We start from the raw sequence: 144,179 nt of genomic DNA, 5'->3' as shown, positions 1-144,179 counted from the left end.
AGAAAAGAGTTCACTGCAAAGGCTTTGGGAGGGTTTCATCCTTCAGCAGGAGGACAAGAACCCCTGGGGGAAGGCTAGAGACAGGGATGGAGCAAGAAACAACAGTATGTTCCATTGTGAGTTCTTTGAGGCAGGGACTGCCCTCAGTTTATGTTACTTGTTAGCATATCGATAGTGCTTAGCAAATAATATGTTAATAAAATGTGCACATAGCAAGGAGAGGAAGTGAGACCCAAGAAGCTAAGAGATGAAAGCTAGCACAGGAGTTTGTGCACTAGCCTCGGACTCCTGAGACCTGGGTTCAGGTCTCTGTCCCTCAGCAGCCAAAGCTCTAGAGACCTAGCAAAGGCAAAGTCTCTCTGTCCTGTTCCTTCTCTCTCTCATGGGGATAATATATATCTTCTCTCTCACACACAGGACAGGGGATAGGAGGGTGGAGAAATAGTGTGGAGTGAGGTGTTGTTGAGATACTAAGGCAATGGGTGTTTTACACACACACACACACACACACACAACACTTCCCTGACTCCTCCTGCTCCCTGCTCCTAAAAAAAAAAACAAGTTCAGTTCTCCAAGGAAGAGGAGGAAAAGGGAGAGGGCAGGCACACATCTCTCTCTTACATACTAGCCACAGACAGAGAGAGAAGACCCAGCAGACCAGCACCAGCTAAGGCACAAATTCCTCTCAACTCCTTGTTTTATTTTTTTTGTTTGGTTGCCCATGCCATCCCATTCCATCACTCCATCCTCTTTTCTAGCTCAAAGATTAGAGATGAGGAGAAGAGGTAATTTTTAAAGGAGTTCTGGGTTTTTGGTTTTTGATCTTTCTTCATAAATCTGGATCCAGCATGGATCCAGCCATTGCTTTACTGTCTTTCAGTTGATGCTATTCCTTTGTGGGGACCTTGATAAATGTCTGGGCCAAGAATTCACACATGGTGTTTAGGATCAGTTTAGAACACCAGGTCCAGTGCTTAATTTGTGCCAGGATTTGTGCTGCTCTGTCTGGGGCAGTTCTGGGGTGGCTAGGCCCTGCACAAAGCCCCTTGCACCCCGGACTTCATTGAAAGTGTCAGAGCCTGAAAATTGCTCATTTTTTCATTACAAATTACCTCATTACAAAATTCTGAATTTTGACTTGTCTTTGATGTGTATGAGTGTGTTTTGTTTTTTAGTTTAATGTTGTTTAATGTTAAAAAAAACAAAGACTGCTGAAGGATGAAACCCTCCCATGGCTTTTCCAGTGAACCCTTTTCTTCCTGGAAAACCCAAGGCTGCGATTCTATTCTGAGTCTGAAGGGGCCAGCTCTGGATCATGTCCAGGGTGATGGGGGGGGCCTGATGTCTTGAGAAGAAGAAGGGGAGGAAAGGGAGAGAGGATTCTCTGTTTCCGACAGATGAGCTTGACACACCATCACCATAACAAAAAAAAACGTGCGCGTGTGTGTGCCGTGTTGAGTGAGAGAGGGTCGGGTTAGTCTCCTTCAGACCAACTCTTTCAAGGTGATGAGGAGGAGCATTTCCTTTGGCAATGCAGGAAGAGAGGGTGGAGTGGAAAGGCTTCGCAGCTGTCCCTTGTCTTCACTTCTAGTGGGATGAGGGGCAACACGTTTTTGGCGTCTGACATGAGACTCAAACTAAGTGCATCTTAGGTTAATGCCTCTGTAGCATACACGTAGTCTGTAGTGTGTTGGCTGTTATTACACAGCTGCCCACCAGACCTTCCCCTTGGTAATAAGGAGTTTGTAGGTTTCAACCCTACATATTTATATTGATCTCTATATGTGAATTTTTATTTCAGTAATTAGCTCACAGAAATGTAGGGCTGGAAGGGATCTCAAGAGTTCATCCTGCTGGATTAAGTGTACCTAGGCCATCCCAGACAGGTGTTTTTCTAACGTGTTCTTAACGACCCCTCCCCCAATTATGGGGATTCCACAGCCTCCCTAGGAAACCTGTTCCAGTGCTTAACTATCCTTATAGTTAGACATTTTTCTGATTATCTAGCCTGAATCTTCTTTGCTGCAAACTCAGCCAATTACGTCTTGTCCTACCCTCAGTGGACATAAAGAACAATTGATCACTGTCCTGGTTATAACAACCTTATCCATCCATCATGGTGCTAAGGGAGGAAAGCTTTACAAATGAAGGAATACAAAAAATAGTCTTGCTTAATATTGTCTCATTGTTTTCTTGTACTCCCGTGTCTGTCTGTATCAGCCATTTGTCTCTTGTCTTATACAGTACTTAGACTGGACGGTCTTGGAGCAGGGACCATCTTTTTGTTCTGTGTTTGTACAATACCTAACCCAAAGGGGTCCTGTCCATGACGGGGGTTCAGAGGTGCTACAGTAATACAAATAATAACTTTTAAAAAAGTAAACTCTCTGAAATACATTGCTAAATATATATGGATATAGGAACTATATGGTGTGTGACTTGGCCTAAAAGTTTTATTGGGGTGACTAGCATACTGCAGCATGAATAATATATACGTGACATAAAATTTTGACCAGTATGAGGTTGGATTGGCTGTATTATCTGAACTATATTACTCAGGTCATCTCTAATGGATGCCAGTGAAACTTTCATATCACACCAACTCATCATCTATTCTGTATATGCCACATATTTAACAGAAAAAGTATTTCAGAAATATTTCAGAGTTTAACCTTTTTAATGTTAACTATTTTTGGCATCTCTCCACCTGCAAAGCCTGCATCCTCTATATAACATGAAGGGGAAGAGAGAAAAAATTAACTAATGCATTTTAAAAACCTCTAAAATTCCTCCAAGTAGTTTTTCTTTACATAAAAATGTCACAGTTCAATATCATATAACCCTTAAAGTTAAAAGGTGGTGTTGTGTGTCCCATCAGAAAGCTAGAAATCTCCCCTTTCAATTGGCATAAAATCCCTAGTTTTATACTTGAACAGTTGCAAGATATAAATAACCTATGACCATGATTTCACCCACCGCTAAATACATTTGCAAGCACTGTTGGGGTGAAATGTGCCAATGGTTTAGCAGTGCACAGCAACACTACAAAGGAGTTCAGGTTAGGAAGTGGAGAATACTACAGCAAATTGAAGCTCCAGGGAGAATTTTTACTACATAAGAATTTGGTTCACAGAGTGGGCTATTCTTGTGAAAGTGTTATGGGATCTTTAATGGACAAAAATAGCCAGGACCTCAATAGGCAAGACAAAATGTAACATTATGGCATTGTTTTAAAACTGACTCAGAAGGAAAAGGTGCTGGCTACTAACCCTGAACCACTGCAACAGGATGGCAGGTTCTAGGATTGCATAAGGATGCAGAGCTCTTTTGCTGACTCACCTTCATGTCATATACTAGGTTCCTGCATAAAGATGCAGTTATTTCTGATGACTCATGCTGGCAGCTGGGCACTAGTAGGAGTTTCAACCAAATATGAAATTTCAACCAAAACCAAAGATTATATTTCTCATGAACATTTTTGCAAAAATGTCACCCCGTTTTTCAGCATCCCTCTGAGTATCTCTGAGACAGAGGGAAATGTGGGCAGGGACCTGAGATAGAGACATACTGCAGAGAAAAAGCTTAGATTGTAAGCACTTTGGGGGCAGGGACCATCTTTTTGTTCTCTTTGTACAGCACCTTGCGCTATGGAGACTGGCCTATAACAGGGACTGCTGAGTACTGCCACAGAACATAATAGGAGCAGCATAGATGGAAGTTTATTTGTTAATTAAGCTGGCAAAGGCAGAACCTGTGATGGAGGGATATGCTTGGATCATGTCTAATATATATACACAATCTTTGGAATAGAGTGGGAACTTTGCCTTCTGATAGCAATCGGCTTAATTAATGCCCATCAACACGGTTTACGGAAAAGAGGTCTTATCAAATAGACATGATATGGGTTTTGGATGGGATCACAAGTTTGGTTGATAAAAGCAACTATGTTGATATTCCGTACTTAGACTTCTGTAAGGCATTTGACGTAGTCCTGCATGATGATCTGATTTAAAAAAAAAAAAAAAGTACTAGCACTACACAAAATTGTGTCACCCATATTAAATGGATTAAAAACTGGTTCACTGAGATGTCAAAAAGTAACTGTAAATGGGGAATCACAGGCCAAGGGGGCTATTTCTCATGTGGTCCTGCAGGGATCTGTTCTTGGCCCAATGCTTGCCAATATCTTTATCAATGATCTGGAAGAAAATATAAAATGTTCAGTAATAACATTTGAAGGTGACTCCAAAATTGGTGGAGTGGTTGGGAACAGGTCAGTCATACAGACCAGCGTGGGTTACTTGGGAAAGTGGACTCATTTGAACTACATGCTTTTTAATACAACCAAATGCAAGGTCATACATCAAGGAATGTAGGTCACACTTACTAGATGGGAGACAGTATCCTGGAACATAGTGACACTGAAAGGGACCCAGGGGCCATGGGAAATAACTAGTTGAAGATGAATTCCCCGTGCAATACTACAGCTAAGAGGGCAAACATGTAGAACCCTGCATGGATACAAAATTTATATCCGCGGATGTGGATATCCACGGAGCTGCAGGGCTCTACCAGGAACCACAGGAGCGAAAGTAGAAGCATGTCAGGCCGCCACTTGCAGAAGCCAGTGCCCATCCCGGGCAGCTTCTCTGGCGCGGCTGTACCACCCCCTAGCCTTGCCCACTGGGGCGGGCACCACGCTCACTAGAAACTATCCCTGGTCACGCTAGTGCATGCAAGCGGTTTGCACACTCCCAGACTAGAGTCCCTTGGATGCAGCGGTGTGCGTCTCCTGTGCCCTGGGTGGTGAATGTAGCTTCCCAGTTTTCTGGGTGGTGGCTTGAGCCGGTGTTTCAGATTTCCGAAGGAATTCCTCTTTGCTGCTGACAACACCCAGTGGAGGGATTAAATGTAGTTTTCTGTGGTTTATGGTAACATTTTCTGGTATCTGTGTAACCACTGCCCTCCTCTGGGCAGAATCAGAACAGTTATGTGTGTCAGGCTTTATATATGTAATGAACGGAGCGTGTCCTTTAGCAAGTGATAAGGCCATGTTGGTTTTTTTAAAATTGTATCTGATGGGATGGCTGGGGGTGGGAGGATCCGAGTTCTATTCCTGCTGTTGCTGTGTAGGTCTGAATGCCCACGGCCTGCCGCATAGTGACAACCATAAAGTTCCTAGCTGGCCATGAGCTCATTACAACAGGCTATTTATGGCACCAAGGGTCTGTACCTTTGTGTGGCTTCCTCTCCCTCCCACTTTACAAGACACTACAGTGTATCTATCCCTTGACTGGATCACAGCCTCACCACCAGAGGTGCTGACTCCATGGGTACTCTGGGGCTGGAGCACCCACCAAAAAAAATAGTGGGTGCTGAGCACCCACCAGCCACCCGCTGATCAGCTGTTTGGCAGGCCCCGTCAGTCAGCTGTTTGGCAGTGGGCAGGAAGCACTGGGGAGAGTGAGCAGGGCGGGAAGAGGTAGGGCGAGGCCTTGGGGGAGGGGATGGAGTGGGGGCAGGAAGAATTGGAGTGAGGGTGAGGTCTTGAGGGAAGGGTCAGAGTGGGGGCGGGGCCTTGGGGCAGAGCGGGGGTGGAGCACCCACCTGGAAAGAAGAAAGCTGGCGCCTGTGCTCACCGCCGTACTGCAAGAAGCATCTGCTCAGGAAATGCTGAATGCTACATGGAGTTCAAACCTGGTGGGGATTTTAGGCAGGCAGAAAGCAGTTTCACAAGTCAGTGTTCTTACTTTCTCCTGACTTGTCCGGTCACACGAGCAAGTAACTCAAACAGAACTGTGCAGCGAGGTCGTAACGTTCTCGCCTGTGAGGAGGGCTGAAAAGTAATGTTTCCATTCAAGTGAAGTGATTGGCTCGCCTTATTTCGGAGCGGGCTGCATGCGTTTCAGATCTCTTGGGTGGCGTGTGTGCTGGAGGGAGCTGACCGTCACATTCTTGTCAAGTGCCTCCTCAAAGGCGGAGCTTGACATACTGGTTCTACATTAGTTTTAATTCCTCTGCGATTCTTTTCTCTCTTTTCCCCTGTGTCCGTGACCGTCATAAAAATATAATGGAAACAATATGAGCATTGCACCGATGAAGGCAGCTCCCCTTTGGATAGGAACTGTGGGCAGAAGAACGGGAGATCGCTCACTCGGAACACACTGGGCTGTTTTTAACAGTCCTGTTTCTAACCCCTGGGCTGTGTTTTCAGGTTGCTCTTGGGGGGTGGGGGGAGCGGAGGTACCTTTTCTAAGAAAGAAATAGGGGAGAGAGAATGATGTTCTGTTTAGTTTTCCTAACAAAGGGCCACAAGCAAGGCTGTGGGAGGAGCGAGGTTCCCCCTGGACCAGATTCTCTCCTGTGCCAAGCCCTGCTTATGGCAGGAGTGATGGATGGCATCAGGGAGCCAGTTATAGCTGTCCTTTACTCTCGGCCCCAGCATAAGTAGAGCAGGCACCAGAGTGCTCTAACTTATGCCAGCTAGCAAATGGCCCTTAGGGACAATACCCCAACAAAGAATGTGCACAGCACCTAATACAATGGCCCACAACTGGGGCTACTGCTCCCCGTCCCTGACACCCACCACCACTTGCCCCCTCCACTGGAGTGTGGGGGGCTAGGGGTGTTTGACGGAGGAGCCGGGGAATACTTGGTTGGGCAGCATTAGCCACATTGCAGCCTGTTTGCACCCCTTGGGGCAGTGCACAGTGATCAGACCTGGGGGGAGGGAATGTGACCTCTTATGTTTAGGCCTGTGGACTATCCATGTAGCTGAGGATTCAATGACGTTTTCTCCCTCTTGACCTATTCCTGCAGACGGACCCTTTGAGGCAGAACCGTGCAGCCACCAGAGGGTGCCAAGTGTCCCTTGGTAGCCAGCCTGCTGACTGCCTGTACCCCAGAAGACCTGCTGAATTGAGGGCTTTCCTTGCCCCTGGAGGGGCTGGGGCATTCGGCTATTTTTTCCTACTGGCTGTGATATAATGAGGGAGGTTTATTTGGTAGGGAGTGAAGGACAATACACTGGGGTTGTTGATTTCCCAATCTGGCTTAATGTTTACAGCACATACCATTTTTTGTTTTGTTTTAAAGTTTGGCTTAACTTTCTAACCAGAAATACATCTGAGCTGACTCACCTTCAGAAAACTTGGCTCGCGAGCTAATTAAATAGCTTGGCTTGAACAAACCGAACCCCTATACTACCACCAGCTCACAGAATCCAATATTATTTAAAGATCCTGGGTTTCCTTATATAAGAGTTCAATTGTTTCTTTAAAAAAAACAACAACCCACCCTCAAACAGAATATAAATTTATACATCAGTGAGTTCTTAATTTTCATGGAATTTCTCTCCCCCTCACAGACAGAAGTTGTATATACAGGATTTTAGTATTTCCTCTCCGGCTCCAGCCCCAATTTGAAGGACTGTAAAAGTTTGAACTGATTCCAATAGTGCGTGGTTTGCCTCGTCTCTGCTACACGGCAGAGTCAAAACAGCCCACACAGTAACAGACATGCAGTAAATCTTGAAAAGAGCATTTCCTTTACACACACACACACACACACGATTGAAACTGAATTATAGTATAAAAAGTAATATTGAAATCTTGTGGTGAAGGAGAGAAAGCAACTTGTGTCCTTTGTAGGCAACAACACTTTGCATGTGTGTTTATGGATGGCATCAAGTTTTGTTCATACTCTGAGATAATGATATCTTGCTACATGGTCAGACTAATTTGCAAACGTATTAATTATTCGCTAATGATCATAGGGAATGATTGACTTAGAGATCTTTCCTAGCATATCATTTTGTCAACACACAATTTTTAACTCAAGAGGAACGCACAGTAAAATTCCAAATAATCAAAAATGTCTTAAGCAGTAATGTTTGCAGTGTTGTTGTCATGTTGGCCCCATGATTTGAGAGACAAGGTAGATGAAGTAATATCTTTTATTGGACTAGCTTCTGTTGGTGGAAGATACAAGCTTACAAGCTATACAGAGCTCTTTTTTAGGTCTGGGGAAGGAAGCAGAGTGTCTGAGCTAAATACAAGTTGGGACAGATTGTTAAGCAGAAGGTGTAAGGTATGTGACAGGCAGTCACTTGAAATGAAGTGGGCAATTAGGGGGTAGACTGTTATGCATAAAGGGTTTGAAATGGGCAGTTGATGGTTAGGAGACAGTAGGATGTGTTACAAACAGTTGTAAAGAGCCATAAAACCAGTGTGTCTTACCTGTCTAGCAGAGTTATGAATTTAAGCTCCCAGGCTTGCCTTTGTTTCTTTGGAGGACAAGTACTGAGAGGTCACATATGGAGTGATCGCTTTGTGAAAAGGGTTTGCCCACAAGTGACATGGTGTTTATGTCTTTTAACATTTTTCTGTGAGAGTTCATTGGAGAGCGCAGTGACTGTCTGATTTCATCCACATAGTTGCTTGGGACACTTGATGCACTGAATGAGGAACACCACATGCTGTGATAGGCATGTTTAGGATCCATGAATCTTGAAAGTCTATTATGAGGGGCATCATAGCAGTGGAGATATGTCTGTAGCTTCTGCAACTCTTCTGGCAGGGGCTGATACTGCTTTGAGTTGGTGGGCTTTGGTCTGTGGGGAACTTACTTCTGATGATGAGCTTCATGAGGTTCGGGGGTTGTTTGAAGGTCAGAAGAGGAGGTTTGGGAAAGATTTTTTTCAAGATGTGGTCCCCATCAAGTATGGGTTGTTGTTGTCTAATGAAACCCCATATGGGTTTCGGTGTGGGGTGGTAGGTGGCAACTAGGGGTGTGCAGTCAGTAGGTTGTTTTTTCTGTATTGAAGAAAGTTCTCCTGGGGTATTTGGGTGGCCTTTCCATGATGCGATCTACTTCTCTGGTCGAGTATCCTTATTTAGCGAAGACAGTTTTAAGTGTGCTTAGGGGTGTATCTCAAATTTTCTCTTCACAGAATTTGCTCTGGGTTCTGAGTGCCTGGGTGTAGATAATAGATTTTTGTGTATGTGTGTCTGGGATTGTTGCAGGATCTTTGGAGGTAATACGGTGATTGATGGGCTTCTTGTGTATATAGTTGCTTGTAGGATTCCATTGGTTAAGCTAATCATGGTGTTCAGGAAGTTGATGCTGGTATAGGAGTGTGCTAGAGAGAGTTTGATGGATGGGTGGTGGTTGTTGAAGTGGTGGTAGAAATCTATGAGGGAGTTTAACTCATCTGTCCAGAAGATGAAAATATCATCAATGTATCTCAGGTATATCATTGGTTCCATGGTGCATTTTTTCCAGAAATTCTCTTTCAAGGTGGCCCAAGAAGAGGTTGACATATTGGGGAGTGATTGTTGGAAAATCTGAAGTAGTTGTGGGTGAGGGTGAAATGGATGAGTTTGGCAATGTACTTTGAATAATGTAAGATTTGCACGAATGTCTCTCTTTAAAAAAAATAAAAGGGGGACTAGCAAGACGTGTGCCAAGCTTACCCATTTTATCTCTTTGCTTTTTGTGTGGCACTCCTTCCATCCCAATTTTCGCCTAATTACGTTGCAAACCCTTTGGGAAAGGGGCGCTGTCTTCCGATCTCTGCAAAGAGCTTAGCACACTTTTGGCCCTGTATAAACAATAATAATAGTAATACACTGGACCCTCGCTAGAACGTGCGTCTATGTAGTGCGAATTCACATATAACGCGGTTGCGGCCATGGATCCCAAATTTAATTACTTTAATTGCAATTCCTTTTTAACGTGGTCCCCACTATAACGCGGTCCCCACGTTAACGTGGTACTGCGCGTGGATCCCAAATCCTGCCTTCTAGCGAGGGTCCAGTGTACTTGATCTTGAAATGATGCTGCATTATGCAAAATTGGTTATATTTGCATACTGAGTGCAAAATTCAGCTCAATAATTGTACCAAGATCCTAACTGCTCCAGGCCATATACTGAGCTTTGCAGGTCTGCTGCATGATGTTGGAGCAATATTTTTCTAGCAATGGTTGTATAAAGAGTGCGCTATGTGTCTGAGATTCCAAAATTGCTGTTTTGTGCAGATATGCATTTAAAATGAAGAGAGCTGAATTTTCATTACAATGCATGAGAGAGGAGTTTGTAATTCCTGGCTCACCATGTTGAATACTCAGCTCTCTAGGGGTATATTTATGCAGCATACTAAGTCCGGGCTTTGACTCAGGTTTGAGCTCAAGCCCCCTTCCATCCGCACACAAAACAGTCTGACTTGGGTCAGCAAGAAGACCTGGTCTTAGAACCCTGCTAGAGGGTGGGTCCAAGCTTTGTCCTGTTGCAGCTCAATCTGCAGACCCTCGTCAGAAGGTCTGTGTCGTGCAGTATGGATGCATTAGCATGGCTGTGAGACCCGGGTCCAGCAATTGTAACACCAGGTTTACAATACACTGAGGATGCTCAGTCAAGCATGGGCTTGGAAACACTGAGTTCAAAAGCTAGGATCCTGCAGACCTGGGTTTACAAAGTAGTGTTGACATGCCCTAGCAGGTTGAATGGCAAGAGAGCTTGACATCTCAAAGGCTTTGATTTATCCACAAGGTAAACACTGGGAGGTTGAGAAAATGGCAAAGTTGTTATGCTGGCCTACCAGTGGATCTCCCCTGGACTGGAGAGTGAGCAAAGTTGCTTTGGCCTTCTTGGCTCCCATGGAAATGTGGGAGTGGAAGAGATGGGGAGGAGGGAAGAGAGAGACTGAAGATGAGGGGAAATAGAGTGTGAAAGGAGAGAGACAAGGTAAGATGGAAGAGGAGGGAGAGAGAAGCAGGCAGCCCAACAGGTGGTTGAATTCTTACACACTAGGCTAAATGGTTGAACTTTGCCTTTGGGCTGGCTTCATGACTGAATGGAAAAATCCATGCATGTTATACCCCTTGTTCAGTCTCCTCTGTTAATGGAGCTCTATGGTGTAAGTTTCAAAGCATGCTCTATGAGATAATGGAGAGACTTCTTGCTTACAGGTATTTTATTGCCCACCAGGCTGGACAGATGCCAATGGGTTGATTTTGGAGTTGTAGGGTGGACCATTAAGGATGGGGGTTTAACTCATGCCATGGTTTGAAATGGTGCCTTAGTTCATTTGTCCACAATACTTCTCATCGCCAGAGTTTTAAATTAATTTAATTAGTGAATTAACCCTGGGAGGACGCTGGGGAGATTATCTGCCCCTTAGTATCTTTCTACATGGTAACACAAATAACTTTCAGTTCAGAAAGATCTGGGGTCCCAGGTCTGCATTTGGACTGGACAAGGCACCTCCTTAAAACATCTCAGCTGATCTCTGCACACTGTGGGCCCTCATGCTGTCCTTGATCCACCAGAGTCTAGCGTCCTGCTGGGGCAACAGTGCACTCTGCCTTAGGATAGCTGTGGATCTCAGGTTCGTAGCCAACCAAGCCCATGTGGGCAAGCTGAAAAGTGGAGGAAGAAAGTGGAAAATTAGTGTGTGTGTGGGGGGGTGAGTTCATCCCCCTGGATGATGTTAACACACCAGCTCCCTTCTCCTGCATGGGGGATGGTTTTAAAGCATTTCAGAACAAAGAGTAGACTGGGGTTTAAAGACCTGTGCCTGGCTAGCATAGCGGCTGGGGGTCCATGTGGCCCTGCTTCTTTCCGGGAGGTTAGCTCCGCTGGCAATGCATAGTGCCTGCTGCAGATGGTCCCTGGGCTGGGATACAAAAGGCTCCTTGCACTCTCCCCTCCTCCTTTGCACACTTGTGCAGGGCCAAGAGTTCAGGCCAAAGAAAATAAGCTGGTCCCCTGTGCATCTGGCAGTGGGGTATTTGGCCAGCTCAGCTAATTAGTTTCTGTTAGACACCATTAAACAAGCAACTAACCCAGCAAACTCCGGCCCCCTTCACTCCCCTCTTTGTCTCCCACCAGACACAGATGGAAACATGGAGTGTATAAAAAATACTCCAGAAGTCAAATTCAGCATTGTAATCTCCAACACCCCTTCCTTATCAGAGTATTCCCTCCTGGGCTCTCTGACCTGTGCCCATTCACAGCCCGATCTGTCCAGCCAGCGCCCTCCAGAATCACCCTCCCTTGTGTCCCTGATATATGAGACCAGGCAGGCAGTGTGGATGGGTTTTGTAATGGTTCGGAACCTGTTTCTATACAACGGGAGAGCAAAGGGCTGTTTTTCCTTCCCTCGCTACCTCTTTCCCCTCTGATTAACTCTTCTTTTCCATCCTGTTCTCCTTCCAGCCCTCCCCTTTGTTCCTGTTTCTCCTATTCCTGTCTCCCGCAAAGGTTCGCTTTTCAGCTGCTGATTTACAGTCCACACTGTGTGACTCTGAACTCCAAGACCAGATCTTGCAGCTGAATGTTCATGCAGGCCATTTTCCAGGCATCCAGCAGCTTTAACAGCCATTAGAGGAGTATAATTCCCCAAGCCACCTTGGGTCACCTGACATGCAGGTATTTCAGACACTGCACATGCCTACATTAAACATCTTGGTGCTTATAAACTGAGGATTTTTGTGTCATGTAAAATAGGTGTCGGATCTTGTAAGGAACCGGGCTATGGTAGCACTTCATCAGAGTCTGCAAGTGAGGGCACTGGAGCAATTATGGCTCCATTTCCAGCTGGGCCTCATGACAACAGGGACTTGGAATAGTGAGAAAAGTCTATTGCTCTACTAATGAGGCACGTTGTTGGTTGTTTTTTTTGTTTCCTCTTCAGACTGGTTCCCTGTTAAGACATTGTGCTGAGCCAGAAGCTCTAGTGCACAGATGCACAGGGCTCTGTGACTGAGGGGTCACTTTAAAAGAGTTTAGCTGGTCAAGACACCCTTTCGGGGCTGACGGTCTCATGGCAGCCAGGAGCTGTGGGTTCTATTCCCAGGTCCATCACCAACTTGCTATAGGACTTTCAGTGGGTCTCCCATGGCCTGATTTTCAGAGAAGCTTGTAAGGCGACACACAATCCCAGCAACTTCCATTGAGTCTGATGGAAACTGCACGTGCTCAGCAGTTCTGGAAATCAGGCCTTTAACCCTCTGGGCCTCGGTTTTCTCATCTCTAAAATGAGGCTAGTGATACCTACTGCACAGGGGTGTTGTGAGACTGAATCCAGTCATGTCTGTGGTGTGATTTGGGACTCTTGCATAGAAGGTCCTAGGGAAGGGCAAGGTATTCGCGCCAGTAGTTCACTTTTGCCAGTTCTCAGCAATGTTTTTTCTAAGTGGAGTAAATGAGACCACACACTGTTGGCGCCCCCTTGTGGCCATGTGTAGCACAGCCGCTCTCTCGCTTCTTTAACATCCCCGGCCCTGAGGACAGTTGCTCTAGCACTGTGTGGTGGCTTCTCTTCCAGTGACTCATCCCCCCAGGAGGGTCACCATTAAGTCCACCCCTTCCAGGGTCACGGTTGTCCAAACTAAATGTCCCAAAATGTCTTTAACAAAAACAAAATCCGTCCTCTCTGGAGCTATTCTTTAGCCTGTCTTTGGGGCTTAGCTGTTCAGTGCAGGGCCCTGGGCCATAATCCAGAGTAGAGGGAGGGACTAGATTCTCCTACCAGTCCCAAGGAATGGAGACTATGAGCCCATTGCCAGGATTATCGAGCCCAGTAGAGAGGCTGCAGGCTAAGTCTGCTTCTTTCCCTGTCCTGCGATTTTCTGTGGGCCACTTCCTACCCAGCCTCTTAAGTTCCCCTCCGGGTTGCCTAATCTCTACCCTGATTAATCAGGGTGTCTAGCAGGCTTGCCTGCCTGGACAACTTTCCTCCCTCTTCGGAGCTTCCTTAGTTGGCTGTCACGCCAGCTCTTTTCCCCAGCTGGGCTTTGTCACCACTTAAGCCTGGCTCTCCTCTTTACTGCAGCTGCTTTCTGTTCTTTATGGGGAATTGCCTGATTCCCCTCAGGCAGGGCTCATTCTGTGACTGGGTTGGCTTACTCTCCTCCAGCCCATGGGGCATGACACCCTGTTACAAGTTGATTTGGTGCTTGTGAACGGTGCCAGACTGACTCTCTGGGGGCATCTGGCACAAACACAGAAACACGCTTAAAACTGCCTTCACTAAACAAGGACACTCCACCAGGGAAGTAGATCTCATCATGGAAAGGACCACCCAAGTGCCCTGGGAGAACCTGCTTCAGTACAGGGGAAAACAAATACCAACTCACTGATCGCACACCCTTTGTCACCTGCCATTCCATACTGGAACCAACACAGGGTCTCATCATATTTGACGGGGACCACATCCGACAGAAATCTTTCCTGAACCTCCTCTTCTGCCCTTCAAACAACTGCCCAGCCTCACCAAGCTCATCATTAGAAGCAAGCTCCCCACAGATCAGGACAGACCAACTCAAAGCAGCACCAGACCCTGCCAGAACAACAGGTACAAAACTTGCAGACATAGCTTCAATGCTACTATGCTCAACATACTTTTCAAGATTCATGGGTCCTACACAAGCCTATGACAACAGGCCTATAACTCGTCCAGTGCACCAGATGCTCCAACAACAACTATATGGATGTGAAACCAGACAAACACTACGCTCTCAAATAAACTCACAAGGAAAAATGATAAAATACCAAAATACCCTATCAGTAGTAGGTGAACACTTTTCACAAAGTGATCACTCCGTATCTGACCTCTCAATACAGGTCCTTCAAAGAAACCTGCACAACACCTTCAAAAGGCCAGCCTCAGAGCTGAAATTCATAATTCTGCTAGACACTAAAAACCATGGACTCAACAGATACACTAGTTTTACGGCTCATTACAACAATTTGCCTGCTAACCCTTTACTGCTCACTACGTTTTAAGTAGTCTCCATAGCAGGTATGCGCCCTTACATTTAACAGCCTGTCCCTGCTTGTCGTTTGCTCAGACACTCTGGTTTCCTCCGCCAGACCTGAAGAAGAACTCTGTGAGAAGCTTGAAAACTTGTACTGCCCACCAGCAGAAGTTGGTCCAATAAAAGATACTACATCACCTATCTTGTCTCTCTCATATCTTGGGACCAACATCACTACAACAAAACTGCAGAAGTCTCCCTTTACTTGTTGACAGCATATGTGGCAGCAGAGCACAAAAGTGGACACTTTTGAACCCTAACTTGGGGATATAATGAATCCATGAGCCACAGGCAATACAGACTTCCTAGCTTTGCAGAGGCAGTAGTAGAAGTCTAGACTACTAGCTCTGAACATACACATAACATGTATATAGTAGTTGTTGCAGGTCTCCTGTACTTTCTGCATCCCTGAAACTAGAGGGTGTTATTCACATATCCTAAGCCAGGACATTACAGTCTCCCACCAAGTTAGCCAAAGCTCATCTCAAAGTGCTCAGATTCCATAGTGATGGAGGCCCTAGAGGTACACAGATAAATAGCACTTGAGGCTTGCTGGAATTCAGAGCCAGAGAAAAATCGTTTATATCCACCTGTCTAAGGCTATGTCTACACTGCACATCTTAGAGCAGCACAGCTGTGCCGCTGTAAGGTACGCAGTGTAGCCGCTCTTTGTCAACAGGAGAGAGCTCTCCTGCCGACCAAATAAAACCACACACAACGAGGGGTGGCAGCTTTGGCGGCTGGAGAGCGTCTCCCGCCAACAAAGCGCTGTCCACGCCGGCGCTCTTCATCAATAAAACGTTTGTCGGTCAGAGGTGTGGGTTTTTTCACACCCCTGATCGACAAAAGTTTTACAGACAAAAGTGCTGTGTAGTCATAGCCTAAGATTGCTGCAGGGAAAACAGCAATCCCTGCCCTGTCCCACACGTACACTAACAAAGTGTCGTACTGCCAACTGTAATTATTACTAAAATGTTTTACAGAACCATTTTACAACACTGTGTGTTTTTATCATTTTTCTTACTTTATCCTCACACCGCGCTGCAGTTGGGACTACGGGGTATGAACTGTTGAGCACGCTATTGTGTCCCAAGCGGAAGAAAATTCTCGCACATAAAATCTTTTTAACCGGGAAGGCAATACAAAAAACCCAACCAGGCGGCACCCCTGTGCCCACCAGGGAGATTAGAACTCTGGGTATTTTTCTCCAACCGCCCACTTTAGCTGAAGAAAAGCTGGTTGTTGCAGCCGGTCTCTCATCCTCCATGTAGACTAGCCACTAGGGGGTAGTCTTTTATACGCACGCAAAGCCCATAGTTTACACAATAGGGCTGAGAAGGTGTCCAGGCTCACTCCCCATTCAAACCCTTTGGGCTCTGTGTGGGACTGACCTTCAGTTTTAAAGACTATGCAAATCTCTGGTTGGGAGACAGTGGCAGCCAGCCTGGAAGGCTTTTTACGTAAGACTGAGAGACATTAATAGTTCAAGGCAGCTGCATGGATTAATCCCTTGCAGGGTGGCTCTTTGTCTTAGTGCATGGAAAGGACTGGTATTTGGCACACTGTTTTGTTGCATATTTTGTGGTCTGGAAGAAGTCTTAACATCCCTTCATAATGCAGTCATTCCATAGCAGATCTCATCGGTAGAACTGAGCTCATCTGCAGAACTGACTGAATACATGGTTCTGAAACCACATTGTACTTTCTTGTGACATTGGTACCTGTGGCGCAGCAGTGCCGCATCTAAGAATTTATTCCAATCACAGATACTCAGACAAGGTAGGACTCACGCACAGGGTTTGCTTCTAGGACCGGGGTTTTAAGTAAAACAGCAAATGTCATCAGACTCATTAAAAGAGCTGAGTGAAACTTTTTGGATTAATGCAGTTTCTGTCAACTGAAAAGTATTTGTGAATTTGAATCAATTAGTTTCAGGTGGGGAAAGGTTTTTCAGGGCTAGGTTCAGAAAAGTGTATCTGCATGGATGTGTGTCCCCCTTTATAACTGTTAGCCCAGTGGTTAGGGCATTTGCCTGGGATGTGGGAGACCCAGGGCCAGGGCGGCTCTATGTTTTTTGCTGCCCCAAGCACGGCAGTCAGGCGGCTTTCGGCGGTGCGCCTGCGGGAGGTCCGCTGGTGCCGTGCCATTGGCGTCCCTGCCACCGAAGCCGTGGGACCGGCGGACCTCCCGCAGGCGCGCCGCCAAAAGCCGCCTGCCTGCCACCCTCACAGCGACCAGCAGGCCACCCCCCGCGGCTTGCTGCCCCAGACACATGTTTGCTGCGCGGGTGCCTGGAGCCACCCCTGCCCAGGGCCAATGAGAAAGTGAGAACCATTCTATAGTCTGATGGTTCAGGCACTCATCCGGGAGATAGGAGAGGTGGATTCAAATCTTCTTTCTGCCTGATTCAGAGGAGGGATATTCTGTCATGACCAGGATGAGAGAGATCAGACCTAGCGGTCAGAGCAGGAGTTGGGAGTCAGGTACTAGGGAATCAGGGTCCAAGACAAGCCAGAGGGTGAGTCCAGAGTCAGGCACCAGGAGGCAGGCAGGGTCAGGTTACTGGGAGGTCGGGATCATGCACCAGATTACAGACAGCAATCGAATAGTGAAGCTGAGGACAAACCAAGGTTGGAAGCCAGAGTCTAGGGTCTATCGCAAGCAGAGTCTGGAGAAGAGACGGGCAGGCAGTCTATGTTATTGCTCAGACAATTCCCCTTCATGGCTTTCTGGTTTAAGTGCTGGTATTGGCCAGTCAGGGAGCTGTGAAGAGCCACCACTCAGGTCCTAGTGGGCAGTGCTTCCTGCCAAGCCCAATCTCAGCCCGACCTAAGCCCCCTGTGGCAATGCAGAGGTATCAGCATCACAGAACCCCTCAAGTTCCAGCCCCGCAGGTTATAACATCATCCCCCCCATCAGCCTCCCCATAGGGTGGTGCTGACCCAGGTTTGTCTGGGGTGTGGACATAGGTGCCAGGCTCCCAAGTGTGTTCTTTGGGGCCACAGCCTTCCCAGCCCACCAGATAGTACAGGTGGCTGCGCTTCCATCAGGAATCAAGGATGGCATGGACTTCATATTCCTGGTGACCCTGGATTTTGATTTGTAGGGGTGGCAGTGTGGTTCAGTCAGGGAAGGTGTTCTCAATGTAGGGCTTCAGAAGGGAGACATGGAAAACTGGGTTTATTTTGAGGAACTGGGGAAGCCTGGAGTTCGAAGGTAACCGGGTTAATTGGTTGGCAGATTGAGAAGGGTCCCAGGAACTGGTGGTCCAATTTGTGGGCGAGTCGCCTGGTCTGGAGTTGTTTGGCAATAAGCCACACCTTCAGGCCTACCGTAAATACTGGAGCTTCTTGCTGCCGACGGTCCATGTGCCTTTTGTAGGCTTTCTTTGATTATTCTAGGCGGTTCTTAAGTTCTTTCTGAAGATGGAGCTGTTGAACCCAGTCAGCTGCAGTAGGGTTCAGGGAGGCTACTGGTAATGCCAGGTGGAAAAGGGGATGGAACCTGTAACTAGCAAAGAAGGGGCTCCGACCAGTGGGGGCATGGTCAGCGTTGTTGTAAGAAAATTCTGCATATAGCGGAAGTGTGGACCAGTTATCCTGATGATCATTTAGAAAGTACTAAGTATTCTTCCAGTGCTTGGTTCACCTGTTCAGTCTGTCCATACGTTTCGGGGTGGTGTGTGGTGGAGGTGGACATACTGAGGGCCGATAGCCTGAACACTTTGTGCCTGAAGTGAGAGGTGAACTGTGGGCCTTGGTTGGAAACTATGCAGTCTGAGAGTCTGTGGAGCCAGACTAGGAGGATGAAGCCTACCTCTGTTGAGAGTTCAAGAAACAAATGAAGGAAGCTCTATTTTTAAGGAGTTGGGTGCTAAATATATGCATAGAATCACAGAAAATTAGGGTTAGAAGGGACCTCAGGAGGTAATCTAGTCCAACCCCCTGCCCAAAGCAACACTAACCCCAGCGAAATCATCCCAGCCAGGGCTTTGTCAAGCCAGGCCTTAAAAACCTCTAGGGATGGTGATTCCACCACCTCCATAGCTAACCCATTCCGGTGCTTCACCACCCTGCTAGTGAAATAATTTTTCCTAATATCCAACCTAAACCTCCCCCATTGCAGGATGAGGGCAGTCAGAGCAGGAGCTGGAACTCGGGAGTCAGGCCAAGTCGGGTACCTGGAAGTCAGAGGACAAACTGAGAGTCAGGCATCAGGAGGCAGGCAGGGTCAGGTTGCCAGGAGATCAGGGTCATGCACCAGGTTACAGACAGCAATCGAATAGCAAAGTTATGGACAAACCACGATTGGAAGCCGGAGCCTAGGGCCTTTCGCAAGCAGGCTCTGGAGCAGAAACAGGCAGGGTTGTTGCTCAGACAGCTCCCCATCATACCTTAAGTACTGGTATCGGCCAATCCGGGGGCTGTGAGGAGCCGCCACTCGGGTCCTGATGAGTGGTATTTCCTACCGAGCCCAGCCTCACAGGGTCCTGTGGAACCCAAGCCTAAGTCTCCCATGGACATGAGGAGGCATCAGCAGCCCCAAAAGTCCCAGGTTCCAGCCTTGGAGCGTATAACACATTCCTAGATTCCAAGGCCAGAAGGGACCATGTGATCATCTGGTCTGATCTACTGTATAATGCAGGTCATAGAACTCCTCCCATCCCCCAAATTCCTAGACCAGATCTTTTAGAAAAAACATCCAGTCTTGATTTAAAAATTCTCAGTGATGAAGAATCTACTGCAACCCATGGTAAATTATTCCAGTTCTTAATTACCCTCACTTTTAAATATTTAAAATATTATTTCCAGTCTGAATTTGTCTAGCTTCAACTTCCAGCCGTTGGATCATGTTATACCTTTTTCTGCTAGATGAAAGAGCCCATTTTACATATGTGTTCCCCATATAGTCACTTATAGACTGTAATCATGGCACCTCTTAAACTTCTCTTTATTAAGCTAGATAAATTGAGCTCTTTGAGTTTACCCCATAAGGCGTTTTCTCATCCTTTAATAATTGTCACTGCTCTTCTCTGAACCCTCTCCAATTTATCAACATCCTTCTTGAATTGTGGACACCAGAACTGGACACAGTATTCCAGCAGCAGTAGGATGACCAGACAGCAAGTGTGAAAAATCGGGACGGGGGCTGGAGGGTAATAGGCACCTATATAAGAAAAAGCCCCAAATATCTGGACTGTCCCTATAAAATTGGGACATCTGGTCACCCTAAGCAGCAGTCACACTAGTGCTGAAACAGAGGGAGAATAACCTCTCACTCCTACTTGACATTCCCCTGTTTATGCATCCCAGGATCGTATTAGCCCTTTTGATCACAGCATCACATTGGGAGCTCATGTCCACCATGACCCTCAAATCTTTATCAGAGTCTCTGCTTCCCAGGATAGACTGCCCCCTCTCTGTAAGTATGGCCTGCATTCTTCGTTCCTAGATGTTTACATTTAGCCATATTAAAACATACATTGTTTGCTTGCACCCAGTTTACAAATCAATCCAGATTGCTCTGAATGAGTGACCTGTCCTCTTTATGATTTACTACTCCCCCAATTTTTGTTTCATCTGCAAAATTTATCAGTGACGATTTTGCTTTCTTTAAGGTGATTGATAAAAATGTTAAATAGAATAGGGCCAAGAACCAATCCTTGCAGGACCCCACTGGAAACACATCCACTGGACAATGGTTCCCTGTTTACAATTACATTTTGATACCTATCAGTTAGCCAGTTTTTAATACATGTAATATGAAGCCATATCTCTTACCTCCCAGGTGAATGCCTGGCTATAGAGTCGTTCTTATACTCTCTCTCTTTGTCCCAATGAATATTGAAATGATTATACAAAGTGGACCAACTTCAACAGGAGAGACTGAGAGCAACCCATCCCAGAATAGTCAGAGCACTCACCTGGGGAGTGAGAAGGAAGAGGGAGATCTGAGCTCATGTCACTGCTCCAGAGTAGGGATTTAAACCTGGATCTCCCACATACCAGGCAAGTACCTGAACTCTGGGCTAAAGGGCAATCCAGACACATACACATTTATACCCTTAATTTTCCAAAACTCACCAGACTTTTCCATTTTGCTGACAAATTCCAGACTTTTCCAGAACTGCACTGAATATTTTTACTGATTTTTCCTTTGGCTGGTCGAACCGAAAAATCAATGATTTGCCCACCTCGACTTGAGACAAAATCACTAGAGTGGATAACACTGTATATGGGTTTGGTTTAAAAACTGTCTTAAAAGTTTGTACATGTCAGTATAATGAGCCATTGGTACAAACAGAGAGAGACCGCGGGCATCGGTGGTGACTAAGCTTGGGATGTTCAGCAATGGCCTTCTCCTTTAGGGTTAAAGGAGCCCCTCTTGAATGGCGAGTAGCTTAGCAGGCTATTACTATCACTTGCCAGCTGCTAGGAGCCATGATCGTATGCACTAAGCCAGTCTATTGATTAGTGCATTTTACGCAAATCCAAATCCAAAACATAGTATCATGGACCCCGATGATCCTCTGTGCTATAGCTTATTATTAAATCACAGATGATCTAATTTGTCCTCTTTATTATGCACTGGCTCTTTCATGTACCTAGTACCTCCTTTCCAGCATCCACTTATTCTTCACACTGAATTAGTGGCTTCAGCCTAGATCAGGGATGGGCAAACTTTTTGGCCCCAGGGCCACATCTGGGTATGGAAATTGTATGTTGGGCCATTAATGCTCATGAAATTGGGGGTTGGGGTGCGGGAGGGGGTGAGGGCTTTGGGGTGGGGCCAGAAATGAGGTTCCTGGCCAGTGGGAGCTGCGGGGGCAGCGTGCAGAGCCCTCTGGCTGCCCCTATGCATAGGAGCTGGAGAAGGGACATGCCACCTCTTCTGGGAGCCACGTGGAGCAGGGCAAGCCCCAGACCCGCTCACTGGTGGGAGCTCAAGGGCCGGATTAAAACGTCTGAAGGGCTGGATGTGGCCCCTGGGCCATAGTTTGCCCACCCCTGGCCTAAATCATTACAATGGCATCTCTCCCGCTTCCCCCCAAGCCTATAATTTCAAATACAGTTGCTCTCATTCAGCTGGAGGGACTTACCTGAAAGCAGCTCCCTTTGCAGAGTAGGAAATCTATAGGCCCCAGCTCTCTGCATGAAAAACAAATGGCAAGTGGAAATCTACCTCGTGTGGGACCAGCGAGGCTGTCGAGAGGAACTAGATGTGCCGTGAGCTCTACTCAACACACCCAGGCCCTATGTGTCAGGAACAGGAATTCCTGAGCAATTACAATTACAGCAATTACCTATGATGACATGAAAACACTCAATTGTGTGAGGTTTTTTTCCCCCGCCATGTGCATTAGGGAACAGGAGCCCAGGTTTGAAGCAAATAAGAACAAGCCCAAAGAGGGAGGATGTTACGTTCTTTACAATCATTACTGAGTTAAGCCTCTCACTCTCACCGAGAGACATAATGGTATTTGGAGGGGCCCCCCAAGCTGCTGCAAAGCCATGTGTGGCCAGGGTAAAAGCAACTGCAGTAGAGAAGAGCAGCTTAGGGACCTGAGCTCTGCTTCTCTTCCAGAGCCAGCAATGGTGGCTTCCTGCCTCTGCCTCCTGGCTGGACTGTTGGAGACCCCTAAGAATGGAAGGAACTGTGAGGATGGGTGTTACATTCCGTTCTATCACCCCTACTTCCCTTCTATGATCTCAACCACGTCTCCAGTGCCTTTCCTTGTTACAACCCTACCTCAGCTCCCAGCAGCCCCTATTCTACTGACCAGCAGTGGCTGCTGTATGTTTTTAACGAGGTGTGAGAATGGGATGGGTGCTGGGGAAAGGAATAGCTTAATTAATCTCCTTCCAGCACCCCAAAGCCTGTAGGAGGTACCCATGGCTCATGAGTTCCCCAGCCTGGAAACTCCTGGCGCTTTCAGCCCTTCTGTTTTCTTCCAATAGAGAAATGGAAAAATATACTTCTGTCACGCGCTGTCACAGTGTGCCAGCTGCCCAGGGGGCTCTATGGTCAACGTACCACCACATTCAACTTCTTTCTCCAGGACCTTGAATGCAATGAAGCCTAGCGGGGAGGCTGCCAGACCTGCTTGTCTTTAAAAGCATGGAAATGGAATGGGAAAGAGCCCCAGCTGCTCCTGGAGATGTATGTACAGCTTGGTCTCATGGTCACCTTCTATGTGGTGTAGCCTCAGTGGCCAAAGCCTCAGATGTGGGAGTGGCAGAAATAAAGTAGGTTTTTTTCCTTTTTAAAGAGGGGGAAGATGAGCGTGTCAGATTCCTTGGGGTTGGGGTATGGGGTATCAGGGTACCTGAGGTTGGAACAAAGGGAATGGAGCAGCTCTGAAGACACTGATGCCCCACGTCAATCTTTCTCTACAATGTGAGTCAGATCAGGACTGGAAGGAACTGGACACATGTTGGAGGTTTGCTAAGGAAGCTTGTTGAGGGCTCGTGGCGATGGAGGAGAGGACATCACAAAGAGTGGGGAATGCCCTCAAATGGTTCAGAGAAATGAAATTGTGTGCTTGGGACTGTGACTCAGGAGATTTGGGTTCTGTTCTGTTCTGTTCCTGCCTCTCCACAGCCTTCCTGTGAGATCTTGGCCAAGTTACTCGTTCACCATCTGTATAATGGGGATAATACTTACCACCTCACAGGAGCAGTAGGGATAAATGAATGAAGGTTTGTGAGGTGATCTGATACCCGGCTGAGAGGGGCCAATGCAAGGTCTTGCACAGACAGATGGCTTAGCTTGGGTTAAGGAGTGAAATGTGTTGTAGATTGAACAGGTGACTAAACAATTTCCATCTTGGTAAGAATAAGAACCTGTGGCAAAGGTAAACCCCAGCAGGTAGTTCTCAGCACCTCTGTCTGAAATGCCACATTCCTAGCAGTGAGCCTGAGCTGGAGATGAATTTTCCAAAGTTTGGAATTATTTAGGTTTTGGTTTGGGTCCATCTATACTGAAAACAGTGACTTACACCAGACTGGATGGGTTCAGAGTGAGGAGAGACAGGAAAACATGTAACAGTAAGTGAGCTCTCCACTCCTTCCCTTGCATAACACTATCTCACAGCGTAACCATTTGTTAACCCTTGTTAACTCATTGTTTTAGGTGCACAATGGCCCCAACAGCCTCACTGACGTACACTGCTAGACTGATAATATAATACACTGAGGCTGATAATATGAGGTCACACTTCTTGAGAAACAAGCCTTTTATTTCCTCCTCACCTCCACATGCTTCACAAATGCGCCTGATAAAGAATAATGGCCCTAGGTTTGCAAGGGTTGGTTGGGAATACCTTGCATTGCTTTGTGTCCTTTAGTCATCATCTCCTTGACAGTTAAGGTCGGTCTGTCACTAGGGACGTTTTCAGGCACGTTGAGGCTGTCAAATGTAAAGTTGTAAATGCTAATAATAGTGGAGATTTGAATCTCTGTTACTTAAACACAGTAGTTTCATGACGTCCTCAAAGAATAGGTTTTACAGGTTTATCATACTGAATAGATTTTATTTCAACTCCTTAGGGAGAGGAGGCAAAGGGAGAAGGAGGAATAATTCTGGTTGCATATCTCCTTATCTCTTCTAGCGCCATTGTCCAAATCATGTTTCTTCTCTTTGCCTCCTACTTATTATCCGTTCACATGTGTCCTTGATTTTATCAGCCGAGAATGTGCCTATGTGTAGTCTACGAGAGAGTTTTTTGAACTGGCGCCCTGGGGCCTGCTGCTGCTGTTGGCATTTTGGGGTGGAATGGGGGGGCGGAAGAAGGGGGAGAAGAGAGGGCTGATGGGAGGGAGAATGAATCAGATCCAGAACACAAAAATAAAACCACCTCATTTTTCATCCCCCTGATTAACACGCTGGTTTATTTGCATGTAATGATGACAAATGATACTGACATCTGATGCTGTCTAGCTTGGCAGATTCAACATTGGTTTGTACCCTTCAATTAAAGCTCTGCATGGGACAGAGTTAAAGAAATTATGTAAGAACTCTTGGAAGAAAAGTATTTGACAGGGATAAGCGAACAAGGAATTGGAAAAAGTGTGGCCTTTTATTTCTTACCAATTTATTCTGAGTCATTAATTTGTGATTGCTTTGTTTAATACCTGCCACGTTTCTAAATCATACATATTTTATCCTTATTGCCCTGTCTGTGTTTTACTGAATTACAAGCTGGGCCTGATTCTGCTTTTGGTTACACTAGTGTAAATCGTGGGGAACTCCACTGAATTACATCAGTGTGAGATCACAAGTGGGCCCACTTTCATGCAGACAGCTGAGTGGCTACAGTGTTTCCAACTCTTGTCATTTTTGATGATTTTTCTAAAGCCCCAGCTGATGGAGTCACTTGCTTACATGAGAATCTCGGTGTTTATTGGTAAATAAAATTAGTTTCTAACCTTCAAGGTTGTAGGGTAAAGCTTGAAAATATGATGAATATGTTCCTTTAAAGGCGCAAAACCCACAAAGCAAATAAAAGAACCTCAATTTATTTTTTAAAAATCTCATGGTTTTTAATCCAATGTTATGATTTTGAAGGACCTGACTCATGATTTTTGAATGCTAGGGTAGACCCTAGGGAATTTAAATGCTTAAATTATGCTAGGCTTGGAACACCTGTAAAAGTCAATGAAAGTTTTGGGCATGAAGTGGCTACAGCATCAGACTCTGCATATTTGAGATGGGAGGGAGAGCTCAGTGGATTGAGCATTGGCCTGCTAAATCCAGAACTGTGAGTTCAATCCTTGAGGGGGCCACTTAGGGATCTAGGGCAAAACTCAGTACTTGGTCCTGCTAGTGAAGGCAGGGGGCTGGACTCCATGACCTTTTGAGGTCCCTTCCAGTTCTAGGAGATTGGTATATCTCCTCTTATTATTATTTATTATCTGATCCACTCTGGAATTTGGGTATTTGTTTTAGATTTGAATCCCTAGAACTGGTTTTGATTCTGGGTTGTATCCTGTTTGAGTCCCTTGAAGCTCTGACAGCCCCTCTTGCGTGTCCAAGTAATGACTGTCTCAGTTGGGCCTCAGACACCCAGTTATACCCCAAAGTATTCCTGATGAGCAGGTTCCTGGGAGCCTAGGTTGGCTCATCCTCACAGATGGTCACAAGCAGCCATTCTTTGGCTCCATGTCAGCTGTTTGCACATTCACCAGAAGGCCTCCTCTGAGACAGCCTAACAAGTAGAATAAGATGAAGCTGATCGCTACTGGAGACTTGTTAGCATGTGTAGCACCATTACTGCAGGGCAGTATTATGATGGGTGCCATTTTGGCTGACATTTGGGAGCTCTCCAGAGTTAAAAGTATGAGCTGCTACAGTTTGAGCTAAAGACTCAAAGCTCTGTAGCTGGGGCTATAACAGATTCTTATCCTTTGTGGATCGGCACAGAGAGGGACATGTAACACACAGTGACCAGAGGGTTACAGTGGCTTCTAACAAACTTCATCCATGTGCGGTGGAGCACAGAAAACAGGCCAACAAAGTGATGACCAGGGCACTGTAGGATGATTGTGGGATGACTGCTCACTGTGTTGGGGTATAGTGTACCAGTGATTCTCATCCTCCCTGGCTCTGCACCAGTAGATAGCGACATGATGAACAGAACCACCTGTTGACCAACCTTGTTAGAGACCACTCCAATCCAAATAGTGCTGTGATCACCTGTATCTTTCTGGATGCCTTGGTGTGTAAGGGAACTAGTCAGTGAGCAATAAGCTATATGGCTGTAGTGTAGAACAAACATTTGTAGCTAGTGGGCCCACTGCTTTGCATATTGTAAAGTCTAGCTTCAACCCTGCAGAGAGTGTTGCACTTTTGTTTATCCAACCTGCAAAGAGGAATGTATTTACCAGTGGAGCTGTGCGAAGGCTGGAAATGCCATTTTACAAAGAATTTTGAGATGTTTAAATCTGGCTTCATTTTTAATCAAGGTGAAAACCAGAAATTTCAAAAGTCTCCACAAAAGGAAATTCTGGTGTTGGGGGTAGGGGTGGGGAGTTGCTTCTGGTTGGTTGAAATGGTTAATTTTGGATTGGACTTTTTATTTTGTACTATATAATAATGTATAATACACAGTTTTTGAAACTGAAAAGTCAAGTAATTTCAGAATGAAAAACTTAAAACTTGTTGTTCCAACAATGTCAAAATGGGACATTTTGATTCCTCCCTCCTCCCTGTTTTTAAAAATGAAATTCTGGTGAGATTGACAGAGACCCTGTTTCACTAAATGTTTTGATTTTGATGGACCCACGTAATCCAATGAAGCACAGTTCCTCCAACCAGCTGTACATACCAGCATGTCCCTTTCTTCCATTCTTGTTAGGGATTCAATCAGCACATCTGTTAATATTCCTCCTTTCTCTCCTCAGTTTATGGATTTTGTTTAAATGTTACAGATCTGCATGTGTTACCTTTAATCTATAAATGAAGATGGATTGCTGGGTCAGGCTGGATTTGAATTCATTTCTCTGTTAACATTTTTTAATGCTATTTAAAAGGCTGGGTGAAGTTCAAGTACATTCTGGGCTATGGCATTAAGTGAGCTGCTCCTTTTGGTGAAATTATTTCCATTGCATTAAATTAAGTAATTTAAGATGTGAAATAGTTTATGTAAGCAGGGTCTGAATGAATGCTTCCCTGACAGCTAGCTGGGAGTTGGAGAGGCTTGGGTGTGTTTATGTAAATACAGTTTGCTTCTGCTCTGCTTATATATTCAGCAAAAAGTGATCAACTTTGGCTGGTGGTGGGTACAAATCACTTTAGTGCTGAATGCAGGGGTAGTGGAATATGGTTACCGGTGTTGTAATTATTGTAGGAATACAGGAAAGCAGGACTGTGCTTAACCTGTCACAAATGACTGTGCTTAACCTGTCACCCTCAGTTGAAAGAACCTCATTAAGTCAAGTATCAGAGGGGTAGCCGTGTTAGGGCTTGGCTACACTTACAAATTTGCAGCGCTGCAGCAGGGTGTGAAAACACACCCTCTGCAGCGCTGCAAATTGCGGCGCTACAAAGCGCCAGTGTAGTCAAAGCCCCAGCGCTGGGAGCCGCGCTCCCAGCGCTGTCCGTTATTCCCCACAGGGAGGTGGAGCACTGACAGCGCTGGGAGAGTTTTCTCCCAGCGCTGGTGCTTTGACTACACTTAGCGCTTCAAAGCGCTGCCGCAGCAGCGCTTTGAAATGCAAGTGTAGCCACAGCCTTAATCTGGATCTGTAAAAGCAGCAAAGAGTCCTGTGGCACCTTATAGACTAACAGACGTATTGGAGCATGAGCTTTCATGGGTGAATACCCACTTCATCGGCTGCATCATGCTCCAATACGTCTGTTAGTCTATAAGGCGCCACAGGACTCTTTGCTGCTTCTTAAGTCAGGGGCTCGAATGTCAGCGCTCTGTGAAAGTAAGAGGGATAGTAACAGGTATCTCTAGCTAGGAGGCTGCACACCCTCAAGGGTCTTCTCCAGACTGGTTTAACTCCCCAATGTTCAAAGAATAGAGCTAAGTAGACTTAATTAGGGGTCTCTGTGTTATGTTAAATGCCCAACTAGAGCCGAAATCAGTTGTGGTAGGATTCTGCTAAGAGCTAAAAACCACTGAGAGATGAAATCACTTGAGATGGGGCAGTGTTTCTGCCCAGCCTGCAAAGAGCTGAAAATTACTAAGAGACTGATGTGCAGAGGTCACAGCAGAGAGGCAGGTGGCAGCAGAAAGCGACTGACAGCTGGTAAAAGAGTGGCTGGTGCAGCAGAGAGGCGTGATGAGCAACCAGCAGGGCAGCTGGTGGAGAGGTATGACAAGAGTGGTGAGCAGGTGGCCTGCGTGAGTGCCCAGCAGGGTGGCCGGCATAGACGGACGGTGAGTGAGTGCCCAAGCAGCGGAGCGAGTAAGGTATTTCTTTACCGTACATGAGGGGGAGGTGAACTCTGCAGATGCACCTCTGAACTCTGGGTCTGTACTGACCAAGGACAGCAACCGTGAGTGGGGTGCAAAGAAGGGTCAGGTACATCAAAGGGACTTTTGGGTTGCCGGACTTAAGAACCTGAGGGGAAAAGGACACTGCCCAACCTACTTGGGGTGGGTCTTTTGCTCATGGTTTATGTTTATGAACCCTCTTTGTGGTGTTTTCCCAAATTAACGCAGAGTTACTTCCCTCCTTTAATTAAATGTTTCTTTTCTACACTCAGACTCTGTGCTTGTGGGTGGGGAAATATTGCCTCTCAGAGGCGCCCAGGGGTGGTGTGTAATTTCCCCAGGTTACTGGGTTGGGGCTTGAGCCGGTTCTGTGTTGTATCAATGGAAAGGAACCCCTAGATATTGAACCCAGCCCTGGTTGCTGCTGGCTCCACCTGGCAGAAGGGTGACATTTCGATATTAGCAATGCTTTATCACTATAGGGTCACACACTTCATTGCTTATGTAGGCCTTGTGCTATGTGCTATCCAGTTGCGTAAATGCAGCTGGGTTTTTAGATTTAAGGACCATCTCAGGATGTGTCTGCACTTTGAGCTGGGGGTTTGATTCCCAGCTTGAGGCAGCATACCCAAGCTAGCTTTGATTGAATTAGCAAGCTAAAAATAGAGTCAGTGGAAGCAGTAGGAGAGGCTAACTGCCCTCAGAGCATGCCCTTCAAAGACAATAGGTACGTGCATTCTCTTTAACCTCTGAGGCTAGGACAAGAAGCAATGGGCTTAAATTGAAGCAAAGGCAAGTTTAGGTTGGACATTAGGAAAAACTTCCTAACTGTCAGGGTAGTTAAGCACTGGACTAAATTGCCTAGGGAGGTTGTGGAATCTCCATCTTTGGGGATTTTTAAGAGCAGGTTAGCCAAACACCTGTCAGGGATGGTCTAGATAATACTTAGTCCTGCCATGAGTGCAGGGGACTGGTCTAGAAGACCTCTCGAGGTCCGTTCCCAGTCCAATGATTCTATACTGGTGGTGGCTAGCCCCTCCCACTGGTCACGCTGCTGTGTTTATGGTTTTAGCATGCTAGCTTGATAGAAACTACCGCAAGTATGGGAATCACGCTACCAGTTCCAAGAGCAGACATACCCTCACAAGGTATCCAGGGGGCACGCTCATAGCTTGGCTACCCCCAGAAACTGAGGATGTAGCAGTGGAAGTCGGGGCTGGAAGGGTTGTGACACTAATGAGTTCCCCACTGGAACAGAATTGGTGAAGTCTGGCCCAGCTAACAGACTCCACAGAAACAATATGGGATTGGATGCATTGTTCAAAAGGTACCATGTAACATCCACATAGAGAAATACCATCAAGTTGAGTGTAGGGCCGTGCTTTGCTCAGCCAGCATCAATACTTTGCACTTCAATAGCAGCTTTCATCTAAGGCTGTCAAAGCCTTTATGAACATTAATTCACATGGCACCTGTGAGGTAATTACCTCAGTTTACAGATGGGGAAACTGAGGCAGGAGGGTGAAGTAAGTTGCCCATGGACAGACATGATGGGATTCTTCCCTGGGCATAAGTCCTTTGCATCACTACAGACCCCCGGAAGCCCTGTCTTGGGCACCTCAGTAGCTCAGAGATTTTCTGCTCCACTCTCCATTGAGCTCACTGCAGGGTCGGGGCCATAACTCAGAGCTTCTTCACTGTGACAGAACCAACTGTAACAGAGTGGCTGCCACCTGAATGCCCCATGTGACCAGGGGTCCCTGTGCACTGCCCTCCCCTCATCTTCCCCTTCTTGAGGGCTCCTTAAACAAACCCCAGGCAGGCTTTATCATTCAATCACAGCCCTTCTCAGGGCCTGGTTTCTTTATTACAAAGTTCCAAAGCAAACACAAAACAAATTTTCCACCTCGCCTTAAGCTGGGCACAGCCCTTCCTCCCTGAGGAAGTGTCTCCACTGCATTTGCTTCCACGGCCCAATGCCCTTCAGGGCCCACTGCAGAAGATCTGCTGTCCCAGCAGCTGCAATTTCCCTTCCAGCTCTGCCCCCACTGAACTCCCACTGACCCTTGTAGCCCAGGTGCAGTCCCACCCCCCTTCAAAAGCTCAGCTGCAAGCACCTGCTCTGGTACAGGGGAGCTGGATCTATTTTTAAGCACAGGGGCAAGCCCTCCCCTGTGTCCCCAGCCACTCTGAACAGATTTCAAATGCTGCTTCCAGTAAGTTTAAAAGCAAAGGAGGAGGGTGGTAGTGGAAATTTGTTTCTGGCTTCCATTGTTTATCCAGACCCTACTGCAGCTGATCAGATTGTCCTGCTGATTGTTATGCAGGACTCCGCTTTGAAATCAATAGCCCAGTATATCTGCCTTTAGTCAAATGGCTCGTTTTGCTTCTTTCAACTTTATTTTGATAATACTGTAGGCAGAAGTGACCAAGATATTGAGGCTCAAAACTCTACTCTGGGTCTGTGCTGTCTCTATCTGAGACCCTATGCTCCAGTGACCTGAAGCCAGTTTTCTTTGTCAGCTGATTTGGTGTTAGTTACACTGATAATTACAGAGCTGGGCAGTGGGAAATCATGTCCGGTAGCTGACGCCTGGCTAATAGCGGTTGGCTGTGTTTAGAGACCTGAGGACCTGCTGTAATAACACCGCCACTTAACTAGACTTTTCCTGTAACTGCCTTGGATGGCAAAGGAATTATAGCTTCCTAGATGCTCTAACTATGTGAGGCAGAGGTGGGAAAAATTAGTCCTGGTAAAGGCTTACCTGGTCTGGTGTCGGGCCTTGCCCTGCCTCAGTTTCCCCCTCTTGGGTTTCCCAATAACTGTACCCAGGCTCTCACATGAGTCCAGTAACACCCCCTCTTGGTGTCTGGTTTATTAAAACAACAGCCCAGTTCAAATGTGAGTTTAAATCCAAACAAGTCCTTCCCCAGCTACACAGTTTCTTCAGCCCCTTGCTGGGCTCAGCAGTTCTGTCCCAAGAATGCAGGTGCTGCTGCCTCTGGTTTTCCTCAAGTCTCTTCCCTCTTAAGTCTTCTGCCTCTTCGCCTCACTGCAGGTAGGTCCAGGCAGGCTTCTCCATCTAGCTGGTATGGAGAAATTTTGCCTGTTTTAAGGCTTCTTAAGACCATCCTTCCTCTCTACTTAACGTTGCCAGTGGTTTGTGGTCTTTAGGACTGTATTAGTGACACAGGAACCTCAATGTAGAATCATAGAATATCAGGGTTGGAAGGGACCTCAGGAGGTCACCTAGTCCAACCCCCTGCTCAAAGCAGGACCAATTCCCAACTAAATCATCCCAGCCAGGGCTTTGTCAAGCCTGACCTTAAAAACCTCTAAGGAAGGAGATTCCACCACCTCCCTAGGTAACCCATTCCAGTGCTTCACCACCCACCTAGTGAAATAGTGTTTCCTAATATCCAACCTGAACCTCCCTAACCCTAAATGTATTCTGAGGTTTAATTCACTTGAGCGAAATATCCACAGTTCAGAGGTTGAGGTGAACATGGCTGAAAATATTACAAGAATAGGCTCTCTTATGGGATTTCCAGTGCATCGGCCAAACTCCACAGTTGAATCTGGCCCTACAAAGGCTAAAGGTCATTAGTAGAACTTGTTACAAATGTGGGTCAGTGATATTAGAGTAAAATTTCTTTTAATCATGAAGACTTTAAATATTATGAATCAATTGTGAAGGGCCTGCTATTTTTTTCCTTCAAAGATGCTCAACTCCCTCAGTTCCCACTGTCTTAAACAGAGTCTGTGGGAGGTCAGCACCTCTGCAAATCAGACCGTTAAGTAATCAGGGCCAGGTTTTGTCTTCCATTACAACAGTGCAAGCCCATTTGAGTCAACAGATTATCTGAGGGCAGGATTTTGCCCTGGTAGATTTTAATTTCTTTCAGACCCAATAGCGACCATTGGATGATGTGTTTTTTGGGTACCTTCTCACACAACTGTGTACACAAGCTGAAGATGAAGGGCCCGATTCAGATCATTTGCTTTTCTGATGCTGTACTCATATCAGGGCTATATGTCTTTTACAAATCTAGTTAGCTGGCATGCCCAGTACGCTTGCTAATACAGTTTAGCATGGGCTGTTTCTAGGTCTCATGCAAGCAGACCACAGAGGAGTTTTTAATAAAAAAGGGAATGAAAGGAACTGGGCTGAAAGCCCGGGAGATTGACAGCTACTATGTATCCCCACAGTCGGTATCTTCTCCCACACCACATCACCAGTCAGAGGCACTGATTGACTGTGGGTGTTGTGGGGCTCAAGCACCCATTGGGGGGAAAAAGGGATGCTCAGCACCCCTCAGCCACAGCTGTTTGGTGGTGCTGCCAATCAGCTGTTCAGTAGCTGGGGGAGGCACTTGGGGGAGGGTGGAGAGAAGCGGGTGTAGGGTGACCAGATGTCCCGATTTTATAGGGACAGTTCCGATTTTGGGGTCTTTTTCTTATATAGGCTCCTATTACCCCCCACCCCAGTCCCGATTTTTCACATTTGCTGTCTGGTCACCCTAAGCGGGTGGGAGCCTCGGGGGAGGGAGCGGGAAGAGGTGGAGCGAAGGCAGGGCCTCGGGGGAAGGGAGGAGAGGGGTTGGGGCACCCCCAGGGGAAAAACAAAAGTGCCTCTGTCACCAATAGCTTTCAACCCTGACCTGGCTGAAATATTGAAATACCTCTATGGAAGGCAGCATAGACTAGTCTCTGAGCCCATTCGATCCTTGGCCTCCTGGTGACAAATAGTGGTGGCTGGGTTTTTTTTTATGTGACTGTGTTCAAAGCAGGTCTGAGACCACCGAGCCCATTTCACGCTGGCCACTGAGCAGTTGTCAAAGGGTGATGACTTTTGACCACTACTGTTTTTGTTAACAGGAAAAATAAAACCATATGTTGCATAAGTAGATGTACAAAACTTTTTTTCTCTAAATCCCTACAGACAAACTGTCAGCAGCAGAAGTATTTACTTTGGTAATGCAGCTGGGCTCTGTCCCAGGCTCATTGTGTTTGTGCATGCCTTTTCACCACCGCGCTTCAATAACACGCTGATTGCCAGGAGGGCGAATGAATGCGTGCTGTATGAGTTCTGTTATTAGGCCTATCAGTTACAGCACGAGACAAAAGAGCCGGAGTCAACAAAGGTAACATTACATAGATACTGCTCCCGCATTGAGTCTGATGGAATTAAAGGAATTCCTAATTGTCAGTGCCTTTAAGAGCAGTTTGGCCCGAGTGAGGACTGCAGGATTTGGCCTTCTGGACCAGATCTTCAGCTTGTGAGAATGGGAGTAAACGGAGCGGTGGCTGAGTTGTTGAGTGAGTGGTGACTGAACTAGAGGGGGATGAAGGGAAGGCAAATCTGGGTGAGTAGTGAGAGAATGGTGGGGCATGTGTGTGTGTGAGAGAGTGTTTGGTGTCACATGTGATGGGTCCCTGTCTTTCTACGGGGTAAATTGAAGCCTCAAGCTTTGAGCACGTTTGGATCTGGGGCCAAGCTTAGCTCTACCCATGACATCAATACAAAAATGTTACATTGGTGTCACGGCTGCCTGATGTCAGTGCAAATGTACGGCCGTGAAATCAGCCCATCCATTGAAGTCCTAGCCGCAACATCGTGTGGTCTGGTGCCGATGCCATGTCGATAGCAGCATATGCAAGACATAGATTGACTTTATCATATGCTGTTATAGCAATATTATGATGTCAGTGGAGCTGTGGTGAGTGAAATCCCATTGTAACACGCTATTGACATTGCCATGAAAAATCTGCTTTACAAAATGAACTCCTGTAGCTGTTTTGTTTTATGTTTTCCGATGAGGAGCACCACCTATCCACACCAAAGGCTACAGAGCTATAATGTTTTAGATTTTTTTTAATGGAGCGATTTTAATATGGCTATAGCTGCATGTAAAAAAAAAAAAAGAAAAAAGGGCAGCTGAACTTGTGAGGAAAATCTATGTTGATGGCCTCTCTACACCTTAAAAATACCATAGCTGATCTGAATTCTTTCTTAGAAAACACATTTGTGTTGGGCTTGGAGGAGCTAAGGCCAAGTTTTGGCTCATTGCAGATCAATGTGTTAAGAATCCTAGGAACCAGTGATGCAAAGCTAATTTCAGCTGCTAGCAGGGCCTTATCCTGAGAAGAGCTGTGCTTCTCTTGAAAAGCACTGAGGGCTCCCCTTTTCAGAGGTGACGATTCAGTTCCAACAGAGTGCTTGGTGCATTGTGCTACACAGACATAGAAAGCCCCTGTCCTGAGGAGCCTCCAGTCTCCAAGATAGATACATAAACAGAAGATGAGACACCATGAAAAATCCAGGAATGCAGCTAACTTTGACAAAACTTTTTAATTGGGTGGAGTTAGGGCTGGTTGGATATTTTCCACTGGAAATGTTTTTGCATAGAAAATTGGGGTTTTGAATAACAGAATTTTTTTTGTGAAAAATTTCTGCTTTCCATGGAAAATTTCAACTTTTTGCTGGAAAACCAAAAACATTGGGGATTTTGGCTGAAAATGTTTTGGTGCAAATGATTTATTTTTCCATTTTGTTTAAATTGATCATGGGGGGAAAACCCCATTTTCCAACCAGCTTTATGTGAAATTCTCAAAAGACTCAGCTTTGGCCTGACTCTGTTCCTATTGAAATCCAAGGGCGTTTTTACCTATTGACTTCAACGGGAACAGAGTTAGACCAATGCTGTGCATGTCTGAAATGCTCACCCTAAGTGATAATTTCATGGAGTACTCTCTGCCACCCATCCCTAATGTGTTCAGGTGTATGAGTAATAGAGTGACTTGGCTGATCTCAACACCATTGCATTGGCAGACAAGTGAACTCTCAGTTAATTAAGATCTAAATAATGCACTGCAGGGTATGATACGTGTGTTTGCAGTAGGACTCAGCAAACAAAGGGCTTGAGTGCAAACACTAGGCAGCACTGCTCCATTCATGATCATGTATTTTAAACCATTTTAAGGTCTTCTCATTATTTGGCTTGGGTTTCGTTGCTAGGAGAGATTCTCACATAGGAGAATCTGCCTGCATGAAAATAATGAATGAATTAAATGTTACATGGACTTCCTCTGCCCAGCCCAGTGACTGTGAGGGTATCATGCACTATTATACCATCCATGCTGCCTGGAGAGCTTTCTTGAAAGCAGCTGGCAAAGAGGGTGCCTGCGTGAGTTTGTAAAAGCCTTTCCGCAATGTCTCGGATTGAAACATCCTTTGAACATTCATCTCGCAGAATTTTTTTCAGTGACATCAAAATAAGTGTCAGTCAAGTCAAAGGAATTTGGAACATATTACATGCACATTTGTGCATTGTTACGAATAGGATTTTAACAGTAGTAGCGACGGGGTCTTCAAAAGTATGGGCCATGGTGCATTCCCCCTTAGCAGACGCAGGCTGAGATATTCAGAACCAGTGAAGAAGGATGGAGCTTCATAGAGGCAGTCATGGCCTCCTACAGATCCCAGAGGTTGTGAGCTAGATTCCCAGTCTGTCCCGTATTGGGGGGGGGGGGAAATCCCAGCCTCCACCCCCAATGGAACAATTCAGGAGTAAACACCGGTGACGATGTGCTTAAGACACCCAGAACTGTGAGCCACTGTTACCCCTCTGACTTAGCAAGCGCTACAGCCAAGCTACGGGTCAGCTCTCTGACACACCAGCCTGCCTGCCTTGCCAGCAAACTCCTCAGGACTCTGCCAGTCCAAACCTTGCCCTGCAGGAAACAATCAGCGAAACCCAGTTCCTGAGCTCCCCAGAGACAACTCCCTGCAGTGTCCAGACCCTCCCATGGGACGCTCATGGAAATTATGTTCCCTGCCTCCAAAGAAGCAGAGCATACCCCAGCCGGCGGGTTTAGCTGAAGGCTCACACTTCACTTTCATACACAGCACTGAGATGGTGCTGGGATAACATGTTTATTGAAAAGAACAGAGGTTTAAGTGATACTGAGTGTCAGGAACTCAGCTGCCTCTGAGCTCGGTTGCCTAGCAACCCAGTGAAATCGGCTGGACCCAATAACGCCTCACTAAGTGACTCTGCTCCCTAAGCAGTCAGAAAACCCACCAGATCCCCATTTAAGCCCCGTAGCAACCGCAGCATAGTGGCGGCTCAGTGCCTGCAGCTGTGCCAGCCCTGCTTCTTGTCTAGCCCTTTGCCTCAACCCTTGCTTCAGCCCTCGTTCCTGCCTAGCTTTGAATTCCTGGCTCTGACCATTGGCTCATGCCCTGACTATGCCTCCGGTCCTGCCCTCTGAGTCTGCTCTAACCACTAAGCCAGACTTCTGTTCCAACCACTAGGTCTCACTGCTCAGACCTTGGTGTGAGACACTCAGCAAGAGAAAAACAAAACAAAATAAAACATGCTTTCTAGTGACTAAAACGTAATCTTAGGAAGTTACAATCTTTGCCAAGCAGTTTTCTTACTTACATCAAGTTGCCAAAAAGAACAGGAGTACTTGTGGGGCACCTTAGAGACTAACACATTTATTTGAGCATAAGCTTTCGTGGGCTACAGCCCACTTCATTGGATGCTGTAGCCCACGAAAGCTTATGCTCAAATAAATTTGTTAGTCTCTAAGGTGCCACAAGTACTCCTGTTCTTTTTGCAGATACAGACTAACATGGCTGCTACTCTGAAACCTATCAAGTTACCAGCATCCCTAGCCTGCCAGGCTAAGGGATCCAACTTTCACAGGCTGGAAGGGTGCTGTACCGTGTGTTCCCTCGGTGATGGATAAGTTGATTAAAAAGAACAGAGATTTTGCTCCTCCAATATCTCTGCCTCAGGAGCCAGGAAGGCTTCCTGGGCTGCTGATTCTGTCCCCTGATATGATTGTTAAATGTTCTTTGCCACCGCTTCTTTAGCTTGCTGACTTTGTTCACCTTATATGTAAATGTACTTTCATTGTCCTCTGTCTGTAAACAAACGGGTCAAACAGGTGAATCCACATTCCTTTGTCTAGGGCAGGGTGGGTTCATGCTCTGCCTCCCACACACGTTTTAAGAACATATTTCCAGCACACATCTGTGACTCTTTGTACGCAACCCCTATATACATCACGCAGTGATTTTCAGGATCAGCGTGTCACCAGTTTACATCTGATAATTCCTTTCGTGATGCCTTTGAGATACATATGACACCAGCATGTTGGGTCAGTGAGTGTGTCAAGCCTGAGGTGAGTTGCAGCAGGGCATTGAGGGGGCTCCCAGGGTCACAATGCCATAAAAGAAACCTTAACTGTTGCTGCTGCTTTCTTTATTTGGATCACCATGCTGCCTAGGTGTCCTAGCCATGGGCCAGGAATCCACAAGAGGGGGGTTTACAGGCTCTGAATTTTGCTGATAAGAGGGCAGACCGACATGCAATCACTATTCACGTGAGTAGTGTGCTTAGATAGCACAGTGAAAGATGGACAGGATGATCTTTTGAGTTCAGTAGGACGATTTTATTCACCTGAGCAAGCATTGATTCCATGAATAAGAGTCTGCAGGCTCAGGCCATGGTTGGAATTATCAGGCTTCCAGCAATTTGCAATGGGTCTTCCAGATCCTTTGCGAAGTTGGCAAGGTTGTACTGTGCGTGCAGCGTGACACTATGCAGATACACGTTTGACAACTTCCAATTTCACGAGTCTTGTGCAAGTAAAATATTATTTATAAAAGCTGCATTCGTATAGGAGTTTTTTGTATAATTTACATCCTTTTAAAGAAGACAAAAATAAGGAAGGAGCTAGTGGATTTATCTGACTGTGATGGTTGCATTTGGTTGGTACTATGTTATTTAGATTGTAAGCTCTTTGAGGCAGGGACTGTTTTTGTTCGGTGTTTGTACGGCACCTAGCACAATGGAGTTCTAGTTCATGTCTGGGGCTCCTAGGCGCTATGGTAATACCAATAATTAATCATCATAATAATTATCTGCTTGTTAAATAGTTAATGCTAATAAAGAAGTTTGAACTCAGAACAAACAAACCATAGTTTGCACGGTTTGGGATTGTGTCCCGCCTTATAGAACACAGGAAACTGAATAGACAGAGCTAGAGCAGAAAGGTTTCAAGAGGTGCCAGTCCTCTTCTGATATTTTCTGGTAGGGAATTAGGTGTCTTAGAGTTAGCAAGATACGTAGTATTAAAAATATATTTATACAAAGCCAAACCATTCTTCCTTCCTTGAACACAATCTTTGCTCCCTGACACTGAGCACCACCTCTGTTTTCAAAACAGTCTTTACCTGCTCTCTGAAATCACAGGCAGGCACCATTTTTCAGTTCTAGTATTTTGAACATGCTAACCCTCAGATTCATGCTCAGAAATCCCACCAAATGCAGCTTGTTTGAATCTGCTGTAGGCACTCACATGTGAAGACCTTTGCACCACTCCAAAGTGGAATCGCAGTTTTGGAGGCAGCCCTATGTCACTTATTTCCCATGCAAGTTGTTTAATCCATTAGGGAAATTTCAGTTAGTGCTACATGATTGTGTCTTCATTATCTGGGAATAGGGGAGAGGCTGTGAGCGGGGGATAGCTGTCCACTCCTACGTAAACACATCCTGAACTGATTAGTTACCAGAGCAAAGGAAATCTTCATGATTTTTACATTAAGGATCTAAGGGTTGGGGTTTTTTTTAATTTTTAGTTTGTGCTGTTTTAAATGCCTGAAGTAGAAGAACACCTTTCAAGTGTGTCAAGCACATGCTGTCCAGATATATTCAACTTCAGGCATCTGAAATCTCCAGATCTATCATTAGCAGGCAGCTCAATTTCCTGACAGACAGCCCCACTGTTTCTTAAATAAATAAATAAATAAAACAGTCCATTCCCTTGTTCTTTATTACAAGCCCTTAGTGGTGAAAGAACAGGTTAAGGACTATTTAGAAAAGCTGGACATGCACAAGTCCCTGGGTTCAATTCTAATGTGTCTGAGGGTGCTGAGGGAATTGGCTGATGTGATTGCAGAGTCATAGGCCATTATCCGTGAAAACTCGTGGTGATCGGGGGAAGTCCTGGACGATTGGAAAAATGCAAATATAGTGCCCATCTTTAAAAAAGGGAAGAAGGAGAATCCGGGGAACTACAGACTGGTCAGCCTCACTTCAGTCCCTGGAAAAATCATGGAGCAGGTCCTCAAGGAAACCATTTTGAAGCACTTGAAGGAGAGGAAGGTGATCAGGAACAGTCTACATGGGTTCACCAAGGGCAAGTCATGCCTGACCAACCTGATTGCCTTCTATGATGAGATAACTGGCTCTGTGGATATGGGGAAAACAGGGGATGTGATATATCTTGACTTTAGCAAAGCTTTTGATACGGTCTTCCACAGTATTCTTTCTAGCAAGTTAAAAAAGTATGGATTGGATGAATGGACTATAAGGTGGATAGAAAGCTGGCTAGATCATTGGGCTCAATGGGTAGTGATCAATTGCTCGATGTCTAGTTGACAGCCGGTATCAAGCGGTGTACCCCAGAGGTTGGTCCTGAGGCTAGTTTTTTTCAACATCTTAATTAATGATCGGGATGATGGGATGGATTACACCTTCAGCAAATTCACAGATTACACTAAACTGGAGGCAGAGGTAGATACACTGGAGGGTAGGGATATGGTCCAGAGTGACCTAGACAAATTGCAGGATTGGGCCAAAAGAAATCTGATGAGGTTCAACAAGGACAAGTGCAGAATCCTACACTTAGGACGAAAGAATCCCATGCACCGCTACAGGCTGGGGACTGACTAGCTAAGCAGCAGTTCTGCAGAACAGGACCTGGGAATTACAGTGGATGAGAAGCTGGATATGAGTCAGCAGTGTGCCCTTGTTGCCAAGAAGGCTACAGCATATTGGGCTGCATTAGTAGGAGCATTGCCAGCAGATCGAGGGAAGTGATTATTCCCCTCTATTCGGCACTAGTGAGGCCACATCTGGAGTATTGCATCCAGTTTTGGGCCCTTCACTACAGAAAGGATGTGGACAAATTGGAGAGAGTCCAGCAGAGGGCAACAAAAATGATCAGGGGGCTGGAGCACATGACTTATGAGGAGAGGCTGAGGGAACTTGCCTTGTTTAGTCTGCAGAAGAGAAGAGTGAGGGGGGATTTGATAGCAGCCTTCAACTACCTGAAGGGGGTTCCAAAGAGGATGGAGCTCGGCTGCTCTCAGTGGTGGCAGATGGCAGAACAAGGAGCAATGGTCTCAGGTTGAAATGGGGGATGTCTAAGTTGGATATTAGGAAAATCTATTTCACTAGGAGGGTGGTGAAGCACTGGAATGGGTTACCTAGGGAGGTGGTGGAATCTCCATCCTTAGAGGTTTTTAAGGCCTGGCTTGAGAAAGCCCTGGCTAGGATGATTTAGTTGGTGTTGGTCCTGCTTTGAGCAGGGGGTTGGACTAGATGACCTCCTGTGGTCTCTTCCAACCCTAATCTTCTATGATTCTATAATTCTATGATTATTGGTGGTTGATTCTTAATTTGTTTGAGGTGATGGCATCTGTACTGTAGGTGTGTAAATGCAAATAATCTGATGAATTCAGTACAGATATGAAGTGGTACTATCCCTGCCTTTAATATACATATATATGTGCTACATTATCCACAACTAATTTATTATCTGCAACCACATCTGAAGTTAAACAGCACCCAGCAAGGTAATGCCACAGTTTAAGACAGGAAGTAACAAATTCTGCATAGTTGAAATTGCAGGAGGTTTATATGGTTTAATTCTGATACTAAAAGAAAAACGTCCACCATTTAATTGTAAATGCACCTAGATATACCTGTAAAGGTCTGTTTATTTAAGCGCCAGTTCTGCATACACTTATGCATGTGCTTAACTTTATGCATGTTAGAAGTCCCTTTGATTTCAGCAAGATTACTCACAGGCATAAGTGTTCGCAGGATCAAGACCTTAGACACTGGTACTCATTTGACAGATAGCAATGACTCCAATGGTGTAAATATATTTTACAGTGCATGACAGGAGCTTTTAGCAGTTTGTTGGTAAAGCGTACTGTCCATGCAGCAAAGAGTCCTGTGGCACCTTATAGACTAACAGACGTTTTGGAGCATGAGCTTTCGTGAGTGAATACCCACTTCGTCGGATGCATGATAGTTTATTGATAAACCTTATGGCCAAACTCTGCTCTCCCTTTCACTGACCAGTGTACATCTGGAGAAAGACCACTGAGATCAGTCAGAGTTTATCTGCATTTACACAGGTGTGTCTGAGAGCAGAATTTGGCCCTGAGTACCTGGGCAATTTTGGTAACTTTTAAAACAAAGTCACACTAAGCTCCTTGGGTGATAGCTGCGACGTATAGTTACTGATGATAAAACAAAAATGTAACTAGGAGACGTGTACCTTTTAAACTGCTGCCTGACATAGCTGGAGAGACGTGCCAAAGACTCCATAGATGTCCATTAGGGACTTTGCTATTGCTATTGATTTTTATATGGAAGGTGCCCAGATACTATGGTGATGGATGGCAGGATAGAACTTTTAGAGAGATTATCTTGAAAAACTCTCGACTCTTGGACAGAGAGGGTAAATTAAAGTCAGGGCTAATATTTACAGCTGATTTACAAAGGCCTGAATACACCTTCAGGTTTAATGACCCCGACAGACTTTTGATCTAGAATTAACATTATAAAATGTTTTCTTTTGGGGGTTTTTTGCTTGTTTTTATTATGATTTTTTAATCCTTTGGAGCAGACCAGTGAGCTTGTGTCACTAAGACCTAAGGCAGAGCAAGGCTTAATGCTAGTGGGCCATCTGTCCCAGCTCCTGCCACTGTGAGAATCACTGAAAGCAACGTTAGCAGAAACATTCCTCAAGTCTACCTGGATCACTACCTCTGTCACTCCCCCAGGTCCTGGTCTATGTTTTACTCTCCATTCTCACTCACTGCCTTCCTCTCACCATTACTGCTATGTAATCACATGGATTTGGGACTCTCTGATGACTAAAGAACAATTTGCCTGTCCCCCTAATAATGGCTATTCTCTGGTAGTGAAGGCTCTGGTTGGTCTAGGGGGCCCTATATGTGGCATAATTTTCTATAATTACCTCAATTTACACTGCAATCCCAAGGCTATTATATAGGGTATAGTAGGTGATTACATATATAACATATATGGACCTAAGAAGAGCATATATATCATTACACAAATCATTCATGTAACCATGCTGATAGTTTTTTACCTAGGGTAAGTACATAAACTGTTAATCATTACAATACAGTTATATTCCAGCTGCACTGTAATTAGTGTCCCGTGACATATAAAAGGAATAAATGAACTCCATGTAAAAGCTACAAAGACCATTGAAGTCAGAAATACTTTAGAGTGTGTGAAACATTCAAGTAATGAAAATCCAGGCAAAATAATATCCCCTTCCATCATACATAAAGAATTGGATATCTCCTACTAGTCTCATTCTTTTATTTTTGCCCTTCTATCCATTTGTTGTATTTACCTGTTGTGTCTCATCTTACTCTTAAACTGCAAGCAGGTTGGGGCAGGGACTGTCTTTTTGTTCTGTGCTTATACAGCACTTAGCATAAAGCAGGGGTTCTCAAACTGGGGCTTGGGACTCCTCAGGGGGTCGTGAAGTTATTACATGGGGGTCACAAGCTGTCAGCCTCCACAGCAAACCCCGCTTTGCCGCTAGCATTTATAATGGTGTTAAATATATTTTAAAAGTGTGTTTAATTTATTGGGGGGGTCGCACTCAGAGACTTGCTGTGTGAAAGGGGTCACCAGTACAAAAGTTTGAGACCCACTGGCATAAAAGGTTTGGCCTGTTAGGCATTACCACAATAGAAATAATAATAATAATGAATATACAAAGTGCTGTTAGGTAAGTAGTGTTCTGGCAGCTAATTAGTTCAGTGAATGACCAAACAAGAAAACGGAGCGGGTTAAATCATGGGTCAGCTCTTCCAGTCTGTCTGGGCTGTGCTTGGCACAAGATCCACTCTAGATGTGGGGGAAAGGTGGTTTTAAGGCATTTTTATGCTCCCTTGCATCCTGGCGGTGCAGATGCCCGTCTGATCCTTGGCAAAGTTAGAGCAGCTTGAGACAGGCAATGCAGCTGGCATGGGACCCAGGATCTGGCTCTACGTGTTGTGAATAAATTACCCAATGAAAGTAGTAGCCCTTGTATCTGTCTGGGAATTATTTATGAACCAATCCTTATTTCTGCATATGTGCCTATTTGTAAATATTTGCTTCATAATTTATGGAAATAAATTTGAGCCCTTGGGACGTTCCAAACCCAGCCACTTAGGCTATTTGTGATGCTTTGCTTGTGCTGGGTCACTGAAGAACTCATTGACTTCACTGGAGCTAATACGGATTTGCACCAGTGGAAATGAGTGGAGAATTTGGCTCTGAGTTTGTATTCTGTGGCTATAGACTACCTAGAGCCATGGGGATACTTGAAAAACACATGGAAATGCAACAGAGAAAAATGATGTTTTAAAAACAGGGGGTCTTCAATGGGATTGTGCCAGGGAAGACTTTGGCTCAATGACTGGACTACATCAAAAATGTTAATGTTGGTATCTGCATTATTAATACAAAAGTATATTAAAATTGGTTTTGAATGGAATAGCTGAAGGACTAGATTTAAATTACGTTGCCAATAAATAATGGAAACGTGTGGGGCCAGACTTGTGTTCTGTCACATCAGTATAAATCCAGACTGACTTCATGGTCTTTGTGGAGTTACTTCATATTTCTACCAGCAGAATCTGATCCCTTAGATTTTTATGTTACAGGAAGTGTCTAAGCTCACCATTTCCATTTAACCAGGATTTTATCAAGAAGAATTTGCCAGATCCTCAGCTGGCATAAATGAACATGGCTCCAGAGACGACAGTGAAGCTACCTTGGTTTAGTCCTCTTGAGGATCTGGCCCTCCAAATTTAAAGGAGGATTTGCAAACTAGAAAAATAATGAAGGATTGTTCTGATTTTGCTCGAACGTGCACCACTTTTACATGGGTGTAACTTGCATTAATTACGACAGGCTATATGGGTGCAAAGAGTCAGAGGTGGTAACTCAACCCTGTTTCTGTACAGCATTCGGCGTTTTAAACAAGGTTTGGAGTTCTGAGTACAAAGACCTTGGCCTGCTCATTACCATGGTAAACACACTAGAAAATTCATGGCAAAGGTTAGAATTGTATTGACGGAGACAAACAAAAGGAAAAGAATAAAAAAGAGGCAAAAAGCACTGAAACTGAAATTGAGTGAGTATGCAAAGCAAACTTAATTAAAACCTATCAAAGTCTCTTTGTAGAATGAGGGAATATTGATTAGAGTCTTTTATTCTATCAAGCAGCCCTTCTTGTGGGGGGAGAGGGGAAAGAAAGGGTAAGTTCTGCTGTTCAGTTCTCAGCTATTACCTCACCCACCTTGTCTCTCTCAGATCCTGGGACTGACACAGCTACAACAACCCTGCGTTCAGTTCTCAGTCAGGAATGATAGTCACTTTCCTGCTTTCAACACAGGAGGGTGAGAAGAGAGAGGATATTAAAAGACAGGGAAATGCAGGTATTGTTGATAGTCTCAGGAAACAGGGTGGCTGGTCAGTCACAGATGCTTTGGGCCTGCAGGTTGGCCGAGACACCTATTTTTCCTGTTTCTCTGGATCTCATCTTACCTCCCTGGACAGGGACATTATTTATTTGGTCTGGTCAGGTCCTTCTCCTTCACTAGTTCTTCTCCAGCTGAGCAGGGCTAGTTACGCCAATCTCCTAGAACTGGAAGGGACCTTGAAAGGTCATTGAGTCTAGCCCCTTGCCTTCACTAGGCAGGACCAAGTACTGATTTTTGCCCCAGATCCTTAAGTGGCCCCCTCAAGGATTGAACTCACAACCCTGGGTTTAGCAGGCCAATGCTCATTGGGTTGCTCCATCTCATTGTGCTGATACTGTGCGGTGTAGCTGATTTCAGAATCAGAGAGAGCCAAGAGAGGAGGAAGACGGTGTGAGGAAGGGGGTGGAAAGGGACACATGAGGGATGGGAAAGAGAGAGCAGGATCTCACATGTATCAGGCTGGGGTTCTCACTATTACAGTGTCGATGGTCAGGCGTTCCCACTGGCTAGAAGTAGCAGTGTAGACATTCGGGCTCAGGCTGGAGCCCTGGTTCTGAAATCCAGGGAGGGAGAAGAGAATCAGAGCCCAGGCTCCAGCCTGAGCTTGAACATCTATACTGCTATTTTTATCTCCATAGCACGAACCCTGTGAGTTTGCGGCCTGGTCTACATTACAGGGTTAGGTCAATGTAAGCTCCCTAGCGTCAGCCTAGCCATGGAAGTGTCTTCACTTAAATTTGGCTCCTGATTTAGTAATATCACCTCCACGAGTGGCATAAAGTCACGGTTGATGTAATTAGGTCAGTGTAGAAGCTGCACTGCTTACATCAACTGTTCCTGGCTTTCAGGTGCCATTCCACAATGTCCCACACTGACAATACAATCGATACAAGCGCTCCTGGTGACAACGCGCTCCACCGACACGAAGAGCCAAAGGTGCACACACACAAGTGATTTAATAACTGCGGTGGCTGTAATGCTGGTGTCAGGTCGACATCATCTTGTAGTGTGTGTAGACATGACCTAAGTCAGTTGACCAACCTTGAGATTTGCTGCGGTGGGTCTTTTATTTCAGCGTAGGCATACCCTCAGATACCATAGTCATGGGGGCCAGGTAAGGACCTAAGACTAGACTTGAATATGTCAGCTGAGCATGAGGTTGAAGGGAATAAAAAATCCTATGGAAAGGAGAATGTTGAACACTAGTAGATGGAGAATATGATTCTTAGTCTATGTGCACTTTATATATAGATTGCTCTCTGCTTCCTGTATTTCATCTTCGGTGTACATCAGAGGCTCTGAAATGGGAACTGTTGACAGCATGCAATATGAACATTGCATTTTCAGAGGTCCATCCACCCGTCTTTCAATCTGAAAGAGTTTGTCCTTTTTTCTATAGTATTATTTCTCTCTTGGAACTAAAAGTGGTGTCATGCACATTGGATCATTGGGATTATGTTTTCCATACAAAATGATGGGACCAGATTTTTAAAGGTATTTAGATGACTAAAGGTGTTGATTGGTGCCTTGTGGCATTGGCAAAATACCCTATAGGTGCCTATCTGTACTGTATCTTAAAGTGCTTAAATACCATGTAAAATCTGATGCATAGTGCTGGATTATCCTCTCTTTTACAGGGGTGTAAATCAGGGGTACTCTCTTGAAGTAAATAGGATTATGCAGTAGGAGAATCAGGGCAGTCTTCCTAATGTTATGAGGTTTAGTTAGAATTAGATGGTTCTTAGAGTTGGTGCTTAGATACCTTGGTGCTAAGTGTCTTTTATATACATGAGATTAGATAGATGTGCCTCCCTGGACACATTGAATGTTTCGTCTATGGCCAGATGCTCCAGCCCAAAGGAATACAGAGGGCTAAATCCATCCTAATTTACTAATTTTCTCTGGTCTCAGTGGGGTTGCACAGGGTGTACTTCAAGACATTTTTTGCCACTCAACTTCCATGCCTGTGGAAGCACTACATTTCTTCTCTGCTATATGCAGGATTACAAACCCCAAGCATTCAAAATTCATGAGTCAGGATCCCCCAATATGACAGGCTTAAAAATCATGAGATTTAAAAAAATATTTGGGGTTCATTCAATTTGCCATCTAGCTTTGTGCCCTTAGGGTGTAGTGGGTTCACACTTTCAAGCTTTTCTCTGTAACCATTATGTCTAGAAACTCATTTTTTTAAAAAAATGAAAGATGAGATTTTCAGCTGATTACATCCCTTCAGAGGCTGAGGCTTTACGAAAACCACCAAATACTGTATTGTAAGACTCGGGATAAAATCACAAGAGTTGGCAAAACTATATTTGCAACCTGGGGTCTCTTTACTGAGGTTGTCCTCTTTCTTCTTGAGTGGTTTTACAGAACTGTTGAAAGAGGTTTTCAGCCCTATTCTTGTATGTGGTGCTTTTACATTATGCATGAGATACATTGTATACTAACACTGTATGGAGTTCTGCTGAAGTCAATAGGATCTCCTGAGATGTAAATCATCCCAGAATATGGGCTATATTCTGCTCTCTTTGACACCAGTGTAAATCTGGACTAACTCCACTGATTATAGTTAGTTACATACCAGTATAGCTGAGAGCAAAATTCGGCTTTATATCTATAGCTGCTGCTAGCATCGGCATTCTGGTACAAGACTAGGTAACATCTCAATGAGTTGTTTGTGTCAGAACATTTATTTAACATGCAGGTACAGTAGCTCTCATGGAATGCTGCTGTGAATCCTTTTCTATTGAAACATATAACCTCTGTTTGTTTCATACAGCTTAAGGTCCATTTCATGCCCCCTGAAAACTCACAATGGGGAGATGGAGGTGATAGTGTTGTCACATTTCTAAGATCTGCTTTCATTGTTAAATATCTCTGAAATCTTCATGTTGCTAAAGTCATTCAGAGATCATTTAGACCTGAGTGGTACAGTGCCTGACCAGGGCAGATGCTATCATATACTAGGGGTGCTGTGTGAACACTTACAAGGTGTGGTGCTTTAAGTACAGCTGATGTGTGCTGTTATTGGCATGGCATACCTTACCTTTTGCATTATAGCCCATAACACCCAGGAGGCCAGAATCTGATCTCAGATACAATATACTGGTGTAAATCTGCAAAAATTCCATTGACTTTACTGTAGTTACTGTGCTCTGGATTTACACTGCTGTAATCGAAATCAGAATCTGGCTCCATGAGCCTATAGTGGCTAGACTCAGTAGTCCTGGTGAGCACCACTGTGTGCTGTAGTAAATCTGTTATCAAACTAGAAACCCTTTCGCCTGGATCAGCTCGTCATTACTTATTGACCATGTTGTCGCCTCTCTTCATTATGGTAGGTCATGGTCAATTACAGTTGAGCTCTGGCAAATTGTTCACATGTAAATTAAAAGGACAACAGTGTCAAGAAACAAGTTCAGCTTCGGGGCGCACAAGTAAGCAACCAGGAAACATGCAGCTTCAGGGCTATGTCCTGTTCTTTACTTTAAACCCTGCAAATCTCAAGATTTTGTGTAACTGAACCCCAAAATTGAAAATAAGGGCAAGGTGGGGGAGGGCTCTCTTGAAATTCATATATGCACAGTTCGTATGACCATTTTTTCTTACCTTCAACATATGTATTCATTTGGGCTGTTGCGAGGGAAAAGTCCACTTGCCAAGGGAATTTCCCTTCGGAAATGCTCTGCAGAGTGCATGGTGGTGTTAGGCATGTATATCATCTCTTAGATCAGCTCACTGAGATAGCATTAAAAATGTGTAACAGCCAATGGACCATTTATATTAAAGTTTTGTCTTCACTGGAACAAAGGTGTCTTTTTTACAGAGAGACAACAAACTCTGGGTAGTTATCTCAGATAAACCACTGGTAGCCGTTAGCAGGAGGTAGCTAGTCAAGGTCAGCACTAAACTCCTGCCTATGGGTGACCTGGCCTAATTTACCTCGCAGAAAAAACTCCAGTGCCTTGTCTGCACTATGTTTTTAGAGTGGCACAGCTCACACGTGTGTTAGTTATCCCATGGTCAGAACTCACAGTCATTCTCAGTGAAGACATGGCTTAGGGCTATCAATGTCAGTGGTGTTGTAATGCGGTGGTGTTGGGCAGTAACTATTGTAGTTCCCTAGTTTTAGGTAAATGTATCCCATTGAGAGTCCAGAGAAGAGCTGAGTGAACAAAATATTTTGTGGACGTTTGAAGACCTGACATTGCTTCTGGCTGTACTCCATTAGTATTAGCTTTTGGCGAACATTCCTCTGCAGGACTTTATGGCAGGAGCAGCAAATTTAATGTGAGTGCTAGAGAATATTAGAAGAAAGTGAGTTTTGGAGTTTGTAAGTCTGAATCCTGATTTTGTGTCCCCCCTAATCAGAGCACATGCAATACCATGTGACCTAGATATCCAACCAGAATGCAGCAGTACAGCTCAGCTTGTGACTCCTGCATATTTGCAGCAAATTGCTCAGGCACTAGTTCCTGAAAAAGAACTATTAGCAAGTAATGAATAATGAATAATTAATAATTAGTAACTAACACACCGTACAAAATGGTGAACTCCTTCTGGACAATTTGTGATCAGAAAAGGAAACTAAATTTCTTTTAAAGGTGCCCACTCTGAATTTTTCACGCAACTCTACTCCAGATCAAACAGAGAACTGGCTGTGTTACCCCAACTACATCTAAAGCAGCACGGGCTGTGTCAGTTTTATCTCCCACCAGTGGTTCCAAGCCAAATTCTGTGCATTTACCCAATGGGAAGGCAGGTTTACTGCTAATTGAAGCAGAGTTTGTCGCTAGGCCCCAGAGCAAAACTTCCGTCAGCACCCCCAGGTACCCACATTCGCTCATGTTGTGGTGTTCCCTCCTCCCTGCCCCTCAATCTTCAATTCCTTCCCAGTTTCTCCCTCAGGTTAGTTAATTCTCCTCTGCTGTACCAAATCCATCAGTTCATACCTCCCCCTCCCATCTTCCTGGTATCTCTCAGCAGTGGGTCTTCAAAGCTGCAGCAATTCCCTCCAGTATCCCTATAGTGATTGCTGATAACACCCCACTGGAGATTTCTGGGTGGTTGCTCCACTTCTGGTAGCATTGCTCAAGTATGCTGTGACTCCGAAGCACTATGTGGGCTGTGGGAGATGTATTTACTTCCTGTTCAAGGGTGTATCATGCAAGGGCGCCTCAGGCATTTCAACTGGGAATTCTCCCATGCCCTCAGTGGAAACCTGCATTCCAGTGAACAAGCCCTCAACCCAGAGTCCAGTGCTCAGTCACGGAGGGTCAGACGTTCTTCAGGGCGGATACCATGCAGCCACTCAGCCTTCATATACCGCCACGAAAGCCAGGAGTGATCTCTTTAAGTTGGTGAGCTCATACAGAAAAATAAACAGATGGCAACTGATGAGTTCAGGATTTTGTATTGATATCAGGTCAATGGTTTAGTAGCACAGAGTCTGATCTCCCCTCTGCACACACGCCTAATTCCTGCTGAGGCTGCTAAGAGTTACATGTTCATATAATGAAGAGAAGAGACCTCCCCCCCATGCAACTCCAGACATACACACACAGGGCTAGATTAAGATCTGTTACACTGGAGTAAATCAAGCGTAAGTAAACCTGATTTACACTAGTGTAACTGAGATCTGAATCTGTCCCCTGAGGTATAACCTTTACCCTTAAGTGAAAATGAAATAGGTTAATCTCCTTTCTTTACAAACCCATATTCTTTTACTCTGACACTGAATTCTGTCCTCCACTAGCAGATGTCTTGCATATGAACTGCATTACCTATAAAGTTTGCTTACTCCAAGCAAATGGTTCTTAATTTTTTTACTTCAATTTGAAGCGAAAAATACAGTATAGGATTCAAATGCCTTTGCATTACATGGGTTTTTAACTACTTAAAAAAAAAACAGCCAAAAATGACTTCTCAAAACTGAAACAACTACTGAATTGTTTTGCTAAACACCATGCTGCCTAGCTGAACTGTCTTATTGATTTTTTTTATTGCTTTACGTGGCACTTTTTATTTATTGATATATTTATATTTAAAAAGCATAGATCTGGTTTCAGCTCTCACTTTGTGTCAATATTTCTACCTTATGCACATGTTTCCCAGCAGGAAGAAAACCAGGTAATTGCCAAAGAAGTAGAACAATGAAATCGCTGAAAGAAAGAGAGATCAACTCTGGAGCAAGTGCTGGTGTGTCCTGGCTTTTTCCGGCTGTGAATGCTGGTTCCAGGGCTGCAAGTAGATAGATATGAACAGGAGAAAGAAAAGAGGAAACTTTTAGAGAAGGATTCAGAAATTCAGATTTGTCACTGATTAAACTGGCCCACTCAACATTACCTAAACGGAATTTCTGAGTTTTCTTTGGCTCAAGGATTTAACGTTTAAGGCAAAACTAGACACAGTGTAGAAGCTCCATCGAGTCTTTGGCACAACAGCTACAACAACAACAAAATGACTGTACAACATGAGCCGAGAGCATAACATTTCCCAGTTAAGCAAAGGGAAAAGTGCTAAATAAATTGCACATACTAAAGGTGGCTGGCTTAAAAAAAAAAAAGGCATCTCCATTTTTTTTCCCAGAGATTGAGAAAGTCCCACTGCCAACTGTCGTCTTGAAAAGGGATCTTTGCAAAAAGCTGCAGTCTTCATCTGGATCATGCAACCTTTGCCAAGAATGGATGGAACTCCGATTGGAAAGTCTTCTGAATCCTCCCTCCTGGTTATTACTCCTGGAAAGAAATGACATATCACAGTGGTAAACGTATTGGTGAGTGGGGGATTCTTTCAATGACACCAGGTGCTTGTTCTTTAAAGGCCCAATCCTGTGTCTATAAAAGTCCATGGCAGTGCTCTTCCCATTTTCTTCAGTGGGGCAGGATCAGGCTTAATTGCTCTGAGAAGGAAAGGTTAGGTGAGCTCAGCAGAACCTGAATGATATGGTGTCTCAAGGATGGAAGCACAGAACGTTAAGGGCCAGATTCTGCTACTGCTATTTCCAATGAGTAGCATCTTACTGAGCAGGGTGTCCCCTTGAAATCTGTGGGGCAGATGGTGAATCCCAAACTCACACTACTGAGCAGTCGCTCTTGGGGGAGCTCCCAGGCTCTGGCTGACTTCAAAGCTTCATTGTGAGTAAGGAGTTCACAGACCATTTCACGGAGCGACATACTGCTCAGAGAGAGCCAGCGTGGCGGAATCACGCCTGGCTCAGATCCTTGTTGAGCTGGTTCAAGTTTTTCATGAGCCTTTTTCTATTTTTAATGAAAAATGAGCTTTTAAAAAAAACTTTTGCATGAAAAGTTTTTTTTTAATGTTTGATTTTTCACCCAAAAGAGTAAAACTATTTTTTTCATATTTTGTTTTTCCCTGACTTTCCCCCTGCCCTTTCTAGTGACAAAATGGGGGGAAAAACGGGGGGAATGAGGGAAAAGGGGAGTGAAAAGAGGAGCCCCCTTCTCCCAGGAAACTGAAAAATGTTGGGGAAAATGGCTTTAGATTTTTTTGCAAAATATACTTATTTTTTTATGCAGCTCTCTTGATTCCCCCCAACTCGCCAATGCTTCTGCCCCCACAATCACTTTCTCTTCTTCCCCATCACCTTTCTTTCCTCCTATAAATCTCATTCTCTCCTCCCTCACAAATCCTCTCCATCTCTTCTTTCTCCTTCCTGACCACTGTACTCAGAGCAGCAAGCCCCGAAGTCCCATGGTAAAATTCAGGGCTGTCTTGCCAATTGTGTTTCCCACTTTCACATGCACACACTATGTGCCAGATGGGTCCCCAAAAGCAAATTTATGCTGAAAATGAGAATTTATTTGCAAAGCATGAAATTGTAGATGCTCAGATACCACAGTGATGGGCGAGGCCTACGATCTTAGACAGAACAGAACAGAATGGAGTAGAACAGGCATGAGTGAGTGTATGTGTGTTTTTAGGGAGGAACTGTGACAAAGGAGAAAGGTGCTGAATCCAGCTACAACTGCTGAAAGCTGAAGTGATTGTAAATACAACACTCATATTTGAAAAGCCTTGTGAATTTTCAAAGACCTCTCAGGATCTGTTTTAAGTTTCAGAAGTTGACCACAGATTTATGAATGGAAGGGAAACTAAATGGCACAACCTGGATTTGTGCGACAGAGTGACTTGAGTTACTGCATTCATCTTTCTGGTTGGTGTGCTTCATGGCCTTCAGAAGTGAAATGTCCCCCTTGCATTCGTTTGTGCATAAATCTGTTAATCACGTGAGTGACAGACCTAGTTTGGGAATTTGCACTCAGCTGTGGAATGTCACTGCAATGTTTTACTGCATCACAATACACAGAACTCAGAGCTGTGGTTTCAAACTTAGGCCTGGTCTACACTACGCGTTTAAACCGGTTTAAGGAGCGTAAAACCGATTTAACGCCACACCCGTCCACACTAAGAGGCCCTTTATATCGATATAAAGGGCTCTTTAAACCGGTTTCTGTACTCCTCCCTAACGAGAGGAGTAGCGCTAGTATCGGTATTACCATATCGGATTAGGGTTAGTGTGGCCGCAAATCGACGGTATTGGCCTCCGGGCGGTATCCCACAGTGCACCACTGACCGCTCTGGACAGGAATCTGAACTCTGATGCAGTGGCCAGGTAGACAGGAAAAGCCCCGCAAACTTTTGAATATTTCCTGTTTGCCCAGCGTGGAGCTCCGATCAGCACGGGTGGCGATGCAGTCCGAAATCAAAATAAAAAAAGAGCTCCAGCATGGACCATGCGGATGTGATCGCAGTAAGGGCAGGCAAATCTGTTCTATCAGCGCTCCGTTACAGAAGACGAAATTCAAAATCATTTTTTAAAAATCTCCACACAGACGCCATAGCAGGGACTCAGCGCACTGCTGCGTGACAAGCGTAACGGAAAGCCAAAGAATCAAATGGACGCTCATGGAGGGGGGACTGGAGCGGGGACTGGAGGACTCAAGCAATCCCACAGTGCCTGCAGTCTCCGAAAAGCATTTGTATTCTTGGCTGAGCTCCAAATGCTTCTAGGGTCAAACACAGTGTCCGCGGTGGTTCAGGGCATAGCTCGGCAATTTACGCACCCCCCCACCCACCCCCAGAAGTGAAAGGGAAAACAATCCTCTCTTGACTCTTTTACATGTCACCCTATCTTTACTGAATGCTGCAGATAGACGCGATGCTGCAGCAGTCAACACCAACATCCTTGCTCCCCCCCCCCCGCCATGGGTGGCTGATGGTGCAATATGGCTGATATCCATCGTCATCATCAGCCTATTGGCACATGGGGCAGTGCAAAAGGACTGGTAACCATGCTGACTAGCATTCCGTGAGGTCAATCATGGGCGCCTGTGTAAAAAGCTCCTGATTTTTCCTGGTAGATGGTGCAGTATGGCTGGTAACCGTCTTCATCATAGCAACAGGGGGCTGAGCTCCATCAGCCTCTGCCCTTCAACTGTAAAGAAAAGATTCAATTGTCCCTGGACTAGCAGCGGGATGGTGGGCTCCTCTCCTCCACACTGCTTAATGTCCTGTCTGGACTATCATAGCAGCTGGAGGCTGCCTTCCACTCATTTCTCACTAACAAGTCACTGTGTCTTATTCCTGCATTCTTTATTACTTCATCACACAAGTGGGGGGACACTGGTACAGTAGCCCAGGAAGGCTGGGGGAAGAACGGAATCAACAGGTGGGGTTGTTGCAGGAGCACCCCCTGTGAATAGCATACAGCTCATAATTTCTGCTGGATCTGACACAGAGCAGCTGTACTCTCTGGTTCTATGATACAGTGGTTCTCTAGTACACTTGCCCATATTCTAGGCAGGACTGATTCTATTTTTAGATACCAAAAAGGAGGGATTGACTCAGGGAGTCATTCCCAATTTTAACTTTGCGCCCTGGCTGATCTCAGCCAGGGGCACTTATGACAGCAGCAAATGGTGCAGTGCAAAAGGACTGGTAACCATGATCATCTTATTACCAATTTATGGTATGGTAGATGGTACAGTATGGCTGGTAACCATCTCTGCTGTCATGCAAAAGCAAAAGCATGCTGCTGTGTAGCGCTGCTGAATCGACTCTGTCAGCGGCATCTAGTACACATACGGTGACAGTCTCAAAAGGCAAAACAGGTTCCATGATTGCCATGCTATGGCATCTGCCAGGGCAATCCAGGGAAAAAAGCCGCGAAATGCTTGTCTGCCATTGCTTTCCCAGAGGAAGGAGTGACTGACGACATTACCCAGAACCACCTGCGACAATGATTTTTGCCCCATCAGGCACTGGGATCTCAACCCGGAAATTCCAAGGGGCGGGGGAGGCTGTGGGAACTATGGGTTAGCTACGGAATAGCTACCCACAGTGCAACGCTCCAGAAGTCGACGCTAGCCTCGGATCGTGGACGCACACCACCGATTTAATGTGTTTAGTGTGGCCGCGCGCACTCGATTTTATACAATCTGTTTTGCTAAACCGGTTTATGTAAAATCGGAATAATCCCGTAGTGTAGACGTACCCATAGAGAAGTTGCTCACAAACCTGCTGCAGAATGCCCACTATGCATTTCCGAACAAATTTTAGTACAACTGAGACTTTTTGTTACTCCCAGTCAGGCTCTTAAATTCCATTTTCAAAAGTGTCTTAGGCACTTAAGGGCTAGATTCACAACGGTAATGGGTGCCTACCTGCCTCTTTAAGTGCCTACATCCAGCATTTAGGCACCACGGACATTCTCAAAACCACCACTTAGCTGCCACCTACCTCTGTAGACACCTAAGTTTCTTCTGATGGGCATATGCAAAATCACCTAAGACCGGATGCTGACCCACAGCTAACAAGCAGCTCAGCCAAAGCCCAAGTGGGATTCTCTTATTGTGTGTCCCCCTGCCTATCTTGCCAGCAGAGCCTGATCCCGAAGGAGATCTCAGAGCATGCTTACAGACTCTGGCCTCCCTCACATGACAGTTGATGTGTCATGTTGAATATCCAATAGCTCAGTAGTTAGGGCACTCACTTAGGATGTGGGAAACCCATGTTTGAATCCCCACTCTGCCAGATATGGAGCAGGGACTTAAATTTGAGTCTCCCACATCCTATGTGAGTGTCCTAATCACTGGGTGTAGAGTCAATCTCTCCCTGAGATGCCTTTGAAAATCCCATTAGGTGCCCATCTTCAGATTTACAAATTCATTCCGGCTCTAAGTCACTTTTAAAAATGAGACTTTGGATCCCAAGTCACTGAAGCACTTTTGAAAGTTTTACCTTGAGAGTTAGTGACACAAAATAAAAACCCCAAAAGAACAGCTGCGGTGGGTCAGACCCATGCTCCACCTAACCCAGAATCTGGTCTTCTGACAGTGGCCAGTGCCCAGGGCTGGCTTTAGGCCGATTGCCCCGAATTGGGCCCCCCCTGCCTAAGAGGGCCCCACGTCCACGCCTAATAGGGCCCTGTGCCCTAAAGAAGAGCGCCTAACTTTTTTATTTTTACTCACCCTGAGGTGGTCCAGGTCTTCGGCAGCACTTCAGCGGCGGGTCCTTCACTCACTCCGGGTCTTCAGCGGCATTTCGGCAGCGGGTCCTTCAGTGCCGCGGAAGACCCGGAGCGAGTGAAGGACCCGCCGCCGAAGACCCGGACCGACGCCGCGTATTCGAATCGGGCCCCGCACTTCCTAAAGCCGGCCCTGCCAGTGCCAGATGCTTTAAAGGGAATGAACAGAACAGGGCAGTTATTGAATCATCCAGCCCCTGTTATCCAGTCCCAGCATCTGGCAGTCAGAGGTTTTAGGGTCACCCACTGCATGGGGTTGCATCCCTGACCATCTTGGCTAACAGACACTGATGAAACTACCCTTCATGAACTTATCCAAATAGTTTTTGAATGCCATTATACTTTCAGCCTTCACAACATCCTGGGGCACTGAGTTCCCCAAGTTGACTGTGCATTGTGTGAGGAAGTACTTCCTTATGTTTGTTATGAACATACTGCCTATTATCTTAATTGGGTGACCTTTGGTTCATTTGTTATGGGGTAAATAATACTTCCTTATTCACTTTCTCGACACCATTCATGATTTTACAGCCCTCTATCATCTCCCTCTCTTAGTCGTCTCTTTTCTAACATGAACAGTCCAAGTCTTTTTAATCTCTCCTCATATGGAAGCTGTTCCATACCCCTAATCATTTTTGCTGCCTTTCTCTGTATTTTTTCCAATTCTAATATAGCTTGTTTGAGATGGGGTGACCAGAACTGAACGCAGTATTCAAGGTGTAGGTGTGTATCATGGATTTATATAGTGGCATTATATTTTTTGTCTTATCTCCCTCTTTCTTAATCATGGCTAACATTGTTAGGGTTTTTTGAGTGCTGCTGCACATTGAGCAGATGTTTGCAGAGAATTATCCACAATGACTCCAAGATCTCTTTCTTGAGAGGTTTAGACCCCATCATTTTATATATATTGTTGGGATTATGTTTTCCAATGTGTATAACTTTACATTTATCAACATTGAATTTCATCTGCCATTTTCTTGCCCAGTTTTGTGAGATCCCTTTGTAACTCTTTGCACTCAGCTTTGGACTTAACTATCTTGAGTAATTTAGTACCATCTGCAAACTTTGCCGCCTCACTGTTTACCTCTTTTCCCAGATCATTTATGAATATGTTGAACAGCACTAGTCCCAGTACCGATCCTTGGGGGACCCCGCTATTTACTTCTCTGCACTGTGAAAACTGACAGCTTATCCCTACCCTTTGTTTCCTATCTTTTAATCAGTTATTGATCCATGAGACGACCTTCCCTCTTAGCCCATAACTGCCTGCTTTGCGTAAGAGCCTTTGGTGAAGGACCTTATCAAAGGCTTCCTGAAAGTCCAAGTACACTGCATTGACTGGATCACCCTTGTCCACGTTTCTGTGTTTCTAATTCTAGCTGATAGGTGAGGAACTATTTCCCTTTATAAAAGCCATGTTGATGACTCTCTCCTAACATATTGTTTTCCATCTGTGTCTGATGATTCTGTTCAACCAATCCACCAGTTAGGCCTACTAGCCTATAATTGCCAGGATTATCTCTGGAGCCTTTTTTAAAAACAACTGTTGTCATGTTAGCTATCCACCAGTCATCTGGTACAAAGGATGATTTAAGCGATAGGTTAGATACTACAGTTCTGCAATGTCATAGCTGAGTTCCTTCAGAACTCTTGGGTGAATACTGTCCAGTCCCGGTGACTTCTTATTGTTTAATTTATCAATTTGTTCCAAAACCACTTCTACTGACACCTCAGTCTGGGACAGTTATTCAGATGTGTCACTTAAAAAGAATGGCTCAGGTGTGGAAATCTCCCTCACATCCTCTGCAGTGAAGAACAATGCAAAGAATTAATTTAGCTTCTCGGCAAGGGCCTTGTCTTCCTGGAGTGCTCTTTTAGCACCTTGATCATGCTAAAGGAGCTCTCAACTTCCACTGACTGCACTGGGAATTAAAGGTGCTCTGCACCTCACAGAAAGAGATGCAGGACTGAGGCCTTACCCAAAAGGTACCGGAACTGGAGTTCCAGTACTCTCTAAAAGTGCTTAGACTTTACACTGAGACGTGACATATAAATGTAAGTGCATTGGTAGGAACATAGGCATTGCCAGACTGGAGCAGACCTGAGATCCGTTTAGTCCAGTATCTCATCTCTGACAGTGGCCAGTACCAGATGCTTCAATGGAAGGTGTGGAAACCCTGCAGTAGTAGATGTGGGATGATCTGCCCCTTGCATTAGGTCTCATCCTGATCTCATGTACTTAGAGATTGGCTTAAACCCCGAAGCATGAGGTTTAATATCTTTCCACAGTTTTTGTTATCATTAACTATGATAACTCTGGATAGTCTTGATACCCATATAAGGGTCCAGTCCTTTTTTGAATCATGTCAAGTTCTCTGCCTTCAATACTCTCTCCATGGCAGTGACCTCAACTGCACATTGAGTGGAGGTTTTTATTGAGCTGTCAATAATGATGCCCATGTCTGTCTTGAGTCTTAAAGATAGCCCTTACAGGGCTTCATAGAGCTTATCACTGAAGAGTGGGGGCTTTCTCTATTCCTGACCTAGACAAATCCCGAACCAGTGACACGTCCGCTTTGAAATAGGCATAAGATACAAAAGATAAAACCAGGGATGCTGGATCAGACCAGAAATTTACCAACTCCTGCATCTTGCCTCACTGTCTGGCATCAAACAAACAACTCCAGAACAACAGGTCCACACGGCACCCAGCCCATCGTACAGTGTTCTGCATGGAAGGGAAAATCACCCTGGATTAGCCAAACAGCTGATTGCACTCAACGCATAACTTCCAGAAAGGCCTCCAGTCTGATCTGAAGATATCAAGAGATGGGGAATCCACCATCTCCCTGGATAGTTTGTTTCAACATTTAATCACCTCGCTGTTGGAAATCTGAATTTGTCTGGTTTGACCATCCAGTCAATGGTTCTTGTTGTGTTTTTCTCCACTGGATCAAAAAGCCCTTTAGAACATGATATTTTCTCCTTGTGAAGTACTGATGCACTATAATCAAGTCACTTCACAATCTTCTTTTTGATAAGCTAAACAGACTAAGTTGTAAGGCATTTTCTCCTGCCCTGAAATCATTGTTTGTGGCTCTTTTCTGCATCCTATCCAATTTTTCAGGATTGCGTACTATATCAGGGATGTTATAAGGGTATCAATATTTTCTTTTATATTAGCAGTATTGGAAGCTGCGTGTGTGGCCATCTGCTACTGCATACTGTGCAAGCCCCTTTAAATTTCCCCTTTTGTCCTGTATATGTGGGTATACAATGCACATCAGGGCTCATTCTTGCAATAAGGTCCATGCAGGCAAACCCATGTGCTAGCACAGAGATGGTTTGAAGTCACTAGGGCACTGCATGTATGCAGTGATCTGACCACACAGAACTCATTGCAGGGCCAGGGCTAAGGCTATCTTAGAAGTGGAGCATTTCCTATTAACAGATCTTGAGCCCATCTTTAAAACTAAAGCTGGGTTTCAAGCTGCAAATTTGTATCCTGCATCTGGATTTTTAACACCCCAAAGTTTGGGGGAATCTGGATCCAGGGTTTTAATACGGCCCATTATAGAGCTACTGGCCAACTGCAAAAATTAGATTCAGTCTCGGTTCAGATTGTGAAAACTCTCATATTCCAGGGTTCTGGTCAGTTGCATCTCTATTCAAAATATTTAACAAAGCCATCACATAAATGCAATTAAATTCTTCAAAATACGCATTTGTTTGTTTTCTACACTGAAAAAAGAAACAGATGCCTCCCTAAAGTTCTCTAGGGCAATGAAAACACAAAGAAATAGGAGAAATTACTCAGTCAAAACATTCTTTTAACAGATTAAATAGTAACATCAAGAGCTCAAAGTGAAAACGTTTTTGGTGCCACTCAAAATGTTTTTTGGTTCTTGATGAGAATGAAAATGTAAGGATTTAACTAGGGAGAGGCAAAATCTCTTATTGTAACGATGAGCTCAGTTTTCAAACTTGGGTCTCCAATTTGGGATCTGAGCACTCTCCTCAACATGGAGATGCTCACATCGGCTCTCATGGCACCTACATGCTGATTTGAGTAACACAACGTAGAACAAGTGCCCTAATTTAGTTTTGGAAATCTGAAAGTTGTGATCTGAGTTTTTTAATAAATTAGTTTTTGCTGGCAGAGGGACAGGCAGACAATTGTATTTACCTTAAACTGTTTGGTAGGAAAATCACCTGTTGTTCTGTTTTTGTCAAACAATCAAGACATTTTATGACACTAAGTAAATATAGTTATTAATAATTACCACAACAACATTTGGTTGCTTAAAGACTACTTCATTCCTTATGGAATCAAAACATAAAACAGGAAAGGGGGCAGGGAAACCCTGGAGAAATGAACTACCTCAGTAATGGACAGTAGAAAAATAGATTCTCTTTGAATCCCATGCTGTAACGTGTAACAGCACTATTAGTAAGCTAGACCTTTTCCATTGCAGAAATGAATTATCTAGCAATAGTCTTTGGAGAAAACAAAAGGGAACAAAGTAGGGAACCTTGCTGCCTGGACATCAGAGGGGTTCTGCTTGGAAACAGGCTTGCAGGACTGGCAGCCTCAGATTCTAGTCCAAAGCCCACTGAAGTCAATGGCAAGACTCCTCGTGGCTTCAGAGGGCTTTGGATCATAACAGGTTCTTCATTCATTTGCTTTGACCCACTGTCCTTTATATATTACCATGTAATGCACCATTAATAGATGTTGTGCAATGCTGCTTTAGTAATAGGAGATCTCCCTGCAGGTCTTTGCTATGAAATCTTTGCTGAGAGGCAGGGAAGGCCGGTGATATTTATGTGCAAATGAATGGATTAGCCAAGTGCAGATAAATGAATGCAAAAGGAAGGCATCCTATGTGATTTGACGTTGTAGGAGCTTTGTAGGTTACACTGGCATTCCACTGATTCAGTGTAGCTACCCCTCGTTTGCATTGGTCTAAGTCGGATCAGAATCAGGCTCATTTGTTTCCCAGCCCTCCCTCTCTTCTCACAGTAGTCAGAAAGTTCTAAGGCTGATTCAATTAATAATAATAAAAAAAACCTCACATCAAAGTCCCCTAATTCTTGAATTTGACAATTTGACTAATGACCTTAGCAAACGGGCATTGTTGGGAAGCATTTCAAAAGAAGTGGTTTCAATAGACCAAGATGCCAGTGGAATCTGGTTGGTTTGTGTTCATTAACTTCCACATAAATGAGGGCCAAACCCTAGATCCAGTGCACAGTCTATGTAAAAGGGACGTGTGTGGAGGAGATACGTGGAGAGGTCAGGGGAGAATCCTCAACACCAGGCTGTGGAACCTACAGTTACAGGAGACCATGCAGCTGCTGTATTCCCTCTTAAGCAGGGATACTGTGGCTCTTTGATAGATCTACATAGATCACCAGCCTTGCTCTTGTCTATCCTCCACTGGGCATAGGGACAGCCTGAGGAGCTGTGCTTATTGGCACTTGGGGTATGTGTGCGGGCTCTCCATATCCTGTCTTTTATGCAGCGGAAAGACTCCAGTGCTAGCCTTCTGCTCAACATCATTGCATCTTGAGTTGTTGATGGAGCAGAAGGGATGTGATCTTGAAACCCCGCTGGGCCAGTGCAAATGTGAGGAGTGCAGCAATGGAATCCATGGAGATATGCTGGAGCCCTGAGAATCCACTGCCTGCAAAGGGCAGAAGGGCTAGTGAACTTACTTGGACTCCACACCCTTACTGCCCCTCTTCTACGGACAGCAAGATCAATGATGGCAACTAGGATCACTTACAGCATCCAGGTGCTAGACCAGTTCAAGACAGAACTGCTGGAGCATCTTAAGTTAACACTGGCTTGCAGCAATAGCATGGGTTGTGCTGCATCCTCTTGGAGTGGCTGCTCTCTAGCGTTATCCCCTTTGGCACCTATACTGCTCCAAATCGTAGGTTTATCAAAAATGCATGACTGCCATGGAAGGGCTGCTAGTGGCTAGTTGCGTGGGGGGCACATCATTGTGTGTAGCTGCCTGGTATCTCTACCTAATTCAGATGGCCGTTTTGTCCCAGAGTTGATGTGGTTTTGTTCCTGGGTGTGCTGCACAGCAGATGGTGGTGTAACGTTTTAGACAGCGGAGCCTAGGCTGTCCTGGGGTGTCTTGGGATGGCTGAAAGTTTTGAATCGTGTGGGATTGGGATGGTGAGGAGAGCCAGCTCAGGGTTTCTCTACAGCCTTCAAAGGCAGCTTGTGCTATTTTCCCAGCTGTAGACAGCTAGGAGAGGTTCCCCATGCCAAAGTGGACAATTCCTCTTTTAGTCATGCTAAGTTACCGACCTCAGGGAAGCAGAGTGGCTATTATTAAAGAGCAACCTCCACTTTATTACAACAAGGGGAAATGGGAGCCTGAACCTTACTTACCAGAAACCCCCAGGCATCATGAACCTCCACTGAAGAAATGGAGTTCAGATGATCAAGACTTTACTGCACCTGGTATTTAGCAATGAGACCACTGATACGTATTACAATCATCAATACCTGTGTTTACTATCAGAACAGCAATCATCTTCATAAATCTCTAAAATTAGTGTGATAGATCTCAAGGGAAGGAGCCGTGGCTTTACGTTGTCTCCATAATAGTCATAATGCATCACATCACAGTATCTGAGAACAATTAATCGCTAAGAAAAATGTTTCAGCGCCATACGACTGCTGCCTTGCGCTATCTATTCCTTTTATGTTAGAAAATCACCACTCGTTCGTCCCAGGAGTAGGGGTAAGGAAGCTGCAGAAAACGCTGCCTAAAAATTGGAACAGAATTGCCTGTATTAGAGCTGGATTCTGCAAAGGAAAAATTAAGTGGCATTAGAGCAGGGGTAGGCAACCTATGGCACGCGAGCTGATTTTCAGTGGCACTAACGCTGCCCTGGTCCAGGCCACCGGTTCGGGGGGGCTCTGCATTTTAATTTAATTTTAAATGAAGCTTCTTAAACATTTTAAAAACCTTATTTACTTTACATACAACAATAGTTTAGTTATATGTTATAGACTTCTAGAAAGAGACCTAAAAATGTTCAAATGTATGACTGGCACACGAAACCTTAAATTGGAGTGAATAAATGAAGACTCGGCACACCACTTCTGAAAGGTTGCCGACCCGTGCATTAGAGCACACCAAGAAAATCATTGTGTGTGTATCTATCTATAATTAATTAATTAATTTTCTTGCCTTATATAATTTTAACATGATGATAGTATAATATAGAGACATTTTATTTTTAATTCCACATATACGTAGATACAATTGTAATTATATATATATAGTTTCTATTTTTTAATAGTGTGTGTACACACATATAAACATATATAGGGAATTAAAAATAAGAAGCTAAATTCCAGCAGAAAACTTTTTTATTGAGCTCCAACTGTTCTTCTGTTATTCATAACCCAGTTTCCTCTCTCACAAAGAGACCTTTTGCATGGTTTTTCCTTCTGCCTCTATAACAGCTGCTCTCAGTGTTGTATCCTGAGTGATGATGAGGTTCTGAAAGTGTTTTTTTGGAACAGATGGCCAGGAGAGAGCTGGGGAATGTGCCAGCAGAAAGCTGGGGAATGTGCCAAATCCTGCAGTGACTGAGTGCTTTGGGTTCCAGCTCGCGTGCCTTTCCCCTGCCCTCTGCCCTAAGTGGCGCCAGCAGGACTTCCCAACTAGCACTCTGAACATCTGGAGTCTGCGACTGCCAGGAGAGAGAGGCGGGAGGGGGGGAACCCTCCCTGCTCCAGCTTAGCTTCCATGTACTCAACAATGTTACTGACTAACAGAACAACTAATCAAAAACAAAGAAGAGGGGGAGGGAAAGAAAAAAGAACCTTGCAAGCTAAACAGCTGCAGCCACACACAAAAGCAAACTTACCCACTGCATTGGGTTAACAGTTAACATTATATTCAGAAAGATAATGAAACAAGCTCTGCTATCGTTCAAAAGTTTGAGCGGGTGGTGGCGGTGGAGCTGCCACTCTCCTGTATGCGAGGGGTAGCCCACCAAGCATTGTGTGGTGAATTATTTCTGTGGGATATTTAGTGAGGTACCCTGCTCCCGCGCCCCACAAGAGGCCGGCCAAGGGGAATGCCACAGCCACTGTGTGTGCCATGGAGCCGTGCTCAGGGGTGGGGATGAAAGGGGGTTTGGAGTGAAGTCTGGAGAGAAGGCAGCAGCATGGCTGGTGTATCCACAACTTTGTAGATCCATTGGTGAAATCCTCTTGCAGAGTCAGCAGCCATAGTACAGATCATGACTTATAACAGCAGCTAGGTTAGTGCTCAGTGGCCTGAGATGAGGATACGGCCATTTACTCAGACTTTATGTCCTAGGCACTGCCTGTTTGTAGGGATGAGTGGGGGAGGAGGGAACAGAACAATAAAAAGGATCATTTGTGTTAGTGATAGAAGAAGGATCTATAATCCAACGTGTGCAGCCATGACTGTGTAATGAATGTAGCTTGTTTATATTGCGTGCCACTCTTCTACACAGCAATTGTGTGCGGTTAGCACTCTATCAGGGCCTGATCCAAAGCCCACTGCAATCAGGGGAATCTTTCCATTGACTTCAGTGGGCGTTGGATTGTGTTCTGTAGGTGTGTGGAATGCCATACAACATAGAAAAATATAATACGTATTCTCTTCTCTGACCTGCCCTTTGCAGCTTTTACATCCACAAAGCTCACAAGAATGCCAGCGGAGAGTTCTGCCCGGGACTACGGGATATTCCCTATCCCACTGTGTCTGTTTCAAAGGAACTTATTACCCCATCTCTGTAAGATATGGAGTGGGACTCCCTGTGCCGAATTCTGCCCATGGATGAGCATCCAGGTCTCCAATTCATTGGGATTCGTGCATGTGTCTTCGAGAGCCAGAGGTGGCTCAAATGATTTATATAACAGATTGAAAGGCAATTTTAAAAAATGAAGACGTTCATAAGAATCCTCTCTCCCCCTGTGCTCCCCATAGCCCATGGCCATTTATTTTACAAAGAGGCATTTGAAGTCTTTCATTTTACCCTTGGTTCCTTTTAAACAGGATCGCCAAACACCCCTTAGTCAAGTCTCAACTAGAACAGCAGCATAAATTGCCAGATCAGCTTGTGTTTTAGACTAGTTAAGAGGAGCATTTTCTAGCATAAAAGGTTTCAAAGGATAAATCCAACTCTTCTAATTAAGACAATGGAGCGAAAAGAAAAAAATCCAAGTCTGTGCAATAGTCTAATGTCCGGCATAGCAGATAATTCAACATAAAAAACAAAGCAAAAGGCTACACATCATCAGCAAATTCAACATCTGGAGACGTTGCCTGTCAAAACAAACCCCAATCAGCTACTTTTTGTGTGAAAAGCTCATGGTGCCATAGCACATTCTGTAACCTGCTTGAGAATTGAGAATGACATGAGAGAAGGAGACAAACCACAATAAAATAAAGATGACAGTAGATAAAGGTACTCGTGGATGGAGTGAAGTGAAGGACATTGCTTGGGGACTTGACTATCTTTACTTGGCTCGTTAAAACTTTAAAGAGCAAGGAACAAACAACCCAAAGTTGATAATTCAGCAGAACTACCTAGTGAACCGCAACTTTTGAAAACTGATTAATAACACACTGAGATCTTGGAAAACGTGCCGACTTCAAAATTAACGAGAGAACAGTGGTTTTGGTCCAAGACACTGTATCCTCATCCAACAGTCTAAGGAAGACCCCCCGCAGAAGAGAGATCTTTTTACACCATCTGAAGTCTAGAGCTCAGGTCTTTTATGAACAAATACCCCAGCCTTTTAATTTACTAATGACTTCAGTGATTTCATATCTGATACTTACACCGCTATGGATTATGGGGCTAGAGGGAAGGCAGAGGAAATTAAGCGGATTCTGATTTTAGGTATAAAGAAGTGGGTTTTTCCTACATTTAAATAGATTCACTTCATCCCATTTTTAAAGGCTAAAGATCACATTCTTGTAATTTAAAGGTCCTAATCCAGCACCCTTTGATGTCAAAAGGAGTCTTCCCATTAGCTTCAAAAGGTGTCAGATTTGGCCCTGGCAGTGACAATACCATCCTTGGGTGTATTTTCATTGGCACCAGGGGGAGCTTCCAAATTCTGCTAACCAATAGAAGTGCTGGTTTGCTCTCAGCGTTCTGGCTGGTTGCTGGAATTATTGACTGGTTAGTGTGTCCAATCAATGCCTCTTAGTTTTGGCCTTAGCCTTGACTGAGTGCCCTCTTGCCAGCATATTAGGAAATATTGACGAGGATAACGTGGCACTTGTTGATTCAGCTGGAAGCGTCTGCTTTGCTGGATAGAGACTATGGGCCTAGTTCGGGCCTTGGATAAACCTGAGGATGTTTCCTGAAATGCTCCCCTTCCCAGCTGGGACCCCTAAACAAAAACGTTGTGTTTGTAAGACTCAGAAATAGAAACTGATCAGTCTGGTATCAATGTGTAGAAGACAAAGCCCCCCCTTCTATTTCTGAGCAGGCATTTGGGAGGGCTGGGCTTGCATTTCTTTGGGAATTTGAGGGTTAGGAAGATTTTGTTTTGTGACGTGATTATTGTTGCTGAGTAGTGGTTGTATGTGAGGGGAGGAATGTGCTGATGTCCGGTGAGAGTTTCTGCAAATGGGAGAGATCTTCCTTTATGTTCCAGTGAAACCGAAAGAATAAACAGCATAAATGTCAGGATTTAGATATTTAGTTGTTTATTAAAGACCAGTCCAAACCTAAACCACAGCTCAGAACACCCGTGAATCTGGAGCAGTTTGAAATCTGGAACTTTTATGTCTTTGGTTTCCATAATCTTGGACAATGGTTCTCAAACTATTGGAGATCCATCATCCAAAAAACTGGTCTGCCATCCACCATCTCCTGATCCTTTGCAGCTTGGTGGGGCGCTGAGTTTGGGGCAAGTGAGGCACTGGTTCTGGGCTGTGCTTCTCTTCTCTCGCCCCACCACCCACACCAGCCATCAGCGCCATTTGAAAAGGCTGTGAAGCTGACTGTCCTGTCCTCTGCCACGACTCAGAGCTATGCAGGAGAGGGGGCGAGTAAGGGAAGGGACTGCTGATCTGTGGGGCCGAAGGGGATGGAGCAGGGGCAGGGTGACAACAGGAGGCACAGAGAGATAGAGAACTGGTCTCTTTCTGCCCCTGCCATAGGTCCTTCTCACCATGAAATTACACCATTTTTTTTCTTAACCTGTGGGATAAGACCATCTAGGTGATCCATTGCAACCCACCCCACTGGTTAAGAAACAATGACGTAAAGTGTTAGCAATATATGTAAGGAATGTCTCAGTTGACTCTGTCCTCTGGACCGTTCAGTGTGTCTCAGCCTGATTTCTGTCGGTATTTTAAACAGGAACCATCTTAGAGCATGGGATTTGTCTTTTGGTGTATGTCTTGTATGGAACAGAGTACAAAGGTGTGCTAAGTCATAAATATTAATCATGTCAGCTAAAGGAAGAGGCCAGGAGAGTGCAATTCTGTTTTATTTATAAATTGGGTTTCTGAAAAAAATATTTGTTGGGAAAAAATGAGGAAACCTTTCTGAATAAGAGGTAAATCTTACAACTGAAGGTGGTGAATACTGCTCAGCTTAGCTGTCCATTCATCCATTAAAGTCCTGCTGATTTATTATCCTGCATGACAACTGGGTACAGAATGCGGAGGGAAGTTCAATTCAAGTTTACAAAACTCTTTTTGTCGTAAAACTCTGAACAAAGACATCAATCACTCTTTTAATTTACCCATGTCACTTTCCAAGAGGAAAACTGGCAGAATGCTCAGTTTCCTCTTTAACGCGGCTTGATGATGATTTCCCCTAATTGGTTCAATGTTAAGTAACCTGAAGGAATGCAATGTGTAATTAGATTTAGTGTTGTTTCCCCAAGATACCCATATGTTCTTCAGGTCAGACATCTCGCTAATGTGTTTATATGTACAGTGTCTCCATTAGCTACTTCTTTTTTATTTTGTTGTCAGACGATTTTTTTTTGAGATAAGCGTTAGATTAAACAAAACAGAAAACACAGCTGAGTGATTGTGTTTTATGATCTACAAAAGGCGACCCAAGGCTGGTTTGTTTTAACAAATAACAGCCACAAGACAATGCTAATAGGATCGTGGTCATGCTAAAGTGTGTTGGACAAGTAGCGAGAGGAAGAGCTTGGCCCAGAGAATAGGAAGGATGGAAAAGTTTTTGATTAGAGAGGAATGTGGTTGTTACAAGATCACACAGATCGGGGGCAGAGGGGGCAAAGAAAACCAAAAAATGGGGAAAGAATAAGGAATAAAAATAAGGAAATGTTCAAAGGATGGAGAGAGAAGGAAACCACCTTGGATTATTTGTGTTATTTTGTTCTCTTGAAACATACCTTCCTTTTTTTAGATCTCCCTTCTGCCTGCAAGGTCCTAGTGCACTGCTCCACGCATTCTGAGAAGCTCATGTTACTGTGGTCAGCGCTGTAATCCATGTCAGCTAGTCTGGCCAGGGAAAGGATATAGTTACAGGCTATTCTCAAAATGGCCAGTTTGGACAACTTTTGACCATAAGAATAGCAGGGAACCTAGAAAGGGTAACAGGAAAAAAAAAATTAGGCCAGACAAACAAAATATCTGTGCTTGAAGGCATGACAAAACAATTGTAGGTTATTTATTTAGCAGTTGTTTAACATAAATAGGAGTTTGACTGATAAAAGGCCATATGGTGCCATCAGTTTTTTTTAAAGAGAACTCCCCTGCTGATCTCCATGGGAATGAAACCAGTGTGAGATGTCTTGATTTCAGCAGGGGCAGTTCTGCTTAAAATCTGATGGCAGGATATGGCCTGGACTGTTTACTCTAATTAGGTTTTGTGCTCAGTTGCCTGGCTGGTTTCATTTGGATACTGCAACCTTTGTGCCAGATTCTGATCCCCTCACTCACACTGAGTAGCACCTTACTCCACAAGCAGCCACGCTGACCTAAGTGGGACTCCTCGTAGAGTACCGTACTATAGTGCGAGCGAGTGAGGGTATCCGAATCTGGCCCCTTGAGCTTTGACAACAACAATCAGCACTTACAGCAGACGTAGATGCAAAAATACCGCATCGTTGCTGAGTAGAACCTTGAGACAGTAATTCTCGCTCAGGTAATCCACACGCCATAAATCTGATGAAAGACCCAGCAGTCTCACCCCATTTCTCAGCCAAGATTTAACAGCAGAGGGCTGTGGTGAGGTCTTATATTACGAATAACTTAAGACTTTCACAGGACATACTCCTGAATGTTTTCTAGTATAATATAAAGTACCTGAATAATAAAAACTAATAACTAATAATAATAAATTAATAAAAATAACTGGCACTTGTATAAATAAATAAATTACAATAGCCTTGATTTATTTAAAATCATGGTCTTTCACAACTCTTAAATACATGCTTATCTTTAAGACATGAGTAGCCCCACCGTATTCAGGTCCAATTTTAAAGAGAACTCTCCCAGCTGAAGTCAATGGTATTACTCTTGTGCTTTGCTGGACTGGAGCCTTACTCACCAATTTACAGAACTGCCAGTGGGCCTTGCACTCAGTGAAAATCAGTGAGATTCTTCTGCATACAGAAAATTGGACTCTTAGGCCTGGTATACACTACAGAGTTAAGTTGATGTAAGGAAGCTTATGTCAACCTAATTATGTCAGTGCACACTCTACAGCTTTGCTCCCGCCGATGTAAGTGCCCTACTACACCAACATCATAACTCCACCTCCACGAGAGGCGTAGCGCTAATGTCGGTGTGGCTACGGCAATGCAGCATCCGTGTAGATACTGCATTACTTAGATCAGCTATTGGCTGTCACCCCAGGGCAGGTGGGAGGGCTCTAAGGGACCAGGGAGCCAAGGCAGGGGGCAGCTGGGCTCCCGGCGGGCAACAGCGAACAGAGCCCCCACAATGCCTCTCTTAAGTCGGTGGAAGCACTCCTGGTGAGGATATACACCACCGACAGAAGAAGTGCAGTGTCGACATGAACCACCACAGTAATTACTGTGGTGGTTGCAAGTTGACCTAACATAGGTTGACTTAAGTTTGTATTGTAGACATGCCCTGAGTTATTTACCTGAAACCCATCCCTGTATGCTAGTTACCCAGGCTGTCTGTCTTTCTGTCAATCTAAGATTTTATACTATACCCATCACTGGAATACCTGAACTCTTCTGTAGTGTCTGACTGCCCAGCAGAGTCCCTTTCACCCTGATCCTGGGGGTGTTAGAAAATTGGGGAAGCTTCCTTTGTGCTTTTGCCCTTCTCATCCATGTCTCTCCCCCCAGGTTGTCTCCAGGTCCGTGAGCAGATAATGCAGAGCATACAACCAATACTCTGAACCAAATTCATCCCTGGTGTAAAGCTATTGATTTTAATGAAGGGATTACATAGGCCCTCCATGTCCAACGTGTTTGCCAAACACATAGTCTCTCGGCTTGTAGGATGTGGGTTTGTATGATGAGACATCAAGGAGTATCTTGCACTTCTCCAGAAACAAGCCAACAATCTTCACAGGATTTTCCTCAAATTTTTAAAATGTATAGCACCGTATTGGTAATACTGGGGATGTAGGGAACCTGCTCTTCTCTCTCTCTTTGGAAAACCCATCTTCCACTTGGTGGCATTCTCACAGCACATGAATCAAGGACCCACTCTAATGTTTACTAAGTAACAGAACCTCCTCCTGTGTTCTGTTGTATTGGTGTGCTGGGGAGAAGTCGCCTTCCTTTATGCCAAAAGCAAGCCAGGATCACTCTATAGGAGCACTCAAAACATTCTCATGTAAGAGTCATGTTAAGCATCGTCCATAATGCTCCACAGTAAATCAGTGGCCTGGCTACAAATGGAACACAAGACTTCTATTGGCACTTAGGCCTGGGCTACACTAGCGAGGGGGGGGGGGGTGTCGAACTAAGATACGCAACTTCGGCTACGCTATTCGCATAGCTGAAGTCGAAGTATCTTAGTTCGACTTAACTGACCATCCTCACGGTGGCGTGTCGAGGTGGAGTACAGGTGTCGATTCGGGGATTGATTTATTGCATCTAGACGAGATGTGATAAATCGATCCCCGATACATCGAATACTACCTGCCGATCCGGCGGGTAGTATAGACATACCCTTAGTCTAGTGTTCTCTCCACTAGCCCACAATTTCTCTCAACAGCCTGTTTACTTGGCTTTCAAGAGCTCCCTGCCTACTCTCAATCCTTTGTTGACACTTGCCGCTACTCACTGTGCTTCACTTCCAGTAGCACCTGGCCTACAACTCCACAATGGACTTTTTTCTTGTTAAAGGAGAATCCATCGCAGTGACAAAAACAAAATATCTGTTATCATTGGAAGGATATGATGGGGCCAATGAAAATCTCAGATCAAACAGAAGTCACAGCTGATGATCAAAGCAATATGGAGAGCAAAATGGAAAGTTTCAATGAAAAGAGGGAACGATTTCAAAGTTAGAGCAAGAAAGTTAAATCAAGTGGAAATAAAATGGACCATGAAATACTTGAGCCTGATGCACACATGTCCGCCAGTTACAAAACAAAAACTGGAGGAAAATACCTTGTCCCTCCTTTGCTTCCCCTCCCCCTCTCTTTTGTTAAGGTTTCTTTTTTTTTAAAAAAAAGAACAAATTATTTTGTGAACCATGTTTGTTACAAAGTTCAAGAAAGATCCCGTGTTAAAATCCTAGAGAAAATCATCAGCTGGGATTAGAAGACACTTTTTTTTCCCATACAATGTGACAAGGTATAAATTGGAGCAGCCCTGAGAGAAGGGTTTATTCAAGAGTGTGCACACCCGGAGAATTTCAGCTTTTCAGAGAGGATCAGAGAGCAGGATGGCAGGTGCACTACAGGAACACAGTCAGATCTGGGTTTTCTCTCTAGTTACAGTGTTAGAATAGCTGTTTCCGAGGAGCACTTCCCATCTTGACTCAGATTTAATGGGGGAATTATAAAGAGGCTTGTGTGTTAATTATGAATAGATCTGAGACACAAAGTTCAGACCTGGATCCAAACATTCCCCAAAGAGGGGGAGTTCAGACTGGGGTTTTGGTATTCGCCCATCTGTAAGAAAAAGCCAGAAGTGGGCTGACAGGCAAATAGGTGTTGCAAGCCCTGGCTATGCACATGTGGTGGGGAAGGACTCTTTCAAGAGCAGGTTTAAGTGTCAAGAACTGGTTCTCTATTAGAGTATTTAGAGATTTACAGCCTGATTCTGCTCTCACACTGGTGTAACACCAGTATTGGTGTCAGTGATACACTGATTTACACAGGCATGACTGAGAGCAGAAGCAAGCTTCTAATTTACTCTTTTAAAGAAAGCAAACCTTTTCTTGCAGCCACACCACCCCTGGCTCATCAGATCTCAGAAGCTAAGCAGGATCACGTTTAGCTAGTGCTTGAATGGGGGACGTACAAAGATTTAGGATGAACATAAGAACAGCCATACTGGATCAGATCACTGGTCCATCTAGCTCATTATCCTGTCTTCTGACAGTGGCCAGTACCAAATGCTTCAGAGGGAATGAACAGAACAGGGCAATTTATTGTCCCCTATTGTCCAGTCCCAGCTTCTGGCAGTCAGAGACTTAGGAACACCCAGATCATGGGGTTCTGTCTCTGATCATGTTGGCTAAGAGCCATTGATGGAACTCAAGTATCAGAGGGGTAGCCGTGTTAGTCTGGATCTGTAAAAGCAGCAAAGAGTCCTGTGGCACCTTATAAACTAACAGAAGTTTTGGAGCATGAGCTTTCGTGGATGCATCCGACGAAGTGGGTATTCACCCACGAAAGCTCATACTCCAAAACTTCTGTTAGTCTATAAGGTGCCACAGGACTCTTTGCTGCTTTTATTGATGGAACTATCCTTCATGAACTTATCTATTTTTTTTAACCCAGTTATACTTTTAGCCTTCACAGCATCCAATGACAGGGAGTTCCACAGGTTGACTGTGCAATGTGTGAAGAAGTACTTCCTTATGTTTGTTATAAACCTACTGCCTATTAATTTCATTGGGTGACCCCTGGTTCTTGTGTTATGTGAAGAGGTAAATAAGACTTCCCTATTCACTTTCTCCACACCATTCATGATTTCATAGACCACTAGCATGTCTCTCCTTAGTCATCTCTTTTCTAAGCTGAACAGTCCCAATCTTCTTAATCTCACCTCATACTGAAGCTGTTCCATACCCCTAATCATTTTTGTTGTCCTTCTCTGTACCTTTTCCAATTCTAATATATCTTTTTGAGATGGGGTGACCACAACTGCACGCAGTATTCAAGGTGTGGGTGTATCATGGATTTATATAGTGGCATTATGATACTTTCTGTCTGTCTCTCCTTTTCTTAATGGTTCCTAACATTCTGTTAGGTTTTTTGACTGCTGCTGCCCATTGAGCAGATGTTTTCAGAGAACTATCCATTCACTATGGGTGAGTTTACTCATACATGCATGGGCAGGGGGATTTCTAAATTTCAGACTATGACAGACACTTAATTAGAATGTTCCCTTCATCTCTCTTCCCCCTGCTGCTTCCCAGCTAGTAGCACAGCCTCCAATTTTACATATAGAGGAGTTAGGAAGGAAGATTTCTCTAATATGAAATATGCTGTTGTCTGCCAGAAAGGCAAGGAAATTGGCACTACTCTGTATTTATCTATGTTAAGAAGACACTGGGCTGGTATCCCAATGGCAGCTGAAGTTTGGGCCCCGGGACTAATTAGTTAATGTTTGTAAAGTTTGTTGGAGTCCACAAGGGCTAAGTACTATGATTGTTTCCTTGTTCCCCAGACAGGCACAGGCTGGAAGCAATGCAGAGAGCACACTGTAGAAAATGTACTGTAGGGAATAACTCTGCATTGGCAGGAGGATGGATGGGATCTGATGTAACAGGTCTGTTCCATCTCTATGATTCAGAGGCAATGCTTTTAGAACCCAAAGATGCTCCATTTAAAGCCAATGGGAAGTTTGCCATTGGCTTCACGGGATTAGGACCAGGCCCTCAGCCAGCTCTGTGCTCTCTTGTGTCCTATCCCACTAAAGAAATAAAGTATGTAAGATGCATCCCATCCCCATCACTGGAGGGAAAGATGCTGTGACATCAGGCCACTGAGAGTGGTGTGGAGCAAAGTAAGGGGAAGTCTACACAGCTAAAGCTACACACGGGCTACCCTACCTGAGCTAGCTTGAATCCAGCTAGCATGGGTAACAATAGCTGTGAAGAAAACACAGAACAGGCTAACGAGCTGAGTGTGTACCCCGGGTCTGGGACGGGCTTGTTCTATCTGCGCAGCACTGTATTCACTGGCATTGTTACCCACCCTAACTGGACTCAAGTTAGCTGGGGTAGGCTAGCTTGTACACAGCTTTCGCTATCGACTTACCCTAAGTGGGGAAAGCGGTGGGTACAGGATCCATTAACAGCTCCCTCAATTAGTAGGACAATAGATATAATCACAGTAACTGGCCAGATCCTCAGCTGGAGTAAATTAGAGGCACTCCATTGACTTGGATGGAGTTATGCCAATTTATATCAGCTGAGGATCTGGCCCAATATTTCCCTTCCGTTATCAAAAGAACATGTTCATTTTTGTACAAATACATTATGAGCTCATACAAATAAGCACTATGTCTCTCATTCCACTCTCTCTTTTCACTGGTGTAAATCAAGGAGCAACTCTAGCAAAATCAGTGGAGTTGCACCACTGTAATGCTGCATAAGTGAGAGAAGAATCAGGCCCTGGATTGAGCTGATCCTGCTCTGTTGCACTGCTGTAAGTCTGGACTAACTTCACTGCCTTGCGTGGACTTGCTCTGGATTTACATAAGCGTAAATGAAAGCAGAATTTTGTAGAGTTGATAAGGCAACATTAGGCAGCAAAATGTACATGCTTCCAATACATTATAAAGCAAGACCTCCTGACAGCAAACTGCCTCTACAGTGTGCCATAATAAACTGTTGAATTTGCCTATCTTTTAATTCCTCTGGTTTATTTTTGTGCTGGGAGTTAAAATATTTTAGAGCCCCACTGGGAAGGTAGTTGGCTGGCTTCTCGATGAGTCCTTTTAGAACCCGCAGTGTAACTTAACTGTCTCATTGTTTGTGTTGAGCAATATGCCAAAAAAATTTCCAGAAGGTTCACATGAATGTCTAATGCTTAATAGCACGGGCTTTATTATATCACTCCTTCCAACCTGAGATGAGTTAGTGTTTCCACAAGGGTTCCGCGACCTCACTGGGGTACTGGCAGGATAGGGGAGTGAAGAGGACTGGTTTTAAGCTCCCACCCAAGCCCATTGCTGGGTGGGTGGGGCGAACTGTTTGCTGGATTTACTCCTAGAAGAAGCTTCCCTACTGGCTCTCTCTGTTGCATAATTTCCCTAGGACTTGGAGAAAGGCAGCAGCATGCCTGGGACAGCAAAAGTGACAGCTCACCACCGTGACAAGTTTAAGAACATGTCCAAAACATCATCACATGTTCCCAAATTGTTATTTAAAGGAACAAGTTATTTGAAAAGGGCTGAGGATGAGCGTGTTTGGTTTTGTCCGATAGCAGGTGCAGGTGGGTGAGTGTGTGCGTGTCATGAAATGGATGTGTAAATAAACAAGAACTAGCACAAGCCACTGATTTTTTGTTTTGGTTTGTTTGTTTTAATTGTCTGGATATGGATTTTTTTTTACTGTTACATTATCTGCCCTGATTGCCCCAAGTGCGCCTGGGATCCCAGACCATGATTTGTTTGTATTACAGCAGTACCTTGGAGCCCCTGGCAAGGAGCTGTGTCCCATTGTGCTAGGTACTGTGTAGGGCTGGTGAAGAATGCATGTGCACAGGGTTCACATATTCTAGATAATCTGGTGGTACCTTCTGGACTTAAACTCTGTGATTCTATGAGCAAGGATATCTCCAGTGCTGCAGCCCTCCCACTGCCCTGTAAGAGCTTTCCCATAGCTAGATATGCCTTATGCATGTCCAGGTGATTTACAGCTACAAGATGGCAGGCAATGCTATATAGTGCATAGGATTATTCCTACGTAGCAGAAAACCCTGATGTTTATTTCAAGTAGGGGACTGGGCCCTACTGGTGTGTCTACACTGCAGCTGCAAGGCGTGCCACCCAGCCTGGGTAGACAGACTCACTCTAGCTCAGCTCAAGCTAAAAATAGCGATGTGGATGTTGTGGCACCAGGAGCAGCTCCAGTGAGCCATCTGAGCTTGGACCCAGGGGGCCAAATTCAGCTCAGGAGTAAGTGATTAAGCATCACTGAAGTGGCATCTGTTTACGCCAGGGCCAAATTTGGTCCCCCTGATCCTTCTGACTCATCTGCCAAATCTAGATTATTGTTCTGCTTCTCTGTGAGCATCTCTGCTGCTGCTCTGGCCAATGTCCCCAGGTGTCTGTCAACAGAGTGCCTCCTGGAAAACAGCTTCTCAGGCAGTGCTGGCTGCCACGTGAGAAAACTCTACCATCTCACTGAGGAGCAGGGACCTGCTTCCCTGTGCCTCCCTCTGCATATGAACGCTGCTTTCCAAGTTATGCTGGGGGCAGAATTAGATAGGACTGGGGTGATAACACTAACATTATTGATGAATCAAGCTGTGGCCAACACACAAATTGGTCAAGGCACAAAGCACACACAAGATGTGAATGAAGGTGCTGACAATAACAGTATTGGTGATTCGGTGGTTACGCACTGTCCCACCTCACTGCCACCGTAGTTGCTGAAGAGGATAATTTGAGAGCAGACTAGGGTCAAGCAGGGACTGGGGGATGGATCCAATACCCACTGATGTCAATAGGAGTCTTTCCTCTGATTTCAGTGGGAGTTGGATCAAGGCCTAGGGGAGAGGAAAGGGTAACTGACTGTGTCTACATCAGAAAGAGACAATACATATTGTCAGTCACAGGATTTTGTATCAGGTGACAAAGCCAAGCAGACATCAAGCAATAACAGGCACAAGGCTGTGTTCTTTGTGTAACATTTTTCATTAGTTTGGGGAGGTGTGTTGGAGTTTTCTCTGTTTTCTTTACTTTCTTCTCCCTTGTTCTGTTGCCCAGCCTTGTGTTATCTGTCTAATTTAGATTGTGTGTTGTTCATGGCAGGGGCCTTGTCATCTCCCTTAGCTGTAAAGCACCATATACCCCCATGGCACTGGAAATCATAATAGTGTAACTCGGAAATGGTTTAAACCGTTACCGGGCCAGATTAATGTTGCAAAGTGCCAGTGCCATGCACAATGGAAATGCTACACCTGGAGAGCTCTGTTGGGGGATGCGCCTTGAAGGCAGGGATCCTCCCTTGAGGGCACATTCAGTTCTCACCGAAGTCAGTGGGAGTCTCTCTGCTGACAGCATTGGAGCCAGAACAAACCCTGTCAGGCCGGCTCCAACCCACAGTAAAGTCAACGGGAGACTTTTCAATGACAGCCGGATCAGGGCCTCAATCTGCTTCTGGTGACACACTGTAAGGGTACGTCCATACTACCCGCCCGGGTCGGCGGGTAGCGATCGACTTCTTGGAGTTCGATATATCGCGTTTCATCTAGACGCGATATATCGAACTCCGAACGCGCTCCCGTCGACTCCGGAACTCCACCACCGTGAACGGCGGTGGCGGAGTCGACGGGGGAGCCGCGGACTTCGTTCCCGCGCCGTCAAGATGGGTAAGTAGTTCGAACTAAGGTAGTTCGAGTTCAGCTACGCTATTCGCGTAGCTGAACTTGCGTACCTTAGTTTGAACCCCCCCCCCCCCCAGTGTAGACCAGGCCTAAGTGACCATCAGTGGGTTGAAGAGCTTAGTCCTGTGGAAGTGGGATATCTTTTACACTCATTCAACTACCAGTGAATAGCAGCCAAGGGAGGGACATGGACACCAGGAGACAGCAATGAAGGAATGCGAAAGGGCAACAAATTCAGCTCCCAGTAGCATAAAAAGCTGTGAAAACCGTGAGTAAAACATCCCTGGGACACACATCAGACTGGCGCATGCTGAAGAGAAAGAAAGGAGTACAAATGTGGTGGTGGAAAGGTTTAGAAAAATGCTGACCTAGTTGAAGGGGAAGAATGAATTTGTGGAAACATCTGCTCCCAGCACAGTGACTCCAACTCACTGGGGCTCCATGGACCATATTTTTGAGGAGGCGAACATCAAAGGTTTGAGAGGCGAACATCAAAAAGCTGCATATGTGCCAATGTGAGCAGCTCTCCTGATCAGACAGAGAGATGCAGGCCTCCCCTCCTATCAGTGGAAATCTTGCTGCCATTTGAGTATTCTCAGCTCTTAAACTGGCTGTTCTAGAATTCAGCACCAGTGGGATGCAGATGAATGATATGGTGGAAGACTCTGCCACTTATTCTGGCACAGGCACCTCTTGCTGCAAAACTGAATTTGTAAACTGAAATGGAGACACTGCTGCATTGTTGCTGGTTACTGAGCTAGCTTTCACCATGTCTCCGGATCCTAGCCCAAATAGTGGAGTGTTTGAAAACATGCTGGCATGAATGTTTCATTCATTTTGATACCATCATTCTGCCTCATTTGAACATGGTTTGGCCTGTTCTGATCTCACTCTTACATTATTGTAAACCTCAAGTATCTTCACTGAAGCCACTGGCATTTCGCCAGCATAAGTGAACTCAGAATGAGGTGAGATGGAACTTTGTTCTCATTAACAGAGCACTGGAGGCATGTCTTCTCCCTCCATTGCATCTGGGTTTCTGAAAGACAGTGGCCACCAGGAATGGCAGGGGGTGCAAAAGAGTCTATGGAAACAGAGCCTTGTCATGTCACATGCTCAGATACCATGGTGATGGGCACAGTATAAGAACCGGAATAGACTAGAATACAAAATGGCCACACTGACATCACTAGGACAGGCAATGGAAGCCGAACGTTTTTCAGGCTGGTGAGCTGTGCGTTAATGAGGGAAACACCATGGCCCTATATTTGAGGGTCTGTAGCAGGAGTGGCCAAACTTACTGACCTTCCAAGCCGCATACAATAATCTTCAGAGTTTGAGAGCTGCAAGACATGCACAATCTGCCCCATGGAGCAGCACCTGCCCTGATACCCGCATGTGAGTCTAAAGCCCCTCTCTGCAGGGCAGAAGCCCCTCGTCCCACCACAGGGCAGAAGCCTCAAGCTCCCCTTCCATCCCCCCCCGTCTGGTAGGCGAAGAATGGGAAGGGGGTTGGGGAGGCTCCGTAAACCACATTTTAACTGTAAAAGAGCCACATGCGGCTCATGAGCCACAGTTTGGCCACGCCTGGTCTACAGGTTGTAGCCCCTCCCCTCTCTGCCGCCTGTGAGACGAGGCAGCAGCAGCGAGAAAAACGAGCAAAAGCATTTGCACTATTTTAAAGTGTTTCAGTGCATGCAGATAGTGAGGCCCTTTTCTCATTATCCCAGCATGGAGCAGGAACTACCCTGTTGATCCCAATAGTTTTTTGTATTAGTGGGAAGATGTTGCTCTGAGGAAAGAGCCACAGATATCAGGGAATAACTTTTCCAGTAGCCAGTACCGAGAAGTCACTTGTGGAAATCTCTAGGGAAAGAAACTGCTATTCGCTTGTGTACCACTCCATTAATGCTCTGACAGCATTGTCGTCTTAGCAGCTAGATACTACAGAGTGGCTAGGCAGTCTGGTGCCAAGGTACTATAGTGATGGATGCATTAGAAATGCAGGGAGAGAGAAATTCATGCTACTGGTGGCATAGATACAAACAGAAGGGACCCAGTGCAGTGCAGCAATAACCAACTGCTGCTCTAATTTTAAAAAGCGGAGTTGCTTTCCAGAATACACAACTGCCCTTCTAACTCCCATCTCGGAGGAGAAGTCTGAACAGGGGAGCAGAGTGGGGATAGCTACGTACTTAACAACATGCCTGGATTACTCTCTCCGTCTGCAAAACAACTGTGGTTGATTCTTCACCCCGTCAAGCAAAAAAACAGCCTTACTGCCATCTGGATAGCTAGCAAATACAGCTGAAACGTGTGTGCCATATGTGCACAGCTGTATAGTGTACATATGCCGCTGTGATCCATCTGCCCAGCATGCTGCATGCCAGTTGCTTGACTTAGGGTGGGCTGGGAAGGAGGATTCAGGAACAGGATGGAAAGAGAGAACATATTGCAGAGAAGCAATTTTTCTTCTCACTTCACAGGATTGAGCCCCATGCGGCTTAGTAGCTATGGGCCCAATCCTGCAGCCTCTGCTTACGTGAGCACTCTAGCTGAGGCTGGTACAGTGTCTTATATGAGATAAGGCTGCGGGATCAGGCCCTGTAGCCCCAAACCATTACCTCATAGTCGAATGGACTGAAACTCTGGTGAGCAAAGTCTATTTAAATCCATTTCACCACAAGCACAATCTGAACGTATGGCTCTGTTGCATTTGCTTTCCAGCCCTCACCTCCCAGTTGCTGGTGTACAACGTGACACTTCTGCTTTGATTTCAGAGCTCCTGTTCCCTTCCCAAAGAAGGAGCGTAGGAAACAGAATCAGCAATGGTGACTCTCTTCTGCGCCACTTGCCACCCAGCCTATGGCGAGGTATCGGTTTCAGTGCTTCAGGGAAAGAATCCCAGCTGCTTAAGAGATCGCTGCGTGATGACAAGGAAGGAATGGAGGAATAACTTAACAAATAAACTGAGGTCTGTGTGTAACCTTCTCCTAGTGGGCAGAGTATGGGGATTACCTCCTGTACAGCATGCCGGGGGCGGGCATTAAGGCTTCACTTAGTTGAGATCTGCCAGTTTAATCTCTACAAATGAATCTCTGTATAATCCCTATCTGAGCTCTTTGCCCAGGAATGCAAGAAATGTCAGGCAGTTCCTTACCTATGGATGCCTATATCATGCCACAATGGAAGCACATTAAACTTGCTCTGTCCTATATACAGCTGTTCAGTATAAAACTGATCACCACAGTTACTGAAGGTAATAGGTAATAATTGGAGATATACTAATCTCCTAGAACTGGAAGGGACCTTGAAAGGTCATCAAGTCCAGCCCCCTGCCTTCACTAGCAGGACCAATTTTTGCCCCAGATCCCTAAGTGGCCCCCTCAAGGATTGAGGGGGCCTGGGTTTAGCAGGCCAATGCCTGCTACCTGGGTTTAGCAGGCCTGGGTTTAGCAGGCCAATGCTCAAACCACTGAGCTATCCTCCCGTTTGAAAGCTGAGTTCAGGGCATAGGAGTGGGAAGGGGGTTACTCAACTCTGTCAGATTTTTTCAGATATACAGTGTGGGCCTATCTTCAGCTGCTGTCAACTCCACTGAATTCAGCATGCTACGGAAGAAGTATCTGCTATAATTTTCCAGGTCTATCTGAATGACTCCCGGAAGGCCTTGCCATTTCGCATCAGATTTGATACGGGTGATGCAAATTGGAAGGCAGTGCTCTGCACATGGGCAGAACGGTTGCTCATCCATTGGGTCTTCCCCCTTGTCACATATAGTGCCAAGCACATTGTTGGCGGTTAACGAAAAACAAATCAAAACATCACTAAATGATGATCCATTGACCTACTCTCCTTCCCCGCCTCGAATTGCCAAGAAAACCTGCCAGTGCTTTTCTTAAGGGAAAACAACCCTCGTCTGGGGAATGAAGTTGTCTCTCCACAGCCCAGGCACCAGCCTGTTCAGAGTGCTTCAGCACTCACCTGAGGGCAGTGGCTTTGGGGGTGAGCGGAGAGCTCAGGCTGCCCTCCATGCTCACTTGCTCCTTGTACTCTCAGCTGAATCCAGGGCTGAAATAATTTATGGAGATGAGGCCAAACCCAGGAGCTTAAGGATTTTGCATGAAACGCCCAGTTCCCAGAAGAGTCATGCCTCAGTGTGCTGCTTGCTTGGCTTGTGCTTGTGCTTGAGGTCAGCAAGGATGCAGACTGTCCAATGAGTTGGGAAATTAATGCCACTTTCCATTGTGGTTTTTTTTTTGTTTGTTACCTGGATGTCTGTCCATTGAGAACTGGACTGAGACAGCCACATGCATGGCACACAGGTCACCGAATAGCCATAATGAGGCAGCAGTTTTTGAAAACAAAAAATATATCAAGTGTCTAGTTTAAACTTACAAAAGGCTTAGTTTTGCAAGACTCCCTCTTACAATGTGTATTCACAGGGCCTAGCACAGTGAGGCCACAATCTTAACTGAAGCTTTCTGCTGCCTCCACAATATCATTAATAATATCATCTTAACACAGGGACAAATCAGTGACTTTACACTGAAAAACTGCCCCATGATGAGCCTAATCGTGTTCCACTGGGGACAATGGCACAATTTCTGTTTGCTTCAATGGGATTAGCAATGGTCCCTGTGTGTTCACAAAGTGGATAAGGCGGCAGGGGGAAATTAACCAATCACTCTGGGATAGGCAGCCACCCACCCTTAAAATCAAAATCATCCTTCAGAAGCTTTTCAGGCAGCAAAGCTAGAAACTTCACAAGATATTCTTTAAAGAGAGAGCACAAAGTAACCATGTACAGAAAAACTGGGCCTGATCCTGAAGCTCTCTCTCAGGTGACCCAATAGAACAGCTCACATGAGTAAAGGCTGCAAGATGGAGCCCAAAGGGTCTGATTCAGGAAACCATGCAAGTCTCACTGACACTAATGGGCCTGTTCATGTAAGTATGGGCTGCAGGACCAAGCTGAAAGGACCTTCTGGGAAATGTGACTGTTCAGCACCTTGCAGGATCAGACCCTTGCTGTGACATGGGAACCTTATGTGACCCTGCCTGCTGTATCCTTCATATCCTTGGAATGCTCTTACTGGCAAAGGAACAAAAGCTGGCCAAGCATGGGGAACTGTTTTTTAATGGCTCTCTGCTTTTGCCAGGTAGGCCACTATAATGGAAAACAATTTAATTAGTCAACTAAGGGAAAGACTAAGCACTGAAAAGTGCTATTTTGGGGCTCACAAAATGTGATGGGTCAGAACCTCCCACTTCATTGCACTCCTGGGATTGGTATTGAGAACAGCTCAGCACTCATTGCAGGCTCCAGTCCCATCTCTCTCTCCTCTTTCTTTCACAGGACGTGTCTACTCAGCTCATTTTGCCAGGTCTGGAGGTCATGTTATAACCCTCTTGGGTCTTTCTTGCTGGTGCAGACAGGACCAAATGATGTTCTAACTTTTATAGCCCTGATCTCTACAGGCACTAAACTACCTTAGCGTTTCTGTAGACACATCCCAACCTACCAAGGGTGCTGCGAGAATAAATTAATTAATGACTGTGGAACTCTTTGGAAGAGGATGTTGTGAAGGCCAAGACTAAAAAAGAACAAGGTAAGTTCATGGAGGATAGGTCCATCAGTGGCTATTAGCCAGGATGGGAAGGGATGCTGTCCCTAGCCTCTGTTTGTCAGAAGCTAGGAATGGGAGACAGGAGATGAATCACATGACGAGTCCCTGTTCTGTTCATTCACTCTGGGACACCTGGCATTGGTCACTGTTGGAAGACAGGATATTGGGCTAGATGGATCTTGGGTCTGACCCAGTATGTACTGGGAGCTACTCAGATACTGTGGTGATGAAAACCCTACAACTAACTAACTAACATGAAAGGCTTCACTTTTGCAAGGTACATAAGCATGTGGACCTATTCAAGGGCTTAGAGTTAGGCACCCGTGAACCTTGCTGAATGGGCCCAGCGTCACCAGACGGGTGGCTAGATGTGTTTTCTTCACACTAAGCTGCTTCACCCAACACCATGTTCAGAAGGTGACCATGTCGCAGCGACATTGTCCTGAGCATTATTTAACATTTCAGACATTCTCTTCTGTGCTTGGAAAAAGTTTCTATTTCCCATTCAGGCAGGATGATGAGGATTTTATATGTTTTTTTAAAAGAAAGCTTGTTCTTCACATTGGCTTAAAGGGTACCTTGAAGATGGGTCATGTAGAATGATGAACTAGGCTGAGGATGTCAAAGAGGCCTCAAAAGTCAATGGGAGTTGATTTCCTTTACTCCCTTGTGTCTCTTTGAAAATTCCCAGCCCAACTCTTCCAGGTAAACAGCAAGAGTGAGGTGAGCTATTGTGTCATAAGGTGGGATTTAGGCTTCATCATGGTTCACAACTTTGGAAAACAGTTTGCTACAGCTCTCTCCCCCACCCCCTGCCTAGTATGAATAAGCTGCCCATATAAAAAGCCAGTGTGATTTGGGGGGGGAGGTTTTTAAGAGTCAATTTTCAATCTCTCTCTCTCTCCTTAGCTGCTCTAACGTTTAAAAAGAAGTTTTGATAACCACTGACCAGCCTGGTGAGCACGATTAATGGCTCTTGCACTCTGCCCTTATCCCTCACTCCACTAAATCAGGCTGTATTTGTATTGTAATAATAACCCATGGAGCAAACGCAGGCAACCCCAAATAAAGCTGAGTTTCAGAGCTTGTTCAACACACAGAAAAAGTAAACTATTGCTGGGAAAATATGAGTAAGATGAGGCATAGTCAATAGGCCAATGGGCTTGATTTAGGAAGATATCGTTTATCCCCAGCATGAAACTCTTTTGATGAGAGGAATGCTGCATCCATGAGCAGTTTTTGGTGCTGAAAAAACGCAGTGTTAGATCCAAAGTTTTAAACTGTCCAGTAATTTGCTTTATAACCCCCATTCTGTGCAGAGTTAATACCCTATATTCTCTCAAACTACCCCCTCGACTCCCCTCCTAATCTCATTAGGAATTAAAACAAAAACTCTTGCGCACAAAAAGTTTAGCGACCTTTTGGACGAAGTTAAGTGTGACAAAGGTCACTGAAAGCGCCCCCCCCCCCCGCGCGGCATGCCCCCGCCGCAGGGCTCAGGGTATCTCCCGCAATCCGATGCTGATGTATTAGCATTTCCCTGCCAGGCAAACATCTTTAAAAAGACAAGCGGAGAGGCGCACCCCGACAGCCCCCACGACACCCAGCACAGCTTCAGGGAAGAGGACGAAACAGCACGGGGGGAGGGGAGAGGGGGGTTCACTCTCCTCTCCTTTGAAGTCAAACTTCTTTGGTGGGAGGGGGGCGCCCTGCCGCGGAGATGGGCCGGGCAGGAGGGCGCCTGCCGGGTGGGATGGCCGGGCCGGGCCGGGCAGAGCGGAGGGGGCACGCGGGCGGGTACCTGCTTTCGCAGCGCCTCGAAGGCGGCGCTGATGGTGTGCACGCGGGTTCTCTCCCGGGCGTTCGCCAGCAGCCGCCGGGTCTGCTGGATGGCTTTGATCTCCGAGGCCACGCCGGCCGGCTCCCCCGGCCGTTTCCTAGGCGATGCGGCGGGCTCGGGCGCGCTGCTGTAAGCTCCGTAGGCGCTTTCCAGCGGGCGCTGCGGCGGCGGCAGCGGCGGGCACAGGACCAGCCTGGACGGCAGGCGCTGCTCGCCCCCCGGGCACGGCGGGAGCCCGTTCAGAGCGGCCGGGGGCTGGGCGGCGAGTCCTGCCGCCGGGAAGGCGCCTTTCCGCATGTCCAGCGCCCCGGCGGCGCTGCCCTGCAGGAGCGGCGGGGCCCCCTGGGAGCTGCCCGCCCCGCTCGCGGGCGCCGGGCTCGCCGCCCGCCGCCCGCCGCCGACTCCCAGCGCCACTTTGAAACTTTTGTAGCCGTTCGCCGGCGGCTCTTTGTGCTTCCGCTTCAGCTTCTTGAGGCCGCCGAGCTCCTTCACGCACAGGCTTTGCCACGGCTCCTCGTCCAGGAGCTGCATGTTTCTCATGCTGGGAGCCTGTCAGTGAGTGCCTGCCTCTCTCTCTCGCTCAGGTCTCTGCCTCCCCCAGCAGACATGCACCCCCCTCCCCCGCCTGCGCTGCAGCTGGGTTAGCACGCGGCGCGGCACAGGCAGGGCGGCGGTGGGCTCTCCCCGGGAGCAGTCAGAGTGTCAGCTGCAGTCCCGGCCGCATTGGCCGCATTGCTGGGGAGTGCACGCTGCGCTCCATCTGTGTTTGTTTAGCCTCAGTTTACACAGAAGCCCCTGTGAGCGAGATCAGTCAGCGCGCCGCCTGCGACAAGCTGACTGCTTCGCACAGCCCGGAGACTTTCCAGCCTTGCAAGCCCACAGATGAGCTTTAAAGAAACAGGAAGCATTCCCCGCCCCCCCCCCCAACAGCTGTGCTGCCAATCTCCTTTGTCCGTCCCCCCCCCCCCACTTGCTGTTTTATAATAGTCTGTTTCTTCCCGACACACAGGCAGAGACAAACTCCCACCCCTAATAGAGACACATACTTGCTAAGAGCGATTCACGATGTGCTTTTTTTTACATGGAACAGCCCCCCCCCCCATGTCTTCCTCAATTAATGGTGAGATGCCTGGTTTCCTGCAGTCCTTTTCTCCTTCCCTTCCCCACTGCTCAGGGGGCTATTTATTTATTTTTATTTGCTAGCTGAAGAGGGTTGTCTTGGTTCTAGGTCCCGCCTAACGCTGCTAGCAGCCTCATTGATCATTCACATACAAGGGGAAGAAACTGATCTATAGGGTATGAGGAGAACTCTGGCTGGGGAGGTGCTTAACTTGACACATTCTTCTTAATTATGCCAGCAGGAGTTATTCGACCTGGGGGAGTGAGAGCCAAGGCAGCCCTATGATTTAGCAAAGATCTCTCTGAGACAGGCTAGGCATTTCTGTCTTCTTACTCCTCAGATCTCTCCTGCTGCTGCTGCTTTGGTACTGAGTTTAACTCTGCTTTTAAGCTGCTTCTTCTGCAAAGACCATTTTTTATTTTTACAGGACAAAACCGAGGAAGCCTTGGCGAGTGAGTTACTTATTGATGATGATTATTTATTAGTACCCCGGTGGTAGGCACGGTACAAACACATGGTAAGAGACAGCCCCTGAAGACCATACAGCCCAGACAAGCTAAAGGAAGGGTGTTTCCCTCAAACAGAGGTGTGTGGTGAAGAGACTTGCCCAACGTCACATCAGTGACAAAGCTGGGAATAAAAACCAAGGGTAACCTCTTCAGAAACGTTTAAAATACTTAGCATAATTACCATTTTCGCAAGTTGACTTAGACACTTGGGAGCTTAAGTCTACACTGCAATTAAAAACATACAGCTGAGCCATGCCAGCAGACTGGGACTCCCCAGGCTCGGGCTAAGGGGCTGTTTAATTATGGTGTGGCCATTTGGGCTCTGGCTGGCACTCAGGCTCTAGGACCCTGCATGGGGGGAGGGTCCCAGCCCAAATGTCTGCATCGCAAACAGCCCCTTAACCCAAGCCCCGCGAGTCCACGGCAACTGGCACGGGCCAGCCACGGGCGTCTAATGACAGTGTAGACATACCCATTGGAAGTCAATGGCTTCTATGCCACTTAGGTGTTTCTGAAAATTACCCCTGATGTCTTGACACCCAGTCCAATGTCCTGCCCACTAAACCACACTGTCTGTCTCCTCTATTAAAACACAAGACCCAGGAGTCAAAAGAACTAGGTCCTGTTCCCACCTTGGCCATTGTCTTGCTGGGAAAATTGCTTTAATTCTCAGTGCCTCAAATTCCCTATGCAGATAGGAAACTTCTCTATCCCATGCAGAGTTCTGAAAATTAAGTGATGCCTTTAAAGTGCTTTGAGAGCCTCAGATGGAACATACAAAGTATTATTACTAATTAATAATAGGTAATGTAACATAATACTTGTAATTTTCTCCCTATTTTTGACTTCTGGTTCCTATTTCTTTTAAAGATGAAGGCTGATGTAGGAATTTTCTGTAGGCATGGCTTCCCCCAAATTCCCCCAGTGTGTGTGGGGGGGCGGTTCTGACGGGTTCGGTCACAGAGATCCCCTGGGACTGTCACCTGATGTGCTGAAATTATCTCTGAGCCCGTTTTCCCTGCCAGCTTGGGACTTCCAGAACCCTGTCTTGTTGAGCCAGACATGCTAGCCTGCTGCAACACAGACCCACGGTCTGGTCCTCGCCCCAAAAGCTGCAGACTTAACTGAAAACAGCTCAGCAGATTACCTGTCTCCAGCACCCAGACACCCCGTTCTCAATGGGATCCAAACCCCAAATAAATCCATTTTACTCTGTATAAAGCTTATACAGGGTAAATTCTATAACACTGATAGAGAGATATGCACAGCTATTTGCTCTCCCAGATATTAATTACTTACTCTGAGTTTATTAATAAACAAAAGTGATTTTATTAAGTATAAAAAATAGGATTTAAGTGGTTTCAAGTAATAACAGACAGAACAATGTAAGTCACCAAGGAAAATAAGGCAAAAAATGGAAGTCTAAGCCTAATACATTAAGAAACTGATTGCACATAATATCTCACCCTCAGAGATGTTCCAATAAGCTTCATTCACAGACTAGACTCCTTCCTAGTCTGGGCCCAATCCTTTCCCCGGTACAATCTTTGTTAGATCCAGCAGACATCTCAGGTGGTAAGCAGGAGTTTTTCTCATGACCGGCAGCCCCTTTTGTCCTGCTCCATCCTCTTTTATAGCTTTGGAACAAGGCGGGAATCTTTTGTCTCTCTGGGTCCCCACCCCTCCTTCTAAATGGAAAAGTACCAGATTTAAGATGGCTTTCATTATTAGTTGACATGGTCACATGTCACTGTAAGACCCCTAGTCTCCATTCTTTCTGGGTTGGCCCACACATACACAGGAAGGCTTGCTGGTAAATAAACCATTTACAACCAATTGTCCTAGTCAATGGGAGCCATCAAGATGGTAAACCACCATGAATGGCCCACACTTTGCAGAATTACAATAGGACCTCAGAGTTATACTTCATATTTCTAGCTTCAGATACAAGAATGGTACATGCATACAAATAGGAGGAATATATTCAGTAGGTTATAACCTTTGTTATGATATCTTACAAGAGACCTTTTTGCAAAAAGCATATTCCAGTTACATCATACTCACACTCATAAGCATATTTCCATAAAACATATGGAGTGCAACATCACGGGGGGGAGGGGCGAGCTCACCAGCAATTCTCCGCATGCTCTACCTTAAAAGTTACCCTATTGATTCTCCCAAGAAGTCTATCTTTCAGTGGCGGTGTAACACCAAGTTTTTTGTGGTCAGATTCCATGCACTTTTCACAAAAGTAGAGGAGTAAATCTGCCTACCTAATTCCCACTGCTGTTACAACTGGACTGAGTGGACCATTTTCTCTGTGGGTATAAATTAGCACATCTCCATTAAAATCAGTGGTGCTGTTCCAGTTTACACCAGCAGAGAACTTGGCCTTGTATTCTTCTTTGCTCATTGCCCTAACTGAAGTGTATTGGTTCTGTGTAATGTTAAATAGCCGTTCCTCCCATTTGAGAGGTGGCTAGATTGCAGACAGCTTCTAAGAAGAAACATAAACCTAAACATTCCAAATTATATAATGTTGTGTCAAACTGTTTCCCTCTGTGCTCTAGTATTATTATTTGTATCACAGGTGTGCTGTGGGGCCAGAATCAGGCTTCCATTGTGCAAGGGGCTGTACATACCTGTAATAACAAGAACGTCTTTGTCCCATATGTAACTCAATGTTCACTGTGTGCTACATGTCCCCATCTGAGCCTGATCCCCAGAGGATACAACTGTGACAGCTGCCAGCTAAGGGACTTAGGCCATGTATATGCACAAATTTGCAGTGGTTTACTTAAATCAGTTTAGCTCAATTGGTATGATTAAACCAGTGCAAGCCCCTGTGTGGACACTCTTATTTTAGTTTGCGTGGCTTATTTCTCTTTAGCTTAAACATGAAATAAGCCTAGTTTAAACCAAAATAAGAGTGTCCACAAAGCCTTCTGCATTGGCTTAACTAAATTAGTTTAAAATTACGCCTTAAATTAAACTGATGCAACTCTGCCTGTCCTTTAGCTCAAGCAGTAGCTGTTAAAACTCCAAACCCTGAGATATTGGTGATAAATCTGATGATGATTTTATCTTTGCATGTAACAAAAAATAGATGGAGAAATCACAGTGCCTATAGAAGAGGAGGGGCGTATAACAGATAATATAACCCTTTGTCTGTTGGTCATTTAACGTCAGGCTTGTCTACATATAGAGTTGCACTATTTTAATTTAAAGTGTGATTCTAAATGCATATTGTTAAGCTGGTGCAAAAGACTGTAGAAACTTTTATTTCAGTTTTAGCCTGGTTTATGTCAATTTAGTTAAAGTAATTAGGAATCAACTTAGCTAAACGGAAATAAGCCACTCCTAATATCCACCCAATTTTGGCTGAGTTAGAAGCCTCTGTTAATTGTTTTGTGCACATTCTTAGTAGAAGTTTATTAGAATTTGGCAGCTAAACTCTCTGAAGATTCCATCTGTACTGAGCATGCTTCAGCTCAGGGCTGCAGGAGCCAAGCAGGACTGTTCCTGTAATTCCTCCTCCTGACGGCTAAGTGTTGCCTCAATTCTGGGCCAGGCACTGAAAGCAGGGAGGTTAAGGCCTGTGCTAGCAGCGCTCCTCCTGCTGGCGCCCAGACAGTGTGGAGGAGAAGGAGGAACAGCCTCACTTGAATGCAGAGTGAAGACAGGCTGGGAATGAGGTGGGAGAGGAAGACCGGCTGGTGGAACAGGAGCAGGGAAGCTAGGCTGGTGGAGATAGGAATAGATGGTGGCAGGGGCTGGTGCTGATAGGAGTCAGGGAGATAGTAACAGAGGGGAAAGGTAGCAAAATGTACACACTGGAGGTGGACATTCTGGGGGACAGGGACAGAATATCTATGGCCAGGTCTTTAAAGGTATCTAACGATGCAGACAGGTACCTAATGGAGTTTTCAAAAGTGCCCAACTCTCCTACGTGCTTTTGAAAATCCTAGTAGGTGTGTACTGCATCTTTTAAAATCTGCTAGTCTGGCTCTTGAAAAATCTGGCCTTTAGTATGTAAACATGTAATGAAAGACTGTACCATAAATGCAAATGCGCCAGGGAGCCAAATTAAAGTTGTACAGACAACCCTAATTTCCTATCTTTTGAATGTTTGACTTTGCAACCTTAATGTTCTGTTAACATAGTTCTTTTTGGCGTGTAATTATTATTTAGCATGATTAAAACAAACACTTTAAGCTGGTTAAAAAGAATGTTATCTCCTTTTAGTAAGTGGTACACACTCACTATAAGACGTGCTTCCACCCCCAGAATATCTGGGGAAGCTCCTCATTTACTCATACAGGTCTAGTCTGCTATTAATACTTATTGCCTCACATTTCACTCCCTCTTGCCCCTCTCTGCTCTACTAACTTTTATGTTTTTCTCTTGGGGTCTAATCAGGCCCCCCAACTTTCATGGATTCATCAATTTTATGGCCAGAAGGAACCATTATGATAGTCTAGTCTGATCTTCTGCATAACATAGTTGATAGAATGTCACCCAGCAGTTCCTACATCAAGCCCATAACTGCTGGTGAACTAGAGCATATTTTTTAGAATGACATCTACTCTTGATATTTTTGAAGTTGTTTACTGGCTTACTTCTAATTAACATGCTAAGAAGGAGGTGTGAGATCATCAAAATAACTATTCCCAGTATTACACTATTGTCCTTCACTTTTCAAAAGACTCCATACTTCTAATAAGTATGGTTTAAAATATCTAAACATATTAGTAAAGTTGCTTTATGGAAGTCTTATGAGAAATGAATATCCTTGATATTTATAAAGAATCATGTTCTTTCTCAGGAGTCCCTGAATGTTGAACATATAAATACTAGAGCTGGTTAAAAATGAGGAGGAAACAATTTGCTAAATTTCACTAATTTCCCCCCCCCACACACACATTTTTTCATTGAAATTCAAAATGTTGAGAGAAATTTTCATCCAGAAATCAAAATTTGTAAAATAAATGTGAACCAGCTATAATAAATACCCTTTTATTCTAACTCATACTAGTTGTGTTTTGTTTTGAGACACTCAATTGCTATTCTAGGTATCAGCAATCTTTCTTGAAAACTCAAAATTGGTTACTGATATCTGTGTAATTTTATCAAATTATATTTCTATACCTTACCAAATATTTTGATCAAAGCTGGTCTTAAATGTATAGGGCTGGATGGCTGAGTGACTTAGTACCGCTGCAATAACCGGGTTGGAAGCCAGGGGGTCGTCATCCTTTCTCCTTAGATGCCATACCTGCAAAATAGAGAAGGAAGTACTGGTGTACTGTGGGAAGTGCCAGACCAGGGGTGAAGGAAGTACCAATTAAACACCAGACCAAGACAGCTGCTGAGCCACAAACAAAGACATTTGTCCCTGAAACAGCAGAGCAGATGCTGATGTACCAAGTAGCCTCAAGGCTGCCTGATAAAACTTGTGACACAAGAGCACCGTAACTTACTACTTGTGCTGGAAGGTTGGGAAAGCCCACCAAATGAGAACACCTCTGTAGGGGCTGTGAGGCACAGCAGTACCGGGCAGCAAAACTATCAGCACCAAAGCAGGTATCAGCTCACTGAGGAAAACTAACACACTGAAAAAGTGTGCTAACACACACCAGGGGACTGCCTCAAAGATCTGGAACACATGAACTGGAGCTGACTAGACGGTAAAGGATAGCTGACCTTTATTGCTGGGATGCTGAAGAAAAGGAGTGATGATTGATGAGAAGCCGTCTCCTGCTGGGAGTTCTCTGGTCAGCTGCCATCAAGAAGGAACGGACTGAAATGTTTGGAGGACAATCTTTATATTTGAGAGAGTCTGGCTTGTACTGTTACTCTGCTACCACTGCCTAAGAGCTATGGGAGTCCTGCCAATCTCATGCTAAGGAGCTAAGACACCAGAGTGAAAATCTGAACAGATGGTATCTTTGGAGAAGTACTATTCTATTCATCCAGCAGCAGAGACGCTGAATCAGAGTAAGCCAGGTAAAAGAGATACCTGAAGTCACAGAATAAGTCTGTAACAGATCCAGGAATGAAACCTAGATCTCCTACTGCTGGCTCTGGGCTTTAACCAAAAGATCATCCTTTCTTTCCTGCTTGTTAGCCAATCACTTCATCAGCTATCCTGCTTTCATAAAAGGGTCTGTGGAAAAAAAAGGCGGGGGCTACACAGAGCACATGCAATTCTAGAAGCCGATGCTGGAAAATGAATTCTTCTCAAAAGAAAGAAACAAATAATCTAATGCCAGCCTGGCAAGATTTAGTAGCAGGGGCTCATCAGGATGTCCTAAAGGATCTTCTTCCAATCCCATTGCAGAGTATATAGGCCAGATTCATATCGGCTGTAAACAGGTACAATGGAACTGATTTAAAAAATAAACAAAAAGCAAATGCAAACTAACTGATGGAATATACATCACAACAAAGCTATGCAAATGTTTCAAAGGTGATTCAGTTGTAACATTTTTATTCTTCCTTAAAACCAGCGCACACTTCCAAATCCTAGGAAAAATTAGAACTCTGCTTTTCTTAAAAGAAATGCTGTACACTTGTATATATATATATTTTCAACTGTCCTCCTTAGACAGGGATATTTTTAAAACACTGCTGGAGAGCAAAAACAGTCTGATCTGAACTTGCACAGTGGGTATGTCAATGTGAAGTAGAGTTATCAAAGTGAGACTAATACTCTGTCTTAATTTTTCTTCTTTAACTTTTAATTGGGGTGCTATGCACTGTGACACTGTTGTTAGTAGTCTGACAGCATCTGAATTTTAAAATCCTTTCCCCGAGGTTATAACGTTAATATATCTATATATAAAATGAGAGTGGGATAACTTTTTTCAATATAAATGCCTTCAGGAGCACATTCTTTTATTATGAAGTATTTTTTTTAAAAAAAAGTTCTTGGCAGCCTTCTGGTTGTCCAATCCCTGATCTACAACAACTATTGTTATAGTTCTATGAAAAATACATTCATAAAATCAGCAATTTGAGACTATAAAGAGAGAGAGAGAGAGCTGATGAATCACACAATTATTATTAATGAAAAGAAAAGAAATATCTCCCATATCAGGAGAGCCCTTGTAGTATTGCTAAATACCCATAAAAAGTAGAGTGGGAGTTGCTAGAAAGTGTAAAGTCAATGGTCTGTCATCAAGGGTTTTTTTTGTTTTGTTTTTTACATTTTTAAGCTATCTGGAGACATGGCAAGCATACATGGGCAGGATTATAGAATAAGCCACTTGGATAATATGAAACTGTGCATGGACAGTGAAGTGAGGTAACAAATGAGCACTATTCACACCCAATATATATTGTAGTCATATTTGCCATGGATCTAACATCATGTTTCTTTTGAAATGCTTGCTTTTTACATGATACATTCAATATCCATTGAAGAAGAAAAGGCTTATGACTGTTTGTAGCCTGGTCTCTTTATCTCTTTATTCTCTTATACTAAATTATGAGATTTTGTCCTGCTCGTCTGGGTTATTTTTCTTTTTGGCTTTGCTTCCAAGAATGAAATTTGGCCCATTTTTTCTGCATTGGGATTTGAAGAAGGCAAATAGGAGCGTCTGCAAAACATACATATTGGAAAAGATGACTTCTAATGCTGAAAAAGAGGCAGAGACCAAGATTTTAGAAAATGGGTACCCAGTCTTGCAAGATGAGGTGCTATATCCTGCAGTGATGCTGAAGGGTACTCAGGTGTCATGGTAGATAGCCAGGTGAATAAAAGCTCCCAGTACAATGATGTAGCTATAAGAGGGCAAATGTGGCCCTTGGGTGTATAAATGGCGCAATATCAAATAAGAGTAGGAATGAGGTATTATTTCTGTACATAGCATTAGTGAAACAATTACTAGAATACTGTGTCCAGTTCTGGTGTCCACACTTCAGAAAGGATGTTTAAAAAGTTAGAAAAGGTTCAGCAAAGAGCTTACAGGAATGATTTGCAGCCTGGAATGTATGTTTTACAGTGACACTCGGATAAGCTAACTATATTCAGCTTCTTACAAGAGAAGGTTAAGAGGTGGCTTGATTGTGGTCAACACGTACCTACATGGGGAAGAATTTTCTGACAGTAGGAGAAAAAAGACATAGCACGATCCAGTGGCTGGAAGCTGAAGCTAGACAAGTTCAGATTAGAACTAAGGCATATATTTTTAATATTGAGAGTAATTAACGTATCGTGGCACATGCTATAGCTCAAACAGAAGTTATGGGCTTGATGCAAAAATTACTGGGTGAGGTCCAGTGGTCTGTGTTATTCAGAAAATCAGACTTGATGATCATAATGGTCTCTTCTGGGCTTAATAACATAAGCTCCTAAACCCCCTAAATCCTAAAAAGCTAAGTAAGTGGCCTGTTTTTCAAAAGTGCTAAGCATCCACATTTACTTCAGTGAGAGCGGATGGGTGCTTGATACTTTTAAAAATCAGGCAGCTTATTTCCTAGGTGCCTAAATATGGCTGTAGAAGTCTAATTTTAGGCACCAGTTTTTGAAATCTGAGCCTGAAGCTTTATAATACAATCTTTTAACCCGGGTAAACTGAAGTTATCAAGTCCGCATTGGCACCAATACTCCTACTAAAATGAGAGCTGCTGAGTTGGAACCCAGGACACCCATAAATTAATAGCTGCTACCTCCCAGAAGGTTTAGACAACTAGTACTGACTTAGGCCTGGTCTACAATAAAAAGTAAGGTCAAAGGAAGCTGCCTTAAGTCAACCTGTTAATATATGTGTCCACACTACTGGGTCATTTACGCCGACCTAATTCGCCTCTAATTTCGACTTCTGTAATTCACCTCTGCAAGAGACGTAGTGCTTAGTTCGATTTTCATGGGTCGGCTGCGAGGTAGTGCAGATCCAGCGTTGTGTAATTTGACTTAATTGGCCTCCAGGTGGTGTCCCACAATGCTCATCCATGACTGCTCTGGAGGTCATTCTCAACTCTGCTGCACCGTAGCCAGGTACACAGGAAACAGCCCCTCCCCTGCTAAAGCCCCAGGAATTTTTCATTTCTCATTTCCTGTTTGATCAGCATTGGGAGTGTGCCAGCTTGAGCACAGCTGATCATGGAGCCTACACGTCCCACACTCCAGCCTGGTCTGCTCAGGAGTTGGTGGATCTCATCGCTGTGTGGGGAGAAGAGTCTGTGCAGGCAGAGTGCTGATCCAGCAGAAGAAATGCTGTCATCTATGCAAAGATTGCTCATGGAATGGGGGAGAAGGGCTACCTGAGGGGGACACAGCAGTACCATGAGAAAATAAAAACTTGGCCAAGCGTACCAGAAGGAAAGGGAGATGAACAGTCGTTCTGGTGCTGAACCCCACACATGCCAGTTCTACAACGAGCTGCATGCAATTCTCGGGGTGACTCTACCAGTACCCCCACAAGCAACGTGGACACCTCACAGGTGTGTGAGTCTAGGGACAACAAGGAGAATGATATGGTGGATGAGGAAGAGGAGAAGGAGAATGGGAGACAGGTAAGTGCTGGATCCATTCTCCCCAAGAGCCAGGAAATATTTTTAACCCTGGAGCCCTGTGGGTTGCAGGACATCACAGTGGCCGACCGTGATGCTGGGGAAGGCACCTCTGGTAAGGATACAGTTACAATCAAAGTCCAGTTAAACTTTAGCAGGCACACACATTCGGTGGTATTGCATGTTTACTGTGAAGAAAAAGTGAGGTGCTGTGGTTCTCTGCTTACAAGAAGCTGCTCCAGCTACGCAGAGGGTGGCCCCTGAAAAGACTGTTTATAGGGGCTGGGATAGACCAGGAATCCTCCATGGATATCACTAGGAAACTTTCATGGAGGTACTCTGCAATCCTTTGCAGAAGGTTTCTGGCAGGGCAGTCTTATTTCTTTCACCATAGTAGGACTTTTTCCCACGCAACTCCTGAATTAATTCTGCTGGCATTATTGCGGTATACAGCATAGCAGCATAAGGACCAGGTCTGTACCCAGACGCTTGCAGCATCTCCTTCCTTTCTGCCTCTGTTACCCTCAGGAGAGTAGTATCATGTACAATGGCTCCTTTATTTTTTCCTGTAACTGCCAGCTGGAAATGTGACCTTCGGCGTGTCATCAACACCTGAAAGCATCCTGTCGCTGATTAGGAAGAGGAGAAAGAGAATGCGGGAGGACATTTTCACCGAGATAATGAACGCCTCCGGGACAGCTGACACAGAGCTGAGAGCATGGAGGATTTCACTGTCCAAGAAGTTAGACATGGACATTGAGAGCAAGAAAGCTTCCACTGAGTGAGAGCGTGCGGCGCAGGATTATGAGGGATCAAGCAGACATGTTGAGGCATCTGATTGAACTGCAGGAACAGAAGCAGGAGGGTAGAGTCCCTCTGCAGAACCTGGTGGATGGCCAGCCAGCATCGCCTGGCGCAGAATCACCCTCCTCCATGCGTTCCCTGAGACATGGGTGAAAAGTCCATTATCCCTTTCACTTAACTCAGGGGGAGGATACGAGGAACAGAAGGTGCCCATTCACGACCTTTGATGGTCTGGAATGTGGTGTTATGTTACACAGCTGAAAATGTTTCTCCCGTTCCAACTTTACAACCCCTTTTCCCCAAGGTTACCTTTTTTTTTCTGTTTTCCCTCTTTACTTATCTTTGTTAAATAAAGTAAATGGATTCAAGAAATAAATGTTCTTTATTGAGTAGATGCAATAGGCTTGGGCAGGGGGTTGGCTTTACAGGGACAGTGATACAAGGCAGGTGAAGGTTTTGGAAAGCACAATGCAGACAGGCAGCTCACATTACTGTGACTCATTATTGAAATGGCTTTTCAAAGCCTCGCAGATACACAGCGCCCCTTGCTATGCTCTTCTTATTGCCCTGGTGTCTGTCTGCTCAGAAATTACTGCCATGTGATCTGTCTCAACTGCCCACCCCTGCGGAAAATTTTCCCCCTTTTTTTCACAGATATTATGGAGCACACAGCTATAACCATGGGGATGTTTTCTTCACTAAGGCCCAACCTTGTTAGTAAACTTCTCCAGCGCCCTTTCAAATGATCAAAGGCACATTCAACTACCATTCTGCACTTGCTGAGCCTATAATTGAACTGTTCCTTACTGCTGTACTGCTGTACTGCTGTCCAGACGGACGGTGTATGGCTTCATAAGCCATGAGAGCAAGGGGTAGGCTGGGTCCTCCAGGATAGCTATAGGCATCTCAATGTCGTCAATGTTCATTTTGTGGTCTGGAAAGAAAGTCCTGGATTGCAGCTTTTTGAACAGACCCAAGTTCCTAAAGATGTACACGTCATGAACCTTTCCTGACCATCCTACGCTGATGTTGGTGAAATGCCCCCTGTGATCCACCAGCGCTTGCAACACCATTGAAAAGCAGGGCCACCGAGAGTGGGTTTGGGCCCTGGTGAAAAAAAAATTTTGGGCCCCCCAGCAGGGGCAAACCAGCTAAACAGGGCCAATGAAGCCAGAGAAGCCAGGCCCTGGGCCCCCTTCTGGACTGCCTGGCCCCGGTAATTTGTACCGGCTTCCCCCCCTCTCTCACTGGCCCTGTTGGAAAGTATCCCTTTCTGTTTATGTACTCTTTGGCAAGGCGGTCTGATGCCAAGATGGGGATATGGGTGCCATCTATCGCTCCACTGCAATTAGGGAATCCCATCGTGGCAAAACCATCCACTATGTCCTGCACATTTCCCAGACCCTTTGTAGCATAAGTTGATTAATGGCCCTGCACAGCAGCTCCCACGGTTGATTTACCTACTCCAAATTGATTCCCCACTGACTGGTAACTGCCTGGCGGTACAAGCTTCCAAATAGTGATCACCACTCACTTCTCCACTGTCAGAGCAGCTCTTATTTTTGTGTTGCTGAACTGCGGGGCAGAGGAAAGCTCTGCACAATGTTCCTGGAAGGTGGCCTTCTGCATTCGAAAGTTCTGCAGCTGCTGCTCATCATCCCATACTTGCAGAACGATGCGGTCCCACCAGTCAGTGCTTGTTTCACTGGACCAGAAATGGCACTCAACAGAGTGCAGCTGCTCTATGACTGCCAGTAGCAACTGTGAATTGTTTTTTTCAATGGCTTGCAGCAGGGCTGCTTGCACGACATCGCTATGTTCTGCATGGTGGACCCTACTTCCACTCTGGAAATACAGCAGGAGAAGGCCTGAAGTATTTGAGATGCTCACGGCAAGAGTGCACAGCTGAGAAGACTCCATGCTTCTGGGGTGATGGCATACGCGCAGTGGTTTTAAGGCGTGAAAACCACTGGGTTGTTTGCAGTTGAGCACAACGCATCATGGGGTGCCAACACAATGTTCTCATTCCCCTCGGTGACAATGTTTTGGTCCCATGAGGCATTGCACAAACTTCCCAAAACACACTGTGGCAAGTTGCATGTTGGGATAGCTACCCACAATGCACTGCTTTATGCATTGATGCAGGCACTGCTAGTGAGGATTCACTCTATCGAGACAATGAGCATGGTGTGGCTACGCACAATCAACTTAATTAATCTGGAGGCTCAAGGTCAAATTACATAGAGTTGACTTAATTTTGTAGTGTAGATAAGCCCTTGAAATCCTGTTTCCACTAACGTGAAGTACAAACCTTCCACTGACTTCATTATAAGCCAGTTTGGGCTCCTACACTGTAGCTGCACAAGATGTAAGTGATGCTGATTGGCAGGGGGAAGTAGCTTTAGGACTTGACAAAATTTTGACTGTTCCTTCAATTGAGAGTCAATTAATTGACTTACACAGAATTGCACCTTGCTTGCTGTCAATCTGAATTTGGCCCAGTGGAAATCATTATATAAGGCTAAATGTTATTTTCGTCTATATTGGATCAAACTCTCCGTCTCGTACGTCTCCCATTCTGCTACATATCTGCCTCACGTGAGAGGCTTAATCAGTGAATGCTTGTACAGTGTCGTGACTGGATTTAAGTCCTGATCCGACTTGCTTTCACATCAATGGGAGTCTTTCCATGGACTTCAATGGGCGTCAGATGGGGCCCTGAAAGTGTTCGCATTCTCAGGGCAGGGATTGTTTGTCAACGCTTAAAAAGAGAAATGAATGCCATGGTGTCACAGCCCTGCGGGAACCCCCCCTGCTGAACACTCACCAGACTACTATGTTGGACCCACACACTGGATCCACCTGCTTCTGAACTCCCTTATGTCTCAGCCCGTGTCTCTTTCTTTGGCCTGTAAGCTCATTCCTTGGGCACAGACTCTCTGTCTGACACCCCTTCTCAAAGTGAGATCCCATCATCCAGCTGCCCTAGCCCTGGGATTGGTGCTGAACCCCCCAAGACCTCCATAGCTTAAGCACGCCCTCCCCAGAACTCCACCCTTGTGGGCACTCTGGTTTACAGTTTAACCCTTTGGTGACATATGATAATTGAAGTCAATAAGACACAGACTTGGCAGAGGGATCTCTACACCAATCACTCTTTACTTTTAGACCACACACGAGATATACAGATCCAAGCAAAATAAGAAACATCTTACACCATTCCCTGCCTCTGTTTCCTCATCACTCTGAAGCGTTCTTCAGGATTTGGTCAGGTATCTTTCAGGGTTCCATGTCCCCTTTCCTGGACTTCACTCCTCCAGTCCAGGTTCCTCTTTTTGTTCTGGTAGGTGTGAGAGCCGCTCTGAGAAAATGTAGCACTTCTAAAACTTCCAGTCCCCTCTGCCATAGACACAATACAGCAGTACAACAAAAAAAGAAGCCAAAATCCACTTACTGTGAGCGGGCTTGGCAACACCTGGTCAGCCTCAAGTCCCCCTCCTCAGGTGATCAGGGACCCTGTCAGGTGATCTGTTGCTTGGTTACCACCTACCTAGATTCTGGACTTGAAAAATTGGTTTGTTGCAGCTTTGGTCACGCTCTTCAGCATAACCATTGTTCATCCAAGGAGGGCCTTTTCAGTTGTTGATTGCACTCAATAACTGTCTCATTCAGAAGCAGAGAAGCAGGCACCACTTCCTCACTTCCTAACACAAGAAGTGTAATGCAATACTACAGCAAAAGACGTCCATAAGACCTAAACCTTCAGGAAGTTCGTAAAAACAGACAGCGACGTAGAATTGCTTATAGTGATGAAAGTGATGTAGAAACCTATATAGACTAGTTTGTACAGCACCTAGCACAATAGGGGCCAGATGTCAGGAGTAAGGCCCTCAGCTGCTCCTGCTCATGATGGCCTAACAAGCTAGCTGGGCTGCCTGATGGACCGTTCTGCCTGATTGGCCGAGGAAGCCAGCAGGCCAGTTCTTAAAACTCAGCAGCAGCAGTAGCCTGCAGGGTTCTCAACACATGTGCCCTTTCTACTTCCTTGGGCTTGTATCTCCAAGCCCTGCTCCTGCTTTGCTCCTCCACTCTTCCAGCCCAGATCCTGCCTTGCACCCAGCTTTGTTCCATCCTGTTCCAGCCTTGCTCCTGGCACAGAACCAGCCCTGCTTCTGCCTTCCCTGACTCCTGGTAATCCGTTTCTGATGTGCGGCTCTGACTGTCTCAATCCTGGGCTCTGGAATTCAGACTCTGACTTTGGTCCTGACCCTCAGTTCTGATTCCTGACTCCAACTCTGTCTTGACTCTTGGCTCTGGCATCAGCCTCTGACCACTAGGCCTGACTCCTGCTCTGACCACTAGGCCTGACTACCTACGACCTGGTCCTCTGACAGTTTGAGCAGCCCAAAGTAAACAGAGGGGAAGTAGGCTAACAAGGGATCCAGACCTGTAGCTAGTATGGATCCCTCCCTGGACAATATTCCCCTGCCAGAGATATGGGGGGGCTTGCTGACTCAGCAGTCCCAGGCCACTATGCTGCAGGCAGAGGTTGTTGCCCTACAGGTACAGAACTTCGTACTGCTCAGGCAGGCAGGCAGAACCACCCCCAATTCCTTCACCCACTTCACGTGAGCCAAAGACTCCCTAGCCTGATACGTTTCGTGATGATTGGGGCACATTTGGGGTGTTTCTTAATGCCGGCTCCTATTCCTGCTGTCCTCTCCGTCGTTCCCCCCCCACACCCATGCAGAGTGGGCTGATTATCAGCCTGCTGACTGGGAAGGGTCTAGCCTGGGCATCCTCACTCCTAGAGAAAGCAAGCCACCTCCTGGGTAAGCTTGAAGACTTCATTCCAGCCACGGCCATGATCTTCGATGGCCCTAGGCATGAGTGTGCAGCCAATACTCTGCCCTCTGGGCATTGCAGCAGGGATGTCGGCCTGTTGCTAAGTATGCCGCAGAGTTCCACTGCTTGGTAGCAGATACTGAATGGAACGAGGTCATGCAGCATTATTATTTTTGCTTCGGCCTAAATGACGACATCAAAGGCGAGCTGGTAAGAGTGGACTCCCCACCCACTCCAGATGCCTTGACTGACCTCAGCATCAAGATTGACAACCGCTTGATGGAATGCCACCAAGCGAGAAGGTCAGCTTCCTGATTCCCTTGCCATCTCCGGCCCACCAACCTGGGGCGCTTTCCCCAGAGCCTGAATCCATGTAGCTTCACCCTATCCGGCCCCACCTCGCCAACACAGAGAAAAGGCAGCACTGGGCATCGGGGCAATGCCTATACTGTGGAAGACCAGCACACTTTGCGTCAGGCTCTCCTGCTAAGCTCCAATCTGCACCCAAGTCAGGGAAGGCCAAACCCCAGCCCCCACCTTGTCTCTCTATAATTTTATCTGTCTGTCTATGTTTTAAATTAGCTCCTGTAATTACCACAGCCCCTTTCCTCTTGATTCCTCTTCTCTACTAGTTCTTCACAGTGCAAGGTTGCCCTTTTGAGGGGAATCTTTTTCCAATGTGCCTTTCTGTGGCTGGCCCTTTCAATATGGCGAAGGTGAGCAGTTGCACTCCTAAAGTGACCCATTTTCCAATTTTTGAACCATTTTGCTGCTGGCTGCATCACTTTCTCTTCCAGATGGCAAGTACCTGTCACGTTGGTCCTTGTTTTTTCCTTTCTTAATGTGGAGGAGAGGGCACATTCTCCTAGGCCTGGTCTACACTGGGGGGGGGGGGCGGGTTGAACTAAGGTACGCAACTTCAGCTACGCGAATAGCGTAGCTGAAGTCGAACTACCTTAGTTCAAACTACTTACCTGTCCTCACGGCGTGGGATCGACGTCCGCAGCTCCCCCGTCGACTCCGCCACCGCCGTTCGCGGTGGTGGAGTTCCGGAGTCGACGGGAGCGCGTTCGGAGTTCGATATATCGCGTCTAGATGAGACGCGATATATCGAACTCCGAGAAATTGATTGCTACCCACCGATATGGCGGGTAGTGAAGACGTACCCCTAGTGACCAACACCAACAGTAATGTTGAGTCAATAGTAAAAGAGGATGATTCATAGGTAGTCAAGAGGCTGAAATAAAGTTCACATAAAATGTTGGTCAGGCAATTCTGAATAACACAGACATTCACAAAAATCAAAAACTATTTGTGCCTAATTTACAAACAGAAAAAAGAATGGACTAAATTACTCAAATAAATTTTGTCTAGGTCTAGATAAAAAATATTGATCCTTAAATATGACACTGGTGAATATTGCTACCTTTTTTTATTTTTGTAGTTCAGGCTAGTGTCTTTGGGAGAGAAATTCCCCATTTGTGGGTGAGGGAAAAAGAAACATTTGTTTGCAAGGTTGTTGTTTTTTTTTCCATTGTGTCTCTTTAACACTACAGAAAAGCTTAGAATGTCACAAACAGTCTGGAGGGAGCTGGATTAGTGATCAGAGTGCAGGTGATGCATCACGAATTAGAATATTATTATTGATGTATAAGCCCTATGGCCTGAAGTTCCAGAGGGGAAATAACTCTCTGCTTCCTCTTTTGGTGAAAAAGGGCAAGTGCTACCATAGAGTACTTCATTTGCATAGGCTTCCTACCCACAGTTCCACCAATGACACTCAGGAAGTCACTGTAACTACCCAGAAACTTGGATTTTGTGGGGTAGTGAGCTCCTAAAGAAGTTTATTTCTAAGAAGCCTGGACTCTGCTCTGGGGGGGGGCGGGGGTGTAGTAAGAGACAATGTAGACTGATGACTTTGCTGTGAAAGATGATGTAGAGGAGAGCTGAGTGGACTCTGTTGATAAAGCTGCATTATTAAGCTGATTTAGGTAGTGCTGCCTCTGGGCAGGACTAGGCAAGCAGTTCCCCTGGGAGTAAGAGACAGACTGGCAGAAAGACACTTGGACTGCTGCTACTTGCTGATCCCAACTGTGAGTGGGTTTGGTGAGGGTGTTGTTACAGGACTGTTACCTGTGGGATATTCTCCTGGCAGGTAGAAAGGAAGTTAGATGGACAACTACCAAAGTTACTGGGAGAGGGCTATTTTGCTCTTTGTTTGCTTACATAGTCTGTTGCTGTGTTTTCAGGTTGCAACTGGGTTTCCTTTTCACTATGCAGTCCCAGAGTCCTTGGGAGTGGGGAAGTTCTGCCTGTTAAGAGCACCTAGGGAGGGTGTTCCATTTTCCCAGGTTTTTGGGTGGAGACTCCCACAAGGGTTAGTTTTTTTGGTGAGAGGGATTCTAGTTATATTGAACCCAGGCCTTTTTGCTGCTCACACCAGGCAGAAGGATTACATTCATTATTCAGTATTTACTATGTTGGCATGGTAATTTAAAAAGAACATTACAGCACACAATCCCTGTCCTGATGAGTTTATAATCTACATCAGGAGATGCAGAGTGAGATGGACACTGAATGGGGAACCAGGAGACCTGTACTCTATTCCCAGCCCTGTTACTGGCCTGTTGTATGATGCCGAAGCAGTCACTTCACCTCTGTTGGGAGAGAAGATGAATTCAGATTTTAGCCAAATATCCACAAAAAGATCCAGAAAGACAGGAAGAAATAGGACTTTGGCTCTTCCTGGACAAAGGGGGAGAGGTCAGTGTTGTGTATTTGGTTGTCATGGCTTTTGTTGCTATGGCAACTGAGTTAGATTATTATGGGTTAGCTCAACCGGTTTCAACCGGCTGAGTGAGCTCTCTGTATATCTGTAAATAAAATGGAGGTTTTGGTTAGCTGCCTGCTCTCTGGCCTCAAGTGATTGCTTCCTACACCGGCTGCCCCAAGGATTTAACACTGGCGACGAGGGTGGGATCCTGGTGCTGCTCCAGTAACAGAAGGAAGTAGAAGTCAAGGTAAAGAACAAACAAACAAACAAAAAGCTGCTTGTTTGCACTGACTGTGAAAGTGAAACTAAAAATCATGGCTACTCTGACCAGGCCCCTGGAGCCTTTTGATGAGAATACAGAGCAGTGGCATGTGTATACTGAGCGTTTTGAGCTTTTTGGTATTGCAAATGACATTACAGAAGCGAAGAAGGTGCCAATATTCTTAACTGTTGTAGGGGCTAAAACCTACTCTCTGCTACGCAGCTTACTGCACCCTGTTAAGCCTGAGACTAAATCTTACAGTGACATTGTGGAAATCCTGGGGTCTCATTTCTCCCCAAAACCACTGGTAATTGCTGAAAGATATAGGTTCCACAAAAGAGACCAAAAGGAAGATGAAACAGTTGTACAATTTGTAGCCATTTTAAAAAAGCTAGCAGAACACTGTGAATTTAAAGAGATGTTAAATGATGCCCTGCATGACAGGTTAGTGTGTGGCCTCTGCAGTGAAGCTATACGGAAGCGCCTACTGACAGAGGCTCAGCTTACATTACAGAAGGCTGTTGATATTGCTGTCTCCATGGAACTGGCTACAAGGGAGGCACAATACATCGGTGCATCCCCTAGGGTGCAAAAAGTGTCACAAGAACTGACCCACAAAACGATGCAGAGTCAAGAATGTTACCGCTGTGGTAAGCTGGGTCACCAGGCATCAGAATGCTGGTGTAAGGACCTGGTGTGTCGACACTGTGGCAAAAAGGGACACATTGAGTATGCCTGTAAACAAAAGTAAAAGAGGCCTGTGGTCTGGCCGACAAAAAGAGGAACCTTGCATACCCTAGAGCAGACCCAGGATGATCAAGGTGACACCTCCTCACAAGAGGAAGTGCCACTGCATGTTTTGTCTTTGGCAGCGGGCTCACATGAATACTGGGTAACCCCTTTATTGGAGGGCAAACCTATACGCATGGAACTAGACACCGGTGCAGCTGTCTCGCTGGTTCCTGAGACTGTGTATAAGGAAAAGCTACAGCATCTTCCGCTTAAGGCAACAAAAACTGTTCTGAAGACGTATACAGGTGAAGCTGTGCCCATGTTGGGCACTATTGATGTTAAGGTGGAGCTCAATGGACAGGCAGCTAAATTGCCACTGTTTGTGGTGAGAGGTGACTACCCAGCCTTAATGGGTAGGTCTTGGCTTGGGAAGATTCAACTGAACTGGGCAGAAGTGCACCGGATGACTAAAGAAGAAACCAGTCTAACCCCTATTCTAGGGAAACATGCTGCTGTTTTTGGAGATGATTTGGGAAGTATGAAGGGAATCACTGTGACATTGAACATTAAACCTGACAGTCCACCAAAATATCTGAAAGCCCGAACTGTGCCATATGCCATCAGGCCAAAAGTTGAAGCAGACCTGGAGCGCCTGGTCACCAATGGAGTCCTAATACCAGTTACCCATAGCTCATGGGCCACTCCTATCGTTCCAATCATGAAGAAAGATGGCTCTCTCCGGATTTGCGGTGATTTTAAAGTCACTGTCAACCCAGTGTTGTGTGCAGAGCACTACCCGCTTCCCCGCATCGATGACCTCTTCGCAGGCCTGGCTGGGGGACAAAAGTTCAGTAAGATTGATCTGAGTCAAGCATATTTACAGATGCATCGATGAAAAGTCCCAAGAGCTGTTGACTATTGTGACTCATAAGGGGCTTTATCGATACTGTCGCCTACCCTTCGAATAACATCTGCTCCGCCCTGTTCCAGAGGGCTATGGACCAGATCTTGTGTGGCTTGTCAGGAGTTCAGTGCTATCTGGATGATATCCTGGTCACTGGAAGAAATGAAGAGGATCACTTAAAGAATTTAGAGGCTACCCTACAAAGACTGGAAGAGTATGGCCTACGAGTTCGCAAAGACAAGTGTGAATTCTTCAAGCCCTCTGTTGAATATTTGGGACACATCATTGATTCTGCAGGTCTTCATAAGGCCCCTGCAAAAGTTAAAGCTATTGTGGAGGCTCCCACCTCGAAATGTAAGCCAGCTGCGCTCGTTTCTAGGACTCCTGAACTATTATGGAAAGTTCATCTCACAGTTAGCCACACTGCTAAAACCACTTCATGAGCTCCTTGGGCAGAACAAGGCCTGGAAGTGGACTGAAGCCTGTGATGTTGCGTTTAACAAAGCTAAGGATGCATTGCTAAATTCTGAAGTTCTAACGCACTTTGATCCATCCTTACCCCTGCAATTGGCCTGCGATGCCTCCTTATGGAGTGGGAGCAGTCGTGTCACATATTATGCCTTCAGGAGAAGAGAGACCTACTGCTTTTGCTTCACGCACTCTAAGCAAAGCAGAAACTAACTACGCCCAAATCGAACGTGAGGCATTAGGAATTGGTTTTGGAATTCGGAAGTTTCATCAGTACCTGTTTGGGCGAAAATTTACTCTTCTCACAGACCATCGACCTCTGACATCAATTTTTGGACCCTACACAGGCATTCCCCCATTAGCTGCTAGTCGTATGCAACGTTGGGCATTGTTACTTTCAGCACACACATATGAAATCAAATATCGGAAATCCACTCTGCACGGCAATGCAGATGGCCTCTCAAGGTTGCCTTTGCCGGTCAAACACCGAGATAGTGCCCAAAAGGAAATCTTCTACTTTGAACAGGTAGAGAATACACCCATCACTGCTACTCAGATAAAGAAGGCAACTCGCGTTGACCCAGTATTGTCCCACGTTATGGACCTGGTGATGCATGGAAAATCTCGACAAACCTCTCCGGTCTCATCCGACCTTGTTCCCTACATGTCCAAGCGGACGGAGTTATCGGTCCAATCTGGTTGTTTGTTGTGGGGGAGACGTGTCATTATTCCACCACCACTGAGATCACAGATGTTAGAACAGTTACATTCCGGTCACTGTGGAATAGTGCGCATGAAGGAAATTGCACGAAGCTATTTTTGGTGGCCTGGACTGGACAGCGCTATTGAAGAGAAGGCAAAAGCTTGTATGTCATGTCAGGGTGTGAGGAATGCACCCCAGTGGGCACCCCTACACCCATGGGACTGGCCTGAAAACCCGTGGCAACGTATTCACGTTGACTTTGCTGGCCCCTTGAAGGAAGCATGTTCTTGGTGGCAATAGATGCCCATTCTAAATGGCCAGAAGTCTCTATAATGCAGTCCACTTCTGCAGAGAGTACTATCCAAAAACTACGAGGACTCTTTAGTCGTTTTGGTCTGCCAGAACAACTTGTGAGCGACAACGGACCGCAGTTCGTTTCTCAGGAGTTTCAAAATTTTATGAAGGCAAATGGGATACACCACATCACGTCAGCACCATATCATCCGTCCACCAACGGATTAGCTGAAAGATTTGTGCAGACAATGAAAAACGCTTTGAAATCAGCAAGGGGACAACACTCCATTCAAAAGCGTCTGGATACCTTTTTACTTTCCTACAGAAACACACCTCATGCTACGACCCACGCATCTCCGGCCTTTCTAATGATGGGACGACAGCTGCGCACTTGCTTTGATCTGCTGAAACCTTCTGAACCCCGACAAATTGTGCAACATCAGCAGCAATATCAAGTCATCAGACGGGCACCCAGAGCAAAAGACCGAACCTTTAGCCCGGGACAGCCAGTTTTGGCTCGGAATTGTACTTCCAGAGCTAAATGGGTTCCGGCCACAGTCATCACTCAAACAGGACCTGTTTCCTACACAGTCTGGACTGCAGAGAATCTTACCTGGCGGCGACATGTAGATCAGCTGTTGCCAGGTCATGCCAGTCCTCAGGACCCATCTGCAGTTGAGGGGTCTGACTTCACCTCTTCTGGTGAGGGGCCGAATCACGAGTCACCTGTTTCTGACTGTTCTCCTCCATTACTGCCGGCGGCTGAGATACCCCTTTGCCCAGCACGAGCTGATACCACCTCCTCACCTGTTCGTGCTGCTGACCCTGAGCCCCTAGTGCTTTCGGGTGCAATAACACCAGAAGTTCGCCGTAATCCACCTAGAGACAGAAGGCCTCCTCATCGGCTGGATCTTTAGTTAGGGTGAACCCACGGTTATGGGGCAAAATAATCCCCAGGGTTTAGCCGGGAATGGAGGCAGTCTACCCTCCTTCTCTAGTCTAGTGTGTGTTTTATTTAGGGGATGTTCTTATTAGGGGGGGAGGAATATGTTGTGTATTTGGTTGTCATGGCTTTTGTTGCTATGGCAACTGAGTTAGATTATTATGGGTTAGCTCAACCGGTTTCAACCGGCTGAGTGAGCTCTCTGTATATCTGTAAATAAAATGGAGGTTTTGGTTAGCTGCCTGCTCTCTGGCCTCAAGTGATTGCTTCCTACACCGGCTGCCCCAAGGATTTAACAGTCAGGAAAAAATGGAGAAGCAGATCTGAGAGTCATCAGCAAAGGGATGATGAGAGACTAGGAGAGTAGATGAAATGGTGCAAGGGGAAAAAGGAACGGACTACAGCCATATCTCTGGTGAGCAACAGGAAAGAGGGGGATAGGAGGAAAGAGGATCCAGTGATGGTAATGCTGTTGAAGCAGCTAGCAAGGTAGAAACTACACTAGGAGAGGGAAGTCACTGAAGCTCAGAACTGCACCAGCTACCCGTGTATTTGTGTTCTTACCTTGTGTGCCTGTATTTGTGTTCTTACCCTGTTCTTACCCTATATGTCTGTAAACTGTATACCCTGCCTACTGTGTGCTCACCTGTAAATATCTCTACAAGAAGGTTTAAGAAGTACTTCTACCTACACGGTCTTGGAATGATGCCATGATTTGTAACTTCTAGGCTGGATTGTTGTAGTACTTTGTTTCTGTATTAGTAAAGGGCTCCATAGACTTTAGCTGATGTAAAATGCGACTGCTGCCAAGATTCTTACTTTTACTTATTCAAGCTATTTCTCTGATATTATGGTCTCCATGTTGGCTTCCTACTAAATTTCACACTACATAAATTAATGCTTTCTGGACATTAAAAGCTTTCTGACAATATGGCCCTGGATATCCCCGTGAACTTTTGACTCCTCTTATACTGATCCAGGGCCTTGAGGTGTAGTACATCGCAAAGTAACACAGGCCAATAGAAAATCAGCAATGTGCCTGAAATACCAAACTGCAGTCTGGATTTCGCAAGTGTTTGGACTGCTGGGGGTTTTGGCTTCGGCCATTAGAGAAGGGGGGAGAGGCAGTCAGCACTTTTGGATCTGGATTCAGATTCCAGCCTCTCAAAGTTTAAGGAGTTTGGATCTGAGGTTTTGGTTCTGGCACATTGCTAATTTCAGTGCAAGCCCGTATAAGAACTTGGATAGATCTGGTTATCGTTGACATAATGCTAAGAGGCTTAGGCTTCTTGCTGTCCATGGGGATGCCCATTGTAATCAAGAGCTTTCTGCCTTGCTAGTCTGACAGGCAGTTACGACTTCTGCAAGGAGCCCACCAGTTTGATGCTCCTCATTACATTGTTGCAGCCAGCTCACCCGTCTCTGGTTGGTAGGTCTGTCCGTTAGTGTTGAGCAGAGACCCATTTGACAGCAGCCGCCCCAGCCCCCAGTCCATCTTCCTCTCCCTCACAGTGAGACTGAAGCACTGGTGGGACCATAATCTTCCCTTAGGAGGGAGAAGAGACCCCACAAGACATGACTCCCTTTTCAGGCAAACACCAGGGCCAAGAAACAGACCCTACACAAAGCACATCCCAGAAAGAGGGGGGACAATGAGAGTCCCCTTTTTCCCCCTAGCTAAACTCAGCTCTGCATTTAAGTAGTTTCGGGGGGGAGGGTGACCAAGCTACCTCATCTTCTCCCCTGTGCCCGTCCCCCATTTCTCTCTCCCCTGCAACATAACATAAGAACGGTCATACTGGGTCAGACCAAAGGTCTATCTCGCCCAGTATCCTGTCTTCCGACAGTGGCCAGTGCCAGATGCCCCAAAGGGAATGAACAGAACAGGCAATCATCAAGTGATCCATCCCATGTTGTCCATTCCCAGCTTCTGGCAAACAGAGGCTAGGGACACCATCCCTGCCCATCCTGGCTAATAGCCATTGATGGACCTATCCTCTATGAATTTATCTACTTCTTTTTTAAACCCTGTTATAGTCTTGGCCATCACAACATTCTCTGGTAAGGAGTTCCATGGGTTGACTGTGCATTTTGTGAAAAAAAATACTTCCTTTTGTTTGTTTTAAACCTGCAGTCTATTAATTTCATTTGGTAGCCTCTAGTTCTTGTGTTATGAGAAGGAGTAAATAACATTTCCTTATTAACTTTCTCCACACCAGTCATGATTTTATAGACTTCTATCATATCCCCCCTTAGTCGTCTCTTTTCCAAGCTGAAAAGTCCCAGTTTTATTAATCTCTCCTCATTCAGCAGCCGTTCCATACCCCTGATCATTTTTGTTGCCCTTTTCTGATTCTTTTCCAAATTCAATACATCTTTTTTGAGATGGGACAACCAGATCTGCATGCAGTATTCAAGATGTGGGTGTACCATGGATTTATATAGATGCAACATGATATTTTTTGTCTTATTATCTTCCCCTTTCTTAATGATTCCCAACATTATGTTTGCTTTTTTTGAATGCTGCTGCACATTGAGTGGATGTTTTCAGCGAACTATCCAGAATGACTCCAAGATCTGTTTCTTGAGTGGTAACAGCTAATTTAGACCCCATCATTTTATATGTATAGTTGGGATTATGTTTTCCAATGTGCATTACTTTGCATTTTATCAACATTGAATTTCATCTGCCATTTTGTTGCCCCATCACCCAGTTTTGAGAGATCCTTTTGTAGCTCTTTGCAGTCTGCCTGGGACTTAACTATCTTGAGGAGTTTTGTATCATCTGCAAATTTTGCCACCTCACTGTTTATCCCTTTTTCCAGATTGTTTATGAATATGTTAAATAGGAATTGGCCCAGTACAGACCCCAGGGGGACACCACTATTTACCCCTCTCCGTTCTGAAAACTGACCATTTATTTCTATCCTTTGTTTCCTATCTTTTAACCAGTTACCAATCCATAAGAGAACCTTCCCTCTTATCCCATGACTGCCTATTTTGCTTAAGAGTAACTGCCATTATTAATTCATCTCAGGCCAGTGTGTGTGTCTGCCCGTGTGTGCATATGTGTGTGCAGGCGGTGCGGGGAGGAGGCTATTGCTGTCTGGTGCCCTTGGGTTCTAGCAAATTCTGAGGAGGGCTGGTACTCCTGAAAGAGATTGGCCTCTCCCCTGCCTCCAGACCAAGCCTGGGTTTTGGCAATGAAGGACTTTCACGCCCTCAGAGAAGCTGTGTCTGCAAATCTGGGTTTAGCCAGGGAAGGCTCCCAAGAACTGAAATTCCCTACAGGAAGGTGCTGTTCAAGTCCAGGAAAAAGCCTTCTTTCTGTCAGGGAATCCTGTGTCACATCAGATGCTCATGCAGACCAGGGCAACACAGAGTTGTTACCACCTGCCTATAAGAAGCTGTGAGGATCCATCCCACATGTAGAGATAGTGGTCACCTTTGGTAATGGAATTAGCTCTCTTCTGGTGGGGATGGTTTCCCTGAAAGATCCTTCTATTAGCAAGCTCAGGAGAAATCAATATGAGCTGGTTACAAACACCATTTTCGTAGGTTCAGCCAGGGCCCGATGCTCATCTAAGACGTTAATCAGTTGGCTCTGGAGTCTAGACCTGGATCATAGGAGTTGCCATACCCAGTCTGACCAGTGGTCCATCTTGCCCAGTATCCTGTCTCTGATGGTGGCCAGCACCAGATGATTCATAGGAAGGTGTAATAAATTCCCTAGTTAGCATTTGGAATAACCTGTCCACAGCAACCATTTCTTCTTAACCCATGTCAGTGGTTGACTATGCCCTGAACCATGAGGGTTTATAGCTTATATTGTATATATCCTACCTGGTCTAACTTTGGATGTTCTTACCATATCCATGTCTAATCTTTTTTGAATGCTACTAAGCTTTTGACTTTAGTGATGTCCTGTAGCAATGAGTTCCATGGGCTAGTTCTGCATTGTGGTTAAAAAAAAAGTCTCCTTTTATCAATTTTAAATGTATTGTTTATTTCTATTGTGGTAGGACCAGAGCCCTGTTGTGCTAAGTGCTGTACAAACACAGAACAAACAGACAACCCCATCTTGAAGTAATTGTTGAATCGGTTTCAATGAACGTCCCTTTGTATTTTGAGAGAGGTTAAGTAGGAGTAGCCAATATACTACGTGCACTAAAAATAAGTTATGGGCATTTTAAGCATACTCCATTTCTCCGGTGACATAGGCAGGGAAGTCTGGGGAGTAAAAGTCTTCAGAGTTAAGCACATAGCGTGCCACCCAGAGCAGGTGGAAAGGAGCACTGGAGGATGGCTAATTGTGCAGTTATGTGAAAGAGGACTCACTGTGCTGGCATCCCCATAGTTAGGGATGCCTGTCAACACAGCCAAATAACTGCCTCTAAACATTTTCAGGAACTGAACTACATGTCGTGTTATGTAGCTGGCAAATGCTGCACCCAATTAAAATTCACTAAAATTATTAACCACTTAGTAACTGCATGCCGTAACCCTGTTTTTATCCATTTGTGTCCATAACCAGTTTACTGGCATGGTAAAAAAATAGTGGTGTGGAAGGGGCCTAACATAAGAGTATAAGAGAGAGACAGACTCGGGGTGCAATGGGCAATTCTGGGAGCTGGCCAGAAAAGGGCCAGATTCTGCCCTCAGCTACGCTTGTGCAACCCATCAATTGCAATGGGGTTTTATGGGTGTCACTAAGGGCAATTTTTAGTCCCTAGATGGTAATATATGAGCCTTTGGGAATGAAACTTATTAACTAGTCAAACCAGCTGGATTTCTTTCTTTGACAGGGTAACTGATTTGGTGGATAGGGGGAATGCGGTAGACATAATATACCTGGACTTCAGCGAGGCTTTTGACATTGTCCCACGTGACATTCTGATAAGTCAGCTGGAGAAATGTGGGCTCAGTAGAACTACATTAAGTGGATATATAATTGGTTAAACAACTGAAAACAAAGAGTAACTATTAATGGAATGAGGTCAGGTTGGAGGGAGGTCTCAAGTGAGGTTCCACAGGGATCTGTTCTGGGTCCAGTGTTGTTTAACATCTAATAATAATGACCTGGATACAGGAGAAGAAAGCATATTGATCAAATTTGCAGATGACACAAATCTGGGGGAGGGGCCTGGGGTTGTAGGATAGAGCTAATATTCAGAGGGATCTTGATAAATTGGAGAATTGGGCTATAGGCAAAAAATGAAATTCAACAAAGACAAATGTAGGGTGCTACACTTAGGGAAGAAAAACCAAATACACAAATACAGTATGGGGGGTAACTGGGTTAGCAGAAGCACTGCTGAGAAGAATCTTAGAGTTGTGGTGGATCACAACCTCAACACAAGTCAGCAATGCGATGCTGATGCAAAAAAAAGCAAATGCAATTTTGGTTGCATTAACAGAGGCATAACATGCAAGTCACAGGAGATGATAGTACCACTCTACTCGGTGCTGGTTAGGCCTCAGCTGGAGTACTGTGTCCAAGTTTGGTCACCAGTATATAGAAAAGATAGAAACTGGAAAGGATCCAGAGGTGAGCAACAAAATCAAAGAGATGGAATGCAAGCCATATGAGCAAAGGCTGAAGGAACTGGGTATGTTTGGTTTGGAAAAGAGGAGATTAAGCAGGGACATGATAACAGCCTTCAAATACTTGAAAGGCTACCATAAAAAAATGAAGAAAAGTTGTTCTCTCTTGCCACAGAGGGCAGGACAAGAGATAATGAGTCCAAAACTAGCTTGTGGTTTTCTGTTGTGTTAGTTCACGATTCCTACAGAGGACAGGTTGCTTACTTACCAGATCAGTGGTTGTGGGTCACCCGTGTGGTTAGATGTTTGGCTGTGTGTGTGTGTTCCCTCTGTGTGCTGCCCCAGACCTGCGCAGACAACTGGCACAGCAGATCTCCAGCAAACTACCCAATGACCACAAGATCCGTTAAGGGAAAAAGGCACGCAGCCAGGTTTATTGTCGTTGAAGCACGGTACTAGTATCCCACAGACTCTACCGGACCACTAATATATGTATGCCCGTAACAATAAACCAGCTCAGTGAACGGCGGGACTTTCTATTCCTTCCTAGGCCAGACAAGGATACTCCCTCTGAGATACATCTTTATACCCCAATGCAAACAGGTTAGTACTGCCCCTCTGACATAGTTAGTTACTGCCCCCTGATGTCGCTCGTTATTATTACCCATCACCTTGTACATGTTGGTTCAGTCAAAACAACTCTCTAGTATGTACTGTCATCCTGACCTTATCTTTTAGGAGGGGTCAGTGTGTTCCTGTTATCCTTGGGGAATGTTTTGGTACCATCCTTAATATCGGGATGTTCTGGTACCATCTGATATCGGGATATGTTTGCGTGAGTACTCGGTGACTGGCACTTCTTAGGAATGTATATTTCTGCAATATTAGCCCTGTTCTTGCCAGATTCTGTAAGCAGGTCCTATCTCATACCAGGCCTCCAATACAAGAACTTATGGCTCAGGCTCTCTTCCTATTACACCTTCTAACCTTATGATTCTATAATTATTTCTTGGCTTTCTTATATGTAATTAGATCAAGCTTTTACTCAAGGGAGCCTAGGTACATGTTCTACTGGTATGGCTCCATTATTGTTTGAATGCCTGTTGTTTAAAGGTGAGGCACCCTCTCGGCATGTCAGTAAAATACATGTTTCCATGCAAAGTCTTGCCCCCTGATCCAAAGCCTTTTTAAGCCAACAGGAGTTTTTCCACTGATTTCAGTGGGCTTTGGATCGGGCAGTTCCCTAAACTGAACAACCAAGGAAAGGATTTAAAATGCAGACTCAGATGGCAGAGAGTGAAAATTTGCCTGGTGCTCCAGCCAAGTCTGGAGATAACACACAGGCTGTAACCTGGGTGTCTCTGGGAATTTTGACTGCTTCAATGTGACTGTACACAGAATCAAGGTGGTTGTGATACAGGTCAGTGACACACATTACCGTGTCGCACTCTCCCAATGGATTATAAAATATTTTAGGCGTGGTTGAGTGGGCTATATAAGAACAGCTTGAATAGGTCAGCAGGTGTCACCACTAGTAGCATGTCTTTTACAGTTTGGTGTCTATTCCCTTGAGTACCTTTCAAAAAGGTGGCATGCCAGAAAATGGCACTGCTAAATAATAAATGGCAGATTTGCACAAGCGATGTTGTTTCTCTCCATGTTAGTGGGTGGAGCTGATCAAAGAGGAAGTCTCAGCTACCCTGGAACAAGAGACTATATTGAAAGGGGTGATCCCTTCACAGGTGCAAAACCATAGGGCCTGAGCCAGACTCCCAGGCCTGGCTGTCCTCTGTGAACACCCCACCTCTGGTTCTCTTCTTCCAGCCACCAATTGTTCTTCTCTCCCTGCAAGCCACAGCTTCTAAAAATGAGTAACTCACAACAGCTGATACCAAACCACAACGTGCTACAGTGGGCATGATTCTGGCGCTCAGGTAGGTCAGTTTTACACAGATGCTTTCAATGGAGCTATCCTTGATTAGGGTGACCAAATGTCCCAATTTTATAGGGACAGTCCTGATTTTTGGGTCTTTTTCTTATATAGGCTCCTATTACCCCCCACCACCGTCCCAATTTTTCACACTTGCTGTCTGGTCACCCTATTCTTGATTGGCATTGGCATAACAGAATCAGGCCCTATAAATGTAGCATTTGCCTTATACTTACAGCCATTTCCTGGCTACCGAAGCACTCCTAAAGATGTTCAGAGCTCCTGGCAAATTTCTATGAGGTTCATTCTCTTTTTTTATATAACTGTATGTATACATCTCAGTAGATATAACAGCTGGGCAGGAGAAAATTGTGAATGGGATCAGAGGAGAGGCACAGAAATTATTTTATGGAGGACCTACAATGGAGCTCACCTGGCCAGGAGACCTCCCCAATCTTAAAAGAAAAAAAAAGTTTCTCTTTTTAAAGGCCCAGCGGGGGTCTTCCAATTAATAGTTCTAAATAGAGGATGGTGGAGTTAACATGCACTAAACTGAACTGGTTGAAATGTGAGCTCTTGGGCTGGTCAAAATGTTTCTGCCTACACCTGTTTTTTGACAGAAAATTGCATTTTGGATTAAACAAAGCTTTCCTTGACAGGTGTCTGCTTTCCATGGGAAATTTCAAGTTTTTGTTGAAATTTTCAGCCAAAAACTGAAAATTTCGGCGTTTTGGCTGAAAAATTTTGTTTTGTTTTTGACAAAAAGTTTACATTTTCTTCAGGGGGAAAAAAAATCCATTTTCCAACCAGGCTCTATTCTGTTCACTCTTCCAGATGGTGAGCAGCCGAAAGAACCTCCATGTGAAGTGCTAAGTGAACAATGAAAGCCCGTAGTAAGGTCCCTGCTGGCTGGATATGGTTCATGCTCATCACACAGGTTAGTTCCCAACCCTGGGACAGGATAATGGAAAGCAGGGCAGACAGCAGGGCAGACAGCCTGTTAATTTGCTTGCCAGAGCCTGTAATGCTTCGGAGGATGGCAGTTGCACACACAGATTAGAGGCGCACACACACATTCATTTGCACACATGTGCCTAGGTCAGGTCCATAATAAAGATGCTAGTCAGCTGCTCACAGTGGCCCACTTCATTGTTGCCATGGAGAAGCCTGTGGGAGTTGGCCATAGAGGACTAAAAATTCAGGGAGATTCTATGGCATCGGTCTCATTGGTGGGGGGAGTTGGTGCAAGAGGTGAGGCCTCTTGATGGTACAGCTGCTGGAAGCCCGAGGGGAAGGGAAAATTCCAGTTCCACAGAGGAAAGAGGTATGACACAGCTAGCTGCACCTCCGCTCCTGGCGGAATGTGCCGCTTTTATCTGAGTCCCTCTGTGGCTGCTCAGTAGCAGCAGGGTAGGGATGTTTTAGGGATAAATGTTGCTTCAGGTAAGATTACCTCTCCCAGGGATTGGCGTATGGAGCTGGGGGCTGAACCAGGGATAGTGCCTAAAAGAATGAATGGTACCATCTCCACCCCTATCCCAGAAACCCTGAAGAAGACAACACAGAGCTCCAGCAGAGGCACAGCCATGAGGTCCCCGGGAACAAGAGACCATCTGGTTCCACAAACAATTTCTCTCTCTCTCTCTCGCTCGCCCACTCTCCCCACAAGGGGGGGATTAGCCTTTTTCTATCCGTTGATCTTGGATCTTTTCACAGCAAAGTGATCCAAACAGTCAAGAGTTTGTTAATCCCCTCACTGCAGAGACAGTCTGAATAAACTGACTCACAAGGTAACTGATGCCTTTGTTTAAAGTGAAAGCATAAAAGTGAGACGTTCACTTTGTTGAGCCCTAAAAACTGCTTTCAGGGCTCCCACTGTTGCAGGAAGCATCTGGTTTGTCTGCAGGCAGAAATCCTCTGCGTTGCTGAATTCCCACGTGGCAGAATGTCACAATGGGACCCCTCTTTCGTGCTTCTGCTACAGGGTATGAAAATCAGCTACTTTTGGCTCTTAGGGCTGGAATTGTGTTGCCCATGGAATTGTTGGGCCTCTGGGGGGGTTGGTAGAAACGATGCAGGAAGATTAAACCTGAAGTCATCCTTCCTAACTGCCAGAATGAATCATAATATCTTTCATTTATGTAGAAGTGGGCCAGCTATACACATTTGTGAAAGGAGACTTTTAATAAGTTACTCTTCTGCTTCCCTTTAGCTGTGCTGGGCCAAATCCATCCCTGGCACAACTCCATTCAAGTCCCAGTGAATTTACATCAGGGATGAATGTAGACTGTTCTCTCTTCAAGTGTGTTATAAATTGCTCCTGTAGAAGAAGGGTTTAACCAACATCTCTTGAAGCTATGTGTACAGGAGCAGTCCAAGAACGTATCTTTGTCTGATGGTGGTGAGCTGAATATTTGATTGTGCATTGAGAGTACAGAAGTTCATTGGTATATCTCCTCCATCTCTCTGAGTATGTCTCTCTTCATCATGAACTAGCAAGCAGACAAGAATGGAGAGAGAAAAGACGGATGTCTGTGAGCAAAATAAATATAGGAAATCCTTATCTATAGCCAACTGGGTGTCCATCCAAAAATGTTCCATGCTGGTTGGATCTGGAAGAGTCATGAAGATCTTGAGCTGTAGCTGTCAAACATGGCTTTGGTTTTTGGTTGGGTGAACCGAGGACCTTCTGGCATGACCAATGAGAGGTCATGTGAATTTCTTGGAAAGTCCACCTAGCTTATATTGAGTAGCTTGCCTGAGCATGAGTTTCCTTAGCAAAGCCAGAGATGGTGGCAAGTAGTGTTGGCAAATGGAAGCTTTGGTTGATTCCTTCAACCTGTTTCCTTCTTTGGAAACAGATGCACTTTGATTTTCTCACAATTGTTGTGACCCAAGAATAACTTGCTTTTTTACAGCAGTGCTCAGGAGGTGGAAAGGCACAACAACTCCCATGAAGAATTCTGGACTCTGGAATGTAGAAGGATGGCTTGATTTGTAGAATAACTGCAACTGTCACATGATTTATTGATTACACCCCATCATATGATCGGCCCTCCGCTAGTTATAAATATTGTATTAGAAGTTTTAGTGAAACCAGATGGATTGCAGCTGGTCCAGAATGCGATGCGCCTGTGGCCTGAAATAAAGAGGCAAGAAGCACAATGGTTTGGCACTGAAAATCCTCTTTTGTGCATTAACCAAGAAGTGACGAAGAAAGAGGAACAGTCACAGAGGCTGATGTAGTCACCTGTGTGAATCCCAAGGTATCAAAATCCTAGGTGCAGCATCTGCAAGGAGTTTAGGGAAGTCAGTGGGTACTGTCCTGATGTCAACTAGCCCTTTTAACTAGCTAGATTGTGCCCATCCCCTGTGTAAGCATGCAAGGGAGGGAGAGAGAGTATATAAAGCCTCTGCCCCCACCCACTTGTGTCCTTCACAGAGGGGCTTGGCATGACTGCAGTCCTGGTGCTCAGGGAATGCAAGGTCTCTACAGGGCTAATGCCACTGTTGGCACAGGCCTGCACAAAGGAGGGGTGATCTAGGAGGGAACAGGCTACTGCCCTTCCCATCAGACCCTCTTAGGGTTGGTACAGTGGGCTATTCTCCCAGAAGTACAAGGAAGCATTTGATCTCGTGATGCTCAATGCCTGCTGGAGCTGCCACTGGGGTGGGTGGTGCTGCACTGCCTCATGTCTAGGGCCATGGCTTAACGTCCCATTTGAACCTGGGTAGTGAGTGGCTCAGTTTGGCTTGGGAATGAGCGCTCGCAGACTGGTTCCGGTTTCAAATGCTGACAGGTGGCGTGGTCTCTGGGTGGCAAATAGCCAGCAGGGATGCTGAGGCAGAAGGAATTGGTTGTGGCATCTCCTCCATCAGCAGGCCCTCAAGGGGTGATGATTCTGACTGGGGAGGAGGAGACTTGGCCAGGAGATGCATCCCTTGAGCAGGCTCCCCCACCAGGGCTCCTGTGGAGCAGGAATGCTGAGGGTCGGGGCGGGGGGGCATCACTGTCTGCCCTTGCTTGGGGTGACTCACCCCTGGGGCACCAGGAGAATCAGCTGGCATGGGTGGGTGTAACTTACATCTCCCTGCGCCAGCTTGGCTGACTCCAGCCCCAGAATAAGCCTTGAGGAATATCAGGCATATTAGCATTTGCACTGAAGTCACTGCAGAAGAGCCGAGGGCTGTCAGCAGACTTTTCTAATTTATTACTTTGGCCAGTAACTGAGAGGTCAGTGATATGACATCAGAGTTCTGCCGCCGGCTGTTAATAGCCATGAGGCTCAGGGTCGCACAGGTGCACATTACACACCATGTGACTCTGAGCAGCAGATGCAGCTGAGAAAATAGGACTGGCATCTGGTGCTCTCCCTGCCCGTCCCCCTGCCTGGAGCCTGGCGCACTGGCTGTGCTCAGCCAGCGCCCTCAGTTATAACCAAGGCTATTAGTATTTACAAAAAAAAAATCCAAAGGTGATTGGAATGGAATGAGGCCAGGAATTAATTTGGCCCTGTAACACTTTACACCTTTATACAGCTCCTCCCATCCTTGCCTTTACAGCCCTCCACCAGGGCCACCCAGAAGGGGGGGCAAGACGGGCAATTTGCCCCAGGCCCCGGGCCCCACAGGGGCCCCCACGAGAGTTTTTCGGGGCCCCTGGAGCGGGGTCCTTCACTCGCTCCGGGGGGGCCGGAAAACTCTTGCGGGGCCGGGCCCAGGAGCTTCTTCTGCTCCCGGTCTTCGCCGGCGGGGGGTCCTTCCGCTCCGGGGAGGAAGGACCCCCCCACCGGCGAATTACCGCCAAAGCGGGACCCGCCGCCGAAGTTCAGCTCGGTCTTCGGCGGTAATTCAGCAGCGGGGGGCCCTTCTGTTCTGGGACCCGCCGCCGAAGTGCCCTGAAGACCCGCGGTGGGGGCCCCCTGCCGCCGAATTACTGCTGAAGACCGAGCTGAACTTCGGCGGCGGGTCCCACTTCGGCGGTAATTCGGTGGCAGGGGGCCCCCACCGCGGGTCTTCGGGGCACTTCGGCGGCGGGTCCCGGAACGGAAGGGCCCCCCGCTGCCGAAGACCCCAGGCCCCCAGAATCCTCTGGGCAGCCCTGCCCTCCACAGGCTACTTTTCAGCTCCCAGCTTTTTCCATTCACCCCTCACCTCTTGCTTTCAGGAAAAGCTGCACGTCACCCTCCTTTTCAGCTGATCTCCATCCTTATGCCATGCAGTCCTCTTCATATGCCTGGAGCCCTCTCCCTGATTTTGGTCACCATGGTTCCTCCCTCTCCTCCTTCAAGCCTCTCCTCTTTTTCTCCAACGAAGCCTGTCGGTTCCTAGATTTGTAGGCCCCATTCTGATCATCTAGTCTGACCGCCTGCATAATGTAGGCCACGGAACCTCACCCAGTAATTCCTGGGTCAGTAGCTGTCCTGCGCTCGAGCTAGAATGTGTCTTTTAGAAAGACGTTCCATTTTGATCTAAAGACTTCAAGGGAAAGAGCATCCCCCGTCCACCTGTCAGTAAGTTGGTCCAATGGCTCGTTACCCTCACTATTAAACTGTAGACCTTCCCTTTACATTAAAAAATAAATAGTGCCATTTCTACGACGTGTACAATAGACTTGCACCTACTTTCACTGTTGTCATGCTCCTCTACCTGTCTTTTCATAGATTCATAGAGTTAAGGTCACAAGGGATCATTATGGTCATCTAGTCTGACCTCCTGCACAATGCAGGCCACAGAATCTCACCCACCCACTCCTGTAACAAACCCCTAACCTATGTCTGAGTTATTGAAGTCCTCAAATTGTGGTTTAAAGACCTCAAGGTGCAGAGAATCCTCCAGCAAGTGACCCGTGCCCCATGCTGCAGAGGAAGGCGAAAAACCTCCAGGGCCTCTGCCAATCTTCCCTGGAGGAAAATTCCTCCCCGACCCCAAATATGGCGATCAGTTAAACCCTGAGCATGTGGGCAAGACTCACCAGCCAGCACCCAGGAAAGAATTCTCTGTAGTAACTCAGATCCCACCCCATCTAACATCCCATCACAGACTATTGTGCCAATTTACCTGCTAATAATCAAAGATCACTTAATTGCCAGAATTAGGCTATCCCATCATACCATCCCCTCCATAAATTTATCAAGCTTAGTCTTGAAGCCAGATATGTCTTTTGCTCCCACTACTCCCCTTGGAAGGTTGTTCCAGAACTTCACTTCTCTAATGGTTAGAAACCTTCGTCTAATTTCAAGTCTAAACTTCCTGGTGTCCAGTTTATATCCATTTGTTCTTGTGTCCACATTGGTACTAAGCTTAAATAATTCCTTTCCCTCCCTGATATTTATCCCTCTGATATATTTCTAAAGAGCAATCATATCTCTCCTCAGCCTTCTTTTGGTTAGGCTTAACAAGCCAAGCTCTTTCAGTCTCCTTTCATAAGACAGGTTTTCCATTCCTGTCTTCCCCTTGCTTCTGCTTCCACTATTCAGTGCTTGTCATTTCTTGTTGCCTTCTGTCTTAACCTAGGCCCTGATCCTGCAGGCAACTCTCCGAGCCCTCATGGGGGCCCCGTTGTGGTTAATGGGTCTCTGTGCAGGTGCAGACATCCATCTGCATAGAGGAGCTTGCAAGATTGGGGCTTTGGACTGTCAGTTCTGGGCAGGGAATTCATCTGTGTTAGCCTGGAAGGTGCGTTGTCCAGTTGTTGCTAATTAATAATAATATAAAGGAATGCACTGGCTCTGTGTCCACTCCTTTCTTTCCCAAAAAGGAACAAACTGGCTCCCAGAGTCCTAACCATGTCTTGATGGCTTGGAATCAGACAGTCGTTTTCTGCCATACCTCAGCATCTCATAAGCATTCACGCTGAAGCTGCTTTTGGGAAGAAAGAAACGTGCGGGTTTTAAACATGCAATAAGGAGTAATTAACTGGACAATTTCTAGCATCTTGGGACTTTGATGGGGTTGATTCTTGTTCACAAGCATAAAGTTAAAAAAAAAAAAGCAAGAGAGATTGGGAAGATTGAGAAAAAATGCCCCAAGGAAAAATGCTATCAGAAACCTTGGCTACTTTATTATATAAATATATAAACTTATGTTTAGATTACCCTCCTCCTGACATATTGCTCATGATGCTTTTCAATAAAAACAAATACATTACAATAACTGATTTGTGTTACAGTGGTACAGAGAGGCCCCACTCAGGATTCTTGTGCTGGTTGCTCTCTATATATATACACAGTAAGAGAGAGCCCTTGCGTGTGAGAGCATATGTTCTAAATAGAAAAGACTGTCAACAGTTGGTAGAAAGAAAATGTTATCTGCAAAATGGGGATAACATCCCACGTGGTCTTTTCTCTGCATTTGTATTTGGGGACCTCAGTCTTTTTGTGTGTGTGCGTGGTGTGTGTGTGATTAAAAATCAAAGACCTCCTTTAGTGGAGCCATATATGATTGAAAAAACATACTCAAAGAGTAATTATCAATGGTTCACTGTTAAACTGGGAGTACATATCTAGTGGGATCCCCCAGGGTTTGTCCTTGGTCTGGCGCTGTTCAACATTTTCATTAATGAGTTGGATAATGGGGTGGAGAGTATATTTATAAAATTTGAGGATGGCCTCAAGCTGGGAGGGGTTAAAAGCACTTTGGAGGATAGGATTAGAATTCAAAAGAACCTTGACAAATTGGAGAATTGGTCTGAAATCAACAAGATGAAATTCAGTAAAAACAAATGCAAAGTACCACACTTAGGAAGGAAAAATCAACTGCATAACTACAAAATGGGGAGTAAGTGGCTAAGCCAGGAGTGGCGGAAGCACCCTAAAAGTGTGGGTGTGGGGGAGGCACAGGTGAACCATGGGTTTGCCCCCCGACACACACCACAACACCCCTGAGGCACTGCCCCCACACCGACCCTTCCCCCAAGACCCCGCCTCAACACTGCCTCTTTCTCCAAGGCACTGCTCCCATGCCACCGCTTTCTCCCTAAACCCTGCCCCCTGCTCACTCCTCTCCATCCTCTTCCACCATCGCTCATCTGTACAGCTGGTAAAAAGTGGGAGGGCCCTAGTCCCCCCGTTCTGGTCCCCCGGGCTAGGCGGTAGTACTGCTGAAAAGGATCTGGGGGTTATAGTGGATCACAAATTGAATATGAGCCAACAATGTGATACAGTTGTGAAAAAGGCTAATATTCTGGTGCGTATTAAGAGGAGTGTTGCATGTAAGACACAGGAGGTAATTGTCTGGCTCTGCTTGTCACTGGTCAGGCCTTAGCTGGAGTGCTGTGTTCAGTTCTGGGTGTCACTTTTGGAAAGATGTAGCTAAATTGGAGAGAGTCCAGAGAAGAGCTACAAAACTGAGACAAAGTTTAGGAAACTATTTCTATGAGGAAAGGTTAAAAAAACTGGGCATGTTTAGGCTTGAGAAAAGACGACTGAGGGGGGACCTCAGAACAGTCTTCAAATATGTTAAGGGCTTTTAGAAAGAGGACAGTGATCAATTGTTCTCCATGCCTGCTGAAGATAGGACAGGAAGTAATGGGCTTAATCTGCAGCAAGGGAGATTTAGGTTAGATAGTGGGGAAAAAATTCTAACTGTAAGGAGGGAGGTTGTGGAATCCCTGTCAACTCAGTGGTCTAGGTATATTGAGTCCTGCCTCTGTGCAGTGGGATGAACTAGATGACCTCTCAAGGTTCCTTCCAGCCCTATGTCTATGATTCTCTATACGAACCTAATGGAAGTTGTGGTACTCACTATGAGCAGCAGGTATCAAAGGCCAGGATAGGCTAAGCCTCCCCTGACCCAAGCCATGGTCCCGCCCATGTTCCACCCTGAGGCCCCACCCTCCCTCTCTCCCCCTATACCCTGAAGCCGGTGGAGGCCACTCAGCTCCAGCCAGCAGCCTGGAGCTTGGGCCTGCTGGTGGACAGAGGTGACCTGGGATGGCACTGGGGTGGCCCAGTGCTGGGGGGTGGCTGGCTGGCGCAGCTGGGTCAAGTGAGCCGGACCTTCTTGGGCCATGGGGAAGGGGTGGGGCCAGTGGGCTAGCCTCCCTGAAGGGGGGTTCACCCAGCACCCATGGTACTCAGTACCTCTCAAGATCAGATTTGCTATTGGGTACGTAGTCCGACTTGAGGTTTTTGTCCTGACAGCCCAAGCTCTTCATGGGATTGGCTCTCAGAAATTGCATCTCCAGCTACAATCATGAACTCCCTCAAGAGCTTTGTGCCACTGGAACAATGAAACTCTAGGCCAATAGGGGGAAGACTTGTGGGCTCGGGAAACAGGCTTCAGAGTTGCTGCACCTAGACTGTGTAGCTGCTTCTGACTGATCACAGACATCATGGTGTTCAGACCTAAATACACAACTCCTTACTTTGACCTAGCGTGCGCCTGCCCACCCACCCCCACCCACCCCCTCATTCTACTTGCTATTCAAGCTTTTACCCAGATAGGTGGAGAAGGCAGAGAGAGAGGAAGAGGGAGATTATTTTATTATTTCTTTATAATTGTTGGGAAGTGCTCACATCCTAAGATGAAGAGGGCTGTAAATAAATTGAGAGATCATGTTTTGGTGACCGGGACACAGTTTTCAGCTCCTGAGAAAGCATAGTTTTCACTAGCTAGCAGAGTCAATGGATTGAATGGGCAGCACTCCACTCCCCACCCCAAGCTTGTCCCTCCAAGTAGGACTAGAGCATGAGTAAGAACTGTGCCTCTCCATACTGTACCTGTCCGGCAGCTATTACATTTCACAAAGAGCTCATCCATTCAGCAATGCAGATGAGGAAACAAAAATGTCCACCCAGTCTTGGCCTTCCCTATTTGTTGTGGATAATTAGCGGGCTGTGCTAACCAGGGGAAAAACCATGGTTTTTCTGCTGCCCACTTCTCACTGTTTTGCAACAACAACATCCTCCTCTTCTTCCTCCTAAAAATAAAAACCGGAGTCACCTCTTCAGTGCCCACATCTTGTTGATGGTAATTAGCACATGGGATGGAAAAAAAGTATCTAATCCCCAGGAAGTGTTTTCATGGGCAGCCTTACAGCCCATTCCAATTTCCCCCTGCCCTCAGCTCTGCCTTCTCCCACTGGCTGCCTGCTTCCTGGCAAACTGGCCCGGGGTACTTGTACCCCCTTGGCTTCGGGATTTGCACCAAGGTGGCTGAGATCAGAATCTGGCCCTGTCCTCTGGCAGACGCTGTGACTGTGCAGCAGAATAGATCACGGGGTATTCCCTGCAGGAGAACACGCCTTCCAAAACACCAGTCTCGTCCTCACCAGCCCCAAACGGCCAGGGTTCGCTTTGCCTTAAAAGAAAAACAAAAATCTGAAGGCATCCAGTTGCTCCTGGGCATGTTGCCAGTGATTGAGTGACCTGCTGCTTCCTCCCAGTATTACATTCCGCTGGCATGTCTTTTGCCCTGACTGACGCCAACCTTCAAGCTCACCCCCCAAAGCAAACATTTCCAGTTGGCACTACTGCCTTGTTTTTCTGAAGAACCGATTCATGCTTCCCTTAAAGTTTTACTATATCAATTTTTTTCCCCTGGTGCATGGAGCCACTGAGAGGAGGAGCTGCTGCTGAAGTCTGTCTTCCCCCTCGTCCCCTCGCCCCTGATCTTTTTAGTGAGCATGAAAAATCCATTCAGAATGCCTGTTGTGTGTGAGTTTGGAAGCTTCTGCTAAAAGAGTTATTCTCCTCTCATTCACAGATAATTGCTCCCTTGGGGGTGAGAACCAGAGAGGGAGAGAGAGACTGATAATTTGAGAGGACATGGATACAAATATCAGTGCTGAGCGCCCAATGAATTCAATGGGACTTGGAGATGCTCAGCACCTTGCAGAATTGGGCCGATTATATCCTTTTCCTGCTTAAAAGAGACTTCAAGTATCAAACCAACCAACCCGAACCCAGCCCGATCTAAACGCTGCAGAGACTGGTTGTGTTTGTGAGAAGCACGCATTGGTTTATTTTTTACACCATGGAAAGAATGAGCTTTTAGAACACAAAGTCCTTGCTGGCTGGAGGAAGGGAGGTGACAGCATTGGCTCCATGCTGCCGGGTATGACAGACAGACCCAGGTTGAGGAATGAGCCTAGTGCGGTGCTCCAGGCCAGCTGAGATGATATAGAACAGCAGAGGGGGGCCCCAAGAAGGGAAAAGGTGTTTCTCAGTTGGTGCGTGTAGGGAGGGAGGAAGGAAGGATGGGCTAGTGGTTAGAGTACAAGCCTGAGCTGTCAGAGACTTAGGTTCAACTCCAGCTTCCTTATAGACGTTCTGTGTGACCTTGGGCCTCTGTGCATCTCAGTTCCCCATCTGTAAAATGGGGAATACTGATTCCTTCTTCACTGGGGTGCTGGGAGGGTACAGGTGTTAGAGACTGCGAGGTACTTAACTGCTACAGCACTGGGGTCATAGATCTAGCACAGATATGCAGTTTCAAGAGCTGCATCCCATCACAATGCACAGGGTGCTGAAGGGTAGGACTGAAATATAGCTTATTAGAAATGGGCATGACTCTGGATTACAAACCAGTTGGTGGTCAGGGGGCTTGGATCTGGGGATCCAAGATAAATAAAAATAACCAATATTTTCAGAAAGGTTCATTGACTGTTTTTATTCCTTTGGCTTGACCAACTTCCTATTTTCTCCTGAAATTTGCACTGCTTTTCCTGTTATTTTTGACACATTTATTTTAAATTTTAAAAACCGTTTCAGATCTGACCTCTCTGCTCCAAGTTTATGTAAAGCCAAAAGGATGGAGGGAAATTGAAAATTGCAATGACACTAAAACATAGCAGCCTCTCTTCTGTGCAAGGCCCCTTTCAGAGATGGCATTAAGCATTTTTTGATTGTCAAAGTGTCCCTCACCGTAGCACAGGGAACCTGAATATGACAGTGTAGTTTTGTATGGGACGGTCCAAGGAGTGATCTGGTTGTTTGTTTCTCCCAAGTGATGCTTAAGGTTTTGCTTGTGAAGTTTTTAGTTCTATATTCATATGTCTCTCTCTCCTGTTATGGAAGGAATAACAACTAGATCCACAGAGCACTTTACCTCCTTAAATCTCAAAGCGTTTTACAAAACCAGTGAGTATCATTATCTCAGTTTTACTGACGAGGAAACTGAGGCACAGAGAGGTGGAACGGCTTGTTGAGGGAAGACTTTGGAGAACAAATGGGTCTTGCAGCAGTCCCAGGGGACAGTCAGGTTTTAGTTCTACCTTATCTCTTCCAGTGGATCATTCTACAACTGAGCACCCACAACAAAAAACACTCTCCATTTAGGTCTCGCTCGTTTCGTCAGAGGCTTTGTGAGTGCAGGTGGAATGAACTATCTTGGAGGGTCACAGACAGAGGGACAGTCTCTGATGCAACCAAGCTCTAATCTAGCCTTGAAGATTACGATGACGATGGCCTTGAATAATTTAAATATTTACACTGTGCTTGTTGCAGGACCTGTTTGATTCATTGTGTTTGATTTATTTATTTTAAGCCTGGGCAATGTTGAGAAGCAAATCCTACGGCAAAACTTTGTGTCAGTCATTGTTACGTGTGTGTTTAAATATCTACCCACTGAGCGTCTGCTACCGCTACCACTTGGAGTGCTACCTTTAGAGCTCAAGTGTTAGGGACTCAGTCCTGGTGAGGGCAGGTATTGTGGCCACATTTTCAAGGAGTAGAGGACAGCATGGCCCTCCCAGGTTCTGCTGCTTTGGTAGAGCACCCAGGCTGTCGTATATGCTCCTTGGGGACTAGCAGACCAGTGGTGGGGTTGCAATTCCTTTAGTTCCCTGGAGATCTATGAGAAATGCAAGTGAAGGCTTTGGCATTCCCAGGTTATGCTTTAGGGTCCCGTGCAGCTCTGCATATCCTTTTCTCAGTTGTACCCATGTGCTGTCGGAGATACTGCTCAGAGATGCAGCAGCTTGCTGTGCATTTTGCACTGTTCCCCTGCTTTGAGTGGGGAACATATGTTGAGGGGCTGTTCCCTGACTCCTTCCCCTCTTGGTCACACAGAACTGAGCTCCTGCATTGAGGCTGCAGAAGGACTTGAGACAGTTACACAGCATGTGGGCTGCTACAGCATAGCTAACATCTCCACAAGTTGCACCCCCCTCCCATCCTTTGTGCTGCACAGGAGAAGAATCATAGAATATCAGGGTTGGAAGGGACCTCAGGAGGTCATCTAGTCCAACCTGCTGCTCAGGACCAATCCCCAGACAGATTTTTGCCCCAGTTCCCTAACTGGCCCCCTCAAGGATTGAACTCACAACCCTGGAGTTAGTAGGCCAATGCTCAAAGCACTGAGCTATTCCTCTCACCCACTAAAACTAACATCCCCAACCAACAACCATAACCAACCTTTGTTGTGATAAAATCCTATGAGGGGAAGTTAGAAAACTTATGAGGAGGAAGAATTGTTTCTAAAGAGAAGCGTTTTCTCTTTGTCATGGGGGAGCACCAGCTGAGTGTTTGGAGATGTATGAATGATTGATCTCTTACTGTCTTGCTGATTTATGGGATAATACAGGAGGGTATTTTCCAGTGTGAGTTTTTGTGGGGTAGGATAACAGCCAGGGACACCAGTGTAGGGAACTTTCCAAAGGTTAGAAATTCAAAGACCGATGGTTATCCCCTGGAGCTTTTCATGGTTTTTACTCAGGATCAAAATGACTCTGTTCTAATTCTGAAGCAACCACTGAACCCAAAAGGGACAACAATCAGGTGATTCTGGCAAGCAGCAGAAGGCAGATGGGCTAGGAGCGATGAAGAATGATGATCGCGAACGAGAGTACTTGAGATATATGTTTAGAACATTTCTCTAGGGTAATGAAGTTTGAAGGTGTTGATTTTAAAGAATCATTTATTAATGTAAACAAAAGGCTCATGCAGACACTTGGAGGGACAATGTCAGGTTAACAATCAGACTTATACACAAATCTCCCTACCTGTGTTCTTGTCAGAAGAATGTAGATGATTGAATATTATATAGTTTCAAGGCTCTACTTTGTTTTTCTTAGTGCTGATTGCTGGCATTAGGCACTTCACTCAGCTTGGACAATGAACACAAACTAGTCAATTTCTTTTTGGTATACAATCAGTTTCACCTCCTGGCTCTCTCTGAAGGCTACATTTACATTCAAACAAACAATGGATTTCATTTAAATGAAAAAGAAAAATCATGGCAGCATATCCATAGATCTTGTTTTTAAAAATCCTAAATTATGGGCCTAAATTGACCACATTCTTGATTGCACCAAACATTTAACAAAGATAAATGACAGCTCCCTGGAAAAATAATTAATTGGCTGTTATCTGATTGGTTCTTTTAGCAGTGATGTCATGATTCCATGATGTCATGTCTGAATTGTTCAAACAGTTTCTGAGGGAGAGTGGGATTGTGTATCACCAAAGAAACTAGATTTAAAAAGCCATGAATAGTGATTGTTCTGGTCTGTTGTTGAGAGAAATGACTGAGGCGCTTAGTTTAAATTTTAAAATCTTTCAAACGTGTTTTGCACAGTAAGTGCAAGGCCTCTGACTGCCGTCTCAGCTCACCTAACTGGGCTTTGAGAAGAGTGGTGGTTCCCCCCAGTTCCTTGACAAGGTTCTTTTTCACTGCAACTCGTATTGTTACGACTTCTCTTTTCCTTCTGCAGAGTCTATCCTGCTTTTAGTGCCAGACTTTGCTCTAGGGGTGGGTGCTTTTTGTATGCATATGTGCTGAGGTGCTCCTTTGCAGCAGCCACCCCCAGAGGCAGGCTGGCTGACTCAGACTGTACGCCTCCATGCATGCATGGAGCGGGGAGCACAAGCTGGACCTGAGACACACTCAGGGGTGCAGCGTGTGGTCCCCACCTTTGCAAGCTGGTGAGAAGTGGGATAAGGTCAAGGCCCTGCCCTCTCTCTTTTGGGGTGCCTAGCACCACTGTTGGTGCTAAGTATTCCCATTCCTCACATGCCAACACTTCTTGCATCCTCTCCCATGCACAGCGAACCAAAATCCAGCCCCACACTGCTAGTCATTTTCCAGCCTCAGTTAGATTGTCAGTATAGGGTCAGGGTTCTCTACATCTCCTCCCGCACCCCTTACTGCTCCCTTTGCTTGCCTCCTCAAGTAAACAAGAATTGTGTGGTGTCTAACATTTGGAAAGCACCATAAAGACAGTGTCTATTCAATCTGATTCGTGGTGTTTATCTGGCCACCATCCCCAAAATATCTGCATGCCTCATAATCCCTGACGCATTTAGCCTCATTACAGCACTATGAGGTGTGGCAATGCTATCATCTCAGTTTTACAGGTGGGAAGCTGAGGCCCAGAAAGACAAGGTGACTTTCTTAAGAGAGTCTGTTGCACAGCAAGGAATTTAACCCACATTCCCAAGTCCCAGGCTACTGTCCTAACCCACTGGATCATCCTTCCTCCCTCTCCTTCTTTTACCATCTGTTATGTTTTGCTATTCTCTTTATTTTTGACTGAGGACAGCTGAACAAGAAGGAACAAAAGTAAAGTCTCTGAGAGTGCACAGCCTGCATCCAGCTGAAGACAAAATGGCTGCTTGTCTCTGCAGCGAGCAGAGTGTGAGATTTAAAGGTGCAGCCCATAGAAAACAAAGGCATAAAAGTTACCTAAGTAAATACACCTCAGCCTTCCTTGCACACTCCCAACATTGTGGGTCAGGTCCTCAGTTGATGTAAATCTGCATAGCTCTTGTTGACTTTGATGAGATTACTCTGCTTTGTACCAGCTGAGGTCGAGACATGTCTTATTTTGCTCTGCCCCTGACCTTTGGAAGAAGACTCTCAATTAATGTAGGCTAAGAGCTTCCCCTCAAACAGCATCGTAAAAGCCATCTGTCCCAGGAAGTAGTTCAGTTAAAGACTTACTGTTAATATTAGAAGATTCAAAAATATGCTAAGTGCCCAAGACAAGGCCCTGCTCTTTTCTCTAATTATCCTTCTCATCTGGAGTTTTCCAAGTGTGGCTTTTAGTTTGGATGGTCCAAAACCCATCTCCAAACTCCTCCAGGTTATGGGGAAAGTTCAGATTGGGATCCTGAGCTGAACATTGTGGCTCAAGCCCATATCTAGTTGTGTTTTATGATTTTAGTGTATAGCACCTTGCTGAGACGCTTTACAGAGTTCGCTGGAAAATTTGCATCAAAACTGTTTTTTTTGCTGGAAAACAGTTTCAACAAAACCGACAATTTGTTTTGTTTTGTTTTGTGAAATTGAATCTATTACAACATTTGGAAAAAGTATTCCATTTTGGAAAAAATTTCATTTTGAAAGAAAATTCTTTGCAGTTTCCGAAAGGTAAATTTTCTGAAGTGGAAATGTTTTGGAATTTCTTTTCACAGGGAATTTCAAAATATATTTGTTTTTATTCCCTTTCAGAACAAAAACAAGTTTCAAAATGTCAAAATTTCCTGCCAAACAAATGCCAAGCTCTGTTTCTGAATAACATTATGGATATTACAGCCTTGCAAGCTGGTCATGAACATTTTGCCAGGCGAGGCACAAGTATTAATCACTCGCCCTGATCATGATGACAGAACACACCTGCAATAAAAATATTTCCCCTTGGTTAGGTGGATTCTTTAAGGCTGGATGACTGTGTTTTATTGTCTGGCCTATAGACAATTCACTCTACAAGCCAGGGACCCCGTTATTTGCAAAATTCATCTTATTGTTTTATAAACATACTTCACAGCTTGTGTAGACTGTCCTTGTTTCATTTAGCAGGATCTCCTTGTATCCCTCCAGTTCCCTGAGTGACACCCTCTTTCAGAGTCTCCCTATAATCCCCCCCCGCCATCTCTTCCCTCCCAGGGTCTCTGTGTGCATCCCCATTCTCACTTCTACCCATGCCCTACAGTCCCCTCCATAGCATGGCCTCTGTGTGCCCATTTCTCCTCTTCCCGCTGTACCAGGAGCTGTGTGCACCCTATTTCCCACTTTCCCCCAATACCACTGTCCTCCAGCTTCCTCCACCCCCTTACTAATGTTCTTTGTATGTAGTTTCCTTGGCTTTTTAAAAAAAAGGCAAATTGAAAAAACAGAAAACCCACTATGTGGCGTCATATTGACATCCAAATGGTTCATCAGCAGGGTTGAGACCTTTAGCTGCACCTCACTGACCTCTGCCACTTGAGCAAACGGAGTTACTGATAGCAGTAGTGGGTTGTCATCCTCTATGCGGCCCAGCACTAGAAGGCGATGAGACATGCACTTTGTCAGCAGGTTTCACAGATATTTGCTGTCAGCAGAGGACTAGTGAGATGCAGGAATCTTGTTTGATTGCAGACTCTGGAATGGAGTGTGCACTAGTAATCCCAGGCCCTTCTGCCTGTTTTCCCCAAGATCGATCCTTTCTGTCCTGTCTCTTTCCCACCACTGGCTCCTCATCCCACTCCCATTCTCCCTGTCTACCCAGTCCCAGTGTCCACTCCTCATGCTGTGCATCCCAATCTCTTTACCCAGCCAGTTCTAGTCTCTCCTTCTGGAGTCCCCATCCCAGGCTTCTCTCCCACTTCTCCCAGTCCCAGGCTCCCTCCCCAGGCTCCTCATCCAATATGCCCTCCCCACTCTGCCCCTCAGCTTCTTCTCCCAGTCTCTGTACCCAGCCAGTCCCAGTTCTTCTCACCTCCATCCTTGTCAGGTTTCTCTCCTCACCTCTTTCCCTCCACCCGAGTGGTTGGCAGTCCCAGTCTCCCACAGGCTCTCATCTAATCTTAGTCTCCTCACAACCTAATAGTTCCCGCCACCCAGTTCCAAATCCAGGCTACTTGCCAAGCCAGTCCCAGCCTCTCACAATTTGGCTACTGGTCCCAGTCTCCTCTGCCCCTCGGCTCCCATTCCCAGTCTCTTGGCCCAGCCACTCTCAATCTCTTCCTCCCCTCCAGCTCCAGACACATTCTCAGTCTCCTTGAGGAGCTAGTCCCAATAGTCACCTGTTCCAACGCTGAGTCTCAGCTTCTCTCATCTCCCTTCCCTGGCTTCATGTCCCAGTCAGTTCCCGCACCCCAGGTCTGGCTCTTGTTCCCTCTGCATTTGAATCATAGCTACCGCCTCCACGCTGCCTGGGTGCCAGTGGGGGTGGGGAACCATTGACAGGACCAGGGCCGGCTCTGGGCACCAGCGTCCCAAGCATGTGCTTGGGGCGGCACTTTCCAAGGGGTGGCACTCCGGCTTTTTTGTTTGTTCGTTTGTTTGTTTGTTTGCTTGGGCAGCGGCACTCCAGCCCCCCTTTTAAATTTATGTTTTATTCTATTTTATTTTGCTTGGGGCTCCAAAAACCCTGGAGCCGGCCCTGAACAGGACAGGAGAGACAGGATCCCTGCTATCTGTTCCGGGGCCCAGCCTCACTCCTTAGCAGCCCAGAGCTACAGTTGCATCTATTATAGGCCCAGACGACACTATGCTCAGTGCAGAAGGAATCTTTGGGGAATTTAGCTGCACAACTCTAGCAAGTCTGAGCATGTGAGAACAGTGATTATTCAAAGGCTTATAACTTGGCCAAATTTGGATTTTCACAGGGCTTGTAAAAAGGCACATCCCTGACACAAAGACCACAAATCCCTCCACATTTCAAGGCCCTTCTCAAAGGATGGGGGCACTCCAGCATCCCACAGAAAAGGTTACCACATTTTTTTTAACATAGGTAGGCCTCATTCTCAGAAATGGGTGAAACATTTTGGCTTGAAATTTAAAACCAAACCAAACCAAACCAAACCATGTGGCCTCGAAAATTTCAGACCAAACGGCTAAAGTCTGGCAAAGTTATAAGCAACAGAAAACAGGGTCTCATAATGGGAAGAGTTGGGCAATTTGAATAATAGCCCTGCCTATATCACCCAATAAACACAGTCAGCTGTGTTCTGTCAAATGGTGACAAATCCCATTGCCCTTTACCTCACAAGATTAGAACATTGTTGTCCTGTCTGTTTTTAAATTAACAGGAACTTTTACCAGCATGTTTACAAACAAGACACTGATTTTCTGCCTCTTGTTCTTTCCAAGGATACCAAATTCTCCTCTCCTGCAGAATCTCGTTCACCCCAGCAAGAGACAAAAGGCTACCAGCTGCCTCTGTTATAAAAATCCATTCTCAGATCAACATACAGGTTAGAATTGGCCTTATTAGACTAACTCTTTGCGGGTAGGGACCGTCTTTTTGTAGGGCCTAGCACAATGGGGCTCTGATCCCTGATTGAGACTCGTAGGGGTTACTTCAGGACAAAAATTACATAATATACTGACTTTATACAAAATGTATTCCTAAATAAATAGCAGACCTTTATAATTCCCCTTCCAATAAAATACTCAGGGGTGTCAACTCTGATAATTTTGTCATGAAACTTGCGATATTTGGCATTTTTCTTAAAGCCGCAGCTCTGAGAGTCGTGTGATTATTTGAGAATCTCAGCTTTTGTATTTTAAAGACAAGAAGTTTCTAGCCCTCATGGTTGCAGAGGTACAAGGCTTGAGATGACCTGAATGCACCCTAAAGGCTCAGAAACCAGAAAACAAACAAAAATAACTTTATGTATATGGGGCCCTGACTCATGATTGTTGAATGCTTGGGGTTGACAATGCTAAATACATCTCATCAAATTAACTGAAGAAATAATCAAGAATATATGCAGTTGATTTAAAATGCTGCTTAGAAAGTAGATGTTGGATCCAGATTATACTGGACCCTTCAGAAATTGTTATATCCTACAAAAACAAATGGTAATTAGACAATGTTTGGATAGATTTTTTGCTCAATGAACTGGTGCTAAAATCATTCTGTAGCCCCATCTAGTGTTTTAAGAGCCAACTTCTTTTTTAAAAAAGAAGAGCTCATAGTTTTTTGAGGTTTTATCATCACTTAGTGTAACTCACTAGGGTGACCAGATGTCCCGATTTTATAGGGACAGTCCCAATTTTTGGGTCTTTTTCTTATATAGGCTCCTATTACCCCTCCACCCCCCTGTCCTGATTTTTCACACTTGCTGTCTGGTCACCCTGTGTCAAGCCCTGTGGCGCTGAATTGCGATATGATAAATCCATTCATTTGAAAAAGATTATACAAAATAGTAGGCATTAAATTTTGTGCACGCCGCTTCCCGCAGCTCCCCTTGGTCGGGAATGTCAAACCGCAGCCACCAGGAGCTGTGGGCGGCCGTGCCTGCGGACGGTCTTGTGGCTTGCCAGCTCATTACCCTGACAGGCTGCAGATTGCCCACCACTGTTTTAGACAGACCTGAACCTGAGCCATAAAGTTCATATCTAGAATTTGGATCTGAATGTCCCAGAGCAGTTAGAATTTGATGTTCTACATACATACACTCACTCACTCATTCACTCAAGTCCTTCTAATTTCACTTGCCCTTTCTTGGTTTTTAAATGGTCCTTTCTTGGCAAGGCTCCCTTGATGTTGATGAGAGTTATACGTTAGGAAGGACTGCAGAATTTGCCCCATTTGTTAGCAATGTGTCAGTAGAGGAGTGGCTGCTACATAACTAAATTCTCCAACAATTGATGGAAGACCAGGCAGTAGTATGTTAACTGATTATTGGATTGCAGTGATTGTGGACAGGTAACTGCATAAGAGACCTGAAGACGAGCTCTGTGTAAACTCAAAAACTTGTCTCTCTCACAAGCAGAAGCTGGCCCACTAAAAGATATATATATAGGAGACAAGCTATTTTGCTAGGAGGCCAGTACTCAGGTCAGACTGGCCAACAGATGAGACCATCTGTGATTCTGGGGCAAAGTTTCAGTTGCCAGAATGGAATTTATGGCTTCAGGGGGGAAATCCTATGAACCTCATTGAGGTTTTATGTGGTTTCATCCCAAAAGAAAGCATCAGTTGGAAAGCCTAAGCTTTTCTTTCAGAGTTTGGGGTCATTCAAACCCAGCACTCAAAGCAAAACTCACAGCACAAACCCATGCAAACCAAACCGATGCAAACAAAAGATTCGTGTAGACTCTGTGAACTAGGACTACTGAGATGTGCACAGCTCTGCTTAATTACTGTGTCATCCTCAAACCCCTACTTTACATAAGAACATAAGAACATAAGAAAGGCCGTACCGGGTCAGACCAAAGGTCCATCTAGCCCAGTATCTGTCTACCGACAGTGGCCAATGCCAGGTGAACAGGCAATGATCAAGTGATCTCTCTCCTGCCATCCATCTCCATCCTCTGACAGAGGCTAGGGACACCATTCTTACCCATTCTGGCTAATAGCCATTTATGGACTTAGCCACCATGAATTTATCCAGTCCCTTTAAACATTGTTATAGTCCTAGCCTTCACAACCTCCTCAGGTAAGGAGTTCCACAAGTTGACTGGAAGAAGAACTTCCTTTTATTTGTTTTAAACCTGCTGCCTATTAATTTCATTTGGTGACTAGTTCTTGTATAATGGGAATAAGTAAATAAATTTTCCTTAACCACTTACTCAACATCACTCATGATTTTATATACCTCTATCATGTCCCCCCTTAGTCTCCTCTTTTCCAAACTGAAGAGTCCTAGCCTCTTTAATCTTTCCTCATATGGGACTCTCTCTAAACCCCTAATCATTTTAGTTGCTCTTTTCTGAACCTTTTCTAGTGCTAGAATATCTTTTTGAGGTGAGAGACCACATCTGTACACAGTATTGATTTATATAAGGGCAATAATATATTCTCAGTCTTATTCTCTATCCCTTTTTAATTATTCCTAACATCCTGTTTGCTTTTTGACCGCCTCTGCACACTGCGTGGACATCTTCAGAGAACTATTAACTCCAAGATCTTTTCCTGACTAATTAGCCCCATCATGTTGTATGTATAGTTGGGGTTATTTTTCCAATGTGCATTACTTTACATTTATCCACATTAAATTTCATTTGCCATTTTGTTGCCCAATCACTTAGTTTTGTGAGATCTTTTGAAGTTCTTCACAATCTGCTTTGGTCTTAACTATCTTGAGTAGTTTAGTGTCATCTGCAAACTTTGCCACCTCACTGTTTACCCTTTCTCCAGATCATTTATGAATAAATTGAATAGGATTGGTCCTAGGACTGACCCTTGGGGAACACCACGAGTTACCCCTCTCCATTCTGAGAATTTACCATTAATTCCTACCCTTTGTTCCCTGTCCTTTAACCAGTTCTCAATCCTTGAAAGGACCTTCCTTTTATCCCATGACAGCTTAATTTACATAAGAGCCTTTGGTGAGGACCTTGTCAAAGGCTTTCTGGAAATCTACCCTTGTCCACATGTTTGTTGACCTCTTCAAAGAACTCTAATAGATTAGTAAGACACGATTTCCCTTTACAGAAACCATGTTGACTATTGCTCAAGAGTTTATGTTTTTCTATGTGTCTGACAATTTTATTCTTTACTATTGTTTCAACTAATTTGGGATCACCCCTAGAGCCCTTTTTAAATATGGCGTTACATTAGCTAACTTCCAGTCATTGGGTAAAGGACAGGTTACAAACCTTGGTTAATAGTTCACATTTGAGTTCTTTCAGAACTCTTGGGTGAATGCCATCTGGTCCTGGTGACTTGTTAATGTTGAGTTTATCAATTAACTCCAAAACCTCCTCTAGTGACACTTCAATCTGTGACAGTTCCTCAGATTTGTCACCTACAAAAGCCAGCTCAGGTTTGGGAATCCCTAACATCCTCAGCCGTGAAGACTGAAGCAAAGAATCCATTTAGTTTCTTGACTTTATCGTCTTTAAGCACTCCTTTTGTATTTTCACACTGGTTGTTTAGCAGGCTTCCTGCTTCTGATGTACTTAAAAACATTTTGTTATTACCTTTGGAGTTTTTGGCTAGCCCTTCAAACTCCTCTTTGGCTTTTCTTATTACACTCTTGCACTTAAGTTGGCAGTGTTTGTGCTCCTTTCTATTTGCCTCACTGGGATTTGACTTCCACTTTTTAAGGGAAGTCTTTATCTCTCACTGCTTCTTTTACATGGTTGTTAAGCCACGGTGGCTCTTTTTAGTTCTTTTACTGTTTTTCTTAATTTGGGGTATACATTGAAGTTGGGCCTCTATTATGGTGTCTTTAAAAGGGCCCATGCAACTTGCAGGGATTTCACTTTAGTCACTGTACCTTGTAACTTTTGTCTAACTATTTTGTATAGTTCCCCTTTTGAAATTAAAGGCCACAGTGTTGGGCAGTTGAGATGTTCTTCCCACCACAGGGATGTTGAATGCTATTGTATTATGGTCACTATTTCCAAGCGGTCCTGCTATAGTTACCTCTTGGACCAGCCCTGCGCTCCACTCAGGATTAAATCTAGAGTCGCCTCTCCTTGTGGGTTCCCGTACCCAGCTGCTCCATGAAGCAGTCATTTGAAATTTTATCTCTGCATTTCGTCCTGAAGTGAAATGTTCCCAGTCAATATGGGGATAATTGAAATCCCCCACTATTATTGGGTTCTTAATTTTGATAGCCTCTCTAATTTCCCTTAGCATTTCATCATCACTATTACTGTCCTGGTCAGGTGGTCGATAATAGATCCCTACTGTTATATTTTTACTAGAGCATGAAATTTCTATCCATAGAGACTCTATGGAACCTGTGGATTTTACTTCATTTGAATCTACACTTTCTTTAACATATAGTGCCACTCCTCCCCCTGCACGGCCTGTTCTGTCCTTCCGATATATTTTGTACCCTGGAATGATTGTGTCCCATTGATTGGTCTCAGTCCACCAGGTTTCTGTGATGCCTATTATATCTATATCCTTTAATGGCCATTTCTAAAAATACAGTGCGGGGAGGAAGGAAAAGCTATATTTTATATGAAGGAGTGGTGTAAGAGGGTATGTTTAATAAAGTTAGGCTTCATATAAAGGAAAAGAAATCTTTCAAGTGAGATCTCTGACACTCAGTCTCACAAGAGAAATGGTAGAAGACCCATTGTTTGGTACATTTAAAACTAGACTGGACAAACCACTTGAAAATGTTATGCTGGGAGCAATCCTGCACTGAATAGCAGATGAACTGAATGATTCTAATAGGTCTTTTTCATCAGACTGTCTAATATCATATGACAAAGATGTAGATTTAATACATAGCTTTTAAACCTAAATTAATATGTTTTATAATCAGTTGACACTTAATGAGACCCCAGTTTTTAAACGTAGATGCCTATATCTGTGTAACCATTTTAGTCATTCAAACAAACAGGTGCCAACAAAACTGATTTAGAAGCCTAGCTTTACACTCATGTTTGAACATTGTGCTCTTAGATGATAACTTAAAGGTGCTTCCTGTTTACAAAGAATTAACTTTATTCCGGGCTACATAGACTCCAGGTAGGAGGATATGGTTACTGAGCTAATAGACATTACCCTTATATTGTTATTATACTGATAGGATTAAGGGTAAAGTTCTCCACTGCAATCTACCTGGTGGTTTTTGATGTTGGTATTTTAATCTGACCAACTGATGTCCATGGGAGAAGTTTTATACGTGTAGCTGGAGAAGAATATTTGGGCTCAAAATATGTTGTGTGCATCTGAAAGGAGATTTCCGCCGTAAATCCTCTTGAGACATAATTGTGTTAAAAATGGTGGGCCAGCTAATCTCTGGTGTGGCTCAGTTGACTCCAGTGTTTTACAATCCAAGTTGAAATGGCCCACTGATTTCTGGTTGGATGAAACATGTGGTGATCATGCTTATAGTGAGCAAATGGATGGTGAGTTCTGAGGGCAATAGCACATCAGCTTGGCAGAATTTGCATATTGGCAAAAGTATGTTTATAGCAGTGAGCTGATAACTGGCAGCATCTCTCTGACTGACGCCATTCTGTGCTCACATAGCATACAATCACTGTAGTCTAGTGGACAGAACACCAAATCAGAATACAGAATTTTCCATAGCAGGTCAGCCCAGTGGTCTATCTAGTTCAGTGTTCTGTGTCTGGCAGCAGCCAGTGCCATTTGCTTTACACAAAAGGAGAAAAAACTCCGAAGTGGAGAATTGAGCTTTGTTATCTGAGCTGATTTGTCAGTCTGTCTAGTTGTTGTCATTGAGGCCTTTAGTGCTAGGGACAGATTGGGGGCAGTTTTAGGAAACGTACATGCTGTATTTTGGGAGGAGTTCATCTGAGGCTGTCATCGATCAGTAGTGCTGGATTTGGGTATTAAATGATGTACATATGCTCCAAGCATGCCAAAGGGGTACAACTTAGAAATCTACCCACAAAAGCAATGTAGGATGAATATATTTGCAGGCAGCTGTGGAAATAGAATTAAAAGCAGGGCAAATGTTTTAGTTAATTTAAGGATAGAATGAAAGGTAGCCCTAACCCTAACCCTAATAACTCAAGAGTTGTAAGAGATGCTGCTTCTCGCCTCGCTTTTAGCTAATAAAGAATGGAATGCTGATTTAAGCAGATAAAGGACTGAATGAAATGTAATGCCCTCCATTATTCTCCCTTTGGCCTCCTTCTGCGGTGGCTCTTGTTAGAATCTGATCTGCCCATTCAGTCGGTACTAACAGTAATAATTGCAGAGAGCTTCTGGTGACAGAAAGTCAAGTCCAGGAACATTGTTCATCTCACCAGAACTTCTCCAAGGTAGGAAACAAAATTACAGGCTGAGTTTACATCCCATGAGGGTGTATTATTTGTTATACCACATATGTACACATAATGGAATCCATGCTTGCTGGAAAAGTCGCTAAGTCGCCAGACTCTCATCTTGTGAGGTCTGACCCTCCTTAAATCAGGCCCTAATTCTCAGCCTCCATGGTGTGCGGCTCAGGAATGCCCCTCGTCTGTTTGGTTCTCTGGACGGAGAATTCCTCTGGAGATAATGGTCATGGCCCGAAGAGTGAGCCTTTACAGGTTGGGTTTGCTCAGTTAACTTAAAAGAACACTCTCAGGTCAGACTGGTCCCAAATTTGGATTTTGTAAAAACAAATTGAACGTAATGCTAAACTAAGTAATACAAGGCCAGATTCTTCCTCCCTTATGCTGAGTGGGGCTTGATCCTCAAGAAGTCCAGATAGACCTGTTCAAGGAGTAAGATGCTCATTGACAGAGGGGCAATGGGATTCAGCCCACAATTAGCACTGTAATGTAATATTTATATTTGAGTGGTAACATGGTCTAGTAGATAGGGCACTAGCCCAGAAGACCTGCGTTCAAGTCCTAGCTCTGCCAATGATCTTCTGTGTGACCTGGAGCAAATCACTTCCCTTCTCTGTGCCTCTGGATCTACCCTCTTTATTGATAGTATTATTTTGAAAGCTCCTGAAATGTGAGAACTTATTTAAAAAACTCTGCTCACATATACAAAATGTTCTTCTGACCCCAGAGGGTCAGTTGTGTTTCCAGGTCAGTATAGGTTTGGATCTTACCCAAAATACCAGGCTGCCAGCCAATCCTTTAGTATCTAAAACTAAAGGTTTATTACAAAGAACAAGAAGAGAGATGTTAAATGGTAAAGCAGTCATATACATACAAAGATTCAAAGTCCACGAGGTTTCTAGAAGTATCGGTGAGTTTTCTGGCTTGAAAGTCCCTCTGGAACACATCCACAGTATGGATGGGTCATTCAGTCCTTTGTTCAGAGCTTCATTTGTAGAAAAGTTACTCCAGAGGTAAGAAGCAGGAACAATGATAGAATGACTTTTTGATTCAGGAGTGTTTGAAATCTAAACCTGTTCTGAACTTTGCAGATGCCCCCCAT

At 45.3% G+C, this 144,179-nt stretch overlaps 1 protein-coding gene and 1 long non-coding RNA gene across 3 annotated transcripts; one reads left to right on the top strand and one right to left on the bottom strand.

Moving 5' to 3' along the window:
- Positions 1–51,185: 51,185 nt before the first annotated feature.
- ATOH8 (atonal bHLH transcription factor 8) lies at positions 51,186–87,015 on the bottom strand. Of its 2 annotated transcripts, none has more exons than XM_039542679.1 (3): positions 86,099–87,015; positions 69,336–69,527; positions 51,186–52,112 (listed from the first exon to the last, which is right to left on the bottom strand). In XM_039542679.1, the coding sequence occupies exons 1-3, from the start codon at positions 86,675–86,677 to the stop codon at positions 52,107–52,109; spliced, it is 777 nt and encodes a 258-aa protein (XP_039398613.1). In that variant the 5' UTR covers positions 86,678–87,015; the 3' UTR covers positions 51,186–52,106. The 2 variants fall into 2 exon arrangements, with proteins under 2 accessions (XP_039398613.1, XP_039398611.1); XM_039542677.1 differs by lacking the exon at positions 51,186–52,112 and adding an exon at positions 63,461–63,718.
- Positions 87,016–104,843: 17,828 nt separating this feature from the next.
- On the top strand, positions 104,844–129,020 carry LOC120407186. Its single transcript, XR_005599831.1, has 3 exons — positions 104,844–105,024; positions 118,319–118,421; positions 128,192–129,020. It is a non-coding gene; the product is annotated as an uncharacterized LOC120407186 (long non-coding RNA).
- Positions 129,021–144,179: the final 15,159 nt, after the last annotated feature.

The sequence above is a fragment of the Mauremys reevesii genome, linkage group 5, assembly GCF_016161935.1.
Source record: "Mauremys reevesii isolate NIE-2019 linkage group 5, ASM1616193v1, whole genome shotgun sequence".
Taxonomy (NCBI): domain Eukaryota; kingdom Metazoa; phylum Chordata; order Testudines; family Geoemydidae; genus Mauremys; species Mauremys reevesii.
The sequence above is the reverse complement of the archived record's forward strand: the minus strand, read 5'-3'. Positions and strand labels throughout refer to the sequence as shown.

What these genes read in the sequence shown, in the direction of transcription:
- ATOH8 (XM_039542677.1), bottom strand. Translation starts at nt 86,677, where the DNA reads ATGAGAAACATGCAGCTCCTGGACGAGGAGCCGTGGCAAAGCCTGTGC. An exon ending in TCGAGGCGCTGCGAAAGCAG is followed by an intron (nt 69,528 to 86,098) that starts GTACCCGCCCGC and finishes TACCCTTTCTAG; the next exon opens with GTTCCCTGCTATTCTTATGG. An exon ending in GGAGATCTAAAAAAAGGAAG is followed by an intron (nt 63,719 to 69,335) that starts GTATGTTTCAAG and finishes TCCAATTTTTAG; the next exon opens with GCAGCGTTTTCTGCAGCTTC.